Source organism: Platalea leucorodia (assembly GCF_965183815.1).
Source record: "Platalea leucorodia genome assembly, chromosome: 13".
Taxonomy (NCBI): Eukaryota; Metazoa; Chordata; class Aves; order Pelecaniformes; family Threskiornithidae; genus Platalea; species Platalea leucorodia.
The window spans coordinates 17338217-17479889 of NC_138835.1; the positions used below are offsets into that span (position 1 = coordinate 17338217).

General features: G+C 52.6%; 1 protein-coding gene across 1 annotated transcript; it reads right to left on the minus strand.

The window, feature by feature from the left end:
* Window positions 1–18236: 18236 nt before the first annotated feature.
* CDH22 (cadherin 22) lies at window positions 18237–75350 on the minus strand. The gene is made up of 11 exons (XM_082325822.1): window positions 75125–75350; window positions 69756–70050; window positions 59108–59227; window positions 48846–49013; window positions 47589–47776; window positions 46487–46740; window positions 38952–39088; window positions 30723–30844; window positions 30290–30407; window positions 20965–21216; window positions 18237–19517 (listed from the first exon to the last, which is right to left on the minus strand). The coding sequence occupies exons 1-11, from the start codon at window positions 75347–75349 to the stop codon at window positions 18979–18981; spliced, it is 2418 nt and encodes an 805-aa protein (XP_082181948.1). The 5' UTR covers window position 75350; the 3' UTR covers window positions 18237–18978.
* Between the last annotated feature and the right edge of the window lie 66323 nt (window positions 75351–141673).

Consider the following 141673-nt stretch of genomic DNA (forward strand, 5'->3'; position numbering starts at 1 on the left):
GAAGGAGGAAGCCAGCACATTGCTGTGCGTGGCACCACGCACGCACCTGCAGGTGTAGCCTAAAGAGGTGGTAGCAACCAAAATTAATTCCCCATCCCCTCCTTCTGCTGATACTAAATTGCTCTAAGCTCAGGCTAGAGCCAGAGCCAAGTTCAGCTCTTGCAGGAGAGTTTGGCCAGCAAGTTGCCTTCTGCTTGCTGATCAGGGAAACACCTAACGGAGGAAGAAGAGTTTGGCACTAGGCTGAGCTGCAGAGAACTGGCCCTGCTTGGAAGCTGCTGTGATCACACAGACCGTGGAGAAGACAGGTGCAAGCTGTTGACAACAGTAATGAAGAGGAGTCAGCTCCGCAAAGCTATGTGGTGCTGCAGACAGCCAGGCTGCATTTGGGGTGGTCTCTGAGCACGATGGCTCCTGGAGAGTCATTGGTTTAGGCTGCAGCACTGCTGCAGAGCGCTCTCATGGTTGGGGCTGGTGGGAAGGGATGCTACTATTAGCTTTTGCTTTACTTTAGCGTTAATCATTGACTGTCTATCATAGTCCTGGCAGGGAAGGGGCTGCAGTTCTGGTCCTGGGAGCAGAGCCAGGTCCAGCAGGCCTGGCAGCATGCTGCCTGTCCCACCTCCCAACACAAGGTGCTCCCACGGGGCCCGACTCTTCCCAGGCCAGGCTGGGGGAAGGCTGGCTGGGTTGTCAGTGTTGCCTTGCCAGGGCAGGGTACTGCACCATGCACAGGGTGACAGCTCTGCAGGATGCGGCAGTCCCTGCACAGCACAGCACAGCCCTCCCCAGGGGGTCGCATGGGCAGCCCAGCCGGCAGCTGTGGATGGCAAGGGCACTCACTGGCCAGTGCTGGGGAGGAGGCAGGCAGGTTACTGCCCTCCTTCATCAGTCCCCAGCACGGGGGCTGCCTGCTCGGTGAGATCTCCTTGCAGCACGTCACGAGCAGGGGCTGGTGGAGGTCAGCTGCCACAGTTACACAGAGAATGCAGCCAGCCTTGTGGGAAGGCTGCTCAGCACCAAGCAGCAGAAGAAGCTTGAACCCAACCTGCTGAGGATGAGGACAGGCCTGTGTCCTGCCTGGACTGAGCTGGCACACAGGGAAAGGTCTGCTGGGGCTGGCTAGGCTGTGTCACGGCCACCGCTGCCCATGGGGGTGCAGAGTCTCCTGTTCCCTGCACCTGCCCTGCCAGCAAGTGTGGTCCTGCCTGGTTGGGGTCACTCATAGCACCAGACTTCGGCCACCACACTGGCAGTGTCCCCCCAGGGGCTGTACGAGCCCCATGCACCACCGACCTGCCTGCAGCAGAGCAGGGCCAAGGGGAGCGAGCCGTCCGCCCCCGCTCATCTCCCCCAGCCAGGCTGCACCACACAGGCACCTCTGTGCACATGGCAGATGTGAGCACTGGAGGAGGACTCGTACCGTTAGCAAAGTTTGATGAAAATGCACACAGTCGGCAGTGCCCTGCAGTCAGGGCCTCCACCTGATGAGCTGCGGCACGAGGACAGCTGAGCCAATCAAGCTGGCATGAGCAAGAGTTGTCTGCTAGGCAGCAGGCATATGGAATGCAGAGTGAATAATACATCACCTGCCCTCAAAGGCCAGCGTGTTCGTTAGTGCATTGACCTCGCTGCCTCCCTCCCCTGCTGGCATCTACAGCACAGCTGGAGCCATGCATCTCCCTGGGGAGGGGAAGCCCCACATCCCTCGCATCAACCAGGGCTCATGCTCTGTCCTGGCTCTTCTCCTCCTGCAACAGGAGACATTTCCCGTGCTGGCTTGTGTGTCCCTCTGCAGGGCTATGTCCTTCCCCACACCCCACAAGGACCCCAGCTGGGCACAAAGCAGTATTTGCATGACAGTGTGTGCTGCTGGGCTCTCCTAAGCTCGAGGGAGAAGCAGCTAGTGGCTGCTCCTCCATAACCATCAGCTGGATCAGGGATGCTCGCAGCAGCTCTGGAAGGAGAGTCTCTTGACAGCCTGCTTCTCGCTGGCCCCAAGCAGCCCTGCCGACTGTTGCACAGCACCGTGGTAGTGCCGGCTTCTACCTTAATGCTGCTGCCACTGTGAATTTGCAGAGCACCTGCACATGCCCTGACGGGCCGCCAGGTTCCCTGTCCGGAGGCACATCTCTCCAGAGGGCAGCTCTGCAGTCTGTGCTGTGCTGCATCTCCCTTCCCTGCTGACCGGGCTACTCTGCACGCCCAGCCGAGCCTGTGGCTGGCTCTGCCCATGCCTCCAGCACTGCTGGCCTCCCCGGGACCCCCATTCCTCCAAGCCCAGGAGGCTCCGCTCATTGGACTTCTCCTCAGGACGCGGCTGCCACAGCCATCACCAAAGGGCTGGGATGTGCCAACCCCCTGCGCGAAACTGGTGAGAGACCCCAGTGCCCTTGAGAGATGCCCAGGCCTGGCCAGTGCTCACAAAGCGCGGCAGCCACAGGCAGCACAGGATGCTGCACGGATGCTCCGGCCCCCGGGCTCGCAGGAAGCAGCCAGGGGCAGACCAGGCACAGCCACCAGGTCACCAGCAACGGGAAGCACAGAGAGCCCTGGCAAAGTGCAGCGTGGTCCCAGGCTGCACTGTCCCCAGCCACTGCCTCGAGGTGCCAGGGTTTGTCCCGCTGTGCTCCCCCTCCCAGGGGGCCAGGAGGTCTTACCGAGACATACAGAAATTCTGCCTGCTGCCATGAGCTGTCACCTCCAATTCTGCTGAATGTTTAAAAACCACCTGAATCTGAAGTGACAAATCCATCATTGACCATCTGCCACTCTGCACAGTCACCCTGCAGCAGTCCCTGACATTTCCAGCTCTGCCCTGACACAAGCCAGTAACTTGGAGATGAAAGGCATCAGCCCCAGCAGGCTGACAGGCGCTGCCCCACGCCAGCCCCAGGCCCCACCACATCCCATGCAGAAGGGAGAGCTGGGGTACAGGGGCCCCTCCCCGGCACAGACTTAGTGACCGTCTGCTGACTCCTGACAAGCATGTTGCTCCAGGCATGCCAGCCCCCCCACCAGCACAATCTGTGGGACAGAGCCCATGGGACACCCTGCTGAGGGCATGGCCATCCCTAGAGCCAGCTGGGAGTAGCATCCCGGCCACCCCTGAAAGGAGCACCGTCCCTGGGAACGGGGACTGCTGCAAGCCCCACAGGCAGCACCGTGCCCTCCTGCATCTGTGCCACAGGTTTCCCCCAGCACAGATGAGTGTGTGGGGCTCCAGTGCAGGGTCCCCAGAAGCCTGCCCCTCCCCAGGGCTGCACAGGAGCCCTGCCACATCCCCACCATGGGACAGTGCAGGCGGGCTGCCACACGCGCTGCACGAGGACTCAAATGGATGCCTGCTTGTGCATGAAGGACAACCCACCCCGGGGCCCTCTCCCCATCACCTGGTGGTAGCTGTCCTGTTTACTCTAGGCAGATCAGCATCGGCACCCTGCAGACCCACAGCTCCAGGGAACAGGCTGCTTTGAGGCAGGGTCATTCCCAGGAAAGAGCAAGCACTAATTGCCACTCATCCCCTTGGCAGCAAAACACTCATGCACCTCTGCTTGGCTGCGGCAGCTCCTGCAAGGTGAGCCCATGCTCAGCCCAGTCCCTCCCTACCACCACAGGGACCAGGCAGAGGGGGTCCCCTCTCTTGCAAGGTGCTCTCCCCCCAGCTGCTCCCCACACTGGGTGCAGGAGAGTGTTACAACTACCAGCTTCCCAGCAAGGTGGCTGCACACGAGAAACCTTGTTTGGGGCTCTATGACAGAGGTGGTGGCACTGCTCATCCCGGGCCCCAAGCTAGCAGCAGTCCTGGCGCTGGGGGCCAAGCCCCAGAGCCCCGGCAGGGAGCGGGGGCTGCCCAGGAGGTCTGCCCAGGGCCCAGGATGCTCCTGGGCAGGCAGTGTGGCTCCCATCCCCCAGGACCCCAGGGTGGGCCAACAATGCTCACCACGGTAGCTGCGCCGAGTGCCTGTGGAGCCACTCCTGGCAGCCCTGCTGCAGAGGAACCACGTTGCAGCAAGCCCTCGGGGCTCCCCACCACCTCTCCTGTGCCAGGAGACCCCAGGGGGACGCTGGGGGCCGTTGCCCTACACCTCCAGCTTGGCTCAGGCCCCGAGCAGAAACAGCAGGGCTGTGGGAGAGCTCCTGCCTGCCGTTCGCTCCCTACTTGTAGCTGGCACAGGGCTGCAATTTACAATCAACCTGCTGTTTGAGCTAATTGTGCTGTAATTGCTGAGCTGCGCTCCCTCCTGTTTCACCGGAGAGCGGCGGCTCTTACACTCCTCTTGGCAAGCCGGCACATCCCACGGGCGGTCCCATCGCTCAGCCCACTTGCCCCCACCCCAGCCGTGCCCCGGGGCAGAAGCAGTTTTCCTTTCACTCCCTCTGCCAGCAAACAGCGTCTCCCGTCTCTGGAAGCTGCTGGTCACTCTACGAGCCCCCACTGGGAGTGGCTGCCGGAGGACACGGGGTGACCAGGCACTGCCACACCACAGGGTGCACAGATGGGCAGGCACAGGGCACTTCTCCAAGAGACACCTCTGCCTCCTTGGAAGGCATCTTGCCAACGTTTCATTTTGATTAGATAAAATTTGTGCAAAGGAAGGAGCAGAACAGACTGTGCCTGAGTCCAGGGGATCAGCACGACGGGGCCTGGGGTGCCCACTGTCGCACTGCTAAGGGAGGGAGATGCCAGGTTATCAATTGTAATTAAAGGACACTGTCACTGGAGGGGCTGGGCTGGTTCCCAGCAGCTCCGTGTCACTCCCCCGTGCTGATGCTGCAAAACTCGTACATCCTCCGTGCTATTTTAAAATCCCATCTTTAATAACTCCGAGACATCAGGAACCTGCAGGACAGGCACAGGGGGACATCAGGCACGACAGGGACAAGTGCGTGGGGAAGCCGGTCCCTGGCGAGCAGGGAGGGCTGCACGCGGGCGGCCCCCCGGCTCGGTGCCCCCCGGCTCGGTGCCCCCCGCTGCGTCCCGGGTCGCCTCCGGGGCCGGTGCGGGGTCGCGGCGGGGCGGAGCCGGCAGCGCCGCAGGCAGCGCCGGGCCGGCGGGGCGGGGGGGGTGCGCAATCAGCACTAATCAGGCAGCTCACTAATTGCTGGGCCTCCTGCGGGGCGGTGATGGCTGGAGGGCGCCCGGCGGCGCTGCCGCAGCGGGCGGGCGGTGGGGCGGCTCCGGCTGCCCCGCACCAGCAGCCCTGCCCGCACACCCTCGCCGCTTCGCGTCCAGGGCAGGTGTCATCTCTTTTGTCTAAAAGCATTTGTGAAGAATGAGAGTTAAAAACTCACAAGGACGCTGTGATTCTTTCAAGCGAAAATGGTTTTAAACGGCAATTTTTCTGAGAAAACTTCCTCCTCTTCCATGTCCCAAGAGTTTTTCTCCAAGTGCTGCGTTTCCCACAACGTGTCGCTGCGCGGTTCCAGCGCTGAGCGCGCGTGGGGCCCCATCCTGGCTGCCCGGTGTCCCCGCTGGGTGCCTGGCACGGAGGGGCATCGCGCCCCGCGGCGAGGCGTGTGCTGTCCTGGCAGAGGGTCCTGCCCTGCACACACGGCTCAGCAGGACGTCTGCAGCCTGCCCTCAGCGTAGGCTCGTTCCTTCACACAAATCTCCACCTGACAGGCTGGGCCCTACATAATTCCCACCATAATCACACTGAGAGGTATCAAACTATCTAATTTAATTTCTTTGTGAAAATAAATAGCTAAAGTGGCCCTAGGTACATGCATAAATACTTCAGCTTTATGTTGGGTCTGTTATTACTTCTCCCAGCTTGTGCAGTTGTAATGCACCCTTAATAAGTACATATTTATTGCACGTCTCGTCCTGGTGGAATAGTGAGGAGTTTTTGCTGAATAAGCAGGAAAACAGCTTAGTCTGTAATAAAAAAGGGAGGGAGTTAAAAGAAAATATGCTGGGTAATTAATGATTGGGCTTTGAACAGCCATAATTTTTTATTAAGCAAGTATGCAAATACGGTGTAAGTGGCTGTGTTAGTATTCGACAGCTTTTTTTAAACATTGATGGCTGATCTCTGGTAAGACTATCTCTCTCTTTGTGCCTGTGTGTACAGAGACATGATGGTGGGCAAATGTGAGCATTTCCACATGTCCGTGGAGGTATTTGGGAGCGTGTACACAGGGAGCGTGCATTGCTCATGGCAGCCCTGGCCAGCGAGTGCACATGTGGCTTTGTACTGCTCCCCAGGTCTGCACAATACACTGCCTTATCTTCCTCCTTACTTGCTGTCATCCATTGTCTCTCTGTCTTTCTGCTGCTTGCTTTGCCTTGCCTATATATTTGTTGCATGCTTCATTAATCCTGATAAATATATGGATTAGTGCTACACAGGGCTGGGGAGACTGGGCTGGGAGAAGCAGCTCCAGGGATGCTGCCACCACTCAGCTTCCAGTGCCCTGCTCCTGCTGGCCAGCACTGGCACGCATTGGGCTGCCTATCCACCAGCCATGCCCAACGGCGCTGCTGGGTCCCTGCTCCAGCCCCTGGGACGAGGTCTTGCTGCGTATCCGTCACCTGTGGCTGCGGAGAGGGGAAAGCAGGCATCCCTGGAGCACGGGACAGGCAGAGAGGGATGATGGGCCCCTGGGGCTGCTCCCAGAGCTCCATCCTTCCTGTGAAGCCCACAGCAGCCCTGTGAAGCAGAGATTTCCCATGCAGAGTTGCCCCGTCCCCAAGCACTAGCACCACTGCCATGCAAGCCAGGATAGGCACACAGGTGACAAAAAGTTACTGAGCGTGGCCAAACCAGCTGGGGCTATCACTCCTCTGGTTACCAGAGACCACTGCACCCCATGCAGACCCTGAGGCACCGTGGCGCAGTACGAGGGGCTGACAAGGGCTGCCCGAGCATTCAGCTGCCCCTTCTCTGTGAGGAGGGTCCCAAGAGTGCAACTGTCCCAGGGCTCCAGGGGCAGGAGGGGCCATGCCAGCACCGCGGGCATCCCAGCCACAGGGTCTGATCAGGGCTCTTGGGGCTGTTGATGCTGCAATACAAGGGAGCACCAGAAACTGCGGGGGCTGCCCACAAACAGCACAAGGAGGCTTAACTCCCCAAACGAGTCCTGCAGCTCCATGGTCAGAAAAGATGGCACACCAGAGCAGTTTTTGACATGCTGAGCTGGAGCTCGCTCCCTGGGGAGCAGACCCTGAGTCCCCCTCCCCAGTGGAGCAGCAAGGCAGAGAAAGGCACCAGCTAGCAAGGATGGCCAGGTTGCAGGAGTGACAGCGCCACGGCAAAGCACACAGCGACACTGGCAAACAGCAAGCTGATCTCCTCATTAGCCCTCATTAGCACGTGGCTGAAAGACAACACGAGTTTAAATTAAGAAGACATCACAATGGTCCCAACTGTGTTACCGCTGTGCTCAGGAAGAGCCCGACAGCTGCTATTTAATATACCTTCATGATCTGTCAGGGCATATGCACGCTGCACAGCGTAGCGCCTGTGCCTCAGCACACACATGCTTCTGCATGGCTGCACATTTCCACATGCAGACAAGAGCACCTGCTTCTGCACGTGCCCACCTCTGTGCAGGCATGTGTGTGGGGCGGTGGGACAGCCACGCTCAGCACCGCTTCCCGGTGCTGCCAGCCTGGCCCACGACATGGTGGTACAGGTCTGCTGCTGGGGAAGAAGGGTGTTCCTCCATCATCAGAACACCTTGCTATGGCTCCGTTGTGTGCCTTTGGGCTGGGCGATGGGGATGTGCCCGTGCACGCCTCCACATGTGGCTATGCCTGTGGTGACACAGCTCTCTCGCACGTGTGCTCACCTAAATCCCAGAGAGTCGTGAGACAGCTGGAAGAAGCCTGGCTGCAGGCTGGGGGAGCTGAGGGGAGGCAGGGCGCAGGCTGCTGGGGGAGACGGTGTCATGCAGGGATTACTGCTACCAGCAGCGCAAAGTGGTGATATTAGCACTCAGTATTTTTATGTTCCCAATGTGAGGCTTGCTAATGACTCCCACTGACATGGGGGAAGCTGGTGGCTGTCATGAGAAGGGAAAAAAAAAGCAAGTTACTCGTGGGCATGGAGGGATCCAGCACCTGCACGGTGGGAGGAGCGGGGGGGCTGATGCTGAAGGCGTGAGCTTGCCCCTCTCACCAGAGACAGGGCCCTGCATGCAGGGGCTGAGCAGCCTGCTGGTGTCCCACGCTGCTGCCTTGCCTGCAAGCTCATCTGCCAGCCCATGGTCCATGCCTCCTGGTCTGCAGGAGACCAGATCAAGGACGGCACCTGCCCCTTGTGCCAGGACATGCAGAAGGACGGCAGCAGTCTGTCCTGTGAATGGGATGGGTGGCAGGCACTGCACCATCCCACAGTGCCAGCAACCTGGTGGGTCTCATACAGAGATGGGATGCTCCCACCAGCCTTAGCAAGGAAAGCTGCGCTCATGGACTGATTGCTTCATATCAGGCACTGCCAAGGCCACAGCAGCAACAAACGTTCTCAGCCATGGATTTCCCTGCCAGGCTTGTGAATTTTCCACCTATTTAGTGACAGTATTGGAAGTGCATCCGAGTGCATTAAGCTATTTCAGCTGGTATTTACTATGCACCAACACCTGTGCAGGTCATGTGTCGGTGCAGTGAGACTCACGGGCACTGCCCCGGGCAGCTCCGGGCACCTTGTGCAGATGGGGGAGCAGTGGGCATCAGCAGCCGGGAACCGCAGGCTGTGATGGTGCAGGGGCTGGGGCTGCCGACCTCAGGAAGCCTGGCTCGCTGAGAGCACCGGACCCCTCTGCCTGGGTGCCAGGCACTCCCCACCCATCCATGCACAGCAGTGGCTGGGGCAGGACCCAAGCACCACTTACGGCTTTCTGCACCACCCTCCATTTGGCTGCCCTTAAGGGCAAGGTCTGGAGCCTGACCGGTCTGTGCTCACCTCACTGCAGGGAGCACACGAGACCCCCAAGCCCTGTGAGCATCCTGCACGGCCTGGGGGATACACAGAAAAATGAGTGTGGGGATGAAGCACCAGGCACCCCTTCATTTCAGAGATGGTAAATGGGAGAAGGAAAGGTCATCCTCCCGGGCCCCCTCGCTGGAGGAGCAGAAAGCTGCTGCAGCACAGAGCTTAGTGCAGACCTGCTGCCTCAATTATTTATAGGTACCATGGGTAGAACATGTTTTAATGACATTTGTGCTGGAGCTCAGCAGTGCGGATCTGCACTGAGCCAAAAGGAATATGTCAGAGGCTTTACAGATGGTAAAAGCAAGCATGTCAGTCACAGTGGCATTCTCACCTCAGTCCCTATATCGTGCTCCCCCTGCCCTGCAGAGAGCCCGCCCACAGCCCCCGTGATGGATTGATGGGCAAACCCACAGACATGCAATCATAAGTCACCAGGCTTTTTTATGGGCAAATCACAAGCAATAAGCTTTCCCACTAGAATTAGAATGACATCCTGGAAAATTATGCTCTGGTTTTACAGCAGATGACGGAAAAGCAATGGACTCCTTGGAAGGGGGTGCCTGTCCTCCTGTCAGGCAGCCACAGCCCGAGGCTGGGCAGGACCTCAGCACCCCATGTTGGGCAGCCTCGGGGAAGCTCTGCCCTGCTGGGGACATCTGCCCATCCACCCACCCGCCTGTCTGCCCCCCTGTTGACCCCCTGCCCTCCTTAGGGCTCCCTGTTCACCCTGTTCACCCCATGTGTGTGGCCCTCCTTAGGCCTGGGGTGGTGCAGACCAGGAGCCGGTTGTGTGGGCATGTGCTAGCAGGCTGGGCAAGGATGGGGCAAACCTGGCAAATGCAAACCTAAGCAGGAGATGAAGGGGATAGGACAGACCTGGGGATCTGACCTGCGGCTGTGCTACATTGGCTCTGCATGCAGGGACCCATCCCAGACCACAGCGGCCCCAGGGTGATGGGAGAGTGTTCTTGTGCAGAGGCAGCGCTGGGTCTGTGCAGCCCTGGACAAGACAGCCTGGCAGGGGAGCATGGCTGCCTCTGAGTCCCAGGAATGTCTGTCGCTCTGGTGGCAGGAAAGGGATGTGTCTCTGCCTAATCTTGTAATCCTGCAGCCACCCTCTCTCTGCAGCTGGTGGGCTGGGGGTCCACAGGCCAGGGTCCTGGCAGCCAGACCTGGAAGCAGCAGAGGCTCCCAAGCAGGCTGGCTGGACATAATGTGCTCCAGCACCTCCAGCGCCTTCCTGGAGAGGAACCCAGGACACTGAGCTGTGATGCTGCAGCATCTCCAGCTCACCTGTGCGTCCGACAGCATGCCTTGTCCTGGGATTTAAAGCTAATTGGTCCTAGTGTCTCATTGCATTTCTGCTTGCAGAATGTCATTTTCTTCAGAAAATGCTCTTTTGCAATTACTGTGAATTACACATGAAAAGCAAGTCACCACATATTGATTGGAGCCCAGGATAAGCACCAGAGCCATTTAGAGTAGATTAACTTTTTCTGGAAAATGGTTTCACAGTTATTTAAAGAGATTAATCAGTTCATTTCAGGCCGTTTACTGTTGTTTCTAGGGCCTAGCCCCCCTTGTTAGCGCGTGGCCTGGAATATCCCCCTCTCCACTGAGGGAAGAGCTGAGGCCTTCCCGGGAGGAGGTGTGCCAGGAGGAGGTAAGGAGCCCCTGTCCCCGTGGTGTGTGTGTGGGGTGCTGCTCTCCTGGTCCCTGCTGGCAAAGCAGGTGCCGCACCACGGCTGCCCTGGGGCGTGCGCAGGGCACACCGCCTCAGCTAACGAAAGTACAAGTGTGCTTCGTGCCAGCTGCGGCAAAGGAATTGGAGAGCAGCATTTCTGGGAAGCGGCCCCTACCGCAGGCCAGGGCTGGGCTGTGGTTCTGGGAGCTGAACCTTCAAAGCAAGCTGTGCCCGGACAAGCCCTACAGGAGAGCTGCACGGAAGGGCTCCCGAGAAAGCTGCAAGCAGCAGAGCGCAGCCTTCCGCCGCCTGACAGCCGCCTCGGAGCCAGGGCCTGCCCTCTGCGCCGACGGCGTGCACTGGGGTCCCTCTTGCTCACGGTCATTGCACCCGCGCACCCTTGCCCTCCTCCAGCTCATGGTGACGGCAGGGTGGCTTGGCCATCTAGCACCCTGCAGGCAGAGCAGGCTTCCTCCCCGAAATATTTCAAAGCATTTTTTCCTTTAGGAATAAAGTATAGAAGTCAAATGGCTCCTGTGGTGGAATACTTTCCAAATGTCAACACAATCTGTGCTACATTATGGCTAAATGTGATAATCTTAACGCCTGGCTTCTTGATGTCAGTGGCACTGAAGTCTGATGGATTGACAGACAGCCAGAATGACATGCAGTCATAGCTGATAAGGGCTCTCTCCGGGGAAATCACAGCTTTTTAAAGATGTTGGCAGCTACTAGCAAGTACCTTTTTATTTAAAAGGATTACAAGCATTGATTGCACTTCCTGTTTTCTTTTTATCACATTTCTGCACCAAGTGAAGCTTGTGCTGCGAGCTGAGCCTTTCAGACAATTATTCTGGAATAATGAAGGCGTGTCATGTTGGCTGTAATGAGTATTTTCAATGCCTAATTTGCGTGCAATGTGAAGGGATTTCAACAGCTGCCTGGTTCCTGGCTAAAGGTGAGTGACTTCTGACCGCCGAGGAAGCTGCTGTAGGCTGACTCAGCGGGGCTAAGTCGGGGTGGATTGTTTGTTAGCGATGCGTGCTTCCCCCCGCAGAAGAGGGATTAAAACTTCTCCAATTACTGTGGTTAAAACACTAGCTAAGGGGACGCATTCTGCTTAGAAATGGCTGGTGCCTGCTTCCCCCAGCAAACAGCTGGACTAATTCATGCTCACCTGAGCAGCTCCTCACAGCAGCGATGGGGACAGATGAAAAATATACGCCCATAAAACCGCAGTATAGCTGGACAGGGCAGTTAACAATCCCCAAGCCACCAACACTCGCTGTTACTGGCAATAGATGAGGGATGTCTAAGAACAACTGCCTGGCATCTGAACGACAGATGACTGGCAAACACACTAGCAGAAGTGGTGCATGGGCAGCATGCCATGCTGTACAACCCAGGAGAGGCAAATGCTGAGGCACTCAGCTCCCACTCCCATTTTTACCCTTCCTTGCTGCCCAATGTCATGACATTAAATGCCAGATGCTGACCCTCTGCACCTGGGTTCCAGCAACGGTAAGGGCAACAGCGAGGGCAGGCTAGACTGAGGCCCTTTGTAAAGCTGGGGCTGTGCAATTACTGCACAGGGGCCCCCTGGTTTTTCTTTGCTGTGTTGGTACAATGGCTGCATATCCCGATTGCTTCAGACTCTGCCCACCTGTGTTGGATCCAGCTTTGCAAAGCCCAAGGTCTTTCCCTAAGAATTTGAAGAACAGTCATTAAATCCACGCTCATCTGGAAAAGGATTATGAGGCTGGGAAAAAGCCCAGGCTGGGATGTGTGAGTAGTTGATAGCCAGCCTGGCCGCTCCGCATGGCACTGGCGTCCTGAGCGGGAAGCAGTCCTGGCAGGCAGCAGGAACGCCCATTCTTCACCGCACTGCCCTGGCGTGCTCAGCAAGACGAGAGGGAGATTTCAGCCCCACTGACTGACTGCCCAGGAGCAAGATTCCAAGGCCAAGTAAAATTCAACGATTTTGTTTCTCTCTAATGTCTCTGGCTGTGGTAACACATAGCCGTGACAGCTGCCTGGAAACTCAGCTCCTGTCCCTGCCAGTGAGCAGGGAGGAATACCTGCTGCTGCAGACCACAAGCCTAGGTCACCACCAGGATGGTGGAAACACTCCCAGGATGGGCTGGGAGGCAGTGGAGCCACAGCAAGGAGGGAGCAGAAACAGGAGCACCGCGGCACAGCAAGAAACCCCTAACAAGACACAGCTGTTGTCTTTGCACTGAGCACAAAGAGCAGAGATGCAAAATTGAGATTATGCTGAGCAGCAAGAGTCTGACACCAACCCTAAAGGAAGCTCAAGGGCTTAGTAAATGAAAGGATGCAGGGAGCTGTGATACTAGCTTTGGCAGAGGTGGTTAAAGGAGTCAGGTTTCTGGTGACAGAGCAGCTTCCTCAGAGGATATGGAGGGAAAAGTGATCACCTTCTTGAGCAGTGTATTACCAACGTGAGTGGGAGGTGGAGGCTTACACGGCCTTGCCTGCACTCAGTTAGCAGAGATGTATTTTTCTCCTGGGGGTGCAGATATCACTGCCCTTTTTTCATTTACCCTTAACGATCCCAGCGGATCACATCCATCTTTTATAAATAACTCTCCAGAGGAGGCTTGGACACCTTGCCTTCTGGAGCTCACTGTGGCTCAGAGCGAAGGCATTAGCAGTGACCACTGCAGCGTCTCTGTGCTGGGGCCAGGAGCAGAGCTGCCGTATCCAGCTGCCATTGTAGCACAGGGCACCAACCTTGCAGGACTCGTTCAGAATGTGATAGTGGCAATTGCCACCGTCCTCCACCAGCAGACAGCCACAGGGTCGTGCCTCAGCCTCAGAGCGGGGTGGTGAGGGGGTGACTCGCGTGCAGGTGCCAGGAGCCCTGTGGAAGGACGTGGAGCACCGCAGAAGCCAGGGCACCCGGGGAGCAGCCGCCCTTTGGCAAAAACGCCCTACAAAGCAGCACCGCTGGAGCTGCTGTGCTCTGCTCCTGCAAAGCAGCTGGCCATGACAGACTTCCTTCAGGCTAAGAAATATCCAAAGCTGCAGGCGTCAGCATGCAGGGCACAGCATGGCCAAGTTCCAACCGCCACTGTCACCTTCCGAGCACATAGCAGTCGCCTCTGCATGCGTTTGCTTTGCTCCTACAGGAGCCCGCTCTGCCCAGCAACTACCTATTCTGTGCGCCCACTGCCCCACTTCACGTGGACAAATGTGGGCATCGTTAATGAGCTGGGAGCCCTTGGCCCATGGTACTGCGTGCTCCACATCCCCAGGGCTGCCTCTGATGTGAGAAAACTGACCTGGAAGAAGCATCTTCACTCCAGTCACCAGCAGAGCAGCCCCTGGGTTTGCCCAGCTGGCCAGCTCAGCCCCTGGATCTGGGACAGTCCTGTCACTGGACACCAGTCTGCAGAGCAGGACTGGCTTAGAATCATAGAATTGTTTAGGTTGGAAAAGACCTTGAAGATCATCATGTCCAGTCATTAAAGGTTGGAAGCTTCCTCTCCTGCAGAAGCAAGGAGGAGATCAACCTGCCCTTGCCCTGCCCTGCAAGGAGCCAGAGGCTGCTGTGCAACTGCTGAAGACAGAGAAGTAGCTATAGAAAAACTTCCTCAAAAGGGGCTGTGTTGAGGGGGTATGGAGCTCTTAAAACATCTTCACAGATGCTTCTGCAATCAGAGCTCTCAATAACCCTCCTCTTTTGTAGTTAAGGGTCTGGTTCTGGCTGTCAATTTGTTGCTTTGAGCTCTCTCCATTCGTCCACAACATCAAGAAGCAAATCCTTCCGCATGGCCCAGGCTCATCACACTCAATGCTAGGCACTTGTTACCTCCTTTGTTAGGAGCACACTAACTGCAGGTGCTTCCTCTGTCAATGGGGAGTTCCTAGGGCAATCCAGCCCACCTGATCCCCAGAGTCCCAAGGTAGCTAGGCTGCTTGTTTGGGTGCCTGAAGTTGTACAGCAGGATTCAAAGAGAGCACATCTCTGTGCTGGAACATGAGAGCTCTTGTTGCTAAGGTCCTGGGCTGAAAACCCAGGCAGCAAACACAGAGCAACCATCAGTAGCTCCCTGCAAAGAGCAACTGGCCAATGAGTCCAGAACTGGTGGAACATACAGCTGTGAATGCATTGCTGACACACTTGCTGTGTGTGAGCAATTAACGATGACGCTTACAAAAGGGCCTCCTCAAGGCCGGTAGCTATAGAGGCCCTTGCTGCAACTGTGAAAAGAAAAATAGTGCATAGATTGAGGTCTGGCAGTACACCTTGCGTGTCTGAAGAATCCTCAAGGCTCCTCCTCTCTGTTACAGCATCCCACTAACTGCTGTCATCAAGGTCACCAGATGCTTCTTCCATAACATTTAGTGAATGATCAAGGGAGCAGGATGGGAGTGGAGGCACAGGGATGGTGAAGGATACGGAAACGCTTAAAGACCTCAGGGATCAATAAGCCTGTTTCAGAGTGAGGACTGCTAGATGCTATTTAAATGAATGTCACTTTATGAAGAGGTTTAAATTCTACCTGTGCTGACCATTGATGCCACCACAGAGTTTTGCACATCCCCCTCTCTCGGTGCCGGCCAGCTGCTCTGTGCTGCATCCAGCCCTCTGCAGCGGGCCACCAATGGGTGCCAGAGCATTCGCAGCTGCGCACCTTGACGAGGCTTCCTGGGCCCAGGGGCATTCATGCTTGTTTGCCATTAACACATTGTTCGTTCCCCAGTCCCTTGCCATCAAGAAAACCACCAGCAATTGATTTATCTGTGGTCACGCTAGAGTGTCATTTATTTGCATCATTTCATTATTAAAACTGAGTATGAAGGAGATTTTTTTGCTGCAGCCAATAACTGAACACTGCCGTAATACACGGCATTACCAACACGAGAATGAGTCATGGTAACAAAACCCGTTCACAGTGCCCAGCTGTACTGAAGCTGGGAACAAGTATATGAGCAGCATCCGTGCTTTAGTGATCAGCTAGTCAGCTACAAGGCTGTCTGTGACTTCAAGAGAACAACACTGAAGATGCACTTTTTAAAGAACGTTAAGGAACTCTGTTGGCTGAGACAGGAAGATCACGAGGATGCATCATCAGACTTTCCTTTGTCACTTGGTGTGAAGTTTGCCTCTTGTTCTTTCTGCCATTGTTCTGCAGGACCAAGGAATGATGACCCCCTTGCAGGACGAGCTGCTGCCACTCTCCCATGGCGGCAGTGCTTCTGGGGCCGTTACAAGGAGCCTGCGCCCGGCTGTGGTGGCTCACACCCTGGACCCCGGTGCTGGGGTGGCTCCTACTGGGAGCAGACGTGGCAGGCAGGCACCACATCCAGCCTGGAGCACACAACCCAGCACCTCATGCCACTCAAAGCACAACCCGACTTTTTCCACTTGAAGAGATGGAGAAAGCCAAGGGCATTTTTTTTTCATAATTTCCTTCAAATTCAGACAGAAAAACTGACCCTTGTCTTAATGAAGCTCTTTCTGATGAGCATTTCAATGAAAAACGGGAAGAAGCCAGAGAACCAGTGTCCTGCCAGTGGGAACTTGCTGCAGGAGGCAGGCGATTAGGCTGCCGGCTCCTGGCAGGGAACACGCTGTGCCGGGCTGTGCCGCAGCCCATCCTGCCTGCAGGGTAGCCAGCCCAGTCCCTCTGGAGAGGTGCTGATGGGACCACATTGACAGTACAATATGAGGAAACAAAACAAGACAAAATAAGCAAGTAAGACTCATGCTAGATGACAAGGAAATAATTTATTTCCAGGTCCTAGAAAGACCTTGAAAAAATAACAAGGGTGAGGAAATCAACCTCCTAATTTCATTTGGGTAGAGAAAGAAAACCAAAGTGACTCCATCAGACATTGTGGCAGCTGCCAGCTCCTCCTGATGGGTGTGGGTGGCCAGACAGTGCAGGGCAGTGCCGCACAGAGCAGCTGGCTCACTCAGCACCACGCTCCTCCCGTATTTACACGTGAGAGAGAAATTAAAACGCAAGCGTGCGTGCATGCGTGTTGGGGAGGACTGGCTGGTCGGGGATGGGGAATAACCCAGTGGGAGGCTTGCTAAACACATACCCTGTCAGACCCCATCTCCTACGGACAGAGCCCTGCTATTGCACAACACTTTTGCTAGAGGAAGGGCCAGCTCCGGAGGGGCTCGTGCACAGCTCTTCAGCCGGGAGGGAAAACACGAACACATTCCTGAGGAAAGAGAGGGGCATCACCTGCCTGAGGCTGCATGGCCAGAACCAGCACTCAAGGGCCAGTGCGAAGCAGCCTGTTGGCCCCGCTGACTCCTCAGCATCATCACAGTGAATCAGCAGCACGCTGGGGCGCGGGTGCCAGCAGCAGGTGCCTGCCACCTCCTTGGAGGGGGACCAGAGAGACCCTGAGAAGCGAGCAGCTCCCAGTCCCAGCACAAAAGCCAAGCTGTGGCTCCCGCATGGGCGGATGTGGCGGCAGCGGGCAGGAGCAGCCAAGGGCAGGAGCCGTGGCAAAGATGCGTCCTGCCCCTCTCTGCTGTCAGGTCTCTTGCTGCAGCCAAAGGACCAACACCAGCAGCCGGGAAGCAAAATACAGTAAAAAAAATGAACACGTATGTACATTTACATTTAAAACTTCTCCAAGGATAGAAAACACTGTGGCTAAACTAAAAGGACAAACCCAATGACAAGCCCAGGATGTGTCAGGCCTTGAGAGACCTTATCAGTTACCTATCAATGATACAATTGATTTTTTTTTTCCAACATGAACAGATAAGGAGCTGCACTAGCCAGCACGGCCTGAGAAGCTGCCCATGGGAGTTGCTCAATGTGCTGCTCAATTTACCCTGGGGGAAGTCAGCAGGCTGGAAAGGTGCAGGGCACTGAGCACTTTCCTCCAGCATCATCTGCAGCCCGAGGAGCAATGGCACATACCGCCAGCCTCCTCCTGACCTGCCTCTCAAAACCAGAGATTTCATGCAAAGGCGGTCCTGCTGTGGGAACTCGTGCAGGTTTCTTCCCAGGGCACTGTGCTGGGGTGGGGACACCCCGGCTACCCTGAGGTGTCACAGACCCGCTGCCCAGCCTGCAGCAACCAGCTCAGCTGTGCAGCAGCGCCAGCAGGATCTGGCATCATGCATGTGTCCTGGGAATGGCTTTTCTATCGCCAATGGTGATGCTTTGCTGTCACAGCTGGGTGTAAGCAGGAATTATCCCTCCAAACCAGGGGACTGGGGCTCTTTCGCGCCCTACAGCATGGTCCTCTAGCCAGGAAGCAGCTCTCCTCCACCACTGAAGGCCAGGGTGCAGTGATGTCCCGCCTTCTGCCCTGCACAGCCCACGCCATTTGGTAGAAAGCTAGCACTTGGCTGAAGAGCCCTGCAGACCCGGGCCCAGCCTGCCCCAGTCTGCACCCCTCCAATGGTGCTCCCCAGCACCACAGCTGCTCTGTAGCTCAGGCCACAGCACCGTGCCTCGGCAGCGGGTGGGATGTCCCCATCTGTCACGCGGGCTGTGGGGCACATCAGGACCTTGCAGACAACGTCTGCTGTGCAGGGAGGGAGAGCCCCTTCAAATCACAACCATCTTTGATAACCACAAGAAAGGTCTAAAAACTGAGAGGTGAAGTAATTGCAGCTTAGAGGTGAAGTGTATTTTGAAGTGAACTCTAGTGCAGCAGTCGAACTGTGCAGGATGTGACGCTGGAGCCCACGTCCAGCACGCACATCCCCAGCACAGCACGCTCCCTCCGACACGGCACCACCAGCCGGGCACCGCAGAGGAGTGCACGTGCAGAGGGAAGGAGGACTCCAAAAGCAAGAGAACATAAAGGCGGGGGGGGGGGGGGGGGGGGGGGAAGCTGAACATAAGTTAAAAGCTTGTTTCCCTCTGCAAGGAAAGCTCTTAAAGAAATCAAAGCACTTCAAATGCTCTAACTCAAGCGACAAAAACAATTTAGACAACAAAAGACTCCTGTTTGCTCTTCCTCTCCTGAACTGGGCTCACTGAACAGATCTATTTAAATGATAATTTGTCAGGGAGAAACCCCCTCCAAACTCTCTTGAATTAGATTTTCTCTTTCTTAAATTAACGCATAGTACTTTAATGGAGACTGGTATTAAGGAGATGATGACGGCCACAGCAGCTCCTTTGGGCACTCCAGCCTCGCCATGCGGGTGCAGAGGCCGACCGAACAGGAGGCAGCTGCCGAGAAGCACGTCGCCCGGTGCTCCCTGGCCCCATGGCGGAGCCCCTCTCTGGCAGCTATGGAGCCTGGCCGGAGGCGCATGCTGTCCCTGCGCGGCACCTCACAGCATGGAGCCCTGGTCCCAGGAGGTGCTGGGAGCCTCATCAGGGGGTGGCAGGATGGCTAGGACTCCTCGCTGTCCTCCTCGCCCCTGCGCCCAGCGTAGAGCGCTGCCAGCTGCCGGAAACGTGGCCCCCAGCCCCCCAGGTAGGAGAAGTCCTGCTCTGAGCCGCTGGACCAGGTGTTGATGGAGCTCAGGGAGGGCACGGGGGAATCTGAGCCCTCGAAGGCGTAGGTCTGGAACGAATCATAGGGCGGCACGGAGAGGTCCTCGTCCGCCTGCTCCACCTTCTTGCAGATATAGTCTCTGAACACGGAGAAGTCCAGGTCTGGGCTCTGCACCCACTGTGGGAGGGTGTGGAGCTCCGAGGCCGGGTTTCCGCTTGGGCCCCCCTCTCCTGGCCCCCCACCTCCGTCACCGCCTTTGATCTCACTGAAGTCATAGAGGCTGCGCAGGGCTGACATGTCATAGGCCTCTGTGTCCTGCTCGCCACCCCCTTCGTCATTGTATTTGATGACGTTGTCCCTCATGTCCTCGTCATCCTCGGATGTCATGTGGCTTTTGTGGTGTCGCTTCAGTGTGAGGATCAGAAGGACCAGCACTGGGAAAGGAAGAGACAGTCAGACAGGAGCAGGGGCTTGTGCAAGCTGTGCTCCTGCAGGAGTGAGGATGGCCCGTGCTCAGCGGCAGGGTGCAGAGGCATAGCACCCTCTGGCGTGGGGAGCCCCACAGCCGAGACCGCCGGCATGCCAGCCAGTTCCTATCAGGCAGGCTCATCAAGTAGCAGCTGTGCTGTGTCACTGGCTAGGAGAGAGGTTTGACTGGGCTCCAGTGCAGACCAGGAGCTTCCTTTCCCATGCAGCGTGACTGCTGAGACAAGAGGGACAGATGGATGAATGCACGGCTGGACAGACAAATGGATGGATTCTGCAGAAGATGAGTAGGAAAAAGGGGTGCATGAATCACTGCAGCAGCCAAATGCTGGGAGAGTGAATGTGGAGCAGATGGCACAGAGCCTGAGCAACGAGCCGCAGATGTGTCCTGGATCATCATCCATTCATCCCATCACCTTTAAAGCACCAATGTGCACTTTATTCGTTTGGGCAATTAGGCAGAAATTTGTTTGCACTGCGTTGGAAAATGAAACCAGTGTAAAGTGCACCCTGTGGGAAAGGGTTTTCTAAATGGAGACACAGCAGGAGACAGGGAGCAGAGACGTGCCAAGGAGAAGAGACTTCACTGAACAACACAATGGCTTCCGCAGATGTCCAGACAGCCCTCAGGAGCCAGCACCAATGCCGGAGAGCTTTCAGCAGCAGTGTCCATCAACTGCCCTATGCTAAACCTGAGGGCACTGCAACACGCCTCTCCCAGAGCCCCTTCCCACACACACACAAGCCCACGCCTCCCCTGCATCTTCACACTATGCCATGGCAGCCCAGCACAAGCTTGTGCCAGTGTGTCAGTGGCAGCCAGCAGTATTCCCAGGGTGCAGGTCCTAACCTGGGCAATGCTCTGGTTTGCGTGCACCCCAGCTCCACATCCTGCCCACATGCTCACGCACACTCTTATGCTGACCCTCTGAGCACTCCGAGGTAAAGAGCACAACTGCACACCCCACACCTGCTGCCCTTGGCCACTGCACTGGGATGCACACGCGCATGTGAGATGCCTGCTGTAAGCATGGCATGGCAGCCTGCGAGCAGCTCTCGGCTCCTGCCCAGCAAGGTGGGGAGCAAGCCAGCAGCTCTCCAGCCTCTCCCAGGCAGCAGCCTGTGGGCCTGTGCACAGGGAGCCCTGCTCTGGCTGCCCTGCTGAGCCCAGTGTGTGGGAGCTGGGGCAAACATGGGAGCTTCCTCGATGGTCCCCCACTGGCAGGGGGCTGGGCTTCCTGCCCCCCAGGCTGCAGCTACCAGCAAGGAGACAGGTGGCAGAGGAGCCTGCACCGTGCCCACAAGAACCGCCTGCGCTCGTTTGCGTGATGCTGGATAGAGAGAAGACAGGACAGGACAGGACAGGAGGAGGCCGGGGGACAGGCAGACACTCACCGACCAGAATGAGGATGCACACCAGCAGCGCAATGAGGGCACCGGGGCTCAGCGTAGCTGATACGACGTAGGCTGTGCTGTTGCAAGACTGGATGGCCCCGTTGCTGTCACAGCCACAGACGCGGATGGTCAGAGTCCCCGTGCTGCTGAGGGCCGGTGGGCCGCTGTCTACCACCAAAATGGGGAGCAAGTACACATCCTGCTCCTGGCGATTGAAGCCCATTCTTTGCGTGTGCACCGCAGCCGTGTTGTCTGCAGGGAACAAGTAAACCCACAGCAAAGTCACTCCCATAGCACAGCCAGCAGGACCCGCTGTGAGCTCCTCCACACTCGAGATGAACACTCGGGGTGCTACCGGGCTGTTCATGCACCAACTCCAGCAACCACCCAAAGAGGGGATGGGGCCTCCCTCCTCTCCATCACAGGGGAGCAGGGAGCAAGCTTGTGGCTCTCCTGTGCCACAGCCCCTCAGCAGCCCGAGCGCCCGTAGGTGGTGAGCTACGCTCCAGCACACACCCCTTCGCTGGGCACCTCGGGGCCAGCCCGGTGTCTCACTCACCGGCGTACCCAGGGCACGGTGAACCCGATACAGGAGTAACAGCACGCAAGTGTCTGAACCATGCTGACAAACAACGCGGTTGGAGCAGAGAGAGGGGAAAAAAACCCTTCCAGAAGACCCTCTGAGAATGGCACAGAGCAGGAATCAGGATAAAAATCTGTTGCTGACATTGAGACCCCCTCCTGACCTGACCTGGCCTGCTCAGTCCAGAGTGGACAGGGGTCTGCAGATGGCACTAAACCTACAACAGCAGTTACTGCTTCCAAACCCGAGCGCTGCAGGTGAAGGGTTCTGCCTCAGCCAGAGGGCCAAATACCCCTAGGATCCTTTGTAACTTCTGAAGGAGCAGGCAGAGCTCCTTCCAAGCCTCCCAGCCAAGCCAGCCATCCTCCTCTCCGTCTGCTCAAACCCTGCTGTTTCAGGGGCTCAGCCGGCACAGCATAACCCATTATGATCCCATTAACATGGCCACTTCACGGACCCCTCCAGGGCCCTGGCGCCAGAGATGAACCCAAGCAGCAGCTGTGCACAGGCAACCTGGAGCAGGGAGGGTAGGAAGAGGGACTGAAGATTAGCTCTGCTCCCTGCTCATGTGCTGCCAGCCAGCAGCAGAGCGGGCAGGAAGGGATTGAATAGTAGCTGAACAATTGTGGCCAGATGTCAGAAGTCGCTGCTGACTGTCTGCAGTCTTTATCTAATAAAACGTAGATTGGCCCGCTCATAGCAAGGTGCTGCTGTCTACAGACTCTCTCCTTATTGCACCTGATTTATGCTGGACTAGCCCCTTTCTGTATCAATCAGCTCTTCGATCGGAAAAGACATCTATTCTAATTCTGGCTCTTGGGCTGCCTGCCACCACGGAAATTGCTGTATGGATCGCGTGCTGCACGGGAGCACACGGGGCACGGCGGGGACAGGAGGCAAGCCAAGAACAGAGCAGAGGGGCAGGCACACGCCGAGCCACAGGACAGGGAAGATCCACCAGCCAGATGGGAAGCGGAGCAGATCCCAGAGGCACCATGCAGCAGCCAGGGCAGAGCAGAGCACAGAGCCCATCTCCCCCCCGCTGCTCGGGGCTGGGGGCAGAGTCAGTCTGGGCAGAGCCTTCCAGGATCCCAGTGCTGAGCCCTCACCCAGCTCTGTCAGTACCAACGGCAGAGGCACAGGTGACCTGCCCACAGGACTGCTGCAACCAACCCCAGCAAAAGGCCAAGTGAGGGCAAGGCTGGTCTCTGCTTCGTGGCAGCCTGGAAGAGGAGGAGCTGGGGGCGATCCGCACCCCCCATGCTGACACGCAGGTGCAGAGGTGAAGCCCACCCAGCGTGTGCTGGAGCCAAGCGTGGCTATGTGCAGCAAGAGCAAGGAAGATGGGCTGCCTGTGCCCAGAGGGGAGGCAGCAGTGCACGGGCTTGTACCCGGAACAGTGCTCAGCTGTCATGGCGCTAAACACCAGATTGCTGCTTCCTATCATCAGGTTTCTGGACTCAGCCCACCACAGTTTTTTGTGTTGCCAGAATACAGCCGTGTTTCTGGGGAGAACAGAGCTTTCGGCACCCTAGCTGCGGAGAGCTGGGATTCCAGCATAAAGGAGACAGGGAGAAAGTAATCTCTTCCAGTTCACCTGAGAGCACAGGTCTGCCTTGAAGAGTTCAATGCGGAAAAGGCAAGGACACCAGAGAGAAGACCACACCAGCCAACATTTGGAGGCTGCACTGAATACCACAAGGGCGATGTTCAAAATCAGATCTTATTCATGCACACAAAACTGTGCTGCAGGTTACTAGAAAAACTCTTCCTTTGGATGTAGCATCTTTTATCCATTAAGGGAATTTTCCAGGTAACCTCACTCATCCCTGCTCACAGCAGCAGACTTCAGGCAGGCAACATCCGTAAGAGCACAGAGCAGAAGACAGCAATAAGACAAATGCTTGTACGAGTCGATCTGGGGACAGTTTGCCTCAGAATGGAGATACTGCCTGCAATATCAACACTCTGCCTGCAAGGCTGCAGCGCCCAGCACCGACCCATGCTTCCTGAGTCAGACGTGATCTGAGCGCTGCAGCGTCACCAGCCCGCAGAGGGGATTGCCCACAGCAGAGAGCACAATCTTTCTGCACTACATGCGTTGCCTGGCTTCTCTGTATGCGAGGCAGGGACTACTGACCCTCCACCTGGGCAGCCACCTGGTCCTGCAGGACATCTGCCACCGTGGCTGAGACTCCTGGAGCAGTACATGGCCCCAGCACAGAGGCAACTCGGCAGAGCTGTCAGGAGGAGCAGGGGAGCACCAGTCCCACAGGCGGCAGGGAGGCTGAAGCAAGTGTGGCAGCCTGCCGGCACCAGAGTCTGCTGAGAAGCTGCCTATTGCCTACCAAGGATGAGCTAGGAAAAAAAAAAATGTTATGCTAATCATTTGCACAAAGGTAACAAGATCTCATTTGGTGCTGCTCCCTCAGCTTGCTGCAGCATAGCAGGGAGATATAAATAATGTTAATGGCACCATCTCAGCAAGAGGCCAGGACTAACTTGTAGCTAGCCCAGCTAAACATAAGCCTTGGGCATCAGGATCCAGTAGAGATGAAGCCACAGGACAAATGGGACAGACCCACTTGCTGTGAGCGAGCAAGGCTCTGGCCCTCAGCCTAAGAAGGTTGACTTCACTGGCACTGTCACACCAGCCAAGTAACCAGCCTGAGCTCGTGGTGGGATCCTGGCCTGGAGGATCCCCGTGCACACAGCCCTGTACCTCCATGTGCTGCTCAGCCTGTCTATAGCCCAGGTCTGATGAAATGCTCCCCCGGGCGAGCACCCCTTTAGCGCTGCATAAATGCAGGCACCAGATCCTCACCTCTCTGGAAATGCAGCAGAAGGCTGGCGACTCCCCTTCTGTTTACAGCCAGCTCCAGCTCCTGTTAGGGAGGAGGACCTGCCACAAGGCACGCTATTTTTAGAAACAGTCTCTAGAAATCAAGGGGAAATATATGTGCAAGTTGCAGAGAGGCAGCCACTAACCTCAGCTCAGCTGAGACTGCTCAGACAGTGCATTGCACTGCTGAGCCCCCTCACCTCCAAGTACGGGAAGGAGAAATATTTTCACTGCTGAACCCACAAAGTCAAAATAAAGCAGCCAGTACTTAAATTTATCAGCAGCATGACAGACAGCTCTGCTCAGAGAAACCTGAGCTCAGGAAGGGGCTGAGGTCTTGCTCTGTAACCCAGAATTCGGTGCTAGGGAAAAAGACAAAAATCACAACTACAAAACACTATTTCAAACATCATGAAACTACATTTTTCTCTCTTGAACAGGGTGACATGAACACTTCCTACAGGAGGGAGATCTACAGAAATTTCACATCTACACCTGTGACATTGCTCACCAAGGCTGGACAGCCAGACCCCAGCCTGGCAGAGACCAACCCCCTCCAGGCACTGAGATGGCTCCAGCCTCTTCCCTGCTGCCCACCCGCTGTGCCCACTGCTCCCCAGGCACCCTGGACAACTGTTTTCTCTGTCGGGTGTTTACATCCCTGTTACTTGCAAAATTCTTCTGTGTTCCCTTCTTTGATACTCCAGAAAAAGCAGTGCTGCTGCCATGCAATGTAGTCTATTTCACCACAGAAGCAAAGAAAATTTTGCCCCGATCTGGGAAAATGTATCCTGGAAAATGCATCCAAAGCGACTTCCTACAAAACAATGTAATTTCTCTTGGTACAGTTATTTCTTTACATGCAGCTGACCCAAGGCAGTTGCTTCAGGATGCGTGTCTTGGAGTAGATTTGTTTGTATCAGCACAGCCTGAGTTGTGGCAAAGAAAAGCCAGGCAGGCCTGGCCCTGCAGCCTCTCGTGTCTCTTCCTCTGCAGCAGCTTTCTGCTAAGCCCAGTTCTGGCGTCATGAGATTGAGGAGCAGTGTTTCCCAGCAGGCGGTACTGAAATTTGAGCAGACGTTAATCCACAGATTTCCTGCACAGACGAGTTTGGATCTCCACACTTACGTCTTCCTGCCCAGTCCTCGTGAGGTTGCACTTTGTGCTACAGTCACGCCACTCTAAAGGTTGTGCCATGCGTTCTCTGAAGCCTCAAGCCAAACCACTTACTATCATTGCCGTCTTGCTACACAAACTGACATTTCCTCTGCAGGTTTCCTATGCCGCCCTCTCCCTGACCACACAGTGATGTTACCCTGTGTCGCATCATAACACCTTGTGCGACAGACAGGAGACAGCACCTCTGCCTGCTTGAGGAGCAAGTCACCAGACAAGGCCAACCAATGTGGGCTGAGTGTGCAGGGGCCAGTCAATACCGCTGTAAGAGGAAAGTTTAGGAACGCAATATACTCTGGTGGTAGCGTAGCATCACTAGGAACAATAAAATAATTAAGTCTCTCAGAGTCCCTCTTCAAAGAAGCTCTTGGCAGCTTCAAAGACAGAAGTAATAAATCCTTCTCATAACTCAATCTTGAACAGCGCTAGGAGAGCAGAAGGGAGCAAGTGACCTCCAGTTTGGATTTCGACATCCCTGCCCTCTCCCACACTCCTGGGGCCACGTGAGCGTTTGCCCTTCCCTTCTCTGGCAGCTGTTCTGCAGCTCTGGTGCCCAGGCACACCAGCTCCGGAAAGGTGCACGTGGCTCCCAGCTGGGCCCACGGCCACGCTGCCACTGGAGCTGCCCAAAAGGAGCACACCCCTGGCTCCAGCCCCAGGTGGGTGCAGCTGGTAGGAGAAGAATCCGATTTTTTCCTTTTGCCTCTTCCTTCTCCCAAGTTCTCTGGGTGCCAGGCCACGGCCCCAGTGCTGCTCATCTACCTTTCACTCTGCCCCCGTGGAGATTTGATGCTCTTTTTCACCCCCCTGTCAGCATCTGCACTGCTCGTGCTGAGAACAGCATCCCTGCAGGGCTGAAGGAGGCTTCCACTGTCCTGAGGCAGTCCTCGAATCCTAACATTTTGCTTTTGATTGTTACAATTTTCAGATCTTCTATCACCCATTACGTGTTCTTAATGAGACCTGCAGAGATTTCAGACATCTGCTTGCCTAGCCCTTGAGCTCTGGAGTCAGTAGCTCTGTGTGTTGCTCCATATTATCTAGCACCCCTTCCAGGTTGCTGGGCTTGGATATTTTCTACCATCCCTTCCAATACAATTAGAGTTTCTTGGAGAACATGATTTCAGGCTTTAATTGCCTTTGATCCTTCTGTAATAAATTTTCTCAGGCCAGAAATATCCAGCAAAAGGCAAGTTAGGAGGCAGAGGATGGTGAATGCCTTTGGAATGGCACCAATTGGACCTGGGTGAGGTCAGCTTTTCCAATTCTCTCTCTTCCTTTAGGCACTTTATTTCCTGGGCATGTTCCTTCTGGATTGGGGCTGTTGTTACCACACATGACATTTATTCCTTGTCTGATGAATTAGGAAGTGCTTGAGCACTCCAGACAGAGCAAAAGCAAGGAGAGATGCCAGTAGGAAACGACACTATTTCTAAAAGCCCGACTCCTGCAAACCAGCTATAATTCAGCTAACACAAGGTCTCCTGCAAGGTCACCTTTTGCTCTTGTAGCTCCAACCTGGAGCATCAGAGCCAAGGCAGCTCTGCATGCCGCTGGGAGCTGATGAGCAGGGCTACAGGTGTTAACTGCAGGCACTTTGCAAGGGCCATCCCCACTCCATGCAGTTTTGGCTGCAGTGGGGCCTCACCCAGCAGGGTTTGGGCAGTGTTGTGACTGTATCATGGCAGTATCAGGCTGCAGCAGACCCGCCCTGCGACCACTGCCATATGCGCCCTTACCAGCAGGTATTGCACAAGCTCTTCATCTGATGGACGGGCTGCCCCATCGATCACCCTGGGCTTTGCCTAAAACCCTCGCAGGCTTCCTCCATGCTGCCCACGAGGAGCCCTAGAAGAGCCTAGGCAGCGCTCAGCATCCTCTTGTGCCCTTCTGTGCTACTCTACCTGGCTCTGCTTCCACCTGTGCGACATGGCTCTGCACTTTAACATTTAACCGACTCTCACTCCTGCTTCTCCAGCCTCCTGCAGGGTCAGTTTTGCCAGCAAGGTGCCTGCTCCAGCAGCCACCTCCCTCGCTCCCCTTGCCTGCTGGGGCACCCAGCAGCCCCCCGAGGAAGCCCCTCCGCACTGTGGCCAGCTCGGACCCTTGACACCTCTCTGGCAGCTCGCAGCCAACTCGCTGCTGGCCATAGTCACCCAGGCTCCCCTCCTACCAGCCCTGCCACAGCCGGGTGCTCTTACCCTGCCTAATGAACTGTAAACAGGAGCATACCCAAGCGGATGCTGGTCCCTGCCGTGCTGAGGACAAGTCACCCTCCTGAGGTGGCTTTCTGCTGCCTTGCAGGAGCCGAGGGAAGTAGGTGCAAAGCAAAAGAGAGAAGGATTTAAGGAAGAGCTTAGTGAATCCATCTGTGCTGACATTCATCAGTGTCACTCCTTGGCTGCAAAAGCAATATTTATAAATCACGTTTCAAAACTGGCTACAAATTTGTACAAAGAAACAGATGGGCTGGTGGTAGCAGTTTGTCACTACTGATATTTATATGGAGGAGTAGAGACAAGTGCAAGAGGGGTGAACGCACGAGAGGGAGGCAAGGGGGGAGACAAAGGAGGTCACAGCAAGGGAACCCATGAGAGCAGGGGGCGAAGGTGAGTGCACCCAGGGCGCTCAATGGACTGGAGAAAAAGCAGGGGGGAGAAATCAAAGGAAGGGAAATGACACTAAAACGCACACACATTAGAAATGAAGGGTGCCTCCATCTGCACAGGCAGCCGCCTCCTCTTGCTGTGGGAGACAGCATCACTTTGCAATTGGGAGGGTCTCCAAACACCCCGGGAATAACCCTGCAGCAACAGCATTTGTTTTCCCGAGAACAGAAGGCAGGGGGTGATGCCAGCTTTTACTTATTTTATGCAGTGTTGCACCACATGCAAAGTTTGTGGGATCGTTTAGCACGAAGGATTACCCTGTGCAACGAGAGCCTCATCCCACTCAAGAGAGCAGCAGCTCTGGAGGAGATGGCGGTGCACGAGCCTGTGTCCAGCACCCTCCTGCAACGCCAGTTCTTGGGTTGCTGCTGGTGAACCCCGGCTGAACGAACAGGGGGCAAACCCCACACAGCACCGGGCCGCAAAGCAGCCCCCGCTGAGCTCCAGCCACCCCTGGCCTGGTCCCTCCTGCCAGACAGGCGGAGCAGCAGTGATGGCTCTGAGATTGCAACCCAGCCGCGGCTGGCTCAGAGCACGGAGTGCAGCCCCAGGTCCCTCAATGCTTCTGGATAGGTCTGGGTAGGGACAGACACCGGGGTTTAACTCGGCACGCTCAAGCATGTTTTCATAAGGTCCTTCAGAGCAAGTGAAGGAGTTAATCACTGGGCGTGGGGCAAAATCTTGCAGAGGATTAAAGCTTGCTTACATGATAAGAAGCAAAGGTCTTGTGAACAGCTGCCCCATCAGTGCAGGGGGAGGGACTCGGGTCAGGGACAGCTGCACTTTTTAGGACACAAAGCAGTATCAGTCCTTCTACAATTACGTCTGAAGCTTTTTGCTGCAAGTTCCATTTTGACCATCCCCAATAATGCTGAACCAAACTGAGCAAGCAGGATCTTACATCAGCAGAGGGTTCCTCTGATAAGCTCAGAACAAACTAAATCAGACTTTTGACAGGTGAAACTGCAAAAAGAGGGAAAAAATGGTTTAAAAAAAAAAACAAAAACAAAAAAACAAAAACAAACCACCAAGCATTTCAATGTGGTCTGCTGGCTTCCATCTGGGCTGACCCCTTTGATGAGTAACGGCACATCTGGCTCAAGAAGATCCCAGTATCTGCAAGGGTCCCTACTGTACTTACCACTGCAACCAGCACCTAAATTCACCCAAGACACCAGTCAAAAGTAGGAAGCAGCCTGGTAACTACCTTTCTAGATTGCCATCATCCACACAAATGCAGCCTGACCTTGCAGTCTGCAAAACCAGATAGCAGCCAGGGCTCAGCCAGCAAAAACCGTGTCACACCTCGTCGGTTACAGCAGCAGGCGGGGATCGAGTCATCAGGAGCCGCTCAGCCCAGAGGTGCAAAGAACCCCAGAGCTTCCCAGAGGAACCGATGGGCCCTGCCCAGCTGCATTTCCCAAAAGACAGGATGAACCTCAGGAAACGCAGAGGAACCATGCTTCTAAACCACCACTTAACAGGGAATCCGGCTCTGCTGGCCATGTCCCAGGGAACCAGCAACGACAAGGGGCTGGCTGCTGTATGGCCCCGCTGCCTCCCAGGACTCCTGAGCTGCTCCTGTTTGTTGGGGGCACAGTGGCTGCCCACCTACATGGCAGCCCCGGGATGACCTGTGACCTGTGCTCCAGGATTTACCTTGGAGAGGGATAAATCATAATGCTCAAAACAGGAGCATGTTTCTCTGTAAATGCACATCATCTCCTTGCCTGCAGGCAAGTTAGAGATTTTGCATCAAGAAAGGGACTGAGAGCCCTGAAAACATCAAAGGCTAACCAGACAGCACAAGAGGAGCTTTGGACCTGTCTGCAGCAGAGAAGAAAGCTGGCAGAGCATCCTTGAGGAAACCCAAACTGCTAGCTGACCAGTCCCACCGTTTCAGGTTAGCAAGGAGCCTTACAGGGTACCCAAAGCATCCTGAGCTCCACCTGGCACAGATAGATCGTAAGCCCACAGCCCTGTTTCCCTCCCCATGGCCAGCTGTGCCACTCAGCCAGGAGGCTGCAGGACTGGGAAGGGTGCAGCAAGGCTTACCCTTAATATCTAGCAGAGAAAAATGGTGGTCGTTGGTGGCTTCAGATGCCAGCGTGAAGTAGAAACGATGGCCGCTCTGAGGCTCATCACGGTCCACAACGCTTATTGTTTGGATCAGCTGTGGAGAGAAAGCAGAGGTGAGAATCAGTGCTGCCTCTGCAGCTCCTCCCACGGGCCCCACTTGCAGGGTCCGACCCAGCAGAGTGTCACTGGCTTCTGCCACAGCAAGGGATGAGCCTTTGCCCCCATAGACAGGGTTAGCTGTAGGACACCAGCAAAGTGGCTCCCAGTGTGACAGCAGCTGCACAGGAAGACGTTCAGGCAGAAGGGGAAGGACGGGCAGGCTGGCACTGGTCCAGAGTGCTGCTCACAGCACGAGACCCCTGCAGGTACTGATGGAGACCCAGGCGAAGGGCTGTGGGACACCCGCTACCTGGCCTGGCTTGGCATCCTCACACACAGCAGCTTCATAGGGGGTGGCGAGCTCGGGTGGATTGTCATTCACATCCAGGATACGGATACGGAGAGAGGTTCTCGACACCTGTGAGTGATTATCTGAAACAAAAAAAGCAGCAGAGCTTCAGCAGGAAGAGCCATCTGCTACTAGCAGGGAGCAAACCCTCCTTATGTCTGTCCATCCAGAGGCCATCACTGCCGCTCAGCTGCTTCCAGCGCAGAGGGTCACGCAGTGCCGCACCTCTACCTGCCCACAGCACAGACCATCTCTGCGGGCTGGCGGTGCCCACAGAGTATTACTCAGCCTCACCACACCTGTTTTCCAGTAAAGAAACCCAACCACTGGGCTGCATACCAAGGACTCCCAAAATACTGTTGTTGGCCTGTTCTACCCCTAGAAAAGCTGAGCAAGTCCCCACAATAAGGGTCAGTCACCACCGATGAGCATCTGTACTGCAGCCAGAAAGCACCAAGAGGAGACAAATTCAGATGCAAGAACATCACACCCTGACTTGGATCCTGACCCTTACACCTCAGGGGACTAGCAGCAATGGCTGAGAGGCGAGCGAGCAGAGAGCCAGGGTGTGAAACAGCTGGTATCAACTAAGAGCACAGGACAGTGACAAAATCTGCCCCATGCACCTCCACCACACCCAGGTGATTTGGGGTTGAATGCTCCCTGTCAGGGCATGAGACTCCTGCCCTGGGACTTGGGCATTGCACACCGACACCAGTTTTTACATTGCCATCAGCAGCTTGAACTTGAACCAAGCACCATTTGCCAGCTGGCACAGGGGGGTCACACGATAAGATCTAGGGCAGCCCTTTCACCCCCACACGCACCAGCCCATGCCTCACACAGGCAGCAGTGCTGGGGGGCTCGCCGCCCACTCCCCTCCCTCGGGGGCACACGGAGCTGCTGGTGCTGCTCTGCACTCGCTCCGCACACGGGATGGGGATTGCACGTACAGCTCTACTCACTGCAGTGCCACTCTACCCCACGGCATGCACCGCAAAGGTACACTGAGCCCTCACTATAAGATTATAAATCACTCTGGAGGGCCTAATGTTTTCTGAAGCACCTCATATGCTTCCAGAAATGAGAACTCCCGCATACTCCATCTCCTTTGTTTTACCCAGAGGTTGCAACTGTGACAGACCCGATGCCTCTCTCCTCGCTTGGGCAGGAGCTCTGCTGACTGTTTGTCTATAAAATTAATGCTGGCCCCCGCAGATCAGGTGGGGGAGGACCCAGGGGAGAGGGGATTTAGCACTGCTCCATAATTAGCTAGGAACCTAAGCCCCCTCCCCAGAGCTGCCTTCACCCTGTTCTCGCGTTATCACTCCCTCTCACCCAGACCAGCTGCTCTGGTGATTAGATGGTTGTTTTCAGGGGAGGGAGGCAGAAGTCGTGACTAAAAGCCTCGAACGATGTGTTATTTTAAAAGGCATGTTGGTGCAGTGAAATAAACTGCAATTGTTTTCGGGGAGAGAGAAAGGGGGAGGCAGCAGGGTGGGAAGGGAGGGGGAGAGACCGGGGGAGGTGGAGGTGTGCCCCTGATGCCCACTGGGGTCACGAACGAGCAGGAGGAAAAAGGGTTCAATTCCCACAAGAAAAAGGACGACAGCATCTCATCACCCCCTCCTCAGCCCACAGGAAGATGGATAACCATCCCTGCTGCTCAGCTCTGAAGCAAGCTGCCATTGCCCTACAGGCACTACAGAGAGAAAGATGAGGAAAGGCAAAAAGAGAAGGGAGGAAGAAGAGTCCAGGAGGAGGAAGAGCCCAGGGCCCCACCTCTTCCCCTTCCTAACTGTGACCCAGAGGAGCAGTTCCTCCCCTGGTGCCTGATCCAGCTGTGAGCACGAGCCAATGCCAGTGCTGCCGAACTCTCCCCAGGACCCGTCAGCATGGCACGTGCGACAGAGGGTCTGCAGGGCCAGGTCGGGACACCTGGGTGAGCCTGAGCATGGCAGCTTCCCTTTGAGATCACATCTCACAGCCCCATGAGGAGGGATGCGATCAGCCTATTCAGAGCTGGGCATAACCGTAGGTCTGTTGTCTTCCACAGCACCAGCGAGCAGCTGCCAGGAGCGTTTTATGCCATGCACACAAGTGGGGTCATCCATGCGCCACGGCACAGTGCCGAGGACCCGTGTCAACCCCTCTGCCAGAGCCATAAACAACATCCCTCTCCCCTGAGCACAGCTCAAAGCACAGGTGTCCTCTCTAAATGCACCCAGTCATAAAAAAAGCTCTTCTTTTGCCCCCTCCAAAATTTCTGAAGCCCGAGGCTCACACTTACTCCTTGGCTCAGTGACAGCATTAAAATTTGACGTCTCCAGGAACATCAAGGTTAGAAATGCAACCCTTCCGTTGTTGTCTACACTTCCAGTGAGGCACACAGAGTCTTCCTTTTAATTTCGGTTGTACCATGACCTTTTTGAAGGTTCCTCAAGTGCTCTTGAGCAACCTTCCTCTTCCTTTGAGCCAGTACCTGGATTTATGGGTGGAAAATATGAAAAACGATCGGATGTATTTGAAGAAACAAATAATCTCCAAAACATCTCTGAAATATGTTTTCTGTAACTTGTGTGGCATAAACTGAATTTATGATGGTCAGAAGCGAGAATAAGATTGTTGGAGCACATCTGTGATGAAAGGCATGATGCGCCTAACTAATGCAGACTTCACATCTACAAGGCCAAAAGCTCTGTGCTTGCTCTACATACACCGAAATGTACGCACGTACCCCTACACATGCTCGAGCACACAGAAGTAAATGCTCAGCAGGCAGGTACCACTGCCAGGAAGAACAGGGAAGAACAGCAGACTGGGTGGATGACGGCTGCGGGAAGGCACAGAAACATGCCCTTGAAGGCTCCGCCGAGCTGCACCTGGCCAGGGGACAGGGCAGAGGGTTGCGTGTGCCAGGCTGAGTGCGACTGGAGAGGAAAAAAGTCATCTTCCATTGCAGCGTCTCTCCTCGGTATTCCAGCTCAGCTGACTGACATGCAAATTAGTTTAATTATTTCTTCTTCTAAAATAAATTATATTTTGCAGTGGCTGCAATATGTTGTGTCAGGCAAAATTACATTCAATATTTTTAAACTAATTGATGTCAGCCTTGAGAAAACCTGATTGACAGCAGCGAGGAAACTAGGCTGCTACCTAAACGCTTTCCTAAATTAAAATTAAACATGCCGTTTTTCTGCGTTTCCTCCAGGAGTTGGAATGCTATTAATCTGAAAAGACTAAGGAAAGAGACATGGAAAATACACAGAACAAGGGGGAGATGCTGGAAACACAGCAGTGCAGTATGGGAGCTCCAGGCTAATGACTGGTAGCTTCCTTTGCCAACATGGGCTGAATTATTTCGGAGCCGCTGGAGCCTGCTGGGGGTGGGAGGACAGAGTTCTGCCCATCGCTTCCACACTGCAGCATCTGCACTTTCCTCAGTGCTACAAACAGTGCAGCTAAGGACAAGCAGTGAACGTGACCCGGACCCCCCGTGCCGGGGTGCTGCTCGGTGGGCAGTGCAGCGGCTTTGAAGGAGGAGAAAGCCACAGTCCTGCTGCATGATGACGCTGAAACTGAGCCTCAAATGCTCCGGCTGAATCTTCAGCGACACCCCAAACTATTTCTTTCTTAATTTAATTAACCATGAAAGTAATCTGAACAGTAAAACATTAGTCTTAAACATTCAGATGCAAAACACCAACAACATGCCCTCTCCCTGGGTTCTGGACAGCCAGTCGCTTGCTGGACTAACACCGGGCAGCTCTGGGCAACTGCTCTCAAATGCTGGAAGCTTTGCAGCAGAAGCTCACAATAATGGGAAGGCATTGCAGAGATGCTTGACCACCCCTGCCACGGCAGGAAAGGAGGGGATCCCTGGTTACTGCTGCGCTGGGATCCAGTCCTTACCCCTCCAGACCCTCACACAAACTCACAATAAAGCACTTTGCATTTTTACACCCAAACCTCTACTGTGAAGCTCCAAATCCAACCATAGCTGAAGCACACATACTATTTGCACTTTTGCCTGCAGACACGGCCATGTAGTGATACCACACACAGAAGGGCACTCTGCAGCTTTCCTGGGGTCTGAAGCACAGGTTGAGGACCATGGGCTGCTGTTTGTGGCTGCAGCACCCGGGGAAACAGCTCACAGACACTGTTGGGCACAGTGTACAACCCACTCTCTTCTGCCTCAAGACCAATTTGGTACAATACTGGATTCAAAATGTTTATTTTAGTAGGGAAGCCAGAAGAGGCAGGGGTGGAATTTATTCCTCAGTATCTCAGCAAATTGGGAGAACAAAATGCAGATTAGAAGACTGGGATGGGCCACTCTGCTTTCCAGCACTCATGCCATGGCTGTGAAGCACAGAGTGGTTTTGTAGATGTCAGCGCAGCTGCCTGACTGCAAAGTGGAGCACTGACGGCAAGGACAAAACAGGGGCGTGCCAGGGGTATGGCTCGTCGGACACAGGCGGCTACATCAGAGGCTGGAGCTGAAAACGTGGCTCCCAGCTGAGGGGAAGCAAAGCGGAAGCAGCAGTTAAGCCAAGTAACATAAATGGCTCTCACCTCTCCTGAGTCCTGCCTGAACTCAGCAGCATGAGAGTCATTAAATCGCATCCAAACACAATGCTCTGATTAAAGCCAGTCTCCAGCAGGAAGATTTATCATCTCAATTACCAGCAGTGGCCACAGCAGTCAAGGCCTCAGCATTTTACATGAGCAAAGAGGAAAACAGGAAGAGAATCACTAATATTAGCCCAAGGAAGGTAAACAGCTTGTGAGGGAGATGAAGATTTATCTCTGGAAACACTTGGCCTGGTCCCAGGCCAGATTTGCTGAACAGCCCCCATGCTTCCTGCTGGCTGCCACATTGCAAGACCAAATATTCTGCTGGTCACCAGCCGGCAGAGGCAGCTCATGCTGGGGACTGCCTGTTCCGCAGGGGGAGACCTGCCCCTCCTCTCCTCCTGCCAGCAGCACACAGCCCAACCAGCCTCACAGGTGCAGCCAGGCACCTTCTGCGGCTTTTCTTACTGCTCCTCAGATGCAAATACACTCTCTCTGGTTATCTGTAGGTGGGACATGCACCCCTGGAAACGGTCTCCGCTGCAGCAGCACTGGGTCCCAGATGGGGCTCTCAGAGGTGGGGGGGACAGCTCTCGTATCAGAGCTGCTCAAACCTAAGACAGGCTGCCTGCAGGAACAAGTGCTGTCAGTGGGCAAGCTTTCCATCAGCCGCTGTCCATGAAACCCTTCTCAGGACAGTCCTCCCAGCAGGCAGGGAGGGCAGCTCGAGGAGGCCACAGGGAGGCAAGATCTCGGTGCAATGCACTCCAGGCCACGTGCCCATGTACCACAGGAATCGAGCAGGCACAGCTTCCCACCAGCCTCAATGAGCTGGGGTGCCAGGCATAAGCCCAGGCAGTAGGATGCCTGGTGGGCTCGCACCATTCCTTCTGCAAAGTTTACATCTCACTGAGGAGAGAGGAAGAATATTTTACCACTTGCCTCTGCCAGAGTTGATCCTGTCCTGCTGGGCTGTGCAGCAAACCCTGCAGCAGCCAGCTGCAACCCGCATGCCCACAGCAAACACCACAGGGCCCCACCAGCTCCCCCCAGCCCCAGACACCTATGTGCTGGGAACTGCTGCGTGCCGGACACGCCAACACCAGCGCAGAGGCTCCCAGCCACCCCGTGCTCACGCTGCCGTGGCTGATCCCACTGTGCCGGGCACAGCCTGACAGCTGCTGCACAGCCCTGCTCCGAAACCCCTCTATCACTTGGAAGGCTGTACCTTTATAACTGCCCTTTCCGCCAGAGGATTCAGACATAAATTGTACTTTAAATTCAATATCAGTCATTAATATTTCATGGTTACAAAACATGAAGGATAACGTCACTGGGAGGAATGTCTGGGCAGTTAAAACAGATGAGTCAGAGTTCTCCACGGGAGAAGTCAGAGCACTGAAGAGCCTCCCTGGCTTTTGAAGCAATCCAGCCTGACAGGCTTCCCTGCCGGAGGGGAGCCACAGCATTTACTGACTTGTTCTGAAATCCTAGCTGCTGCGTGTAAATATTGTCCTTCTGATTCTTGTCACCTCATGTTTCCTCTGCATGCTGAGTTGTGCTGCAACACCGCAATCCCCTCCTCCCCAACCACTGCTGGCAGAGCCTTCCCACGGAGCCCACCGGACATGCTGTGGCTATGCAGGTGTGGCTGGGCAGCACCAGCATGCCTGCCCGTCGCTGCCTGATGCCAGGCAGGGCTCATGACAGCACTGCAGCCAGATGGTGCAGAGGTCACACTGGCCAGGGGGCACAAAGCATCGGTGCAGAGAGGCGCTTGGGACACACAGCAGAGCCAGAGACGTCCCCCCCGGCGCAGTGTGGGTCTGGCCAGGGCTGCTACTCCCTCCTCTCCTGGGGCAGCCAGGCCTGCACCCTGGCCTGGCTAGAGCGGATAGCTGCTGCTGTGGCAGGGTGGCCCCGCAGCAGGAACTGATCTCTGGGCCTCAAGTCAGGCCCTGACACAGCTCCTCGAATGTGAATGGCATCTTCTTGCTCAAGAACGAGCAAAGAAATGAGATCGAGAACTCCTGAGGGGTCTCTGTGAGTGAAGCCCGGGGAAGACTCCTGCCCACAGACAGACAGGTCTTGGCACATGCCTACAGATGTCAGAAGGTGCTCTGCAGCCAAAGCAGCTCCCTGGTACCAGCTGTCATGGAGTAGCAGAGCACAGCAGGTTCCAGGCTGCCCTGGCAACTTGCGCATCCAAAATGTGGAAAACTTTGAAGAATACGGCAATGCCTTTCTGCTTCCCAGCATTGTGCCTGGGACTGAAGCCCCTTCTCCATCTTCAGGCTCGGAAAAAGGACGAACATAGAGCACGCCCTGGGGCCCATGGGGCCAGATCCACCATTGCGCACAGGACCTGCAGAGCCAATGAGCCAAGGCACTGTGCCAACACAACAGAGGCCAGTAGGATGCCCAGGGCAGCCTCACTGACTTCCTACCCGCAGCAGAATACCTGCAGGGAAGCAAAGCCTGCCCTTTGCTGCTATTATTTTCTTTTCATTCCTCAGGAGTTTATTCAGAGCTCCTTTGAGCAGCAGGACCCAGATTTGTTCTTTTCTTTCTTAACTGGAGAAGAAAAGACAAACAGAACTTCTGCTAGAAGCGTCCACACCATGCTCTGCCATCCCCATCATGCAGAGGGAAGATAAACTAACAAAACCTGCAGAGCCACTAAGCTGTTCCCTCCTGGCTCTCCCAGCTGGGTGTGAGCAGATTCGGCAGTTACTGTAAATACAGGCTAAAGGATAGCACAGCTATAAGGGAAGGAAGAGACCATCACCAGCACTCTCATGGGAAGGTCAGAAAGGAACTAATTTCAGAAGAGGACCAAAAGAGCTTCACCTCAACCTCTGCCTGAGACTTTTCTGCAGGGTGAGGCCAAGTGCTGCAGCCAGAGCTGAAGCAGCCTGGTGGTACCAGCCCTGGCAGCACTGCTGCTCCCCGTCCCCAGCACGGGGGCTCAGTGACACTCTGCCCCCACAGCTCCTTCCCACTGCTGCAGTGCTGGGACCTCCCATCCACTCCTCACTGTACCTTGCCAAGTCTGCAGCCACACCAAGGGCAGGGAGACCAAGGAGAAACGGCATGGGACGCATCCAGAGCCACATACCCAGTGTGCAGGTACAGCCTGCAAATCTCAACCACTGTGAGCCCCCAGCAGAAGTGAGTGCTGGCAGCCATCTGTGCCACAGGGCTCCAGTTGATTGGGCATCCACCCACAGCATATGGCTGAAGCAAGGGGATGTGGGTGATGTGAACACAGACCCCCTGGGAGCCCCCAGAGCTGCTCAGCAGGTGTGAACGCAGGGAGCGAGCTGCACAGGGATGACTGGCAGAGCTGGCGCATAGATAACACAAATTTGATTAGTGTTCATCAAATATACTATTCGACCATGCTCCCTTATTAATGCTCGAGTCAGGAAGAGTATTTTTAGGTTGTCTACGGAGATGTCAGACTCAGCACTGCTGCTTTTTTTTTTACTTCAGTGTTAATTAACACTTGCATCTTGGTCTCCTCTACAGTGAACACACCCATATTTCCCCCTCTTGCCCACGCTGGTCCAGCACAGACTGTCTGCTCCACACAGCACTCCTCCATCTCACCTGCTTCCATCGCCAGGACAGTGATGTTGTGCCACCCTGCTGTCTCCCGGTCCAGGACCTTTCCTGTCACAATGGCACCTGTGTTGGCATCAATGTCAAAGATCCTCTCTGCGTCTGTGCTGCGGTCGATGGCGTACCTGAGACCAGGCAAAAGGGGAAACTGTGAACAGCTGGATGTGCCAGGCCCAGCCTCATCATCAGCCCCATGAGTATAGGGATTTAACACAACAGGCCCTGTATCACCGCTCTCACTTTTCCTCTGCTGCAGCATGGTACACGAAGGCTGTGTTTCTACCAGACTGCAAGCCCAGAGCCCTCAAGTAAAATTGAAGTGTGGCTTTTGGTGCATAAAGTGGAACTAAGCACAGACTGTGGACAAGGGGGAAAACCTGCTCTGATGGGAACCTTATGCTCAGGATAGACAGAATGATAGAGGAATCATGGGCTGTAACTCCACTCATGACTCTGGGAAGCTCCTGAGCTATAGGTTCAGGAAAGACACCAACCCAAACCAAAGGAGGACACCTCTGCTCAAGGAACCCACCTCACCTACCACCCTCTCTCCTGATCCTGCCACAGCACCCACCCAAGTGAGAGACCTGGAGGACAGTACAGCAGCACACAGGCAGGCTGTGAGCTGGACCTGCAGATAACCTGAACTGCAGCTACAGCAGTTACAAATGGCAAGGTCTCCTCTGAATCCAAACGGAACCTGTGCAACTGGAGCAAGAACCCTGGCAGCAGAGAGGTGTGCAACGGCCAGCATCCCAACGACCAACAGAGTACATCATCCCCAGCAGCTCTGAGATTTGCCCTAGTTTGGGCTTCCCAGTTTCACAGGAGCAAGCTGAAGAACTCCTCCAGCTCCAGCTGCTCAGCAGAGACCCTTCACACCCAGCTCTCACTCTTCTCCTTCAGCTGCTCCAGCGCTGGCCCAAACAGCCCCCTCCCTGGGCATCCCATCAACAGCCCACCCACTCCCCATGCCACCTCTGGAGAGCACAACTCCAACCTCTTCCTGAAGGGCAACACCACAGCTCACAAGAAGAGTCAGGCACCTGGGTTTAGCCCTGCACCTTAGCCATGACACCACAAGCCCACGCAATCAGTCCCAGTGGCATGTCCTGCATTTCCAACCGTTACACACAGAATAAAGCAAGCTAACATTAATCAGGGCACAATTAGATGTGTGCTCCTTGGAAGCAGGGACTGGAAGGAAAGCCCGATCCAGCTGAGGCCCTTGAGCACAGCCGTAACACAAATAAACACCACCACTGCAATCAGAATTAGAAATCCAGAAGGCCTAGAAATCACAAACAATAAAGCATAATGTTATTGTGTACAGCATCTTTCATACACACTGCATCCCAGAGTGCTTTACAGAATTAAATAATACGAGACAGCAAAGAGTACAAAGGATAAATTACCAAAAGGAGGGCTATGAATAAATTAAAGCCTTCAGTCACATGTCCAACAACAGAAGGAAGATAAATGTAGGGACAAAGCAAGCTGGAAAGCTGACAAGACAGGACAGTACTGAGAGGCCACATCAGACAAGAGGAGCAGAGCAGGACAGGCTCTAGGCTAGAAGCACATTCTGGATGGTGGAGGCGCTCCACACACTGTGAGGCAGCTTTCCCAAGTGCTTGCACCTCACCTGGCACAGTCCAGCTGTGGTCTGTGAGTCCATCATCCACATGGCTTGCAGCTGAGGAACACCAGCTCACCTTCTGCATGCAAGGATAATCACTCTGCACAGAAGCATCAACAGCCTCCATGCCCTTCTGTCCCATGCCCTAGGGGGGAACCAGCTGCAGATGAGAGTGCCTCCTGAGGGGCACCTATCCACACAGCCGGGCAACTCTGTCTCTGATGGAGGCACATACAATGGCATTTATACGCTGTTTAAAGTGTTATACAGTACCAGGTTACATTCCCTAGCTCTCCCCCTTTCAGGCAGACAGGGGGATGAGAGAGAAAATACAACAGCATTTGCTTGTAGTTAAGGAAAAACATTCAAAAATCACTATCTAAAGTGCATCTGTGCACATTCACAATCTAGCACATTCTGCACCTATGTGGCTGGCTTCCTCCCCCCTCCTCGCATCTAGAGGCGATGGGGATTTGCTACACAAAGCCAGGTACAAGCCTAGGCATCTCTGAACCAACTGCCAGGGACTTCCTAGCCACCCTGCATTTTCTGCCCCAACTCCCAGCTGGAAACAGAGTCTCTACAGGCTTGTAGCCAGCTCCACAAGGGACAGTGACACTGCCTTGGCACATACTGCAGTCTCTCATCCACTCTGTGCTCGCTCACTGCAAAGGGAAAGGAGAGGTTTGGGCACTCTGACTTGTACGCATCAGTCCAATGTACTGCTGGAAGGAGGAATAGAAACCGGGATGTCAGCACCTAATATCTTTCCAATAGCATAATTGATGCATTTGCATAACTGCTTCCATTGTTCTCCCACATCACCTGACCTGGAACACATCCTGTTCTTCCATTCCACTTCTGAATGCTGTTACAGTTCAAGATAGTACTTACTCTTCATGTGCCTTCCCTGCTTCTCAGGTAAGCACACGCCCATTTTGTTCACGCTCACGTCATTGCTGCATAAACAAAGATGTCTGCAAAAAATAGCTATACAGAAAAACCCAGCTAGTGATTGGAGACATCACTGAGCCTGGAAACATCTGACACCGGCTGCTTGCATGGCCAGAGGGCAGGAGGCTGGTAGGGGAGCACTCTACCTCATGCCACTGGTAACCTTTTCTAATTGCTTTGCTGCTAAGGTTGTCTTCTGCCACTTCAGAATTGTCTGCTGAGGACTGACTGCCTGTACTCTATGGCAGGGCACAAACCAAATCAGAAATCTGATCTCTTTGTCACCACCGCTACACAGAGAGCTGCCACCTTCTCAACACTGCACCAGAGGAAGGAGACAGCTCTGAGCCTTACCTGCATTTGCCACAAAAGCAGGGCTGACCCTGCTTCTACACGCTGTGATTTTGGAGGTGGCCAGTCCAGGTGGGTCTGTAGCTCTCCATCTGCGCAAAGTGCTGTGGAGGCTCTGGAGCACTAGGCTGGCTCTGGAGTTGGGGACTGAGGGGGGACAGGGATGTCCATCCACCCCACCAAAGCCACAGCCATAACCCGCTCAGAGCTGCAGATCAACCTGCTCCACGCTGCTCTACGCAACAACAGACCTCCCCTTCCACGAGCTTATGGCTAACCCTGTGCTAGAGTGAGAAGCTATCCGCTGTGCTGTTTATATCATTTTGTGCAATACAATCTTTACCAACCAAAGTCTGTGCTGACCACCACAAGCTTCTCCACCTCTAGTAGTCCAGCTTCATATTCATCTGTCCCACTGAAGTCAAACAGTGCTTCTCACCTGGGAAGGGGCAGCAATTAATCCCTGACTCCTCCAGGTACTCAGAGATAGGGCATATGCTCATTCCTCCTAAAGCTGGCTTGTGCTCCATATCTGGAACTGCAGTCCCCAGCTCTGATTGGGATGCGGACCTTGTAATCCATTTTCCTCTCTTCCTGCTGGCACTGCCTGTTGGTTTGGATGTTACAAGTGACTGTTTAATTTAGACAGCTTTCTTGGTCTCATCTTTCTCGTGAATGCATGTCTCAAGCAGTTTTTTTCACTTCTCCCTCTGAATGCAATGAGAAGCACATTTTATGCCATGTGTTTTGTTAATAGGGAGCTTTTCAAACACTGTGTGAAAAGCTTTTTGTTGTGTTTGTTTTTTCCTCCTCTCTCTTTTGTGTTGAAGCAGGTTGTAGTTCTTGCTGTGCTGTTGGAGTCTATAAAATGCCCATGTCCAACACGTGCCTCTGGATTTGGTGAATGCCAAACAAGAATATCTCCGAGAACCTTAAATCCCAAGCAACATCTTACCACTGCTGATAAAGCCTGGAATGCACACAATCAGAGTACAGGCTCCCACTGCAGAGAGAAAAACAAAAGGCTCCCATACATACAGCCTCACGTACACAGACAGTCTATCACTATTACCTCACAATGGCTCAGCAGAGAAAAAACTGCACTATGCCCAGGAAATGTACAGCTAAAGCCAAAAAGCCAACTGGAAACCAAATCTTTCTGAAAAAGAGTGGTTGCAGCTTTTGTTAGGCAACAAACATGGATAGAATAAAATAAAAAGCACCGGTCCTTTAGAAAGGCATTTCCTTCCTGTACCACGGTGGGTTTTTGTGTTCCTCCTGAGGATGCATGCAGCTCCTCTGCAGTGCTGAACTTCAGCATGACTCCCTACTTCGCAGCATCAGCACCAGAGGGAGGGTGTTCCTCTCAAGCAGCCACAAGCTGGGGCTGCTCACCCAGAGAGGTGGGGTGCTCTTCGGGCAACCTATGCCACAGCTCTCCTCCCCCCCGGGCAAGTGGCTGCTGGGGCTCTACATCCATATGCAGCTGGGAGAGGAGCAGCGAGTAGTGCCTCTGGGATGCCTCCCAAGGACAGGGGAGTCAGAGGCCCTTTCAACTCTCACATCTCTGTAACAAGTCAGTTTGCAGCCCAGCTTGCCTGGAAGGGATTTGTTCTCACACTAAGTGGGCACAGCCTTGTGGGACAAGCAGATCACTAGGAGGGCAGGGGACCACCAAGCTGAAATGTGCCTCCAGCAGCTGCTTCAGGCTGGACAGTGTGGCAGGAGCTGCACAGCCCTGTTTGTGCTGGCCTGGGGAAGAAAACAAAGAGCCAAGGGCACCTCCTTTCCCATTTGGCTAAAAATACTTCCCAAACCTCATTATTGGCAGCCTAGTGTCAGCAGGACCTGGAAATGCTGACAGAGGTGATTTTTACTCTGCTGTCTCTGGCAATCCTTGTTCTTTCCTGCCTCAAGGGGAGAGTGCATCTCGTCATGACAGAAGGTTGTGGCTCTCCCCTATCTACAGGGCAGAGCCAACACACAGACCAGAGTCCAGGAGACAGCAGCCACTGCAGAAACACAGCCGTGTCTTTGCTCCCACCTCTAGCAGATGAGGATCAGGAAGTTAAAAGGGATCCACTGAACTGCAGCAACTTGAAAGGATTCATACCAACTTCAAGGAGCTGAGGATCAAATACTGGTCATGCTGTCAGGACCAGTTGCTCTCTAACATATCAGAGGTGAAGTACAAGTGCTGGCTTCTTGTGACTGTACTTTGGAGTAGCACACTTGAAATGTGAGGTGACTTACTGCCGTCTCCTACTGACGGGTTAGTGTCACATCCTGGCAGGGTGCTGCAGGACGCTTGCGTTAATGTTTGTGCACCACTTTGAAGCTGTGAACAGCTGCCTATGTGACAAAGCATTTTATTAAATCACCTGGCTAGCCAGAGGACAGGAAAGCAGGAGAGATCCAACAGCACCTTCCTCCTGCATTGATGCCACATCAGCATGACCAATATAAACCTGCATTTCCACTTGGTACATGCTAAAATGGCAGGGAAGGCTCACCCACCCACACTCCCCAGGCAAGCACTAAGCGAGCATCAAAAGGGGATGGAGCTGCCACTGCTCATACCTGCAGACACTGCAAGAACAGAGGGGAGTGAAGAGATGGACTGATAGAGACCAAATGCCACAGGGGAGCATGGGGGACACAGGATGAGCTACGTGCCCAAGGATAGCTGGAGGGAGGACACATATTTGAATGCATCAACCCTGACAAGGGAAAACATGTTGCAATTCCCAAGCTGCAGCAGATGTCTGAGTCTTGTTGGCTGGGCCCTTGTGCCCGAGCATGAGGCACTGCCTTGTCTGGCACTAACCTTGCTATAAGAGAGACACTTGCATAGTGAAGTTTGGGCTCTAACCTTCTTGCTCCTGCTCAGCACTTGAATCTGCTTCTCTCTGCTCCAAGTCCCCATCACCTTCTGCACAGTAGCAGAAAGCCTCCCTCCTCTGCTTTCTTTTGTTCTGTCTGCAAACAATGCAACAAGCTCCACAGAGAAGCAGCACAAAGAACAAGAAAAAACAAGAATAAGAATAGTTCTGTCCCCAAGGCCCCTTTCCTACAATTACAGATCAGAAAATAAAATCTATGTTCTGTAGCACCGCTAGAAACAGTCAAGTGAAAAAGCACATGCACACATGTACACACACAGATGTGTAGAAAGACTGCACACATCTGAAAAGTGAAAGCTAACAGCCACATGCTCAGGGTGGGCGACAAAAAGAAATCAGACATGTAGCCTGAATGGAGAGGGTAGCCACATGACAAGGTGAGCAGGAGGTACTTGAGAACATGTCCAACAGACAGCACTGACTAGTGCAAGTGGTGTAACACTCACATATATAGTTCTAGTTCCTGGCATGCCAAGGCTGATTTCATTCATGTTCACCCCAAAGACAACTTTCAGCACCCAGCTCTGTGACACTACTCTCTGCTAGCTGCCAGGCATCTGTAGATAGCAGCTTTCCATGTGTAAATTCTTCTCTGAGCTTTCTAAACATCTCAATCTTCATTTCAATGAAGATCTGGAGATACCCCTCACCCCACCTTGAACCAGTGCGTTCCCCATGGCTGTACAGCGCTGGAGCTCAGCACCCCAAGCAGCCACACGAGGACATCATTGAATAGAATCAGTACTGTAATCGAGCCCTCCCTGGCCACATCCTCATCCATCCCATGTCCCTGTCCCTGCTGTGTCCCAGTTTATTGCTGCCTGGGACGGGCTCCCTACAGAGCTCTCAAATGTAAAGCCATCACTGCTCATTTGAAGTGAGCAGCTGTGCACAAGGCGCCTTCAGCCCTGCCGTCACCTGGCATGAGAACACACATTTCAAGGAAAATTTCCACACATTGAGGATGTTTTCTGAATACCAGCTTTCCACCCCAACTGCTTGTGACTCGGGCCAGTTGGCAGAGCCAGAAAGCTGCTTTGTGCCTTAGGTAATAACAATTTAACAAGGTAACAATCTCTTTAGCCACAAATTACATGGAAATAGGAAATGTCCTGTGCAGATAAGCTTCTGCCTGGATTATGTCCCCTGCCCAAATATAAACTCCTCTGATCTTTGATCCCTGTGCATGCATGCACACACACAGCAAAGCTGTGGCTTCGCACTTCCCAAGCCTCACCTCATTTGCCATCCTTCATCACTGCCCTCCTGTCATTTCTGGTCGCTCGTCTGGCCTGTGTCAGGCACCATTGCAGATGCCTCACTGTCAGCAGCAAGGACAGGCAAGCATCACCCAGCCACCTTCCCCGACACTCCCTTGCCACTCACAAATCCATCACTTGCCCGTGACATATCTGTCACCTGTGAGATGGCTGCTCTTCCTTGTGCACAGGCTGCCACTCACCTGCCAGCTTCCTGTCCCATAGGACACATTCACGTGCTTGGCCACGCATGCAGCACTTGCCACCTTCACCTGCACTGCCCCTCCTCCTCTGCCATCACCTCCCCTCTGCCCCAGCCATGGCCACGAGGCCCCCCAGGCCACGTGTGTCCCTTGCAGGTGGCCCCACGCCCACCATTGAAAGGAAGATGATATGAGGTTTAGGCAGCTGCTTTACCGGACAGGATGGTTCACTGTGTCCGGGTCAAGGGCGGTGACCACCCCCACGACAGAGCCAACGTGTGCGTCCTCCTGGACCTCCATCAGGTTGGAGGGGGGTCGGAACTCAGGGGGCTCATCGACGTCCAGCACCGAAACCCGCACAATGGTCTGGTCCCGGAAGGTACCCAGGTCCACAAACCGTGGGTCCACGAACTTGTTGAGGGCCTCCACCACGACAGTGTGCACTTTTTTTGACTCGTAGTCAAGAGGCTGGGACAACAGGAGAGGGTTAGCCATACCCAGCCTGAGGAGCCCCCCTGCTGCCCTTTCCTTCACCGGAGACATCACAGGCAGCACTAAAGCCACCTGCTCCCCAGGCAGCGCCTCCGTGGGAGGCTGCGAGCTTGTGCTCTGCCCTCCTGTCGGCAGTGCCCACACTGAGGGGGGCAGGAGGAAGAGGAAGCCTCCAGCCCGCTCCCCCCAGGGCCTCCAACAGGGTGTCCAGGCTGCGCAGCGTGCCGGCAGCCAGGATTCATGGGGAAGACAGCACACTGTGTGCTGCACGTGAGCGGGTTTTGATCATTAATCACCCTGCTATTATTTCTACAGGAGAGGCGATCTGAATGCAGTGGCCTTGGTGAACAATCATTCTTTCTTGCCTTCATCAAGTGTTTGCTTGATTGTTTTTCCCACCAAAAGCAGATACAGTCAAAGTGCTGTTGGTCAGGTATAGGAATTAGGTGGGCATAATTCTCCCCTAACAGGTGCTATCAATAAAAGCTGTAAGCACTCGTCTCCATAGCCCTATGCACAGCTTCACCTATGCACGGCTTGCTTCTTCACTGCCACCCAGGGAGCTGCCCTGTGCAGGCTCCAGCAGGCACTGCACTGCTGCTCCTTTTCAGCCTTTCCTCCCAGACACAGGTCTACGTTCTGCCATCCAGGCAGAACAGAGGCAGGTCTCCCCCTGCACCTGCAGGCACAAAAATGCTACTGCTAGAGCAGCGCTCAGAGGAGCATTTATTTCAACTCAAATGCAGCAGCAGGAGTCCCCAAAGGAAAGGGCCCTCTTAGAGATCTGTGCCCTCCCTACCCAGCCAGCTTTCCTCATCTCTCACCTTCTGTACTGTGATGACAGCCTCTTGGGTATTGCTGTCCGTGGTGACTTTGAACATCTCCACCCCTTCCTCATCCTTCACCTGATATGTCATGTCCGTGTTCTCCCCGACGTCGGAGTCCTCTGCCTTCACCCTCCCGATGGCTGTGCCCACAGGGGCAGTTTCAACAATGCTGAACTGATACATCTCTGGAGGAGAAAAAGGTACTAGGGTCACTGCTTCTGCCTTTGAACCCCCTCCAGCCTCATAAGGCCCTTCGCATACCTCCCTGGGGGCACCTCTGGACTAGAGGGCTGCCCAACCTCTACCAGTGTCTGTAGTCCAGAATGCCCTACCAGGAGAAACACATACCCCAGCCCAAAACAAGGGCTGAGGGAAGATAATTGGGGAGCACTAATGTTTCAAGGTGGCGGGTGAAGTAAGGGCTGATTTCTCTGTATGGACACTGCCCTACTGATTCTCTGATTCTTTGCAAACTTTATCATTTCTAATTTCTAGGAGATGCAGCTAAAGAGCTGAGCCTCCTTCAGCTGCAGCACCCGTTCTGGTCTGCCAGCCATGTGCTGCCAGTCTCTGCAGCTGGTGTGCACTGCAGAGATTGCACAGCCCACTCTTCGCAGCAGGATCACCTGCCCTTCTCATTTGGGGAGGGTCCTAGAGAAGACACAAGCATAAGCCACAAGCCACTAGCAGTGACTTGGAAAACAGAGCTGTCCTGTGACAAGGCTGCTGTCTGTGAGCTGGGCAGTGTCACCGTGCCTCATGTTGGGGCAGAGCGTGCCAAACTCTGACACAGTAGCCAGGAGAGGCCGGGCCAGGCCAGCAGCCAACAGCCAAGTCCCTGCCCAAGCTCCCAGGAGTCAGCAGCATGACAGATCAGGCTGCCTTCTTCCCCAGCACTGCTCACTGAGGGGTCAGGAAAGGGCCAGCTCTGCTGTCCCCAACACAGAGCCCTGCTCACTCCCAGGACTAGCACCGGGAGCAGGGGTCTTGTCCAGGGCCCCGAACTTGCTCAGCCAAGGCAGCTGCCCCTCCGTCACACTGCCAGGCAGGGACACATTCAGACCCAGGCAAGGAGCTGTGCATGCTATAGTACCGTGGTGCTGCCACTCTGCAAGAAGCATGAGCAGCTGAGCTGACTCACCCTGCGGATATGTGCCAGGCTGTGCTGGGAGCTGAGCTTCTGTCCCACCACCCACAAAGGGCCAGGACCATGACAAGGGCCAGTGCTCACCCCCCACTGCTGTCAGGACTTACTCTGAGGGAAGCGTGGTGGGTTGTCATTGACATCGGTGACTACGATGGTGACTGTGGTGGATCCAGACAGGCCACCCAGCTGTCCTGCCATGTCCGTTGCGCGGATCACCACCTCATACCGGTCCTGCGTCTCACGGTCCAGGTCAGCCACGGCTGTCCGGATCACACCTGGAAACCAGCAGGACAGCGTGAGCACAGGCAGGTCGCAGTGCACCTGCAGAGTCACAGACAGGGTGAGGCTGGAACAGGCCACTGGACATTACCTTGTTCAAGCCCCTGCTCTTAACAGGATCAGCTAGATATCCCAGCCTCTCTGCACATGGCAGATGCTCCAATACTTCAATCTTCATGGCCCTTCCCTGGACTCACTCCGGCATGCCCATGTCTCTCTCATATTTGGCAGCCCAGAACCAGACACAGCACTCATGTCATCTCACCAGTGCTGAGTAGAAGGGACAGGTCACCTCCCTCAACTGCTAGCAATGCTCTTCCTAATGCAGCCCTAGGTGCTGAGAGCCACCTTTGCCATAGGAGCACATTGCTGGCAACAACAAACAACATCTGCTGGGCCCCAGTGCAAAGGGGAGCAAACCCTTTTGCAGCCTTCACAGAGCTCACATAAGCAAAAGCCGACTGAAGGGAGAAAAGGTCTCTGGAGAGAAGAACAAGCCTGGGGGTTATCAGCCAGGCTGAAACATCCTGAAAATGGCCCCAGAGTCCAGGAATGGCCACAGGCCCAACCTGATCGCAACAAGTCTCTGCAGCTGATTTGCAGGCATGTTGCATGAGAGGTTCCTGACTGCTACTTCTACTGTGGGCTGCCAGTAGCTCTGACAGGGTTAAAGTCTCGCTCAGGGGAGGCTCGTACTTCTCTCCAGGGAGGCCAGGAGCCCAGTGAAGGATTGGTGGGGGCCAGAGACACAGGAGCAAGGCAACTTGCCTGGATGCGGGGGGCTGCACTGGGGTCAGCCTCAAGGTTTGCACAGAAAGGCTGTGTGAAAGCCCAGGCTGAGTCACAAAACCCCTTTGGCACAAATCTGCAACAGCCCACTTATCCTTATCTGCTCAAGCAGGAGCCTGGCTTGCTGCAGCATTCCTAACAGAACATCAGTGCTCTGAGCCCAAGCTCCATTTCCCAGGTGCCTCATGGCCCAAGCATGCTTGGAGAGCCCCCCTATTTGATTTGGAGAATGAGGCGGGGCAGTGTATTTCTAAAAGTCTTTCTGCACAAAACCCCTCATTTTCAAGTGTCCTTCTAAGTTAAGGAGACCGGAGATGATATACATGCTCTGTGTCAGGGGCTGAGAAGCACTAGAGACAATAAAGCTTAACAAAACATATAGTATGTTAGTACTTTTTATGAAATGAAGTCTCTTAAAAGAAGTGTTTATAGGTCTTCAGTAGTCATCTGGGCTTGGGGGAAATGACCAGGACTAAAATATAAAGGAATGTACAACAAGAAACAGAGTAGTAAAATCCAGAAAACACTGTGAAAGACAGAAGTTACAACTTCCTATGTCACCCAGGAGTGTTTCATTTACATGGAAACAAAGCAGAGAAGAAATATTTTAAGAATGAAAAAGAAATTACTCTGCCCTGAGGTGGCACCAGGGGCATACATGAGCATGAGTGCACGCATGAATGCAAGGTCATTGGCGGCACATTCCCACTATACCAGCAACACCCCAGAACAGCCAGGAATCAGCTTAAAATCCCCTCCAGCTCAGTTTCTTAACATTCCCACAGATTTAGACATTGTTTTCTGGTTTTGTAATTGCTCTCTCCAAGATTTTCTGTTTAACTATTAGCTTTACCTCCTCCTACTGTGAACTGCAAAATCCATCTTTGCTTTGTTTCACCAGTAATCCTGCCTGGTGTTAGGGAAGATGCTGGAAGGGGGTTGCCTGGCTGTGCGGTGTGGGTCTCCAGCGAGGAGGTCCGACCTAGAGGGAACAAGGAGTCCCTCCCTTGCCAAGTAAACAGCAGAGAATCATCCAGTTGCTCTCAGCAACTTGCAAGGCATTTGCTGACATGCAACAAAGCGAGCAATAGCAGAGCATCACAGCCATCCAAGCCACCTGGCTCCAGGCATTCTGGGAAGCCTTCAGCACAACTCGAGCACAGAGGAGGGGAGAGCTGGGTGCCAGCAGGCTGCAAGGAGACAAGATGTGGCTTCAGGGACATACCCTGAGGCTTCCAGGCATCAGCCCTCCACAGCCAGCGGGCTGCCACAGTTTCTCCGTTCTTGTCTGGCGTGATATTGTGCACCTCCTGACAAAGGCCATGGGTGAACGGGTCACACCAAGGAGCCACTGGTGCTGGGGCCCAAAGGCAGTTAGAAATGCCACTGAGCTGGGAGGATGAAATCCCGCCTGCCTCCCCTCCTTTGCATGACATTACAGGTGCAGCAGGAGCTAGCAACACTGTTCTGGAGATGTTTCTCTCTCTCCTTGCTTTCTGAAACTAGCAATTATTCCAATGATTATCATTGTTAGGATTTAGTATAAAGACATAACCACCGTTTCAGATCCTTGCAGCTCCCTAGCTCTCACAGATAAGCACAATTTCACTCAGCTTCCCTTGTCCCTCTGTCATTTCAGTTCTGTAATCACCTGGACTCCCACTGCCTTCAGCCCCATGAATCGAGAGGAGGCTCTGCCTCACCCACCATCTCTCGAGCACTTCCAGCATCTGCCTGTTTACACACTTGGGTAACTCTCAGCCCTTCTATCACTCGATCATCAAGGTCCACACTCCTGGCCAGCATGCAGGTCAGAAGCAGCAGAGCGCTGCAGAATTTCTGCTAGGGAGCATCCCAACCCTTCCACGGGAAGACAGTGGGTGTTTACCCTGTGATGGGGCCTAGGGTCTGCACTGGCTCCCTTGTTCATCCTGGGTCTGTTCAGAGGAAGCCATTTGACCAGGAGTCCCACCTCACCTCATCCAAAGGTGCTGAGGGAGCACCGACAAGGATGCGATGAATGCACCTCTAGGCACGTGTCCCATCGAGAACTGCAACCTCCCGTCTGAGAGCAGACAGGAGTGGCCTTGCACAAGCACCATTTCCCCAGGGCTGCAGGGGACTGGCCTCAGCCAGTCATGCTTATAGGCATCTCCTGCCACTCCACTATGAATACAAAACCGTTATTTCTGGGCAAGCACCATCTCATTGAAATTTAAGCAATTCTGTTAATTAACAGGGTCTGAAGCATTTTATAATGAAAATGATTCATGTCAGCACAATAATGATGAATTGGGATGAGAGGGAAAAAGCTCATGCATTCACCAAGGCTGTAATGACTTAACTGAGCTGCTCATAATGATGTAGCTCATAATGCACCATGCAAGATGGGAGGAAAGTGCTCAGGCACTTCCCAGAACATCTCCAAGGTCACCCATCCCAGCGGGGAGCAAGTCTGGGCCATTTGGCACAGGCAGAGAAGGGCAGACAAACAGCCGCAGACAGCTCAGATTCTTCTAGTGGCACAAGACAGACAAAACTCTTGTCTTTGATGGGGGTGCAGACTGTGAGCAGAAACTACCTCCTGCCAAGATGCTGTTTGTCTAGTCCATCCTGGAAAAGTGGGGGTCTGATGCAGATGAACTGCCCCATGCCCCAGGCCTCCAAGAGCCCCAGCAGGATGGTCACTTAGAAAGCTGTTCCTCCTAAAGTTGCATGGGCCACATCAGGCTACTACCGCAACTGTCAGGCTGGTTTTGCCTTTTAGGCTGAGGTACCACTTTGCTAGCGGCCTTGACAGATCAGGGCCTCCAAACATGCTCCGCACCAGTTCCTTGAATATGACACTATGAGTGTTGCCATAAACGCTCACCAGTAGCAAACTTGCATGGTCCCATCTCCTAGAGCCAGAAGAGCCTCTGCTTGCAAAACCTGACTCCCAGGGACTCTGCAAAAGCAGCAGCAAGTGATGGTGGCAGACCTGTTCTCAGGGCACAGTCACAGAAGAGGCAGGGACCTCCACTGCTCTGTGTAGAACATGGAAAGGTCCTCGCTATCATCTCCCAAGATTCACCTTCTTTCCAGCCAGAAAAACTGTCAAACTTTATCCTTCCCAGACACTGCTAACAAAGCAAGAACAACCTCCAGCTCAGACTCATCTCCCTAGTTCTTGTCAGCATCTGTTATAGTTGAATAATACAGACACATGGTGGCATACCCTCTGGTACAAGGCACATGTGACTTTCCAGCATGATCCAGATTAATCAGTATAATTACCAGGCAAGGGGACACTTACAGCATCACATAAATACCGTCAGATCTGCTCAAACAGCAGACTCTCTTTGGGTGATAAAAACAAAGCAGGACAAGGCACTCAGCAGGTAACTGCCTTCCAGGAATCCCATCATTATGGGCTTTGCTCTGCTCTCAGATACTTCTAGCTCAGATGTCCACATCCTCAGAGACCTTCTGGACAAGGCACCTTCCAGCTGAGGGCAGTCAGGAGCACCATGCTCCCTGCCACAAAGTGCAAAGACAAAGTCATGGAGTAATGGATGCGGAAGTATCCTCCGGAGGTCCCTGATCCAACTGCAGCTCAAAGCAGGCAGTCTTCAAAGGCAGATGAGATTACTGAGGGCCATGTACAGTCAGGTTTTGAGTATCTCCAATTATGGAAAAGCCACCTTCACGGTGACAAGTCTTCTCTTCCTGGCATTTGTGTCTTTTTACTGTGCATGCCTGAGAAGAGATAGGCTCTGTCTTCTCTATCCCCTCCTGTTAGGTAGCTGGATAAAATAGATTCACTTCTCCCAGCAGTTTGGTAAGTTAAAGCATACAGATCTCCACCTCAGCCCAGGGGTGGCAAGGCACCTGCCAAATAGACTGCAGATTCCTCACCCATGCCCACACCTGCCTGCAGGGACATAGAAATACCAATTTATCTGCCAAGACACAAGTGCTGCTTGACATCCTGGAGGAGGTCAGCCCACTGCAGATGGGGTCTTAGCCTCAAAAATCAGCTCTTCATCCGCCCTACATGCACAGCCCCCCTTTCTGTCCTTCAGCTCAGGATGATCTGGGAGGCAGAAGCTACAGGCAGCCTGAGCAAGGTACTAGACACAAGGTTCAGGAGGTTCATGGCTCTTCAGCAAATAAGGTACAGAGCTGAGATCTAGAAATGGAAACGTTATGGTTGCATCAGCATAACCAAGCTAAGCAGCAAAGTTAATTAGAAGGGTACAGAGTCACACAACTATTGTGGCTGAGGGATGCTGCAGCCTGCAGTACCTTTCATAGTGGGTGGCCAAGTCCTTTTCAAACCAGTGTGCCCCACAGTTTCTAAGGCAGCACCTGCAGAGACAGAGCTACTGCCACTGCTCAGAAGGAGCACCTAGCAGAGGCTTGTTCCTGGCTGGACTCAGCCTTGCCCATGCCAGCACAGAGGCAGCAGTGCCCTGGAGGGAGGCACCCGCAGCGAGCTCTCACAGATAGGCCAGCACAGTCACCCTTCCTTTGTCTCTTCTTGCAGCAGCTAAATCCCTCATCATTTAATATTTATTCCCACTGCATGTGAGTAGACATACCCTAATTTCCTCAAGACAACCAAATATACAATTTGGTCCCAAACCAACTGAACTTCCTGCACTAGTCTGGAAAGGACTGTTAACATTCAGTCTTGATAATAAGAGCACCTTAAATAAGCATGGCTTCTCTGCAGACTCTCATCACCCATACTGAGAGTCCCTTGTCCCCGTGCACAGCTCTGATGAATAAGCTTCTGGGATGGGACACAGACCTGCATAAACCCATGAGTGCACACAAACACGTACATACCAATATCTGTGTTTCCAGGCACCAAGAAGCATTTTTAACAAACTGGCAAGAGCAGCAGAGAAACACGTTCTGCCTCCCACCACCGCATCACACAAATCCAACAGTTCATCAGCCCAAATCAGCACTCAGCATGTTCCCAGCAACAACTCCTCTCCCGGTCTACCCTTACTACCCTGTCACTAGGGCTGTGGTCAGTCTCCAAACAGGCAAAGCTGACAGGTAAGGATGAAACAACTAATGACTGCACACAAATAACCATAAACTTAATCCCAGCAGGCCAGTATTTCTTGTCCTGCTCTCCCTGGCACAAGTACCTCTAAGCCCTCACCAGCTAAGTCAGGAGACAGGCTCTAGAACTCAGGAGCTGGTTTAAGTAATCATAAATGCCAGACTGCATTTCAATTAGCCTTCTGAGTCCTTCTGCCTTTTCCATGCATACAGCAGAATGACAGATTTTAAGAACAACCTCTTCCTTTCAGTACAAAGCAAGATTCCCATGCACACTCCCAAATTGACAAGCTGGGCTTTTAGGAAAGCACCAAATACCATGAGGCCTACAATGTTCCCTGCTGCGATTGTTCTGTAGCAGTCAATATCCCTGCAAAGAGATGAACTAGGTTGTGTCCCCCTTCTGGGTGTCAAGTATTTTCAGGTTTCCTCCTGAGGCTGTGGGCAGGGATTGCAGGCAGCAGCGAGTCTCCAGCCATGCTGGCCAGAAATGAGAAAGGGCATTGCAAAGAACACCAGAACAGACATCAACAGGCAGGTGCAGCTGTGTGCTGAAGAAAAGCTTTGCCCCTATAAAGGTGAATAATCTGCAGAGGTACAGAATGCAGAGTGATATAAGACAACATGAAAATTCGGCCTGCAAATTTAAATGCATTCTGATTTCTCCTCTCACATAAATGCACTGGAAGTCACATACTCTCTGTGCCCATCTCAGCAGCTGAAAAGCGTAAGTTAGAAGGATCTTGGTAAGGATAGACTTCCTGGAGCTAGAAGAGGAACTAGCACTAAACCTCCAGACCCTTGTCCTGCTGGGCAAAGCTGGGGCTCACAGCCCCCGCAGTCTTGAGCCTGTCCCACAGCCAGTCGGCAGCCTGCTGCAGGGCGAGAGGGGCCCTCTGCAGTCACCCTGAAGCATGCTCAGAGAGCCAACACCCACCACTGACAGCAGAAGTGGCTGTTCCCAACAGAAGCAGCAAAGCACACATATGTGCTTACTACTGTAAAAGCACAGCCTCCTCCAGCAATAACAGGGCAGCCACGAAACAGTGCAATGCAGTTCACCTGTTACAAAGAGCAGACAAAGATCAGCTGCAGCCTATCTGCAAGCTGAGAATGAATGAGGAAGGCAGCACAAAGCCTAAATATGACTAATGCCTGCAGGCTCTTGCAAGGAGCCTAGGGGATATTCTCATAGCTGGCACAGAAAATCATACCTCCAAAGTTTGTGCATACAAAGCTCCCCACTCATACACCAAAAAAGCCAGCCGAGACCTTCAATATGTGCAGGGTACATTCTGGGACCTGATTTGCGGTACACAACACAAACCCACAGACAGTTTCAGTGTCTGAAACTTAGTTCTCAAAGCATGAGAGGTAGTGGCTGGTGTATACGGAAAGAAAGAAAAAGCTCATATGCATTAACTGTGCTTTTTCTTCACCATCATTCAACAGTGTGGAAATTGAAATCATTCTCCACAGCTTTGTGGACACCAGCAAATGCCATGCTGCAGCACCCACTATTCCAGTGGGACCGTTTAGTTGCTCGTCCCCCCCCAAAAAAAAGACGTCTGAGACACTATGGGAATTCAGGGCTTATTGAGTGGTAGGACTTGGCATAGCATGGCATCCAGATGGTTTGGGTCTGCCTTTGAAAGGTCCATCGAATCCAAAATCCCAGCTGCATACCACAGCTAGTAACATCCAAGAAGAGAAGGCAAACTAAGCAACATACACATGGTTCATATCCTGTACTCAAGCGTGCAAATCACACTTGTACATGCAACACCTATGCTATGAAGGACAGCGCGAAAAGAGCTGGTTGGAAAGGCAAGGAAGGAAGTCATGCTGGAAGGAGTCACGGGCTTAGGCAGTGTGCAAGGGAGCATGTGCATGTATGGACCTGCAAGAAAAGGCAGAGAAGGAGGTAAAACCAAAAGGGGAAAACAAATTGTTCTTTGTTACCATATATTATAAGAAATGTAACATGCCAGGTTTTTATGGTTCTTTTTATGGCCATTAATAACAATGGTGGCTCTGAGAGTTATGCTGCTGCTATGGATAATTAAATCTTATGCTCAGGGCAGAAGCCAGGCCAGTCAGGCCAGAATTCCCATGTGGAGCCCTAAAATCCTATTCAAGTGCAGAGTGGGAGCGGGATGGAATTTGCTTGGGTGGATGGGCTGGCTCCTGGCCAGTACCACAGAGACACGATGAAACAACAGCCCCCCTCGGCACTGCCAGTCCTGCGCCTGCTGCCCCCAGCAGCGTGTCCACGCGGGCTAGCACTGACAGCGGGGCACACAGCTCATGCCAGGCACGAGGCCACAGGCAGTGCAGGACAGACTGCAGCTGCATCTTAAGCGGCTGACAGGCAGAGCTACACACCGCATTCCTGGAGCCCAGGCGAGGCAGCTACAAAAGGCTATTTGCAGCTCAGACATCACCAAAGAGTCAGCCGCAGTACCAGCTTTAGCGGTCAGATATTCTGGAAGCAGACATGGCTCAAGAGGGACAGATGACTCCTGCAGATTGTCAGCAGTTTTGCTTTTATGAAACACAAGGAAGTAGAATAGTAAATCAACCCTCCCAGTGTATCAAACAACCAGCTTGAGAATTAAGACACAAAAAGTCAAGGAATCAAGAAGCTTGGATTCCCAGAGTGACATTAATTCTCACCACAGTCCCACAGGGCACATTTTAGTTTATGCCTTAATACAGAGCATTAATGTTGTTGCAGGAAGCTGAGCCTCTGCATGTCCTGGCTCGTGCATTTTGTGCCCAGTGGTCCCTCTCTTCATTCTAGCAGTCAGGCTTCCACTCACACAAAGCTTTCTCAGACTAACAGAATCTCACATACACCTGAATTTTCAGTGTTTAGCCCATTGTTCATTAATCTCCCCCCTTGTCTGCCTGCCCCCCCAGTAAAACAAAGCAAATCTGGGAGAAAAGAAAGCCCAGGTGCAGCAGCTGCTGGGCCAGGAGTGGGTACAGCCCCAAGCTTGTTCTTGTGCACTCTCCCCACCACACCAGCCTCTGTCCAGACAATGGCATTTTCCACCACATACCCCAGCTCTGCTGTCAGGTGTGCTTAGGAGCTACCAAATTTGAGCTTTCCTCCAATGGCAGCCAGGGCTGGTGGCACAGACGGGGCTGTGGCTGGCTTGCCCATGTGCACTGGACTGGTTTTCGGCAGGTGCATGGTTTCACGCAGATGCAGAGGCTCAGGCACACATACCTTCCTTACACTCTCCTTATGCCAGAGCCTCCAAACAAGTTTCACTCTGACTTACATAAAAACAGCCTTAGAAAATATCTATTAGCCCAGACACAGGTCAGCCTGATAGAGAGTTGGCACTTCAGTCCAGGGGTTGATCTCAGCCTGTATCACTGCGGTTCAGCAATAGGGTGGGGGGGGACTTCGCTGTCCAGCTTTCCAACAAGAGCTGTAGCTACCCAGCATACCTGTCCTTTGACAATTTTTCATTAAACTGTGGGTACTTTACTGCATGCTTTGTGCCTTAAATACCTCTTATTAGCATTTGAGTGTCTTCCCTCCTTAGAAAGCTTGCAAGGCTCTCATTAAGGGTAATGAGAGTCACACTCCTGGGAGGCAAGGAGAATATATACCCCAACATCTCCTGGTTACGGTCTACTCTAACCAGTATGTCAGAGCATCATCTGCTAGGAATTTATTACAGAGGCATTTTACAACAGGCTCTATTATAAGTTATTAAGGAATGGAGCAGCTTCTACTGTTCTTTCATTAAATATTAATAGAACATTTATAAACCAATCCTTAATTTAAAGTGTTACCTTTAATCAAAGCCCTGGTGATAACAATGCAGGCTTTGGTAAGGCCCCTCTGGTAGTACTTAAACCTTTCACACTGAGATTTTATGTGCCTGTGGGTGCACTCCTGCTCTGGGCATAGAGCACAGGAGAGCTCTGGCCAGTGCAGGCGTGGGCAGGGCACTCTGGGCTGGCAGCTGCAGGTCTTGCTCCACGGTGCTGCCTGTTGTAGGCACTGCACGGAGCCAGGCAGCAGCCTGCAGGGCTGTTGAACCTCCTCTCCAACACCCAGTAATACCCATGGCATGGGTACCCCAGCACCAACACCCAGCATGGAGGTGCAGGCCTGCTGGCACACAGCCGTGCACCGAACAGATGCAGGACACACGGCCACGGTCTGGTCTCCTGATGCCCCACACAGACTGCCCCAGCCCGGCTGAGCGCTGCTCACCTGTTTTACTGTCCACAGTAAAGTGCTGCTCGCCCTCCAGCACACTGTAGACTACCCGGGCACTGCTCCCATATGTGGGGTCATCAGCATCAGATGCCATCACCTGCATCACAGAGGTGCCTGCAGCAGGGACAAAGAGGAAAACAAAAAATCAGGGATGAGGTGAGAAGAGCCATGCAAACCTCAGGGCCAAGGGCTGGCAGAACGGGAGAGCAGGAGCCAACACTGATCACTCACACATGCTGATGAAAACAAGAACAGTTGGGTGCAAATGCAGCATTGCCTCCCCTCAAAAGCCTGAGAGCCAGGACTCCAGACACTGCTGCAAATGCCCCTTTTGTCCTGCAGAGTGGCAGGAGGGACCAGACCATAGGCCACCTCAGGACCTGCTCTCCAGGAGATCACTGGTCTGAACAGCTGGGAGCTTTTCTCCCAGCAGATTTATGCTGGGAAGGAGCTGGGGACGAGATGTTATCACCACAGCTGCCCCTTTCCTGTCAGCACGGAGCAACATGGTCACTGCCAGCCTGGTAAAGGGACCTCCCAGCCAGGGCCTGATCCACACTGCAGCACCACATCTCTGCAGCAGACAGACCTGCAAAGGGGCGACAGCCATGGGAGAGGAAAGGCTTTCGCTTGCCCAGAGCCAGACACAGCACCATGTCCTCATGCTCTACACGTAGCAGGGCAGGAGGACTATAAATTGGATAAAAGTCCATCAAATGTCTGCAATTAAGTTATTGATTTTCAACGCTGCCTCCTTAAACTGGGTGCTTCACTCCAGCTATCCCTCTGGTGGCTTTAATTTGACATCATGTTCAACTTGACAAAAGCAGAACCCAGGACATGAGAATGGGGCCAGCAGCAAAGGGGCCGAGATCTACAGAAACAGCAGAAGGGAGGAAGGAGGGGAAGCACAATCCTACCTGCAGACACCTCTGAGAAAGGAGATGGTGTGACCGAAGACCTGTGAGGACAGGCTACCCAGTTCCACCTCTAGCACCAGACTCAGAGCATCCCTGCCCCAGAGGTCAAGCACTGGCACCAGTGCTCCTCTCTGGTGAGATGAGGTGTGGAATGAGAAGGCGGCCCTGAGCTGCTCATAGGAAAGATCAAACCAACTGGGAAACTCCCTGCTGCAAGATACTGCCAGAGCCAAGAGCTGACAAGGCTGGCAAAGAAGCTGCTAATTTATAATGGACAAGATCCCCCAAGTATGATTGCAGTTAAAAGGTAGGTTTTGCTTCAGAAATTACTCCAGGGCACAAGACCAGCCCAAACTGAAGGGGCCAGGAGAGAGCATTTCACAGCTCACAATGCTGCATCCAGCACCTCTTAGAGCTGCTGTGCCACCAGCTGAGGACCAGAGGTACCACACTCTGGTCCAGAAACTCTTCTGTTCTACAGTGCATCCATCCATATGCTGCAAAGAATCTCACAGGCTGCTCTTGGCTAGACCCGTGTCATGAATAACCCAGAGCCAGGCTTACTACTAGTTGTCAGCATCTGCATCGAGACCCATTACATGCCCAAACACCAGAGGTACACATGAAGTCAGAAGCAGCCTCTGTTCCCACATCACAGTGGGCAGAAATGGAACCATCCAGATGGAGGATGAGGACCTCCAGTCCCTGGTGCCTTCCTCTTCCCCTGTCAGGAGACCACAAGCCCACAGCTTGCAGGCAAGCCAGACAGACAGGGTGCTTCTGCACCAGCCCAGCCTGGACTCAGGCAGGAGACGAGACAGCAGAGATAGCAATGCTGCTGTGAGCAGCTTGGATGCACATGCTCCCCCCAGTCTAGTTCACTTCTGATCTCCTGGAAAGGGTGTTCACTGAAGGAAATGAGCAGCTACCATGGTTGCTTCTCATTCTCCCTGGCCATATTCTCAGAGCTGCAGCTCTGCTGATAACATGAGAATCCCCCTCATCGGTCTTCAGCAACAAGCTAGTTTGAGTTGACTTATTTATGCTCTGCTGTTTCCAGTAAAGTTATAGTGCATCCCTGCCAGGCACATCCAGGTTACACCACAGCAACACTAGCTCCCTGCTTTGCAAACAACTGTTTAAGAAATACTATTGCTGCATTTCCTTGAAAGGTTCTGTCCTGCCCCCTCCACCCCCTGCCTGCAATCACACAACTCTTTCACCAGGTATGAGCCAGGGCAGATCACCCCCACAGCAGCACCTGCTCTGCACATCCTCAGGCACACTGGCACGTTCCCTTGGGAAGCTTCTGATCAGAAAGCTGAGAAGGAAGGGATCAGAGAAGGGAAAGTACATGGCACCGGGGTCTCCAAGCACCCCTTGCAGCAGAGAAGCCCTGCTAGGGATGCCAGAGGTGCCAAAGTCTGAGAATCAGAAAAAGCAGCACTTGCCCCTGGCAACAGGTAGGGCTCCCTCTGTGCCCAGCCTGGCAGCAACCAGCTGAGAGTCTATGTCCAGTGTCCACAGCAGCACCCACTCGTGCACCTGCACCCTATAGCACCCATCACCACCACAGGGAGAACCTGTTGACCTTGCACAAACATCCTACACTCCAAGAACCACTTGCTCTTGCCTAGGGACCTCAGAGGCAAAGGGGCAGGAGATCCAAAACTCATCCGCACGTACACGAGCCCATCAGAGTTATTTGCCTGCACTTGCCCTGTATACAATATAACTTGCATCAGGACTGCATGCATGCAGACAGAGTAAGTGCCCCAAGGGCTGTGCCACAACCCTCTATCCCAGCCATCCCAGTGCTGTCACCCCACAGGTGCCAGCCCAGTGATCACTGAAGAGGGGGGCTAGCCACTAAAAGTTTGCATCAGGCTCTGCATCTCATGCTCTTTCTCCCCAGATGCATTCACGCAATTGCATAATTCATCTACTAATCCATCCCTAGCAAACGAACAGCTATACTCCTCGTGTTCCAGTGTTATACCTGAACATTGCAAAACTGCATCAGTGCCAGAGGTGGGTTTTGTTTCTCCATTTTAAGCCATGCCCTGGACAAGCCAGGCAGGTTGCTGCTCTCGGTTTTCCAATGCCAGCACAGAAGGCTCCTGGCCCATGGGGCTGCCTCCGGCTGCTGGGTGCTCCCAAGCACTGGAGCAACAGGGCTGCGGGGTGGCAGATCCGGGCTGCTGAGTCCCAGGTGTGAGCCCCATGTTTGGGACCAGCACTTTCCGCTCTAGTTCAAGGGGAAACCAAGCACCATGAGGAGCATTGCAGCAAAGCACCTTCAGCTCAGAGGCAGCAGGATCATGGCATATTGCCCTTAGGCTGAAGCCAGCAACCCTGAAGGTGATGAAGGTTCTGCCCTTCCCCACCTGCTCTCAGAGCATCTCATTAACAGATGAGCAACAACAGGCAGGTAGGGAACATTAACCCCATTTTGTGCCTTGACTTCTAGTCTGTGAAGATGCAACGCAGCCTGCTCAAGGTCATCTATCTGATATCAGGAATCTAGGAGTCCAACTTTCCAGCATCCTCTCTTAAACCCCACTTACCCTCTTCCACCCTTCCATCATCCTCTTTCAATCTGAAGAACAAAGGTCTTGAATTCCAGTTTAACTTAATCCTCTCATTCCTCTTTCCAGGAACACTGGCTCCCACCACTGCTCTGATATTATTCCCTGCTCTCCAAGTATAGCACTGCCCACAGCAAGTACAGCATGTACGACTTTTATTTAGTTTTTTGGCATGTGTCTTAGCCATAAAAGATATGATAAAATCTAAGCATCCATCACATACTGTATAACCCACCTCCCATAACCAGGAAGCCTGAACTCATATCCAGAGAGATAATTAGACACGTAAAACAAGGTAAAGACCTCAGTTCCTCCCCTGGCCAGCTCACCCCACAGAACCAGAGGAAACCAACAATTTTACATAAAGATTAATGAGCCAGAGGAAATGGGGGGTGAAGACCCTCACTCCCAGAGCAATCCTCTCCCACAGCTCGCCTGCGGGGCTGGGTGCAGGAGGGGACACAGACCCTGGCTGCCAGCCATCCTCTGGCTTCATGGGCCCTGCCTGGGCTGTCCCAGTTCTGCAACCTCAGCCATCCTGGAGACCTGCCATGGACATCAGCCAGCCCTTGACTCCGCAGGCTGGGGAGAATAATCCCATCTCTACTGCACCCAGCAGGAAGCTGGGATCAGCAGCGCAGAGAGGGGCTGCCAGCACCGAAAGGTGCCTGGAGATGCCCCTGTGAACCCTTTTGCAAGGCCCTTTCCCGCTGTGGCCGTAAGCGCAGAGATCAGCCCCACTCAGCTGCCCCTGCTGCAGCACGCTGCCATGCAGAGGTGTCCTCAAGGCTGGCCTGGCAAACAGCAGCTCCAAGTGCCTGGGCTTGGATGGACAGGGCTCTGCAGAGCACCTTTGAAATACTAATGCAGACCTGTCCTAGCATCCATCACCCACTTCCCCGCAGGACCTAGAGCTGCTGGGGCCAGTTTCAGCGATCCTGGGAGGTGCCATCTGCCTGCACACAGAAGGCTAATGGCTCCAGACCACTTACTATGCCACTCATTCCAAACATGTTTAGTTAGAAGAAATGTCGACAGGCAAACTCCAAATACATCCAAGAGTAAAGAAGCCCTGCACTGAATGCACAAGCAAGCCGACAGGACCTGTCACTTCCCCAGGGACAGAAGTACAGCCAGGCTCCAGGCTGCAGAGAGGTAAACAGGTAGCAGGAAAAGCCAACGCTTCCTAAATTTGACTGCCCCTCCTCATAGCAGCCTTCACCCCTTCCATGATGCAGGTAGGAGCCTCCAGCTGCTCTCCAGACCAGCTCTGGGGCTGCAGCCTGCACCTCCAACTCAGACTAAGTGCAAAGGACAACTCTCTACCCATGCTTAGAGCACCTTTCTGTGCAGATCCGGCTAGCTCCAGGACAGCACATGGTCATTTCAGCCCTGCAGGATATAAAGGACCCTGAGAGGACTGCTTTCTCATGCAAAGCCACATGCCCTGGACTCATGCCAGAGTGCAGCACTCGCATCTCAGGGACCTGGTTGGTGTGGGGGGCAGCTGAGATTTTTATAAACAATGCAATTTACAGCTTTTGTCTTGCCCAACACATGCAGTGGCTGATGCACCCCAGAACCAAGCAGGCAGGACATCAGGGAAGAAAATAAACCAGAGGAGCTTAAAAATTACTGGAGCAGAATTGAGTTTCTTGCAATCTCAGGAACATTCTGACTTGGTAGAAAGCCAAATCCGACCCAGAGGAGATTCACTGCAGAGCCCTCATGCCCCGCAGGACAAGCCCAAGGGAGCTAATCTGGATGTGGTGGAATCACTCAAACATACAACTGTGGAAACATCCTTTGGGGTGCCTGGCCAGAGAAACCCATTGCACAAGGCACCCCAGCCTGTGGCACCAAGCAGGTAAACATGGTGCCTTGGGGAGTAAACCAAAGCATTAAATTAAGGGGGCACAGGTTCCCTGAGGGGCTTAGCACGTGCAGACTGGATGCAGAGTAGGTGTAGCAGGTGCTCAGATGTGCAGGGCAGAGGGCTCAGAGCTTGCACCATGACCAAGAGCACCATGCTGAAGGGGAAGGGGTGTTCTCACGGAGGACCAACAGGCAGGGCAAGCCCCAGCTCCCAGCTACTTGCTGCCCCAGTAGCTTCCACATGCACACAAGTGTTTTGAGCACTTTCTATCAAGGAAAAAAAAAAAAAAAAAAGATCAGACTGCCTGCAAGCATTCTGGCTGCATGTTAAACAAAGTATTTTTCTCTGCTTCCAGCATGGAGATTAAACAATTTCTCTCACGATAATCACTTCTGCATTGAGCCAGCTTTGTGCTAGAGTCAGGGCTTGACCCCAAGTTTCTGTCTGTACAGCCAAATCGTCTCTAATCTGGACTTGGTGCTACACAGAGAAATAAGGAGAGCAAAATGCACCAAGGGAGGAGTGATGTTCTGATGAAAGGATGCACATTTCCTAGGACATCCCTCACTCCGGGCTCCGCATGCTCCCCAAACAGCCCAGAAGCCAGCTCTGCACTGCAACACCCACTCTGTGCAACGGAGTTGTCTTGCAGGAGGCAGCATGTGCTGGATTTGGGCTCATGCCTGTGTGCGGCAGACAGCTGTTAAGCAGACCCCAGGGAGCTCAGGAAGGGAACCTGAGCTAATTTTAGCATCTCCTGTTACAAGGTGAAGCTCCTGCAGTTCCCAGGCAGTTGGCTGGGTCCCATCCTACCTTCTTCTGCAGCTCCAGGTCTCTTCCTAGTCTCCTTCCTAGTCTCTGCTCAACTCAGGCATTTTGGAGAGATCTGCACTGGGGTACCCACACAGAGGCTGAGCCTCAGGTGCCAGTACAGAGCAGCCTGCAGTTTCTTCTTGAGGTGACAGGACAGCAGTGGGTCTGCAGCTCAGGACCCATCCTGCAGACAGACTGCTCCTTGGCTAGTCCGCATGCATGCGTGGCAGCTGGCTGTCCTAACCTGGCAGCAGGCACAGGGGGAGTTAGCGAAAATGCTCCCAGGCAGCACCACCAGCCCCTGCCTTCCTCTGCCCAGGTGGACCCAGTGCATTGCCTCCAGCAGCTGCTGCCAGCCTGGGGGCAGGACAAGGGCCTGCTCCTTCTGGGGGGCTGAGCAGGGAGAGCCCTCTGCCCTGCTGCAGCTCCAGCTGCCATCCCTGCCAGCCTCACACAGCACCAGGTCAAACCTGCCTCCTCTGCACTCCGACAGTTACATTCAATGACTCTGTGCCCTGCTGTCTGCAAAACGGTCCTCAGCAGCTGCGCTATTTCTCCTGATGCCTCAGCAGCCCCTGACCAGATGAGGTTTCCAGAGATAAGTCATTTGAAGCCTGCTCTTACAGCTGGTCCTGCCATGCCAAGGGAGCCCAGGTTGGGTCAACTTCGATTTTGGATGTGCTTCCTCAAAGTGCAGGAGCTCAGTGCCAGCCTCAGGCCTGTGCTCTCTGTGCAGAAAACACAGACTTCTGCAGGGGCATAGCACATGCTCAACCTGGCTCCATGGGCTGGGGGTTAGCTCCATGCACCACCTCTGCCCCTGTCGTGGCAGACAGACACTGAAGCTGACTAAACCCACAGAAACCACCCACAGCTGAAGAAATCCCCAAGCTGAAATGGATTGCTGGCTGGGAGAGTATTAAGAGGATCATCACACATGCTGTGTGTGCTGTGCCGCCTCCTCCTCCATAAGCATCCACTTTGGCAACTGTCAAGACAAGATCCTGGAACAAAGAGGCCTTTAGTCCACCCTGCCTTAGACTTACAGTCTCAAGCAGCACGTAAGCTGTCACTACCGAAATGTGCTGCCCTGGCCCCAGTACAGAGCAAGGGGCAGGTGTGTTGCAAAGCACTGCCAGCTACTCTGTGAGAGTTTGTGCAGTACTCTCTTGTTATTCCCTCTTAGACACTAGGAAATCAAATTACTTTCCCTCCCAATTAGTACTCCTTCATTATGCAAATAGTGTCCTTTGATCTGCTCCCACTGTCACAAAGCAGATCTGACCATATTTGTTTTATTCCTCTTTATGCCCCAGGAAGGTACCCGCCTCTGGGAGCTGGGATTGTGCTTTTAGCAGGGAATGGGGAGCTGCAGCTGATACCTGCCATGAGTGAGAAGAAAAACCACCCGCTTGGGCATCCCCAGGCACAAACCCCAGCAAGGTCTGGGAAGGCAGGAGCATGAGAGGAGGAAGAAGGGGGTCACCCTTCACTTTTCAGGCTGGGCCACGGAGCAAAGGCTGTCAGAGCAGCAGAAACAGGGAATGAACAGGGACAGGGAATGGAGCTGAGACCAGGCATGTTCACCAGCAGGTCCCCAGGCTTTGACCTGGATCTTGATGTATTAATAGCCAATCCAAGCTCCCCCCAAGCTGCCCAGCCTTCCTACCTCTGCTTGGCCAGTACAGAGGATACCTCCATTCACATTCAGGAAGGCAGCAAGGCATGCTCCCCATTCACTCCTATGAAAATACCCCTCAGGTCTAGGGGAGATTATCTGTCCAGCTCAGGGACAGCAAACATCACTACCAATACCAACCACAAAAAAAGCCATGATCACAGCTGCACCAGGCCTTGATGCCACAAAAGGAGTGCTCCCACACAAACAGGGCCTGGCAGAGTATTTCCCATAAGAAAGTCCTGAACCATACCTCCCTGACCCAGGCAGCATCCCACATCCTGCATCCTCAGCCTTTCCTACAGCAGCTGGAGCTGAACTTCACACACTAGATCCATGACCAGCCCCATCTCCCTCTGTGTCCACACCAGGGCCACAGTGGAGGAGCAGGGCAGCTGCTGAACCCCAGAGGGTTGAGGAGAAAGCTACTTCTCAGGCTTGCTTGTTTATGCTTTCACAGGATGTGTCCATCCTGTCCTTTGTGCTACCTGTTCCTGGGCAAAGCACTGGCAAGGTGAGGGAGGACCAGGAGGGAGCTGGGGACTTGCAGCAGCAGCATGTGGGTACCCTCCAGTTCTGCATTCATGCTGCAGGGGACCATGCAGCAGCGCCACTTGAAGATGCTGTGTGAAGCTCTCCCTGCCCTATTAGCTGGGCCATCTCCAGGGCTAGGCTGCTACAGAAGAACCCTTACATTCCCTGGGATGGCCAGGCTACAGAAAGCTCCAAGGTTGGTGCAGGCAGAGATCAGCCTGCTAAGCAGAACAGGCTCTTGGCTCCAGCTCCCCTCTCTGAGCATGCAGCTTGGAAGCACAGCCCACACCATTCACAGCACTTCTCTTTACTTTTAACTTCTGCGTATTTTAATTTGCAGGAATCGCCTCATTTCATGTTGTGAAACAGTGTTTCTTTCTCCCTCTGATCTCCAATTTCGCATAGAAACTGTCTCCTTTGATACGTCTTGTTCACATCGGTCTGATCAGGCAGCTCCATAATTGTTAGTGATTTTTCAAAGAACTGGGATCCTTGTCTAATACTCAGTCTCAAGAATTCCTTCCTTTTTAAATGTTGTTCAGGCAAAATAGATTAATTTCTTTCTTCCCTTTGGGAACAGGATGCCTCCTGCTTTGCTGCCCACGTGCTGTCTTTAATTTCTCCAGGAGCACATGGCTGTAGTTCAAGGGATCACTCTCTGACTCAGGAAAGTATTTGTGCAGGTAAACGGAAAAGGAAGGAGAGCTTGGGATGCCTCAGGAGAGCTTGTTCTCCACTAGTCAACAGAAATCCAGGCAGCAGCAGCTCCTCTGGTGTGGGCAACTCCTGCACATCTGTACCTGCTGGAGGCCATACACCAGTCTCACAATATGCTGCACATTAACCATGGAGAGCCAGAGCTCTGTCCTGAGGCAGCACAGACCTGAGCACCATCTCCTGCACTCTGCTTCCAGGATGCCTCTTCAGCCAGACCTTCCTGCACAAGCACAGCAGGATCTGGCAGTTTGTCTGACCTGCCGAGCCCCTCCTGCTGCTCAGCCCTGCTCCCCCAGCCCTGCCCCCCCCAGGGGCTCTCCATCCCAGAGTTCTGTCACTGGCACTGCCACTCTCCCCCTTGCTGACTCATCCCTTGCTGACAGCATTGGGGACCTGCCTTATCTTTGATGTCAGTCAGTCTTTTGCAGGCTGTCTTCTACCTTGATGCAGCCTTTGGAGAACAGTGCTTTATAGTTCTCTGCCTGCAGGGCATGCTGGCACGTGCAGTCTGCTACACACTCTGGCTAGTCAATGGGGGATAACAGATAGCCTGATGTGGACGGGGAACAGTGTGATGTTCTGGCCAGTGCAGCAAGCCAGCCACTCTCCCTGGACTTGAGCTGCGCTCAGCAGCATGGGAACCCACCATCAGGCCAGCACAGGGAGCAAGCAGCAATACTGCAGCTCGTGCATCACCTTCCTGTACCCCTCCCGATGCTCAGGTGAGCACAAAGCTCACTGCCCCCCTCCGCCATCCCTGAGGGGATGGACTCATGCAGTCTTGTGGCACACATCCCAGCCTGGCCCACAGCACTTCAGCGAGGCTGATCACCAATGAGCTTCAAAGATGCCTGGTAGCAAGGGGATGGGCAGGCTAACAGTAACACGGGGAAGCCACACTTCTGTCACAGGGGACAGGGATTCCCCAATCTCAGCCAACAATGCCTGGCCCCTTGGAGGAAGGACAGAAGTCAGGTGAGAGGGGCTCGGCAGTGCTGCATGCAGATGCAAAAGGGGCTGGGCTGGGCAGCCGCGGGGCTCTGGAGGGCAGCAAAGCAGCACACAGAGAATGGCCTGAGGAGGGGCTGGGGCACAGGCAGGCGGAGAGGGAGAAACCCCACTCAGGCTAATCTGAGCCACAGGCAGCCGTGAGCCCCTCGGCAGGCAAGGGCTCAGTCCATGCCCCCTGCCCCCCCGCAGCGTTTGGGAGCGAGGGGGCTGTGCAAAACCAGGGTAAATGCACAGCGGGCAGCTGGCACCATCACGACCTGTCTTCAGGGCACAGCTTAGGGCTGAGACTGAGCGCTCAGCTACAGGCTGGCAATCAGCTCAGAGGATTTATTCACTTGTTTTCCTTAAGCCACCTTATTTATTTTTCCCTTTTGGCTCCCTAGCTCTGGTCTCAGCTGGAATCCTTAGGATTTGCAGGTGGTTTTGCAGGGTACAGCAGGCTCAAGGTTTGACAGGAGAGGCATGCAGGTTTCCCAACCCACCTCCTCCCACCCAGGAGACCTACCGACGGGGGACAGCTCAGCCACACTGCCGATGTAGGGCCCCTCCAGGAAGCGTGGCTCGCTGTCGTTGATGTCCTGCACCTTGATGATGAACTCTGACTCAGGCTCCAGCAGCTGGTCCGTCTGCCGGTCTCGGGCCTGAGCCCGCAGTGTGTAGAAGGTTTTCTGCTCCCGGTCCAGGCGCTCGGTGGCATGGATGTCACCTGTGATCTCATCGATGAGGAAGATAGTCCCTGCGCCCTCCCCGGAGATCGTGTACTTGATGGAGCCGTCCCCCTCATCTGAGTCCGAGTGGATCTGCCAGGGAAAGAGGGAGAGGGTGGGAGCAGGCTGGGGCCATGCTTGTGCCCCCACAGCCGAGAGCACATGGGTGTGGAGCCCCAGTGCAAGGTGCCCATGGTCCCTGCATGATGCCCATCTGCTCTCTCTACTACTGCTGGACTGGAGAGCAGCACAGAGGACCACCAAATGATGCCTGTGCATGGAGGAAGGCCCAATAAACCAGAACTTCAGTCCTGCCTATGCCACCATACGCTCGGCAGATCACAAACCCTGCCAGTACCCACCCACACCACAAACCAAGGGACAAAACCCACCACTATGAGGTTAGGAGATGCTGGAAAAGGGAAGGACAATTTAACAGCACTCCAGAAAAAGAGGCTGTAGGCAAGGACCCAGGACCCTGTCAGTGTAGGATCACTTCTCCCAAACTGCACAGCAGACCGGGGTGTAAAGGCAGCTCACCACCAGCATCTGTCCCCATCTACCCAGCCAGCTGCCCAAAGCCCATCCTCATCTGCCAGCTCTGCTCCAGCCACAGCCACCCTCCGTTTTCTGGGCAGTCAGCGCTGACAAGTCTCCTTGCCTGAGAGCTCACACGCTTGCTGCAGATCTGTATTGGGTTTATGTGGCAAGGTAGCAGGGCAGTCAGCCCCTCACAACATCACACCCAGAGCCCCCGACCTGAGCAAAGCCTGCAGGAGAATGTGATAAATTAGGCCTGTGTTCAGAATGAAAAACAGACCCTGGGGAAAATGCTTTTGTAGCCAATCCCCGCTTCATTTTCTAATTAAGACAACATTCGAAATTAGGAAAAGAAAGGGTAAACAGCAGCTCCCCACAGACCAGGAGCTGACTGGAATTCAGGCCAGACGTCCAGAGATAATTTTACTGGTGGCATTAAACTGAGTTATGAGGTTTTTACAATCCAGCCACTTATGAGAAATCTATTAACAGTAACTGGACAGGCAGAATGCGTCTTGACAGAGAGCAGCATGGGCATTAATTGGGACAATCCATAATGGGACAGGCCCCCGGAAAGGTTTCATCAGCTGCTTTCATTTGCTTCCTACAATTTCTGCTTCGTATCAGCAGAGTCTTGTGTCCCCCCCTCCCAAAAAAAGAAAAACGCCGCCCATTAATCGGCTAATGAAATATGAAAATGTTTATGGGCCATTCAATCTTCCAAACTGCAGTTCTATAATCCACCTTTCAGACATACAGCTCTACCAGCGAGAATTTATACCAGAGCTGCCTCTTTTTTTATGATGCCTTCATTATATTTGTCTTGTTAGATACAGTTTATATATTTATTTCATGAGTGAGGGGCCCACGCATTAGACAATTTAATGCATTTTACACAACATTCACATATTACTGCCCATGTTGAAACATTTCCCAAGGCTTGCCTGGGAAGGAGACCTTCACTCAGCTAGCAAATGGGGCTGTGAGCCCAGCAGTGCTCTGGGACCACTGCGGCAGCTTGGCCGCAGACCTCCTGGGGCAGCACCTCTCGGAAAGTGCCTACAGGGATGGTCTGCCCTGGTCTGCAGGAGCATCCTGCCCTGGAGATCCCACCCCAGCCCTCCCTGCTGGCTGCTGGAGAGCTTGCTGCCCGCTCCACTGTACAATCCTCTCCCTAATGTTCACTACTACTCTGCTAGAGATCAGGCTTTTCAGAAAGAAAAAGGTGCACCTGGTCTGTACAGCACAGGTAACAAACCTGCATTTTTCTGCTGAACACCAGGCTCATGATTAATAATTAGGCCAGAGAGAAACCATCCAGCACCTCTTCCCAGAAGCACACTGAGCTCTCAGCACATCCTCTTTACATATTTGCTCATTGCTGACTGCTCAGAGCAGACACCAGCATCCCTGCAAACTGGAATGCTAGGAAGAAAAATGGAGCCTGGGCTCAAGGGGCTGTAGAGATGATTGATTTACAAGGGAAGATTAAAAGAGCTAAATCTGTGCTGCTTGACTAAACAACAACTAATGGGGGAGGGCTGGATAACAGACTACAGATATCTGAGGGGAGATGCCACAGGGCCAGACCACATCCCAGGGATGCTCTCTCCTGCCCAGCCTCCCCATTACAGCGGGCAGGCTCAGGGAGCACCATGCTCCCATGCAGGCTTGGGGACCCCTGCTGCCACCAGGCATGGCAGGTGAGTGAAGTTGGGCAGCCCTGGCATGGTGCAGCCCCATGCCGGCCCTGGGGCCCCACTGCACCTTCCCCCAAGCTCCCTCTGGCCCAGGGGCTGCCCGCAGCACTGTGCCCCAGGAGCACAGGCAATCCCCCGCCTGTGGCTTAGCTCCTCCGGTCAAGGACAAGAATGTCCACAGCAGCCAGGGCTGTCCAGAAGGTGGACAAAAGGCTGACCTGTTCAGTCTGTCAAACAGAAAAAATAGTTTCCTTGTCCTAAAAGGATACAACCAGGAATTTTATGAAGCCATTAATTACTTACAAATAATTAAATCAAAATTAAATGTGAACAGAGGTGCACATTCCTTATTAAAAGCAATTAAACAGAAAGCACAGATACACAAATAAAAAATGACTCTAGGGCTGGAAAAGAAAGAAAATCAAATAAAAACTAGCCCGTAATAAAGGCACACTGTTTGCTCCAACTCATAAAGCCCAAGTTCATCAATTTTCTTTAAATATTAGCAACTTAATTAAATCTGCTTTTTTCCCTTTAATCCTCTCCTCTATCTAAAATAGATCTGTCCACATGCAGAAGTTTGTAACTAGTGCTGACCCCATAATTCTATTTAAAACACCCAAAGAAATCCACATCAAACTGACAGCAGCCTCAGGGGAAATTACAGTTGAGAAGAAGGATTAGCTAGAGAACCCAGATTTTATGGAAATGGTATCGGCCCTTTGAAAAGCACATGCAGGTGTGCAAGAGGCATCCACAGAGGGCAAGCCCCAGCTACACCGCAGGGAGCCACGGGTCCCCCGTGCAGGAAGGCTCCCGGACCCACAGGCTGTGCCAGGAGGGCTGGCACACTGCCCTGGGAAGCCAGGGTCCACCCCAGCCCTGGCTGCCCCAGGTGGGCACCCCAGCTTCCCTCAGCCCCAGGGAAAAGCCCGGCCTTGGGTTGCTTTCAGCCCTCAGGAGCAATGTTCACAGGGAATGGTTTTCAGTGTAGACTGGCTGTTTATTCTGAGCAGGGTGGGTGATGCAGTGAATGATGTGGAAAGGGGCTGTAAAATGGGTTAGTTGTAGGCTCCTGGGTTCGTTTTGGAGATGAGGCGGTTGCTAGGCTACCTCTGGAGTTTGACAGGGCCTGATGCTTCGAGTCACTTCCCAGGGGAGCTGTGAATTAGCTGTAACTGCATTGAGCATCGTGGCAGAGGAGTGTGGCTTTCTAGTGTCTGCTGAAATGGACACAAATCACCACTGAAATCCCAGCTGGCCCCTAGCCAAGAAGCCTGTTTTCAAGCCTCCTCCAGACTCATGACGAGACAGCTGAGGCCAGACAGCCCTGCTGCATAAGCTCTTGGGCATTTTCCTTTGGGGAGAGCTCATGCCCCCACAGGGGCAGCTCTAGCTGGCTTGCAGCATGCTCCTCTAGCCCCAACAGCTAGCACTGCCTTCATCAATATACAAATAACACATCCTCCCAACACATGGGAGACAGGGCAGCTTCTCCATAGCTCCCAGAAATGGACAAAGCCGGGCAACCCCAAGGCAAAATGCTCCTTTAGCCTCAGGACACCAGGAGTGGAGGGAGCAGAGGTCAATATCCAGCCTCCCCACGCCCCAGGAGGTTACACACCAGGGAAGCAGCAAGTTCCTAAGGACAGACTCAGTCCTGCCCAGCAAGGCGCTGTTATCTACCAGCAGCTCCAGGTTTGCTGGCACTCCTCTCCATAGGGCGCGCAAGCAATGGCAAGAGCCAGGACAGCATGAATAGCCACCCCCTCGCAGAGAAGAGAGACTGCCAGAGGGAGATCAGGGCTTTTCCAGCACAGGGAGACCAGCGTGCTCCAGTGACCGCTATCACACCTTCTCACAGCAGAGCACACTGGTTACAACAAGCCCGAAACCTCCTAGTGCCTCTCCCTGGAAGTTCATTGGTGCCACTGCCTGTGCAAAGCCCAGCGAGGGTCTGGCCCTGGGAGCAGCACAGTAACACAGTGCAGCTCCCTGCCGGCACCCAGGAGCGCCCGTGGTACAGGCCTGATGGGCATAGCTCCTGGCAAGCCCCAGGAAAGCTCTATCACCAGTGCTGGCCCTCAGGGTCCCTCCAAGCCCCGCACACCCACACCACGCACCTTCCACACCATGCTGTGCAGGCCAGCCTGAGATAACATAAATCCTGCAACAATCTCACTCTGGCCACAAACAAGAGCAGGATTTCCACACAACTAGAGTGGGACATCTCCTCTGCCAGCCCCAGTCTGCAGAGATAATTAGTTAGGAAACAGCCACTGTAGCCTGCAGGTCCCAACAGAGCACAGTCCTTCCAGGACCAGGAGGGAGCCACAGGGAGGGGCCACAAAACAAAATCCAGCACATTATCCCCATGCTGAAAGGGCTACAGGACCAGGGATGGACCATCTTCAGGAAGTTGGGGCTGCACCAATAGCAGCAACTGCTGGGGCAGGAAGGCCCCTTTTGCTACAGCAGCACTTTGGCTCCCAAGACACGGCAGGGACCAGCATGACCAGATGTCCACCCCGCCGGCCCAGCCCAGCCTGCACATCTGCTACAGCCCAGCAGGTTCTCCCACAGAGATGGGGCTGAGCCTTCCCCACTGTCCCCACAACACCCAGAGCTGCAGCCCCACTGTCCCCACCCCAAACACCACGGGAACCCAGCACACAACTGGAAGAACATAGATGTGAATTTTGGTGTGCTCCTGCCCTAGAGTCTCTGGGACCATATTAACCTCACCACCCCCAGCAGGGACTGACCAGGCTCTTGCCATCCCAGTCCACAGAGTACTTCTCTAACCAGACCCCCATAAGCAACCATCATGCAGGCCCTTTCTCCCCTGCCAGGCTCAGCCGTGCTGCCAGCATGCCTTGCTCTGCCACTAGCTTGGTCAGCCCCATGAAGACAAAGAGTTACCTTACCTTCCCCACATACAGCGGCTCCGTGCCCGTGTACTCCTCCACCACAAAGAATTGATTCCAGACCCAGCCACGCTTCACTCTCCCGCCGGCCAGCAGCGCAGGGTCCCCTGGCTGCCCCAGGCCAGGGCCCTCCACTGCGGTGTGCACGGCCCAGGCCCCCAGCTCCTGGATGGCGCAGAACAGCAGCAGCATGGTCCATGAGAAGTCCTGCAGACCCTTCGCCATTGCACTCTAGGAGGCTGCATGAGCAGTAGCTTTTGGACAGGCAACTAGCATTCTTTAGGGAAGAGGAGGAGGAAAGTCCACACTAGCAATGTGGGGTTCACTGGTCAATGCAGAGCATCCCCATCCCTGCTGCATGCTGTGTCCTGCAGCTGGAGCGCTCCTGTCCAAGCAGGCTGGAGTCACATCTGTAACAACAGGTGTCCCAGACTGCCCACTGCTAGCACGGGAGCAGTCAGTGCTGGTGCCTCGCAGGCTGATCCTGGGTCTCCAGAGAAGAGTCTGGCAGCTGTCATTGGCCCCCAGGAGTGAGCTGCACAGCTCTGTGCTCGGCTGCTGCTAGTCTTGCTCGGAAGTGGGGTCACACACAGCCTACTGCCCACCCCGCCAGCAGGCAGGGAGCTCCGCAGTGGTGTGCGGCACACGGGCACCTGTGACTGTCATCCACAGGAAGCGAAGGGAAGCTTTTCCATGTATGGTTTCACAGAGGAGTTAACAGGACGAGCTGCTGTGGCCAACGTCGGCCTGTCCTGTGGTGGCCCCAGACTACTGTACAAGGGGTCTGGCAGCACAGGTGCCTGTGCTGGACATGCAGTTCACAAGCCCATTTGTAACTCCCATCTTCAGGGGGTTGACATCCCAGCACCTAGCAAAGGGTCCTTTGCCCAGCTGATGCCGGTCACTTCCATCCTCTGCTGGCTCATGCAGGGAGGTGCAGGGCAGCTGGCAGCATCCTCAGGAGCCTGGAAAAGGCCAAGGTGTCAGTGCTGGTGTGAGAGCCAGCCTCCGTGCCCTCCCGTGCTGCCCCTGCAGCCTTGGTCAGTATCTCCCACCCTGCCCTGCCCCAGGTGCCCCACAGCAGAGCCCAGACCCACAGGTACTGCTAGAGCAGGGACCCTGGAAGGGAGGGCAGCAAGCTGCAGAGCTCTCACCACTATGAGCATTTGCTCCAGCAGAGACTTGGAGACCAAGGAGCCCACTGTCGAGGGCACCTCCTCACCATGCTGTCCTGGTCACCGAGGGGACTGAGGTCTGCTGCAGGCAGGGGGTCATCGCTGCCCATGCTGGTGGAAGACACGTAGGTAGCAGCCCTGGCCCTGCACAGCTGCTGCTGCCTCTGCACAGGGCTAGACCACACCAGTCCTGCATGCACAGCCAACGCTCATGCTGGGGGAGGTGCTGGCTGTCCAGCCACTGCTGCTAGTCTTCCTGGCAGAAGTTTTCCTGGCATCTCACTTCTGCAGCCATGAGCTAGGAGAAAAGCATCTGTTCAAGGACTCACCATCTGGCTGACTTTAAAGCTAACAGTTTAAGAAAGGGCTCTACAGTAAGCTTCAAGCCACCCACAAGACACTAAGGATAAAGACATGAGACCTGTGGCCAAGGGTAGATTGCATTCAGTGAGCACCTGGGGAGAAGAGGCCTGATCAGGAGATGGGGATGGGTATGCAGCATCCACCTCTCCCTGCACCAACACCCTGAGCTTCCACCAGGGCTCTGCAACACCAGCCACAGCAAGAACTGCTCATGAAACACGCACATCTTCACCGGTTTGCAGAATTAATCTCCTGTCATCTGTTACTCTAAACTGAAGGGGGAAAGAGGACTGGACCATGGTTCACACAGCCCCCTGCATGATTCTAAACAGCCCTAGCAGTTCAGAGCAGAGGCAGCCGGCAAATATTTCCTTAACTCTTCCTTGCCCTTGCCATTCCCCTAGTGTGACCACGCCAACAGGGCAGTTTCCCAAAGCATCCAGTGAGCTGCACTATCATTTCTGTATTTGCCTGCCTGGACAAACACTTACTGAGATACATGAAGCATTAGTGCCAGGCATCATTCTGCACTGCCTATTCATGGTTCACAAGTAGTGTGTCATGCAATGTGCACAAATCTATTCATACACAAGGGCTCACACTCATGTTCCATCCCATGCACAGCTAAGAGCACTCATACACACTGGCGCTCTCTTTTGTCCATATTTGTGCATCATTTGGGTGTACACATGTGTTTTCCCCTCCATGTACACATGCTATATTCCACACACATACACATGTCACCTGTCACATGTGCAAGCCCTGTGCGCTTCATGCTCCAAGGAGCGCAGGGTCTCCACGCAGAAGCCATTCCTGCCACTGCTCCTGAAGGGCCAGCTACTCTTCCCAATCTGGTGAGAACCCCTATCATCAAACATCAAAATATTTAACATTGGAGACTATACCTAGGGGAGTGAGATGACCTGTAGATGGGTGGCAGAGTTGTTCCTTCCCACTGTGAGAAGTCTCACAGGGTAAAGTAACTGCAGCCTTCATTGATCAAACACAGATATAAAGGTCCCCACTCTAGAGCAATGGAGCTGAGGCTGCCCCACCCACAGCAGACTTCAGAGCAAGACATTCACAATGACAATAACAGGACACTTACAAACCTGTTTTATCACACTTACATGGATATCTAGAAGGTACATATAACAAAATATAGCGCACCACTGCCACAAACAGCATCTCTCCAATTTCTCACATCTGGGAAATTTGTGGCTATTTTGGAGTAAGTTCCCCAGACAACGAGAGATGTCAATAAACTGAATAGCACAAGCTGTGCCAGAGCAAGAGCTCCAGGCCAGCACCCAGAGCAAACAATAAGTGCGGGAAGAACACCCTATCCAGTATCTCTGCCCTTGCCACTCTGCAGCACTTTTGCAGGCAATGCCTCCAGATGTGTCCAAAGTCCAAGTACAAATGGGTTGTACCTGGTAAATGCAACTGTCAGAAAGAGAACTTAACAAATAGTCCATTTGTTAATGGACATTTGCACATATTCTCAAGGACTACTACATGAGCAGTGCCTTGGGGAGAGGCAGTTGCCAGCTGCTGAAGTCTCCCACTCTGCCCACCTTGACACCCTCTCCTTGCCATCCAGGCTACTCCACGCTGGTTTATGAAGCCCTGCTCAAAGCCCAACAAGGGAGCGATGCCACTGCCAGAGAGCAGTTTTGCAACAACTGAAGACCTCCTGAACACATGGGGAGGCTAGAAGAAAGCCAGTCCAATGGTGCAAATCTAGGCACTATGAGTAACATCAGCATCCAAGGGCCCCGAGCTGGCAGGAAGGCAGCACGTTGCCCTGGCTGTCTCCAGCACACAGTGCTCAGGGCACACTGCTGGCAGACAGCATCAACACTGGCTCCATGAGGGCAGTAGGAGCCATCCTCATTCCCCTCATCACACCATTTCACACCTGAGTGGCAGCTGCAAGCTGCCAATTTCCTCCATGACCTGACAACTCAAGCCACATACTGGAGCCAGCCCCATATGAACGCAAGGATGGCACTGATACTCATTCAGAAACAGGCACTGTGCCTTTTCTTTCAGTCTTGTTAGAGTTACAGCATATAAATGGAAGTAGCTAAATGCTAAACAGTATCAATAAACCAGTCAAAGCAACAACTGAAACGCACACACTAAAGCAAGGCAGGGAAGAGGAAGCAAGGGCAAAAGATGCTGCAGTGGGCGAGCACAGCTCCAGCAGAGCTGCTCCCCGGCTGGAGGACAAGCTGGCCCCCAGTTCCCAAGGCAACTTGCTCAGCCCTGTTGCATCTGAGCACTCCACAGAGCAGCTACTGCCACGGAGAGGAGAGTCCCGCTGAGCACACATGGGGTGGGTTACCGTTGCTGTGGGAACCACAACCTTGTGTTTAGAGTCTCAGCCATTATTCTTTTTACATTTAACAGACTTCTCATCTTACTGCTGCATCTGAACTAATGTGGTTTGCTGGTGGCTGTCTCACATGTCCAAAGTTCAGCTACACTCAGCTGAGCTGTTTGCATGCTCTTCCTATGGGTAACAATGGAGGCAGCATAACCAAATTTGCCTCGATGCACCTCTAAGACACTCAGGTCCCAGACTGCAAAGCCCATCTGTACAGCCTGTTGTGAGCTCCAGCCTTTGGTACCCAGAGCCACCTAGAAACACTGATCTGTGGCAAGGCTCATTGCCACAAACTGGATTCTTCTCCACCCATAAATTCTCAGCCTGTTTCTCTGCTGTCACAGCTTCAGGCCACAGCTAGGGTCAGTGTCATATCTCTTCTCAGTGTGCACACCTTTCTTTCTGGCTGTCACATCACAGACCTCTTCCAGAGGCAGCAGACCTGAGAGCCCCAAGTCCTGCTTGTGCCCTTGCAGCAGCCTGCACATGCTGCAGCAGCATTCCAAGTACCCCAGGGCTGCAAAGCACCACAGAAGGTCCTGTGCACAGGAACTAAGACTAGCACAACATTTATTTCCCCATGTTATTGAAGACCTTTCACCAACAGCTGGAAGTGCCACTTCTCTCTGCCACACGTGAGCAGCAGAGCCCATAAATAACAAGTGGCAGCTGCTGCTGTTGCAGCCAGAACCAGCCCACAGCACAACATCCCAAGCAGGCAGCAGCATGCAGCTGCAGGTGCACAGCACACATGCACTCACATGGCAGCGTGCCCAGGCACTTGCTGTGCCAGGCAGGCTTTCATGCATGCAATGAAGCACCAGACTCTTGCACCACCCTGGGCTCAGGGTGATGCGTCTCTCCTGCTGCTCTGTCATCCCCACTTCCCAATTATCAGCACAACTCCCCCCCTCCCCTCCCCACAAGAGCTTGTGCAGTTTGTTGGTGTGTATTTGGCACAGCCATACTGTACATCATGTTGACAGTAGAAATTACATCCTGAGCTTATGTTTTACACCGTGCTCTGTCAGAACTCACCGCAGCCCAGTGATCAGGACAAATTGAATAGCATCCCGTCCGTGTCAATATTTATTTCATTTTACAAATGCAGGCTGATGCAGGGGAAAGCAGGCAGGGGGAGGGGGAAGGCACAGGCAGGCAACAGCACATAAAAATAGCACTGTCCAATACATCACAGCCCTACATCTCCAAACTGTACTACTGCCCAACACGGCTGCAGTCCCAGAGCCAGGGCAGTAGTGCCCCAGAAGCCCAGGGGGGAGTGATACCAACCAGAGGCCAGGTGAGTGTCCTGAGAGTGTCCTGAGAGGTCATGCAGTGCTCCCTGTGCCTGCAGCTCTATTGGAAGGACTGCCACACCAGTACTGTTCCTCTGAGACAAGCCCTTATAATCAGCAGAAAGCGCAGAGCTCCCCATCAGCTACGAAAGATGCAACAGAGCGGAAGCAGAGCCCTCCCTCCTCGACCCCAGCTTGCTGCCTGAGCTAATGCAGGCCTGGATGCACTGCCTTGGCTCCTTAGCACCTCCCAGGAGAGTTGCATGCAGAGTTGCATGAACTGCCTGCAGGAGCATCAGGACCGCTCCATCTGTCCGGAATGGCCACAAAGATGCTACAAAAGCTGCTGGGGAGTAAAGCAAGAGTAAGGCACTCCTTGTGCCACCCTTGGGAAGCCAGAGCCACAGAATGAATACCAAGTACAAGACAGAGCTCCCTAAAGCTTGGGCCTTCTCCTGCTTTTCCATGGCATACCCACACATTAAAGAACACAAGAAAATGGGGGCTGCAGCAGGGAGGTTGCTGGTCACAGACAATAGTTCAGTCCTGACTCCCATGGTCCTGGGCATGGCCCTCATTGCTCAGTTAGCCATCTGCAGAATGATTTCAAACTGGGAATATCAGTTACCCGGCTCCAGCCCCATTACCCAAAGACAAGGAAGAAGCAGACAGCAGCACAGCAGGGATGGTCTCCAGGGAAGGGCTATCAGTTGCTTCCGCACATGTATGTGGAAGCCCAACCTCACAGCTGTAAATTGGCAGCTTGTGGACTCTCACACTGCTGGACAGTTGCTCCTCACACTGCGCTCTCCACTGGCTTCCCAAGGGCAAACCATGCAATGACAAAGGGGGACCAGGGAAGAGCTATGCTGTGCCTGCATCCCAAGGTCTGCCTTGTTGGTCTGGAGCTGCTATCTCTCACCGCAGTCATGAGGAAGCCACGTTGGTCCAGCACTGTTCTGTCAGCTTTGGCACTGAGCATAGCTACTACATAGGGAGGGTGGAGAGAAGAGCACAGGGAGACGCAAGAGGCAGGTTTGAGATGGATGTAGAGCACAGACACAGCCTTGTCAGCAGTTCACAGTGCTGCTTCCAACAGGTAGGACTACAGCATCTTTGGAGACAACCCACAGCAGGAGTTAGATGGACAAAAGCTCCTGCTAGGCTCCCCAGTGGGCAGCCAGCCATGCCTCACTGTTGGAGCAGCAAGAAGAGCACAACTTCACACCAGCATGCGTCCTTTCCCAAACATGCAAGTCTACCCGGAGACCCTCTCCAAATAGTGAGGCAGACCTCCAGCACTGACCAGGCCCCTCCATTCCCTGCCCAGCACCTCATGACTCCAATGTGCCTTTACCTGAGAGCTCAGAGGGTGAGCCCGAAGGGCAGCTCTGTCATCTACTGCATGCAGCAATAACAGCAGAGACCAAGGAGCTCAGCACAGGGTCCAGCACCATCCACATGTGCCAGCTGTGTCAGCTGTAAGGGAACAGCTGAGGTCACATGCAAGCATAACAGCAGCTCTGGGGACCACACTAGTGCCAGCTCAGAGTCTGCATCCACAGGGAGCCCCACCTGCCTCACGCCCGAGAACGTGGGCAGCATGACAGCCCAGCCTCAGACAGACCTTGCTGGGAGACGGGGCAGCAAAAAGCTTGCAATTACTTCAACAGCAATTCTTCTCTAGTACTGCCTACAGTGCAGCACGCAGTGTGTAACCACATCTCCTCCTGTTAAACAGAATTCAAATCCACTTAATGCTCCTCTTTCTGGGAAAAGGAACAGGCTGGCTAGAGCATGCTTCCAGTATCTGTTGCATGGAGGTAATACAAGCATGGCAAGGCTGCTGCAAAGCTTTAAGATGGTTCATAATCTCCAGGCCTAGGGCTAAGACATGAGCTCAGGCTCTCTGGAGCTCACTTTCTCTACTAGATATTGTACGACAAGATGAGGCAAAGACTTTTTTTCTTTTACTAACTTCTTGAAATCTAGAGATGAGAGAGCAGACAATCTTGCCAGATATAAGATACTATCAACTCCAGACTAGGCCACACGGCACACATCACATGCAAGCATCCAACATCCCACACACTGCCTCTGACAGTGCACCTCAGTACCACACCAACCCTGGACCACTGCACCATGACCAAGCACCCACCTATATCCCCATAACTTCCCACAGCTCCTTCCTAGCATCCAAGGCACATTTTACAGTTACCCCTTTGGGATGGACAATGGAATAGTCAGGGCATCCAGCCCTCAGCCCTACAGGGAGTGCTCTGTAGATTTAAAACACTAAGGACCAACACCACAACCTGGCTGCTGCTCCAATTCCCTCTGCACCACTGCAGTACCCACAGCCACCATAAACAAGTGTCTTTGGCTGGAATACATTAACGTGCATTGCTAATTCTGTAAGGAACATCAGCACTGGTGAGAGTAAAGGTGTGGGATGCCCACTCACATCAAGATGGATTATGATCATAGCCACTGCACTGCAAGTTCCCATTCCATAGCAGATCCCATCAGTGATGTGGTGTTTAAGGCCCAATGTTCAGATAAAACAAAGCTGGACAATGTGTCATAATACTGTGGTGCCAGAGAGCCACTGCAAGCTCTGCAACCCCCATAGTATCCCTCTACTGAAATACATTCTGCAGAAGGCATACTCTAATTCAGTGCCCTTTCCAGAATCTCAATGCATTTCACCAATCAAGTGAGAGATGGCTAGAGATATTGATCTGGATGGCACATAGCATCACAGTGTGTACAAATGCTGGAGATAAGTGGCTGAGGGATTCAAAACTGTAGAGGCTTTTGAAAGAGGATATTTAAATTACTTTTATTTTTACTTATTCAGTGAAAGGCTTGTGCAACCACAGTTACTGGATGAACATATCCCAAGTGCAGGTCCAGACTGTGCAAAGCAATGTTTGATAGCAATCTGCCTTTCAGCAAGTCTTCAGCCTTGATACAGAGCACAGAAGACAGGCAGATAATGATAAAAATCAAGTTTTCTCACTAGTGTCACCCTAGCCTCAGCTTTGACAACAGGGCAGAAAGCCCATTATACTTAATAAAAGTTTAGTCATGCTTGTTCTTGAAGTAAATATCTGGGTTTCCTCTTTCTGTTTCCTTGGAATTAATCTCCCAGCAGAGGACTTCTTCCTCTGCTTTTCTTCTCAGATAAACTTGCACACAGTCCAGGTGAAGTTGTTTTTCCAGAAGAATTTCTACCTACACAATGCTCAGGACTGTATGACTAAACATCCATTTTCTCCCTTCTTTTTAAGTTGCTTTAAGTTTAATTATTGTCCCCTTTGATGCTGCCTTGAGAAATTCTGATAGAAGAGTGCAGCAACTGTCAGAGCAGGAGCTATTCACAACCTTTTGACTTCTCATGTTCAGTCACTTTCTGCTATCAGACACACTGGGAGGAACAGTATTTGTTAAAGCTCTCGCACAAGCATTGTTTGGAAAAAAGTATTTTCAAAGTTCAGGGGATTTTTTTCCTCCAAAGCTTCTTTGGTCCAAGTTTCAAAGAAATTTAATTGCAAAGAAAATCTCAAAGTCTGCCTTAGGGAAGAGGGTTTTACAGCCATAACGGTCTCGCTCTGCAGCAATTCTTTTCCAAATATGGAATTTTCATGCCTTGTCTACGTGAATACAGTACTTTTAATTTGCCTTTAAAAACAATCTCAGAGGAGGTGGAAGCAAAGGCATCTTCTTGTGGCCCTGAATACATACATGATTCCCTCTGTCCAGGCCTGGGAGAAACCACCTCCAAGCCAAGAAGGAACAGAAAGCGCAGAGCCGCTCTGCACTTAACACATCTGCAGGCTGGAGCTCAGCTACCCACATCGGGCAGAGCAAGCTGCACCAGCAAGGCCAGCACATCTGCACCCATCCCCAGACAAGGAGCTGGCTGACCACAGCTCTCAGGAGGCTCTGACTAGCCAGGCAGACCAATTGGCCTCCAGGACAAACTGCTGTCCTGGCTGAGAATGCAAAAGCTCTGCCTCTGAGTGCCAAGGAGGCAAGTCGTATAGATGGGAGAAACCACAGTCCCAGAGAGGATCGTTGTCCACGTCCAGAGCCTACGAACTGCTTCACCCCAGAGACAGCAACCACTGCTCTGCTATGCCATTTGTGGCTTCCCCTTTCTGAATTTCACCCTCCGAGCCCTTGAGCACATCGGGTCCCTCTCTGCCATTCAGCACAGGGACTGCAAGTGCTTGTGCTATGCATCCATTAACCCCAGCTCTGCTAGCCCACGCCAGTCCCTCCTGCTCCCTGGACATTCCCATTCCTCCCCTCAGGATCCTGCTTGCTGCAGTTATGCATACAACACTCAGCACAGCTTCAAAGGAGCAGTAGCAGAAAGTGTTTCCCTCGTGCTTCCCAGAGGGGAGGTTTCCCTAGCCCCACAAATCCCCAGTCAGCTCTAGAGGCAGAAGCCTCTGACACCCGAGTGACAACACAGCACTAGCAGGCACTGGCCTCTTCATCCCTCTCTGCTGATTCGATGAAGTGCTAAAGCCTGGGTATCCAGCAGCTCAGGGTATACCCGTCAACACTGGCACAGCTGGACACAGACACTGGCACAGAACAAAACACCTGCAGTGCAAACTTCTGCTGCCACCCCACCGAACCCCATGCATCAGGAGTGCTGGCATCTCTGATGCAATGGGGGAGAGAAGGCTGATTCCAAGGGATGATTCAAGGGATCGCAGGCAAGTCACTTTTTCCTGTGAACCTGGCAAACTGCCTGAAGTGCTAGCAAAAAAGCAAAACAAAGCACTTGAGCACTCAGATCTGACATGGCATGGCAAGTCTTTCCTTTGCATAGCAAAGTTGTATGCTGCTAAGCACTGTGCATGCTAGGACCCACCAATTGCTTCAGCAGAGAAAGGAAACGTGACATATCTGTCCACTTCTCAAAAGCTTGTGAACAGAATCATTAGCAGAGGCAGAAGAATCAGAGTTCTCAACAGCTGAGGGGAGACAAAAAAAACAACTAAACAAAAAAGAGAAGCCCCATTGCCACAAGCCCAAATCTGATATAAAAACTGAAAGGGAAAAAACAAGCAATGAGTTCAGTCATGACCTGGCAGAAAACTACAAGGGACCCCATGTAGGAAGCAAAATCCAGAAATTACAGGAGATTATCTTAGTCAAGGCTATTGCAAGAAACTTCTGAAGAACTGGACTGAGCCAGGGGACTGGCCAAACAGGAATTGAAAGTCAGTGACAAACTGGCATTAACACCCAGGTGAAGCTGAAAGAGAGCGTGTGAAGGAGACCCTATTTCTAGCTGGGCAGAAGGACAATGTGACATTGCTGCTCCTCCAATGCCTGCCTACCCACTGCCTGCAGCAATGGACATTGACCCAGCCACCATGCTTCCTGCACATCCTTGCTCTAGGCTTGGCACCACTGGCAGAGAGAGCATGAGAGATGCTTTGCCCCCACAGGCCAAGGGTGAGTGGTGCTGGTTATGGGGAAGATGCCTGCAGCCATGGCAGCATCTCTACTGGGGTGGAGCTCAGAGGAGGTCTTTAATTTTAGGATCTGGATAGATAGCCGCATCTTTAAGTCATCCCCCTTACAAATGCCCTGTACAGAGTCAGAAGTTGTATTCCCAACAGCCTCGCATCTTTTATGCCCCACCACCTCATGAGGAGCCAGAAATGCTCCCATACAGCAGGGCAGAGAACCCCCACAAGCCTCCACAACCAGACCTGATCGCTGTGGCACAGCCCAAGGACACACAGAAACCACCATCAGTCCCCTCCATGCCCCCTGCTGCCACTTCTTTGGGCCCTGGAGGCCAGCAGAAGTGACAAGAAAGGAAAGGCACGAGCACCTGACTACCCAAAACAGGGAGAGTGGAATCAAGGCTGATAGCCCAGGCAAGTGGGCATCTGGATAGGAGTTAAAGGCCAGATTAAAATTAAAAAAAAAAATATTCACAAAATGGAATTCTTACACTTTGACAAATGTGGAGGGAATTGGGTTCTTTTAAGCAAATCTTTGGCAGATGCATGAATTATTTATCATTCAATATTGTCTGATTAAATGGAAAATTGAAGATGTTCACAGCTTTCTTGTCTGCAACTTTCCACCTCTACTGAAAGTCTCCCCAAATTTCTACAGAGAATAACAAGTAGGTATGACACTGAGCCAGAAGGGTTCAAAGAAACTTCCTTCAATTTGCCGCTCAGGGTTCAAGGTCAGGCTCAGACTCAATCCTCTGGTTAAACAAATACTATGGCAGGCACATGTCGCTTTCAGGAAGGTCTCACTGCTGCTCACTCTCCTTCACTATACATTTTAATCCTCTTGGCAATTTTGTCCCCGGAAATCTCTCGGTCCTCATGACAGGAGACATGTGACCCCTCTTTACAGAACGCATGAGACCAAGGAAGTCTTTTCCTGTGGCAGCACACTGCCATTTTGAGACTAAGACCAAGCCAGCACAGGAGCACCCACACTGAAGTGGGGAGGTCACGAGGGAGGACAAGAGAGCAGTGAAAAGCAGGACAAGACCTGGGAGAGTTGTACCACAGGTCTCACACCTGCAGCTTTAGCAGTACTTTTTTCCAGTGTAACAGGACGATCAAGTTGCACACAGACAGATTAGAAGGCGGCACCAACTTTCTCTTGCAGATACCTTAGGCTGAAAGCAGTCTGAAGAGTCAAGTGGCTTTCTCAGCACCTCAGGACAAGGTCTGCAAAATAAACAGCTGTCAGAAAGGTGGAAGAATGAGAGTAGTCTCCTTAATGCCAATTTCAGCCTGATCTTTCACACTTAAGAAAACTGCTACAATGATTTCCTTATTTTCAGAGGAGCTCATTAAATAAGCATTAGAAACAAGATAGTATAACAGATAAGAAAACTATTTCTGCAACAATATCCTGCCAAAATCCACTGCTTTGCATCTGCACTCCTCAGCCACCCAGGCTACCAGACTTGCCCCTGTAGCACCTGTGCGGCAGCCAGAGCACCATGCCAGCACACATCACTCCCAAATGCAGTCATCACCATCAACCACCACCACCTGAGCAACACTGTCCTGCCTAAACACAGGCTTTTCTGGCACATGGAAGAAGAGGCTCCAGCTCCAAACCCTCCCACTCTCCAGCAATTCCTGAGCAAACACACTGGGGAGAAAGGAAGGAATCTTGGTACCACAGAAATTCAGGAACCTGAAGCTGAATGTTGCACAGCCTCCTCCCCCAAACAGGAAGCAAATATGCCTTGCTAAGATGCAGCCTTGCTCAGAAAAATCCACCACAGTTGGCAGAAATCCCTGGTAGCCGAGTCTCCTACACAGGTAGCACATTTTGGCCAAGTCTATTTTAAACTCTGTCTCTCCAAGAGGAGCACAGCAAGAACTGAGCCACCACACACCCCTCGGGGCTGCCCCAGGTGATCAGTGCCGTGCTAGGTCCCTCAGGCTGCACTTTGAGCAGAAACAGGCCAGTAACAAGCAGGTGTTCTTGAGAAACGGCACCAGAGCTTCACAGACCCAAAAGGGCCTCTGGAAGGTCACCCAGGTAGAGACTCTTTCAAAGCAAAGCCCACCTTCCCCTCACAAAGCACAACCAGGAGGAATTTGACCCTCTTGCTGCACCAGGGACCTACACACTGGAAGAGATGGGCCATGTCTCTAATCCTCACAGCACACCGTTCACCAATGAGCTGTAGATAAAGGCTTTCTCCAGCCTATAACAGACAAAAAGATTGCAACCTTCTTGTAGGCAACTTGCAGAAAACAGCAATAGGCTAAATTTTGCATTTGATCATTAATGATGGATGCATTATTTATTTGGAATCATTTGCTTCATTCTACTAATTATATCACCACTACTGGCTTCTGATGATGCACAGCACTTGGAGTCGTGTCCCAGGAGTCAGACCCTGTCCAGAGCAACACAAACCACAACTGCCAGCACCACAGCTCGGCAGTATAAGTGCTATTTTACTTCCCCGGGGAAAAACAGGCAGGTTTTGCCAAAAGCTGCTCTCTGCCTTGCAGATACCACAAAGTCACGTATACTCTGGATGGCCAACATTTGCCACTCCTCCTGCACACTGTCAGATGTCCAGAGGGAGCTGTTGAAACCAACTATTGTCCCCGAAGGGCTTGCTTGGCAGATTCAGAAGAGGCTGGCACAGCTCTCTTGCATTCCTCCCACCCCAAGCCCTTCTTGCACCCACAACCCAACCTCCCTGCTGCAGGAAGAGGCAAACATCACGAGTTTGTGCCAAATCTGACAGCCAGGTCAGTGCTGGCCCCAGCACTCATGGCCCCACCAAGCAGTCTTCACTGATGCTGCCAGGGCGAACAGCACAGTGAAGAGAACACACATGGAAACTGGCCTCCCCCCAAAGCAGAGTGGCCCCTTCTCCCCCTCCTTGCCACAGCCCTAAACAGTTCATCTCCACCCCTCCAGGCACACAGCCGAGGGCAGAGGTGCCCCAATACCACAGCTACGCAAGCAAAAATCAAGCAATGGACAGAATAAGGCAGAAACCCCTTTCCCCAGAGGGCCCAGTCCCTCAGGAATGGAGCTGAGTCAGGATGGGAACCCTTGGAGACAAGGACAGGGAGACTGTCTCCCTCAGGGCTCTGTGTGGCAGAACAGCTACACAGGGCCACACTACAGACAAAACTTCACTTGAATGCAAAACCAGAAGCTTTTAGCATCCTGTCTGGTAGAATCAAATTTTTGTATCCTTCCATGCCCAGTAAATTCTGTTCACAAAGAACAAGAAAAAAGGAAGTAAAACCCTTAATAAATGCTGGAAGAGCAGGGAGCTCACACAAACTCCCAGCCCAACATAGCTCCTGGATAATCTAGGCAATAGTTTATTTTTCTCTCCAGTATCATTTTCCCAGCTTGATCTCTACTGTCGCAGTATGATGGTTTCACCCCATTAGCCTTGCTTAAAAAAGTGATCCCAGGACTGTGAGTGTTATTGCCCACATAAATCAGGAGGCTTTGAATACGGAGCACCTTTAAATAAACAGCTGATGGAAGTGAAGTTCCGGGATCATTATTAATAGCTTTTCATTTCTGTGTCCGCTGTGCTGTGACATTCTTTCCCAGCAGAAAGCCTCCGCTTCCTATCCCCAGTACATCTGATCCCATGAGTCCTCCAGTCAGAATGAATGACTGTACCTTTGTGTTAATTGCATAGCCCATTCCACAAACTGAATACTAATATTAACTAGCAAGAGGAGGAGAGTTTGCAGACCAGAAGCGATGGGACAGTTTGAAGAGAGGCATGCCACCCCCACTGCCTTCCCCTGTGCAGAGGTGAGGAGTGCTGGTCCTCTCGCCTCCCCTTAAGGAAGGGCAGATCCTGGCTCTTCCAACACACACCAGTAAATGCTAGAACACGTGACAAGGCCCTGCTCCATTTCTGTCCTGTCTGCCCAGGGAGTGTGCCCTGTACTGGCCAGACCCAGGCTTTCCCTACTCTGCCAGCTCCATCACACTTGTCACGTATCCCCTGCAAGCAGAATGATGCCTGCCACTCTCCACACTGCAAATGACTCCTGGCTGAGTCCAAAGGGACACAGACCCTCGGAGAGGCAGCCACCACAGAGCAGCCTCATCAGTACTTATAGGTGCTGTTCAAAGACTTTATCTGGCCAGATCCAGTTTATTTTTCACTAGCATGCCTTGTCAAGGGAGGAATCACTCTCCTCCTTCACCTTCAGCTATTAGGGGCTCTCCTGAGCACTGCAGGCAGGTGCACACTAGCCCAGAGCAGGTGAGAGCTCTAAATGCCATGGGCAGATCTAAGGGCAGCAACAGCTAACACTGGAGAAAGGCACATCACCCATTCCCCTCCCCAAGGGTGATGAGCCTGGGATGGAACTAGATATCTCATCAAGAGGGACCTTGGCCACCTGCTCTGGGAGCCCCCTGTATTGCTGTCTGCTGCCAGCACTGACATACAGGTGCTCCCAGTCTGGATTCCCAAAATGTTCATGCCTAGGACCCAGGCAGAGTTGCCAATGCTGCTGCTGTGTCAGCAAATTACATCATTCCCCAGGCTGGTGTCTCTTCTGAGCCACAAAGTTTCTCCTTTGTGCAGATACATCAGGAAAGGCCCTGCAAAGCCCAGAAGAGGAGGAGATTGTCCTGCTGGCAGCCAGTCCCGATACAGCCACCAACGTAAGTGCAAGCAAAAAGGCTCCACAGTGGCCAACAGTGCCCAAGGAGAGGCTGGCATGGACTTTACAGCCCCCCTGCTCTTTCTGCTCTTTACTGCAGAGGGACAAGAACTGAGGGTCCTCCTGCTACACCCCATCCCCAGTTTCATTTTACTGTTCTTGACTAATGACACCACATACAGGTTGTGCTGCTCAAAAGAGAATACACAGGGTAAGCAAATATGCCAAAATGGCCTGTTGCTTCAGTGACCTTTGTTGTGTATAAATCAAAAGGGCTGCAGACAGCAGCAAACTCCAGGAACAGGTGACAGCTTTTGGTTTTACTGCCTGCTGCTTGCTGTTTCCCAATTCCAGTTCTCAGCAAGGAGATTCAGGACACAAGCACTGACACAGGCATAACAACAGGTTCACCTATGAGAGCGCCAAAGCGGAAGCAAGCATCAGAAAACTGTGGAGTGTGGCTGAACAAAGCTGAAAGAGACCACTGCAGACAGGATGCACATTTCTTGGAGGACTTTAAGAGGAAAAAAATTAAAGTGTTAAATCTGTCTCCTGATTTCAGGGTCCTTCCCTAGCTAGAGTTTGAATCATTGATATCGTGATGCTAGCACAGCAGAGCCATGTCGTTTTGACAAATCAACAAGAACACCCTAGGTTTCTGGATATGATTCTGCAAGCCAGATACAGTACTAGCCTTCCCTCTGCAAGAAACTCTGACCACTTTGTCAGGTGGAAAAAAAAAAAATTTGATTCCTCCCCCACCCCCTCCAGCATTGTATTTGCAGACTGTGGACCAGCATCCAGCAGTCATGTAGGACTTTCAAGCAAAGGAAATGTAGTGGGCACCACATATACAAAACAAGACAGCCTCAGTGTGTCACTAGAAATGTTGCTTTCCAGCCACCAGACTTCAAGATCCCATTGAAGCATCAGCTCTCAGCAGAGGCCAAATGTGCAAATTGCAGTTGAAAAGGAGAACATTTCTGAAAGCTCAAAGCACGTGAACACAGCAGACTAGAACAGAATCGGCAAGTAGCTTCACTTTAATGTCACGACCAAACCAATGGCACAATGAGGAAGGACAAACTGGGAGCTCTGGGAACAACCCCTCTGCTCAGCACAAGTGATAAAGGGAGATTAATTGGCCAATTCCTCAATCAGGCATAAGGGTTCAGGGCTTTCGTGTAAAACTCTATCAAACAAGACTGGCATCTTCACATCTGACATTCCAGGATGGACACAGGACACAGTGTGGGGTTTTGTACAGGTCATATTTCACAGTCAGGCCCTTTGCCTCTGCCACTCCTGGCAATAGTGAGACTATGAGAATCTTCTCTCTCCAGCACACAGGCTTTGAAGGGTCTTTCCTGATGTATCTGCACAAAGCAGGGACCTTGGGGTCTTGTATGTAGGTGCTGATGTTATTATTATCAAAAGGAATAAAGAGGGACATGGTGAAGTAAGAGGCAGCAAAGCAGCCCAGGGAACAAAGGGAGAAAGAGCGAGAGAGATATTACAGTAGCAACAGGGAAGACAGAAAAGCAAATGGACACAGTGCATGTGAAAGAATAGAGCCAAGAAGAGATATGCATACACGTGAGCAAGTAGGATCATGCTAGAACACGTGAGTATGCGTGCACGCAGGAGGGGTCACAAAAACCCACGTGGCCAGGTGCAGTCATTTGCAGCTCTGAGTCCTTCAGACCCACTGCACATTTGCAGCCTTGCACTGCTTCAGCAAGGGGCCTCCCCTAGAATGCCCCAGTGCACATGCAGGACTCCTGTGACCTAATTCACTCCATCCAGCACACAGCCCAACAGCCACTCGCTACTGGTGATAAGGAAAGATCTTCACAGCCAAAAAAATGGAAAGAAGCTGGCTCCGAGTACCCTCACCGGGAGTGTCCACCCTTTCCCCAAAGCAGTTCCATGCTTGAGAGGGGGAGAACTGACAGCATACACGTACACAGACACAATCCCACTTTCCCACATGCAAATATGGCTTTCTGTGGCTTTGTCATCCTCACATGCTTTGTCTATTTGCATCCTGCTCTCTCTATCACTACATTTCAGATCCTTGCTGTCTCTCCCCTTATTCCCCGGGCTGTTTCACTTCCTCCTCCCTCTCCACACTCCTCTTTAGCTTGTTCGATGACAGTCACGTTAGAACTCAGGCACGTAGCCCCAAAATCCCTAGTGTGTGCTGAAGCAGAGCCCACCATCCCCAACCCAAGCAGCCAGATGCAAAAGTGCTGAAGTCCTGAATTGCACAGGCACCCTTACTCCAGCCATGCTGTGCTATTCCCCTGCACGCTGCCACACCAGTCTCCAGGCCCTCATCACTCCTAACACCATGGGAGGTAAACATTGGACTGGCTGAAGCCAACTAGGCTGCAGTCAACTGGGAGCACTGCAATGCAGACAAACGTGCTCCTTCGTGTCCTCCCCTCCAAATAACCACCCTTCTCAGGCTGCTGGGCTGGCAGAAGCCTCAGGCAGAGTTTGGGCACCCAAAGCCAAGTGGCATCCAGCCAAAAAGCCATTCTCTCCCATGTTGGAGTTGGAGCTGTACACATCTCTTGCCACCCACCTCTCCCATGAGACCTCACAGTGAATTGACACCAAAACTCACACCTGAACATGCAGTCACTGTGATTCAAAAACAGAATAACAAGACACAGCTGCCCTGAGCAGAGCTGATGATACCAAACTTTTGAGAGGTTCAGGACTGAGCCAGACACAAGCACTGTGTCTGTTCAGTCCTCAGCCCCCCATGGCGGGGTGCACGAAAAGTATTAGCTCATGAGACAGCTTTCCTCATCTTGGTGCACAGAGACACAGATAGACCTCACACACAAAAACAAGTAAACCAAACTTATCAAACACTTCAAGCACCAGCTAGAAAAGGAGAAAGAAAAACTGTCATTGTTATTTCTAAATATACTTGGGAGGCACCAGATAGCACAGTGATGGACTAGATATAAAAAAAGATAGAGATGAGTGTCAGTACCAGCCTTTGATCGCTCACAAGGGAAATGCACGTGCCGCCTTGTGGAAGCCAGGACCAGACACTGTGTCCTACCTCTGCCTAAGCCCAGATCAGCTGTGGTTTAAAGAAAAGGCCTTCCAGCCTGGTGCTTTACAGTCCCTCCCTCTCATTTCTGTTTCACAGCAGACAGCTTTTCACAGCCAGGACAGTGCTTGGTATAAGCAACAGACTCAGCTGCAGGATTTTCTGGTTCTGGGACAGTCTAAGGTTTGAAAAAGGCCTCCCTAGAAGCACCAAACCTGACTGGAGCCTCTGCCCAGGAAGTGAAGGGAGATACTCAGCAGCAGCCACAGCCCCCTGAGAGTGGTCACAGTCAGGTCCTGTCCTGCCAGCTCCACCGCTGTGATGGACTGAGGCTCATTTACACCAGCTGAGCTAGCAGCTCACTGCACACGTGCAGCCCTGCTCCGTGAGGCTTGCTTTCCAGCACTCAGTTGTCTCTCCAGCTTCTCACAACAGAAAGTATGCCTGGCAGCATTGCAGGCACTGGCATGCCTCTGCCCAGGACAGTTTGAGAGTGCCTTTGCCATCAGATCCCCAGGGCAGAGGCCATATATCCCACTGCGCTCCCCAGGTCTAACAAGCGCTCTTTTGCAAAGGGCACCAGGCACTTTCCTACAGTGCAGGCACTCCAAAGGGGCATGCAATAAAAGGTGTTTAACAGTCCCTGTACTGGGTCTGGCTGGGATGGAGTTCATTTGCTTCATAGCAGCTCATATGGTGTTGTGTTTTGCTTTGTGACCAAACCAACGCTGATAACATATTAATGTTTTAGCTATTGCTGAACAGTGATTGCAGAACATCAAGGCCTTCTCTGTTTCTCACTCTGCCTGCCTGCCCAACCCGCCCCACCCCCCCAGTAAATAGACTGGGAGTGCACAAGAGGTTGGGGGGACACAACCAGGAGGTTAACCCAACCTAACCAAAGAGATGTCCCATGCCATCTAATGTCATGCTCAGGAATAAAAAGAGAGCAGGGAGCTCAGGGAGTTAGCCACCCTTTGCTCAGGAACTGGCTGGGCATCAATCTACCCATGGAAGGTGGTGAGTGTTTGCCTTTGCATACCTTGTTTTCTTTCTCTCTTCTTCCACTTCTTCACTTATTAAACCATTTTCATCTCAACCCACAAAGTTTTCTTGTTTTTACTCTTCCTTTCCTTTTCCCTTGTACCACTTGGAAGTGGGGGAGGGAGCGAGCAAGCAGCTGTGTGGTGCTTAACTGCTTATAGGGGTTAACCCACAATAGTCCCAAAACACTCGGCAGCACCACTGCTGGCCATGTTCACTGCCAGAACAGAGCAAGTCAGACTGACCCTGTTCCAAATGCATTAACCAGAAAGCAGCAGCCACGGCACGGTGAGAAGCTGCCACTCTCCTTGCACAATGCTTTGAGCCTCTCAGTCCTGTGATGTGAGCTCACATTTCCTCTCCTGGAGCAGCCCAGCACCACCAGCTCATCCGGCTGCCATCACCTCCCAGTGAAGCACCCCCCCCCCCCACCTCTAATTCACCAAAGCATGTCAGCACTCTAGATGCCAAACCAATTCAATCCTGAACTGATGGTTCAAGCATCCTTCCCATCCAGACATGAGTCTCCCATTGCATGAAAACGTAAACAGCTTTTTCAGACAAAGTCCATAAATGCTCACCTGTGATTGCTACTCCAGCTAGGGAAGGTTCAGTGCTTGCATTTCACTTCATGCCTCCATCGCCTTGTGGTACCAAGGAAGGGAGCAGCATCATCTGTCAAGACAACAGTCAGTCCTCTAGGCAGGACTAATGATGTCACACTCCACAACCCTAGCTCCAGCTCACAAGCTCTTGCCTGCCTTAGCTAATCCATTGCCAAGTCCTCGGCAAGGCAAAGCAAGGCCATGTCTGCATCTGCAGGGCCAGCCACAGTCCCTGGTCACTCATCCCACAGTCTGTGGAGGCTCACAGTCGCAGCCCTGGTCCATTGCATGCCTGTGGCTCGCCCGCTGCCCACACAGCCAACTGACCAAGGTGCTGGCATCTAGCGCCGCCATACCTGCCATGGAGGCTGTTCATGTCTCGCACAGCCACCAGAAGCTGGACCAGATCAAACCCACCCAAGGGTGCACCTGAGAGATGAACTTGGGTGGCAACACAGAGAGGAGGGATTTGGGAAGGACATGGTCACTTCTCAGCCTCAGTGAGGCTAGCTGAGCCATTGCCCAGTGGAGCATCCTGCTTCTAATCTCGTCGCTTACAGCACCTTTCAAATTAATTCGTTAATTGTCATCTCAGGCTGTGCATATGAAACGAGGATGCATGGCTCCCTCTGCCGGCACATGGCCCGAGGAGGAGCCCCACACCCTCTCCTCCAAAAGTCAGGGAAAAGCCAGACCACTGCCTGCTCGCTGCTAGCCTGCAGCTGCTTCAGGCGCCGAGGGCTCGGGGCCAGGCCCTGGGAGCCAGCCGAGCCACGCACCAGCCGGTGGGCACAGCTGACCTCGCACCTCAGCGGCGGGCACCGCCACAGCAAGTCCAAGATCTGGCATGGGAAGATTCCCTATCTATCTCCTGCGTTGCGGTGCAGGTCAGGATGCCCGGCAAACGTGCACCCTACCTTTGGACGGTATTACTGGAGCAGAAGTTTTATTGCAAAAAATATCAAGCCATTGGGGAACAGCTCAGGAGGGCTGTAGCAAATGAGTGTTCAGCTGACTTTTAAAAGTTTAAGCAGGGATGTAATTTCTTAAGGACTCTGCTGATGCTCAGCTATTCCTACCTGCCTGCTATCAAAAGGTTCAGCTGTATTTCATAAGTGGGAAGGAGCCAAGCTCAGAAAGCTGGTGAAGCCCAGCTCCTGAAGGAACCCCTCACCTTTACAACCTCAGCCTTCTAGACTCCGGTGACAAGGGAAACAATTCCCTCTCCCACACATGCACAACACTGTCACCAACAGCCACGTGCCTTGTCAGGGCCGTAAAAACAGGTGAAAAAAACATGTTTTCACACTGTTAAAAAAATGGAATACTGAAAATCCTGAAGGATGCAAGGCCAAGGGTAACTCTGGAATTTGGTACCAGGTGGGGGGGACGACGACAACACAGTGTCCTGTCCCAGGTTAACAAGCTCATTTGCTCACTTTTAGTATGTGTCCATCTCAAACTGCTACTGTCTAGAGAGGGTGACTGGGTGCTGGTAGTGGAGAGGAGGAGGTGCTCTGAGCTTAGGAGCCACTTTTAATGACAGGGATTACTGGAGAAACAGCATTTTGGGGATTTGGGATTCTGGGAAGCAGCTGCAGTAGGAGCAGAGGAAGATAATCCCAGTGTGACAGACAGAGATGCAAGGAAGCAGGACTGAAGAAGAGAGTGCAGCATCCCCAGGCACACACAGAAGCTACTGTCTTGCACAGGGCATCCCGCACAGGGGGAAACAGCCATCCCACAGCAGAAAGAGGCTGCCAGAACAAGGGCCTGGCCCAGGGCTCCCAACACCCTTCTGTCCTGGGATAGCCAGACCATAAGGGTTTCTAAGCCTCTGGAGCAGTCAAACCTTTATCTGTCCTTCCTGACTCTGGCCCATGTGGGGATTCAGACCCAGAGGAGCAATCTGCCCCACAGCCTGCAGTCAGGAAGCCCAGGCTCCCTGGCCAGCTTGCAGCCTCAAAGCAACCTGCAAGTGAACAGCCAGCAAGGGGAATTCAGGCTCTGCCAGGGAAGGCAGCAGGGGGGCGCTGAGACAAGCAGACCCAGGACAGGGCCTGGGGGTAGAGGATGCATGCCCCAGGGGACCCAACTCCAGTGCCTCTCAGGTGGGCATGGGGCCTCAGACCCCCCCATAAGCTGGGGTCTGCCTGCACACAGCTCCTGAGTGCCAAACCATGAGGAAGGGCAGCAGTGGTCAAGAAAGAGGATCAAAGACAGATGGGTGTCACCTGCAGAGGCTGTGCTGAGTTCCCAGGTGCTGCTGTGCACAGCACTGGGGGACAAGGCTTCCCTGGCTGCCCCCACAAGCTTGTAGCTACAGCACATAGGAAGGGCTGCATGCTGTAAGGCATTGGATACAGCTCATCTGCAAGACTGAGCTCTCTCCTGCCAGACCAGTATCAGGACCGTATCACACACTCCTGCTCTGACTCTGTTTTGCAATCAAAACCTCAGGGAAACGCTAGCTTACCAGAGCGGTGTTTAAGTCCTGTGCTTGCTCCCACAGCTGCCGTTTCCAAGTGTCTCACATCCTTCCTCTGCTGAGTGTACATACCTTTCCCCATCCACATGCATACCACTACCTGCCTGTGGCCACATTCACACATAAGCTTCTGCTGAAAGGAGTTCAAAGCTTTTGAGGCTCTATTTATTGCCCAAGATGTTTCTATGGCGACTCCCTTCACATCCCATCATTGGCTGCAGAAAGCTTCTGACCATCAACAGCTTCAGGTGAGTTGAGGACCTCAAGCTTCAAGCCACCTGCAGTTGTTAATGCCACCAGCTACAGTTAATTAGGAAGAGATTAACAAAAACCCACCTGCAGTGGCAATGGTGAGTGAGGCAATGTCAGCAAGTAAAAAGGAGTGATCCCATATCTCCTTTCCCTTGGTGTTCTCTGGAGAAGCAACAAAGAGGGGTAGGGAGTATCTGCAAAAGGTTGCTGGGCAAACAGTTCTGCTTTCATGATTCCCTGGAAGGACTTCCCAATCAGCAAGGTTCACACAGCTGCTGTAGCCAGAGCACAGGACCACTTCACCCTATGCAGTGGCTGGCCCTGACACACCGCTTCCCAAACGAGGGGCAGGATGCTCTCAGCTCTGCTTGGTAAGCATCTGGCTAAATGATTCTACAGGGCAGATGCAGATTTGTGGCTGTTGCCGACAAGCATGAGGCCCAGCATCACCTCCATTGCACCCACAGCTTCCATCATCAGCCAGTCACGGCCAAATTCAGCACAGGCAACAGCAGTGATAGAGCATGTGAAACAGGCAAGGTTGCTCTCCATTTGTGGAGAAGACCCTGCACGCAACAGTTTGATAGCTGTGTTTATAGGCACTTTGCCCGGAGTCTCAGTCCTGCAGTGTGTGAGCTAAGGCATAGCTCTCACAAGAGAACTGAAATTAGGAAGTGTAGCACTGAGTGGACTCAAAACTGAATGAGCTCTGTTGGGCTTATTTTTCCAGGCTCATTGATGGCACTGCCAGAGCCAGAGTGAGGGGCAAGGAACTGAGTAAAAGCAGAGCAGCAGAATGGGGCACAGCACACAGAGAGAAGGCGAGTGCAGATTTCTCACAGACAAGAGGAGCAGGGTAGGACTGGGAATCCAGAGAAGTGCTGCCATTTGCTGAAAAAATGGCATTAGGTTGCAATAAGTATTATAACCTTCACTTGTGTTTAGTGAGCTATCCTGAAATGGGGCACCCAGCAGAAAGGAGACACTTTCTGCAAAGCACCTTGATTTTCAGCACTGCTTGTAGGTTTAGCAGCAGTGAACAATCCAGTCCAAACACAACCCTTGGGCTGGCTGCCTTTCCTATGCCCAAGGGCACAACTACCCCCACTCTCAAGAAGAACAATGTGGGGGCCTCAGCTTAGCAGGGTCTGTCCTCCACCTTTTGTTCAAAGAGGCATTACAGGACCTCTGGGGAGAACTGCCTGACAGCACCAGGACTGCCTCTATCTCCAGCTGGTACCAGTGCGCACACTCACCACCACTGTGCACCAGCACCGGGGCTGCCTCTATCTCCAGCTGGTACCAGTGCGCACACTCACCACCACTGCGCACCAGTGCGTGCACTCACTCACCACCACACTGCCTCCCCATGCTGGAGCGGGGGCAGCAGGGCACCAGCAGAGAGGCTGGGTCAGCTCAGCGAGGAGGAGGCAGAGCAGGCACTCTGAAACCCAAAGTTTGAAGATAAAAGCCGTGCCCAGCCCACTGAGGCACAGGCAGCCCCAGATCAACCCTGTGAACAATCTCTCCTCATGCTTCCACTTCCTACTAGTGTTGTGTATCCCCATTTGCCTTATGTGCACCAGGTAACATTAACAGCAAAGGGAGCTCTGCAGCTGCAGCAGTCTCCACACCTGGCTGCCACCTACCACATGCCAATGTCCCACAGGCTCTCACAGGAACAAAGAGAAGGTGCCATAATGCCGTCAAAGAGCCGGAGACATCCATTTGCAGGGAGAACTGTAACCACACTGCAAGAGGATCTGAGGAACAGCATCACCAAGAAGAAAGTGCACAGCTTCCATAGGAAAAGAAAGAACCTACACCCTCTGCAAGCATCCCGGCCAGCCTTGTGGAATTAGGGAAGGCACATATTGCTGAAAAAGACATCCACTTTTGCTACCGAGACATTGCAGTGCAGAATCAGCACTAAAGTGCCATCCAACAACCCTTCCCCAACAGGATAAAACAGAACTACCTCATCTCAGCACAAAAGACAACAAAAAGAAAGAAAAATGAAGGAAACAGAGACAGACTAAAATAAAGTCTGGACTAGTCTCTGTAAACAGGGTTGTTGCAAAGGATAAGACTGATAATTATTGTAATGTGCTGTGTTCCTTTTATGAACTTTGCAAATAATAAAAAGTGATGATTAAATGAAATAGAAATTGTGAACTGGGAGGATGGGTTTCTGTAGTGGCTACCGGCAGGAACAGAGCGCCCCTCCACAGCTCTCTGAAGCAGAAACCAAGCCACAAACTGGATGCAACTGCAGATACAGATGCTCCACAGGGCTGAGCAGGTAATGGGCACCCAACCCATGCTAGGTGAATGGGTGAGTCCCAGTCCAAACCCCTGAAATGACCTCCCTATATACCAGGTCTGCATGGGAGCAGGGAAGGCTGATAGGCAGCAATTTGCTGCCCAAATCCAGCCACAAAGCCCCAGCTTTTCTGCTGGGCTGGAGCAGGGACTGTGCTTCACAAGCAACACAGCTCACAGGGACATGTAGGTGTGAGCCCTGCAAATGCTAGAGTAACCAAATCCAAGGTGCAGAACTCTGCACCCTCACCTGCAGCCCGGGGCACAGCCACACACAGACATCACCCAAGGACAAGGTAAAATGGGGGGAGCCCTGCTAGCTGGAGAGCAAACAGCTGGCAAGTGTCGATGGTGCAGGGCAGGACGCTCTCAGGGCTACAAACAGGGTCCGAGGCAAAGCTGGTTACATCGTCCCCATCAGCCACCCTTCTGTGCAATGAAATGCCATGGAATAGACTGGTGGTAGAGACAAAAGAGACCCAGCGAACGCAAGGCACTGTACAGCATGTCCACCTACCACCTCAGGCAAGGAATCTTGTTGGGGCTCACACCCACCTTATCTTTACATGTAATTTTTCAAAAAAGCATATCACTCCAAACAGCCCATGCCTCGGTATATGGATGGACTTATCTGCAGAGAAGTGTCATTGCTTGTAAACCCAAACACAGTTGCATAACCACATGGTTAAAAGATAACGACACAAATTCATACATGGTTGTATTCTTGTGTACAAATACTGTTTAGCGACCTGATGTCAAAAGAACACAAGTATCACCACACTATTTCTTCTTCAATCCATTTTTCTTTACTTTTCAAATATGGGCTTTCAAAATATAAAAATAATTATTTGAAAAAAATGTAATTGTACTTTAAAGGAATGACATCAGATCAAATCCCACCTAAAGTCCAGTTTTGTTTCAAAGCTTCTATGAACAATCTAATCCTTCTAATGAAATAAAGTCCATGGCTAGCAAAAGGAGCCAAGCATTCCCTCACAATATTTGCAACCAAATTTTACTACTATGGGCTAGTGATTAGGAGCACAAAAGTAAAATTTGCTAGGAAAAAAGCCTGCTAGCTTTATATCATTTTCAAGGTGCAAAAACCCAAAAAGCTGATCAGACAATACACACAACAAACAGTAAATTATGACCCTATTCTGAGAATCCTTACACACAAGCAAGGAACTATGGATTTTTCAAATATAATATTGCATTTTAAATCATGAAAATATCATATTATTTGATACAGAGCTAGGAAAAATAGGATTTTAACTGTTATTTTTAACCCACCGACAGCCTTTTCATTTTTTTTTCTGGAGACCTGCTAGCTTCTTTTGAAAAAGAGTTTTAAAATTGACCTTGTTTCAGTAGCCACTTCTCTGTCCTAGGTATGAAATCACCATATCATATTATAAAGTGTCAATGCACCAAAAAGCAAAGGGCATTTTTTTTTTTTTTTTAGGCAGGAACAAAGCTGGCTCTTTTTACCTATGAAACAGCACATACTTTTTCTTTCACAAGCCCACCAATTTCAACACTGTACTATTCAGCAACGAGCATTTCGTACAGACACCAAGCCTCGCTTGCTCCGACCCCCACCTCACTGGAGCAAAGAACTGTACGCCATACAAAAGTCAGTACAGAATCTGGTCCAGCTTATTCAGATTTTAGTGGGCTCTACCCTGTGCTGCACTCAGGGTACGATCAACATTTTCAGGGATTTCATCAATGAGCAGCAGAACCGCCCTTTGGCCTTGAAAACAAACACAGTATCAGTACAGGAAAACCATTTCAGGCTCTTGTTTCCATTTCCCCCTGCTATGTGATACCCAAGGCCAGAGAAGCAATTTATTTTCAGCATTTGAAAACTGATGTATCAGGATCACAATCTCCAACCCTGATAATTGTTTGCTGCAAATACTCCTTACCCAGTGTTCATGAAAGAGGTGGAGAGCATCCACCAGTCTCATACGGGAAAACCTGGCAAAGCCCAGACTCTGTCTGAGCTGGGCACAAGATCTGCAAGTACAGAGACTGCAGGGTTCAGCCATTCTCTGAACATTAGGTACTCTGAAGAGATAGAAACAGGTCCCAAAGAAACAGTCATCATCTGATATTTCCTTGGTGGTGTGCAAGACTATGGTATTGGCTGTGGTTGCAACGCATGGTATTTTAACAGCATAGTACCATCCTAGTAGCAGGGACAGAGAGGCACATCTCCCCATTTATTTCCTCAGGCCATGCAAGCAAGCTCTGGAGAACCAGAGTTCTGGTGGAGCCACCCTTCTTAGCCCTCTCAGGTCCAAAGGCTTCCCTGAGATGCACTGCACTGTCTGATGAAGTTATGTCTGAACTCTGAGCCTGCCTCTCCTTGCTACTATCTACACCATCATCCCTGTAACTGGTCTTGTTCATGCATAAAATGAGGTTAGAAGAAAAGACAACACAGATCTCCCCAGGTTGTAAGGGATGTAACAACTGTGAGAAATCAAACAAAAAAAAGAACAGAGGCACCTACTGCATCCCCCCTTCCCCTGCCAGCACCATGAGCGACCACAGGAGCCTGGCTGCCACAGGATGTGCTCCCAGGACGCTTAGCAAGACGCACTCGGCGCTGGCAGCCCTGGGCCTGGACGAGTTGCTGTAGCTGGACATGCAGGAGGAGCAGACGTGGCTGCAGCACTTGCTCCCAGGCGGCCTGTGCACAGCCATTTGGGAACCACATTTTAAATGAGGAAAGTGCTAGTTTTAGCACAGTTATTTTTAGTTTGTTGTTAGACAAATGTGGCTCTGTAAGGAGAGATGTTACCCTGCCTGCTAAAAGGACTCCAGCAGGACTCCTGAGGCCTCTCAGCTGCACACATCCCTGAGCAAAGCCCCTGTGGTAATGAGCATGAAGGGCTCTGGTCTCAGTAAGAAAAATGGGGAGATAGCTCTTGGGTAGGAAGGAGCCCAAATAGGATGTTTTAAGATAACACCGGTTTAAAAAAGAGCTGCAGTTCTTTTAGCACCCGAGCGCTTTAATTAAAGGGTACGCTGAGACCCTGGTGCTGACAGAGCCGGTGCTGGAGCCCTGGGTACCACACGCTGAGCACCCTGGCACCTATACCAAAAGCAGCATATGATCTCCGGCTTCACCTGCCCTCCAACCCTGAAGCGACCCAGCGGTCGCAGCCCGCGGTCCCGGGGCGGCCGGGGGCAGGGCCGAGCCCGCACTCACCGGCGGGGAGCGCCAGCCGCAGCCCCGCCGAGCGGCAGCAAAGTTTGCGGCGCGGCGAGGGACGGAGAAGTTGGGCTCCCCCGCGGTGCCCGCCCCGTCGCGCCCCGCCGCCCGCCGAGCCCGCCGCCCGCACCCGCTCTTACCTGGGGCGGCGGCCGCGGCGGCCCCCCCGCGCGGGGCGCTCGGCCTCCCGCGGCATCCTGCGCGGCACCCGGGCGGCGCGGCGCACCGGCACCGAACGGAGCGCCCCGGCAGCCGGGCACGGAGCGGATAGCAGCCTCGGCGCCCCGGCACGCAGCGGATGGCAGCCCCGGCAGCCGGGCACGGAGCGGATGGCAGCCTCGGAGCCCCGGCACGGAGCGGATGGCAGCCTCGGCTCCCCGGCAGCCGGGCACGGAGCGGATGGCAGCCTCGGCGCGGCGGGCAGTGCGGCGCCTCGACCGGCGGCGGCGGCGAGCGGAGCCGGCTGCTGGCACCGGGCGGGCACGGCGCTAGGCGGGGCGCGGGCGGTGGGGTGTGTGGCTGGGGATGCATGTGCGGCGAGAGCCGCCTTCCTCCCCCTCGCTTCCTTCGCTCTCTTCCTTCCCTCCTTCCCCGCCAGCCCTGCCCAGCCCAGCCCAGCCCAGCCTCTGCTGGAGACTGTGAGAATGCAGCGCCGGGTCCCCGCCCGGGACCGGCCCCGGGCAGCCGGCCCTGGGGACCGCCCCTAGAGACCGGCCGCGGGGACCGGCCCTGGGGACCCCGCCGCGGAGACGGGCCCGCTCCGTTCCTCGGGACCCGGCTCCGGGGCCTGCCCCAGCCCTGCCCCCGGGACCCGCCCGGCCCCAGCCCCGGGGACAGCTGCCCGCCGCGGGGTGCCGCGGCCCCCCAGGAGGGCGGGGAGGCGCTGCCCGCAACGCGGACCCTCTCCCCCGCCCTGCGGTGCCAGCAGCCCTGCCGTGCCCCCGCCCCGGGCACCCGCGTCACCTCTGCTGACCGCAGTACCGCGCCTCCTCGGGGACCGTCGGGAGCGGCCAGGGCCACCCCGGAGGCAGGGAGTGAGCCACCTTGCTGGGGGCAGACCTTGCCTCCCCCGGCTCAGGCCTGGCCCCTCCAAGCACTAACGCCAGGCGGTGCCCGGGGCTGAGAACGCACAAACTCTCTGCATGGGAGCGCAGCACTGGGCCAGGGTGCTGGGGCATCCAGTAGGTTAGGGAGACCCTGGTTCACCCTTCCCCAGCCCTTGAATAGGGCCAGATCCAGATGGCCCAGTGGCAGCTTGGCAGGGGCTGCGGTAGGGGCTCTGGGCATGACGGGTAGGCTCTGGGCACTGCAGGGGCTGGGGCTGGGGCTGGCAGACCCCCTCCTGATGGTGGCCATAGCAGCTGGCATCCTCAGCACCCACCTCAGGTCTCAGGTGCCTCCTCCAGAGCCCTGCCTGAACCATAGCGGGCACCATCCAGGCTCAGCAGCACTCTGGGGTCGCAGTGGCAGGAATGGCTGCACAGCTTGCTGCCTGCAGTAGAGGGTCACATACCAGCAGGATCCAGAGCAGAGTGCAATGTTTACAGACCACTCTGGGCATGATCAGGATGGGTGGAAGGTGGAGGCAGGGAAGAAGTTCAAGGCTGGTGAGGCTGCAATATAATTTTGGGACAGATAAATCTGATCATGCAAGTCAGGGTTTAGCCACAACTCAGGCAAACAGCCCCCAGTGGGACATTTTCCAGTCTCCACTATCCAGTCTCACATCTTACCTGGAGGAAATGCTCTCCTACTTCCACAGCAATCTCTGGTATTGGGCCTTGGAGTCTGGCCCTGGAAGGAACATGAGGCAACACCAGAGAAGGGAATGCCCTGTTGTTCCATGTGTGCAGCTCCTTGCACAAGGCAGGCAAATCCTCTGCTTGGCCAATATGGGCCAAGAAACACTGGTAACCCAGCAGCAGGTTATCCACAAATCACCTGGGTATGGTGCTTCCTGCACAGGCAGGTGGCCTGCAGGTCAGGGAGAGATGGATGGAAAGCAAAAGAGAGTGGACTCATCCACAGCATGAATCCAGGAGGAGTGACTCTTCCTTTCCAGAACCAAGAGACAAGTGGCACACAGATCCAGCAGCAGGTTCAGGCAGCTGTCCTCCCCACCTTTGCACTGGCTAGCACAAGGCTTCCCATCCTCATACTGCTGCATGACTCCCACCCTCAAAGGCCAATGGAGCCCTGAAGAAGACCTAGGAAATGTTCCATACCAGCCCCGTCAGACATGGAAGCATCTAGAAATGTCCTCAATCCCAGCGTGAGAGCGAGAAACCTCCCAGCTGCAAGCACTGCTGCCAAAGTAGATCCCACTTGTGCCTGATGCTCTTGTAGGGAAAGGAGCAAAGTCTGGAGCACAGCTGCTCCACTGCTAACACTGTCTGCAAACAGAGACCTTGCTCAGTGCCAATCTAGCCCTAGGACAGCTGCTAGGCTCCTGTGCCAACATTGACACAGGCACTGGGAACACCCAGATCCTTTCCCTGGGACAGCCAAGAGGCTGCCTCTCACAGTGCAGTGGCAGTACAGGTGGAGCTGAGCCCACCTGGCAGAAAGCATCCAATAAGCTGGTGTGATACTGGGTGGAGATGGTTCCAGCACATGTCTGCAGTTGTGGTACCCTTTTCCAATCTGTTTTTGCTAAGACTCCCTTACTCTGGAGCCAGGAAAGGTTTGTCTGTCCTGCCATCACCCCCTCCCCTGTGTCACAGCTGCTCTATGCCTGATCTAGTTGAAGATGTCCCTGCCCATTGCAGGGGGGGTTGGACTAGATGACTTTTAAAGGTCCCTTCCAACCCAAACTATTGTACAGTTCTATGATTCTATGCCCTTTTGCTGCTGCCCTGCAGGGTGCTGATAAGGCCAGCCAGGCCTGCCCCAGCCCAGCTCCCAAATGAGCCCCAGAGAGCACTGTAACAAGGCACGTTATGACAGTCCTTCCATGAGACCTGAAATCAGCAATGCTTCAGAGTATGCCCAGATCACACAGTAGCACAGGCCAGGAGCCGCCCCATGCACCATGGGGAAGGGATGACGGAGGATGCAAAGCAGGAGAATAAGGACCACCCATGACACGATCACTCCATTTGGGAGTGTGGCTCCCCACACACACGTGAACACTGAACACAGCCTCCACAGCTCCATCCCGCAGCCTCTCTTGAAAGTCGACATCTCTTTCATGTCATGTCTTGTATTCTCAGTGACAGAAGGATGGATGGGTTATCCTTTGACTTCGCTGCCATCCCCTTTATCTCCATGGGAATTTAGTCCTCATCGGGCTTCTCCTTTCCTCTTATTCCCATCATTGCTTTATCCCAGCATTTAAATAGCTCTTTTGTATTTCTTAGCTCTCCTCTACCTGCAGCACTCTTCCCTTATTCTGATATACTCTCCCCATCTCATTGAACTCCAGGCCCCTTTGCTTTGTTCTCTCCCTATCTCTCCCTTTCTTTCTGCTAGTGACTTGTTCCTTTTCTTGTTGTGATTTGTCTTCTCTGCTCTGTCCCTTTCACTCATCTATTCTCCTTATCTCTTTTTGCTCCTTCCTCTTCCTTTTCCCAGTCTTTGCATCCCCCCCTTCCTCTGTGTGCCTTTGTCTGTAAGGAGTTGAAAGTTAAAAGCTTTTCCAACTTGATCCTGAGCAGCTTTCCCTGGTGCTTTCATCTCCACAACACATTTGTAAAACTGCTCAGACTGAAGAGCCATGACATGAACTAAAGAAGTATCAGAAAGAAACGGGACTCCCAACATGGGACAGAAATTTACCTTCTCCAAGAAAATCTCCCTGGTTCACTAGCACTGAGGTTCTCTCTCCACAGTTCCTGTAAACACAACATTAAAACTGTTTACCAAGATTTCCTCTTCCTGGCCTCATCCTCCTCCCTGGTGAGTTTGGGCGCTAGGAGGGGCAGACACAGGGGTGCCCGAGAGCTCCCTGTAACTTCCTGCCAAAAAGTAGCCATGGCTGACCTGCTGTCCCTCCCCTCTCACTAGAGGCTCCTGCCAGGTTTGTCATTCCTGTTGTATCACAAACTCCTAGCCAGAGGTAAGAGCTGATGACACCAGGAAAGATGCTCTGGCTCTTGTCCAGTCCTGCTCCCTGCTCCTCCTTCATGCAAAGATGGCAGAGACCTGGCAAGCTCTCCCAGGTGATGTGTCACCAACCCCTCTTAGCTGCCAAAAGGAGTTATTTCTTACCACTTTCTCATGTGCTCTGTGCAGGGTCCAGCATTGTTTGGGGCAGAGCTGCTGCAGACAATGACTTCAGGAAAATTCAGGGAAGAAGTGCTTTTGAGCCACTGCTTTCTTGGTGCTTCTGTGCAGCCTGTGCTTTGCAGGGTTCATGTGTAAGCACGGAAGTATGGTTGCTCTTACCTGTGACCAGTGGCAGGGAATTTCAGAGTTACCAGTACAGATTTGTGCTGTGTCACATGGAGCAAGTCAAAGTGCTGTCTGCTTACTTGGAAATTTGTTGCTGAGAAGCCCATGAATCCTGGCTATTCTCACAACTCTACAAGAGATTAATCTCATTAAATCCTCCTACTTCTTCCCTATTGGAGAAACAGCTTCAGCACAGGACAAGCTCTGTGACTCACCTCCCTGCTGGCAGAGCCAGCTCCCATTAATCTAGCTCCCTGTCTCATGTCCACATTTGGCTGGCAGGCAATCCATCTCCAGTCCAGCTCTCTGTCCACGATCCAGCTCCCCTGTCAGTCAGGGCCTGCCTAATGCTGGGTGCCCTGCAGGGCTTCTCCCTGGCGGGACAGGGGCAGTCTGCAGCCCACTGCCCAGGATGACAGCAGGGGACAGAATATGGGATGGATGGGTGTTTGCTAGGTAAAGCAGTATCTGGCTGCAGTGGCAGCTGGGCTTAGCCTCTGCCCAGCAGCCCTGTTTTCATTGTCTGACCTCACCCAGCCTCATGTCAGCAGAACAAACAGAGATTCATAGAATAATCATAGAATTGTTTAGGTTGGAGAAGACCTTTAAGATCATCAAGTCCAACCATTAACCTAGCACTGCCAAGTCCACCACTAAACCATGTCCCTAAGCACCACGTCTACATGTCTTTTAAATACCTCCAGGGATGGGGACTCAGCCACTTCCCTGGGCAGCCTGTTCCAGTGCCTGACTACCCTTTCAGTGAACAAATTTTATCTAATGTCTAACCTAAACTTCCCCTGGCGCAACTTGAGGCCATTTCCTCTTGTCCTATTGCTTGTTACGTGGGAGAAGAGACCGACCCCCACCTCGCTGCAGCCTCCTTTCAGGTAGTTGTAGAGAGCGATAAGGTCTCCCCTGAGCCTCCTTTCCTCCAGGCTTCACATAGCTCAGTCCCACCAGTCTCACTCTTCATGAGGTGTGGGATTCAGTCTGCTGCCCTCCAAGTTCACCCTGAAAGGAGCTGAACACTGGGTTTTAGGACTGGCAGAGAGGGCTTTGCTCCCAGCGCTGCAGCTCAGGATGCCATGAAGGCTGCACAGAAGCAAGTCCCCCTGCCACTCTCCCTGCAGAGAGTCCCTGGGTGGTCACATTTGCTCCTGCTGTGCTCAGCAGCCACCTCCTGCAGGCAGCATGTCCTTGCCTCACACTGCCTGTCTCCTGGGGGCTGCAATGTGGGATGCCACATTACATGCCCAGATTTCCTCCTGCCTTTTCCTGGATGCTGCTCTGGCACAGGTCTAGAAAGATGGACCCCACAGGCTGGCTGCACCCCGTGACTTTCTTCATACCTCATGGCTAGGGGAGAGGCCTCTGCACCCCCAAGAAGGCCCAGCACTCTGATTCCTGCTGGAGACAGAGGCAAGAGCTGAAGGCAGCAATTCTGTGCTCACACAGGTCCTGCAGGGTTGGGGCCACGCCTTGACACACCACAGAGTGTGCCCACATGAAGCTGGAGCTGATATAACATGGTTGGAAGGGGCACAGCCCAGCGCTGCGCTGTTTGCTGGACACACATGGGCCAAAACCCCCAATCTATTGCCCAGAGCTGTTTCTCACATGCCACCCCACTTACTCCTGCCAGTCAAATGGCCCTGCCTTGCTGAGGCTCTTTGGTACTGCTTTGAGTCTTTTCCTGGGAGCATTCCCACTGTCCCACACATTTAGGCACTGCCTGTCACCAGAGCCTGGCAGCTCCCCCCCATCTTTATTCTCCCCAAGTACTGTGTCATTTGCAGACTCCATGGTGTCAGCCTTGTGATTAGATTCCAATGCCTTTATGAATAATTTGTTGCGCAATTATAAAGCAAATATTTAATTGAACTTTATGTAAAATTGCTTCTGCTTCTGAGCACTGAACCGCTGGATTGGGATAGGGCATTGTGTGACCACATCAGGCCCGAGGAGCCCCGTGAAGAGGCTAGCAGCAAACTGTCAGACCCCTTCCCCAGCAGCTTGTGGCCGGCATGCAGACAGCTGGCCCTGGCTGCTCCCTGCTGAGCCTATGGAGAGGAGTGCTAGATGATGGCTCTGCACTGGCCCCAGACACTGCTGCAGATGGACCAGCTGCAAGATTGCAGCGCAGCTCCCTTCCCTTGGGAGCGTGTTCTGGGGCACTAGCAGGAGAACATGTCTTCCTCAGCTGAGCAGCAGAACGAACCAGCTGGAGCACTCCCACAGTGTGACCAGTGCTACATTGGAAGAGCCCAGCATGAAGTATGTCACTGTAGAAAGCATCTTTGTGACAAGTTGTTGGCAGTCAGGTTTCAGCAGAAGGATAAGGACAGATGCAAAGACACTGGCTTTCCTTCTTTCCAGTCCTTTTCCTTCCAGGACAAGGCTGGAGTATGCAGATGGGAAACTTGCACTGCAGTTCTCTCTTTAAGGGAGGGAATGCCTTTGCTCACTGTCCATGTCTAAACAACATGGGGCACCAGTCTGAACTGATAACAAGAGCTTTGGCACCAGGGTGCCCATCCTGGGAGAGGCTCCTCAGTACACACTAGGGCCAGCAGTCTGTGCAGAAATACTCTGTGTACCATGACATCACCTGCAGGCTCAGCTGGAAGCGTTTGAATGGAGGGGGTCTGGACAGACCTCAGATTGGCTATGGCATTGCCTCTGTAGGGAAAAACATCTATATCAGCAAAACCAACAGAACTGGACGAAATCCTAATTTACCATGGTCTGTAAAAGAGGCTGAAGTGCCTATTTCCAGTGAGGCGAATTTGAAATTGAAAGAGGAAAACGAGTGCATTGAAGAGATCAGAAGCTCCTTTCCAAGCACGTATCTGGTGCGGGTAATTGCTAACTGACCTGGAGGGGCTCTTGAAATCGACCTAATGCAGCAGATTCTGCTGCTCAGAGTGACTCTGGGGCTGGGGATAGGCATGCGCATGCAGTACCCACAGCCGAGAGGCTGGCATGACAGGATAGGCTGCTGTGCACTCAGGGGGCTAGCAAGGGAGAAGGCAAAGCCTGAGGCCAGGGAGGTGTTGCGGAAGAAGGTAACAGTGGCCTGTGTGGTGCTCGCCCCCATAAGTATTCTAAGTCTAGCTAGAGTATGCACAGCTGGAAGAAAGGGACTGGTTAGTTTTTGGGAGCTGGAAACTTGCTCTTGCATGGGGCAGGCCTATTTGCAGTGATGGGGGAAGGAGGGCTTGGAACCTAGCCTGGAGTGGCTGTGCTGACACACTGGGAAGGGATGGATGGGGAGTCTGCTCAGATGAGCTCAGCAGCTGAGGCACTGGATCTGGACCGTGAGGTGGGAGCTGGAGTCCCTGGTCCAGTGCTGAAGGGTACAGAAATGCAATGTACCCTCCTGACAGAAGTGCATAGTTATTAGTTTCTCCGCACAGACCACAGTAAAGAACAGCAGTTCCCCATGGGAACCTAGGGATATCCCCTTCCCCAGCACCACTTTCTTGCCTCGCAGCTCAGCTTGGGCAGCGCCTTCACTCAACTCTACTTTTATGGCTACAGATGAAGCAGCACAACTTACCCTTTGCCTCCCAGCCACATGCTTCCTGCTGCCAGCTCAACCCAGGACCAGGTCCATTAGCTTTTGCCTCTGGCAGCTCCCCTTGCTTCCCAGCCCTTGTTGCTTTTCACTCACAGGCATTAAAGGTTCCTTTCAAGATGCACCTTTCTGCTCCCTCTGCAATCCAGGCATTTCTTTAATAAATAGCATTTGTACTGTCTCTGCAATGTCTATTTGGCTTTGAGGTTTCATCTCCACTGCTGGTTGTGCCCAGAGTGAAATGCTGCCACTCAGCCTATAAAAATTAATGGTTGGGGCAGTTATTTGTAGCAGTCATTCACCATTTGCCTTGCTGGTCCAGTCTCAGACTATAGCCTGAAGAAAGACCAATGGCAAATGTTGGGCTCTCCTAGTGGGCCGGCAGACAGTGTGACTGAGAGGTGAGCCGGGGAGAATGACCCCCTGCTGTGGGATGTGTTCGCACAATGCCCTTCCATCGGTGGCACGGGCACTCATTCCAAGTTGTTTGCTCCCAAGACCTACAGCTAGATGCACAACTCACCACCTAGGTATTGCAAGGAAGTGGATAACTGAAGCTATGCCCTGCATATGCAATATAACAAACCAGAGCAAAGAAAATGGAGGAAAGGCAGAGGTTCGGGCTATCAGGTCTAGGCTGCATCCAATGGTCCCAGCTATATGGAAAGCTTAGGACAGGGCTAACTGGCAGGAGGAGCATGATACAGCCTCCTTTTGTCCTTCTCTCCCTAGTAAACACATATGCACGCACACTCACCCCACCCCCCACCCCCCACCCGCCCCTTACACACACTCTTCTGTGGCCCTGACACCAGCCAAGAGCACAGAGAAACAGGGCTCAAAGCTATCATAATTTTCCCATAACAATGGTAGGAGAACTGTGGTGCAGTGAAAGCCACAATCTGGCTGCCAAAAGCTGTGGAGAGGATGTAAGCTGGAAAATAGTTGTTTATTTCTGGTACTAAGATGGTCTTTGGACTCACATCCCAGAAAGGCAGAGTGATCTAACCACTTCTGGAGTACACTAGTGCTGAGTCCAGCACTCTGAAGGATATGCGCTCTGGATTGGGAAGACCACCATAATGTGGTTGGGAGGGACCAGCAAAGCCCTCCGACACCGAAGGGAAAGGAAGCCCTACCCAGTGCCTACATCTGGAAGGTGCAGCATCAGACCCAGCTCTGCTTATCTTTCATCATGCCCAGTCCCCTCTGACGCAAATCCTGCTCAGCCACCACCACTATTTGATCCACTGCTTTTATCAGACAATATATGTGCATATCCAGTCAATCCCCCAGCTTCCTTCATCCCCCAGGCAGCCCCTGTTGTACTGAGGTCTCTTTAAAGTTATGCTTTCCTTGTGCCATTTATTGTTCTGCTGTTGCCGGTAGCAGGCTTTTCTGCATATATGATAAGCTTCTACAGCTCTTCCAAAGTGCAACTGCAGGAATCTGAACCTCCCAAAAGACATGTTCTAAGTGCATCATGTTGAGCTCCTCTGCTCACTCAATTACCAGGATCCAGAGAATGATCCTAACTTTTAAAAAATGTTAGTGTTTCCAAACTGTGCAATTGTGTCTTCCCTACTACTTTTCAAATGGCTCAGTATAGGTATTTTTAGAATAGATTCATAGTCCATCACACCCTTTGTGCACATGACTAAGTATTCACCTGTTTAGCTGTTGTACGCTTCCCTTTCCTTTTTCCATGGATACCATCCTACTAACCTACCTTGAAATTGTCTTTGTCTTGAAGTTAGCTGTGGCATAGAATCATAGAATGGCATCTGTTGACTGGGTACTTTGGGGTACCACCTCACAGGGTAAAGTCTATGAGATGCTATTACTAGCTGAAAGTCCTCCAGAGCCTGGCTGCAGCTTTTATGAACACACACTCTGAATCACATTTTGCAGGCTTTTACAAGGATATGATTCAGGGCCACATTTGTTGTAACTTGGAGTTTTCTGGGAAATACTCCTACTTTCTGTAGGTGCTCCATATCTGTTGCCAGTGATGGTTTCTCCTCTCCAATGGGTGCTCTTCTGGGTGGGCAGAGGAGTCCTCTTGCCCAGCAGACTTCTGCTGTTGCAGCTTCTGGCTCTTGTACATACACTTGCCTTTCCTTTTATGCTGTATGCAGAATTCCGCAGATTAGTCTGTGTTCACAGTTCTCACAGATCCTCAGCTCCAAGGTTTTACTGCAGGTCTTTAATTCTGTCACATATTGAGCGACTGTTTCTGCTTGCATGAAAAGGATTGGAAATGTTAAAATGGTTCATTGTTTTGTGGGATACACAGCCACATTTTGTCATGTTTACATTTTCTCTTACGCATTCCTTTCCTCCTCCCACCTGAGGCACAGAGACTGGGGCTTTTGCGTTAGTGCTTCTTTCATCTGCACTAATTGCTGTTAAGTGGATCTCAAACTGCCTGACAGTTTCCGTTCTCTACTGCATCCCAGCAGGGAAGGATTTAATGCTGGACCCTGTGATATGCTTGTTAGTTCTTCCAAGAGCTCCTGGAAACCACTAAGGCTCGTTCTTAAACTATGTCAGAGGAGACACCTTGCAAAGAGAAGTATATGTATGAGGAAAAGATTGCCTCCATTGGGGCTGCTACTGAACCAGCCCTGACAAAAGTGACTTAGCTTCCTGAACAGTGAATCGCAGGGGGTTAAAAATAATTTCCCAGAGTATCTTTCTGTGCCCCCTGTCCTGAGAACTAGCAAGACTTGATATTGTGCAAGCACAGACCAGAGAGACCACTGATGGCAGCACACACGCCCTGGGACATGGGGAGGAAAGTCTCATCTGCTTCCAGACTCTGTGGAGTTCAGTGCACCCTGGCAGTGTCAAGCAGTGGTGTGCTCTGTGCTCAGCAAAGATGAGCAAGCCAGCCCAAAGCTCTGCATTGCCATTGCTCAACACACTGCAAGTCCTTCCTTCCTCCACCAGTATCTGGAGAAAACAGGCTGGTGACCCTAGAGGTACCTCCTTTCACCTGGCAGCAGCTAGCCCATAAGTCAGCTCTCCAGCAGGTCATGTTTGACCACTGCCTTCTTCACTACGCTTCAGAGCTGCCAAGACACACACACACTGGTTTGGCATTTAACCCCTCCTGGCCCTGGGCTGGCAAGCAAGGCCCCGAGTCCCTCACACAGGCACTGTGCTGTGGTTCAGTTCATGGCGCACACAGCACTTGTCCAGTGCTGGTGCTGGGGAGCTGCCTCCTTGCAGAGCAGCAGCCTGTAAGGGCAGCTGGGCAAAAATGAGCCCATTGTCCCGTGGTGACCTGGGAGCCTTGGCCTCCAGGCTGCCAGGATCTGGAAGGCCATGCCCGAGTAGGGCCATGCAATGGTCAGAGCGTGGCTCCTTAGGGAATCCTTGAAATTGCCTTTGGATAAACAGCAGCAGCTTGCACCATGGCCCTGGGGCAGGGATGAGGAATAGGCTACACATGCCACTTCCTTCTCTTAAACTTCAAATGCACCATCAGACCTAAATTATTCACTTGTAATCCCTGGAGCTGGCAGCAGCTCAGAGAGGATCCAGCTCAGGTGATAAGGAGGAAGAAAGAAAAAAAAAGAACCCATTAAATTTAAAAACCTCTGAGAGTCATAAAATGTAAAAATATATTTGGGACAGGAGCCAGGCCAGGATGGAAAAGCTGGGTGCAAGTAGGGTCTGACACCGGCAGCTCTCTGAGCATGAGGTGGGTACCATGAAAGATGAGGGAACCTGAGGCTGAGAAGGCTGGTGGGGCTTGGTAGTTCTGGATGCTCAGTTCTGTTACCTCTTCTAATGCCTCACGGTCCTTTGTCCTCTCTCTCTGGTGTAGACGGAGTGACAAAAGAGCAGGAAATGCATGCAGAGGGAGTAGAGCTGTGCTAAGAGTGTCCAACCCGGGATGAGAGCAGAGTCCTGCTCTCCAAGGCGGCAGTCAGGGGACTGCCCTCTCCCTCTCTGCAGCCAGACCCCTGGCTCACTCTCCCCAGAGAAGGTGTTGGGGATCCCCAAAGCCAAAGTGTGGAGCAGCTGTGCCACAGTTCCAGCAGTACCCAGCAGCCCTATCCCCAGGGACATGAGCAAGATGCCCAGAGCTGCCTTGGCTCCTGCAACATACTTGGAAAGCTCTTGTTTACTGGGATCTAATGCAGTTACAAAGCTAACTAAAAACAGAGTGCAGCTCCTGGCAAAGCATGGGCTGCAGAGAGCTGGAATGAAAAGCATTTAAAATGTCTTGCTTCATCAGCCTGGCTGCCGCTGTGCCCACCAGCTTTGGTCTGCTCCTGCAATGAGTGCTCCATCACCTCTGAAACAAACTGCATCGATCAGTGAGACACACTCCCACCTCAGGCCTGGAAACATGTCCTGGCACAGCTCCCCAGGATCCAGCACCCCTCCCCATCTGCCAGGGACAGAGCAAGCAGCAGGCACCTGAGGGTACCGCTGCTTTGCCCTGTGCCATGCAGAAGCATCTGCAGCCAGTGGCACAGCTGCAGCCCAGCTCGATCTCCACAGCACAGCGAGCCCAAGCCCCACACCTCTGCCTCAGGCCAGACTACACAAAAGCCAGAGGGTCTGACAACAGGGTGGTGGGCCCTTCCCAGAAGCTCTGAGGATAGCTTCAGGAGACACAGGAGAGATGGCAATATGTCCTGCCTCAGTCTCAGTGGCTCTGCAGTCACAGAGCTTGACAACACCACAGGGAAGGTATTCAGTCTGAGCTCCGTCCAGGCAGGTGGGCAGCTCTCCCTTCACCTTCACCTGCTGCCAGTGGCACATTGCAAACGGCTGTGCGGAGGACAGACGGAGAGCAGCAATGCAGACACTGACTGTGTGTGCCAGCAGATCCCTGATCCCAGGTGTTCAGTGCCCTAGCAGACCTCCGCAGGACAGAGGGGAGAGCTCAGAGAGGACTGCGCCTCACAGCAGCTGGGAGAAGCGGTGGCTTTAGTGTCTCAAGGGCCTTGTGCATCTTCTTGTTGCAGCCCACTGGCTCTCCATCCCCAATGCTCTGGACTCAGACCCAGGCTGAGCTTTGTGTTTCCAGCCTCTTGCAACATAGCTCAAGCTGCCTGAGTCAACTCAAATCCTGGGGCTCCATGTCAGCTCCCATATGCATATCTGAGATGAGAAAAGGGGCTGTAGGCACTGCCAGGGTTGCACCAGCCTGGCTTGGAGGGGGCAGGCTGAGACTGTTACTCACCAAGACTCTGCAGACAGAGCAGCTGCACTTCTCACCTTGGCTGCACCTCCCAGTGAAGGCTGCCCGGCACCTGCAGGGAGCACGGATCACTCCTCAGAAGAGCAGCCAAATGGGAAGGTCTGTGTGAGCCCGATAACAGCTGCTGCTTGGCTCCTCTCCCTGGCAGGCCTGCATGGGGCACACAAGTGCGAGTGTCTGGGGCTCCAGGAAAAGGGGGGGGGCACATGCCCCGAGGCCAGGCCAGTATGTCTGTCCTTGAGAGACCCCAACACAGCTCCTCCTGATAGAACCTCCCCAGGGAGTGCAGAGTGAATGCTCACCCCCATGGCATAAGGGTAGGTGGGAAGTGTGTACCCTCAGTGAGGTCAGACACTTTGCAGATGCTGAACCAGGCTCCTCATGTCTATGGTAAGCACAGAACTGGGTGCTGTGGCGCAGAGCGAAAAGCCACCACCTCTTCCCTACCAGGGCTCAAGGAATTTGTCCCTGCCCTAAGGCAGACTGAAGGACATGGAGCGGCTGGCTCTGGACCACCAGCAAGTGTGGCTGGCTCTGGACCACCCAGGGCAGGATGGGAGCCCATGGCCAGGCAAGTACTTCGCTAGCACTGAGATGCCAGCAGAGAAGCTGTGAATGCAAGGGGTAAAGCCAGGTGAGAGAGAAGAGCAAGGCCTGGCCGTTAGTGGCAGGAGTGCTGAAATTCACTATTAAACTACACTCTAAACTGATTTTTAAAGTTCTCTTTTCTCTGGATATGGTGAAAACACAGTGCGAAGTAAGCTGCCCCCACTTTTCTGCACAGCAATCAATAACCCATCATTGCATGAAACCAGATGGAAGTGGGCACCTTCACCCAGCACACACCGATTCCAATTCATTCACCCTCCACCAAAGGCATCTCGACAAGCAAAGCAGCTCTACACTTCTTCATCTGCTGAACCAACACAGCACCAGAGCAAGGCCAGGGTGCTGAGCAGGCTGGGGCAAGTAAGCAAGGATGGAGGATGTTTCCTGGGTGTGGAAAGGAGAGGAAGGCCTGGGAAAGGTCTCCTGATGCCCCGGGGACCATGGAAGCCACAGGCAACAGGACAAACAGGAGGGTCACTAGTTCAGCAAAAGTTTATGCATGCTTCTGCATCAGAACATGCTGCCTCAGTTCTGGCAGTCTTGTGATTTAGATGGAGGATAGATGTGATGGCAAAGACAAAACCTGGGCTTTTCAACCCATTTTCACACTCAGCACCTGTGAGATGGGCTTGACTTGTTAGGTGGGTGAAGAGACCACAATGATTGTACTGGGAAGGAGGTAGAAAACAAGGCAGGGAGAGTGAAGATTGCGATCAATCACAAAACAATCAAAACAAAAACTAAAGCCCAAGGTCCAGAACTTGACTTTTTCTCATGCAAACCTCTCTGCACCCTTGTTATCAGCAAATCTGGAATCAACCTCCATCCCCTGCAGGTAAGGAAGGAGGTGAGAGGGATCGCAAGGCATTGCAAAATTGTTTCTACTTTTACATGCATAGGAGGCCTTTGAAGGAACAAGGGACTGCCCATCACCTCTATTTCCACCTGACAAAGGTACTAGCACTTCCTGGGCCAGCAGTGCCCAAACTCTTGGGAGGTACTGTCCTTGGCTGTAGAGGCTGTACAGGCCTTTCTTTGGGCATCTTGACACTTCAGGGCCATAAATGTCCCAGGCAGGTTCCCCCCTACCTGCTGGGGCCCTCCCCACCTCTTCCTGGCTTTTCCAAGAGATCTGGGCAACAGGGCTGCAGCTCATGGCCTGGCTCCATGGCAGAGGCTGTGCTCAACTCCTGCCCAGCAGCACCAGGGAAGGGCAGGAGCAGCAGCAAGGAGTGCACGATGCTGAGGCAGGCAGCACCCTTACCATGAAGATGGCTGCAGGTGCCACTTCTGCACCAGTCGGAGACTTTTCTTCCTGCACAAGGCCAGTGACTTAGTTCTGCAGCAGCCCTATGCTGACATCGAGATCCCAGCATAGCTGCAAAGAACAGCCTCTCCACTGGTGTTACACCCCACTGACCCCACCCTTTGCCAGTTCTTTGTGGCCTGAGGGTTCGCAGATGCCAGCACCCCATCCCACCCCAGCTGCTCACTGCGGCAGAGCAGAGCAAGGCAAACAGCTCCTCAGAAACAAAGCCCTTTCCCGAGTGGGCTGGGCTGCCTTGCCTGCAACTAAATATTCAGAGGCACTCCGCACTAGCCCTTTGATCAGCAATTTATCTCTCCATGCCACAAGTTTCCTGGAGCCTGGTGTTTCCGCCCCATGCTCAGCCTAGGTCCCAGGAGCCTGGGAGACAGGTGTGAGGAATTAGCTATAGGGACTAATGCTCTGACAGGAACCAGCACCAAAAGCAGAGGACAGAGTGTAATGTTTATTACATTTGAAGCAAAGCAAACATGTGGCCTACTTAGGTATCTAGAGAGAATTAATTGGGGAGCTCCACAAAGCAGCAGATTATAAATTAGAATAATTTTCACCAACTTCAGCCCATTCATCTTATTTCACACCAGGCGCGTCAGCTCAGCCTGATGTGGCTGTGCGCAGCCCCAGACCCACAGGCTGCTGTCTGGTGGCACAGGGAGACTGTCAGCAGCCAGCCCCACGGGCACTGCATGCCTAAACCCATGAGCAGCATGTGGGGTTGAGCCAAGGCACACACCTTGAATGGAAAGCAAACTCAGAGCCTTGAGGATGGCTCCAGAGGTGCTGAGTGCCACCAGCTGTCATCTGCAGGGGTATCCAGAGTGCTCTGCTCCAGGGACTGGCCCCAGAGACAGCAGAGATGCCGGGTGCCTGCCCTGTGCTCCTCCATCCTCCTTCACTCACTGGCAGCCAGCAGTGGTGGGGGGCCAGCAGGGCTGTGCATGCACCTCCTTACCCTCCCCACCCTGGTTAGGATCCCATGTTAGGGACCAGGCTTTGCTGATGTGACCTAACAGGCAACCTCAGGCCAAGGTCAGGTGGAGACTCCCTTTGCACAGCATACAGGTCATTCCTGGGGTCACCACCCATGATGTGCAGGTGCCTACCCGGAGCTGCTGGGAGTGTAATGGTCTGCATGCCCAAGGCACTGGGGGCCTTGGACTCACACCTCAAGGAGGGGCAACCCATTCGCAGACAGATTCCTGTGCAAGGAGCAGCAGTGGTCAGAAACTGGCAAAGCAGCTTGTGCCTGAGGCACTCTGGCCCTCAACAGCCCAGGGCCCAGCAGGTGCCCCTGAGGGGCACTTCAAGAAATGCTCCTGAGGCATTTCAGGAATTCTGGCCTGGAGCCAAAACACCCAGAGCAGCCACTGCCTCCCAGATCGTGGCATCTTGACAGAACCTCTCAAAGCAGAGGTTTAGAATAACTCTGATTTGGCCTATACTTATTGATCCCAAGGGGACAGCATACAAAATACCATATTGATGCTGGGATCATTTCTCTCCAAAAGGTCACCTGCTGCCTTGCTGGAAGGAGTGTTAAAAGAGCCAGTGGAGATGGCTGGGCAACACCTGAAAAGGAGGATCGATTCCTGAAGATGTAGTTAGGGTCAGACCACAGCCACCATGGTCTCAACTCTCCTGCCCTTCACAGTGATCAAAGGTGGACAGAACCAGAGGTGGGATCAGAGCCTCACAGCACCCACCTGTGCAAATGAGAGCACTCCCAGGAATGTGTCTTCAGGGCTCCAGACACAGTTAAAATGGTTTCCACAGGGAGCAGCAGAAGTCTGGCCCAAGAGTCCTTCTAGCCCATGCTGTGTCTCCAGAGTGGCCAGGAGTAGAACACGGACAGGGCAAGCAGGTGTGATGTTCTTCCTGACAATCTCCCAGACTCCAACAATTTTCAGCTCAAAGAGACACATGACAATTTGTACTCGGTCTTTTCCACAAAACTATCCAGAAGCAGGATGCCCCAGGAGCTAGCATGCTGCCAGGGGCTTCAGAGATGCATGTAACAGCCTTGCCTCAGCTGACAGGGCCAGACAAGTTTCATCCCATGGCAGGGACTCCTGTCAACCTGTTTTTAGCAGCTGTAGCAACCTGCATTGACACACGAGCTGTGTGATTCAGCAAGCCCACCAGAGTCCTCACTGCTAAATGTGTGTGATCAGGGCAGGGCCCACCAGACATCCTAGCCTAGAGGCGGCATGGCCCACATACCAGGTCCCATCCAGCTGCTGCCTTGTCCCTCCTGGCTCTGACTGCACAGGGAAGCCCAGGGCTTCCGGATGGGCGCCAGGTGAGGAGTGCCTGCCACAGCCTGGTCCCATGCCAGAGTAGCTTTCTACCCCTTCATTGCCGCTCTCTGTGTGTCAGCTGCAGCCCCCACTCTGCACCTGGCTGGCTGATAACTTGTGTCATAAAGAGAAAGTTTGTTCGAATGGCATTACTAACTAGTATAGAAATACTATTAGCATTGTTAATGCATTCCAAACAGTTCTGCATTTTGGCACCATGTGAAAGCAGCACTGGAGCAGAGACCAAGGTGGAAAAGCCAGGCCAGGGCCTGGACTGAGCCCAGCTCAGGTCTGCTGATGCTGAGCAGTGAAACAGCATCGTCTCTGCCCCAGCACAGCTCTCCCGAGTATGGCAATCAGTACAAGTTGGACCGGGACAGATTTGTGTCTCTGTGTGTGTATAAGCACACACATGTGTGTGGTAGGGAATCATGATGACAGAAACTACCCAGCACAAGAATTTCAAGACAAGAGAGGGAAACTGGTAGAAAGGAACTGAGGCAGGGGCATGGGGGTAGCAATAAAACCAAATGTAAAGTGGATGACTTATTTACTGCAAGAAACAATTGTGAAGTCACTTATTCTGGCTCTGTGCATCCTAAATGGGGTCTGCAGTGCTTCTCACATCTCCCTAGTGTGCTGAGTGATTTTTTTAAAATTGGATGCATGAGGCTGGGGTAATCTTATAAGAGACTCCAGAAGATCAGTTTAGTATTGATCATGTGCTGAATTTAAAGGCTTCCCACATCCATCTGCTGCTGCTACTCAGGTGACAGCTCAGCCGGGACCTGGGTGCTCACTGGGTGCCTGCACCCCAGAGCCACCTCATTCGGCTGCACCCTGTGGCTGGGCTGATGCACAGCAGCATGGGGGGCCAAGGCATCACACTGGAGCTCAGTTTATGAGCCAGCAGAGTCGTATGGCTGCTCCTCACTGAGCCTTTTGATGAAGTCCCCCCAATGGATCAGTCTGCTGTGCTTCTCTCGTCACTGGGGCCAGCTGGTTGTGGATTGTAGTGGATCATACGCTCATCTAACAGGGGCAGCAACTGCCAGAGACCAACAGAAAAGGGTGACAGGGTATAGAGAGCAGTTTTTACAGACCAGCACCTAATGCCAACACACTGCACCAGAGTGACAGCACCTGGCACTGTCCCCAAGAAGGTGCCAGCTGCCACTGTAGGGCAGCCATAGCATGTATACCTGTTCAGCAAAGCCCCTCACCAGCACTCACACAAGTGCTGCCAGGAGCCACTGCCTCCTGCATGGAGCAAAGAGTTGGCCTTGGGCATGGAGGAGGGGGCTCTGAGCACCTGGTGCTTCTCTGGATGCTGCAGACAAGACTATAAACTGAACAACCCTTCCTGAGCAGGCAAAGGCCCCTGCAGCCCCCTCACCTGGCAGGATGCGACTGGAGCACAGCTGAAGCACAAAGGGCCCTATCATAGGCAGACAATGCTAGCATGAATCTGGAAGAGGTCCAACCCTGGGGAGACAGGATGACAACAAAAGGCACACAGAGACAGGGTGCAGGGAGGAATACACATGGAGCAGGACCTCTGCCCATGTCTTGAAATAAGTGTCTCCTGGTGTTTGCCTTGGACTCCGCAGGTCTTCTAGGCACAGGACTGCAAAGGGTGAGCCTGGACTCCAGAGACAATGGCCTGGCAGCAGGATAGTTGCTGTGACATGCCCACAAATGTGACAGGAAGAGGGAATTCAGGCATTATGGAACTGTGAAACATATTGCATCATGATGAGATTTTAGTTTTTTCTTTTAACAATCTGCATATTGTGAGTTGTTATGAAGTCATGAAAGCTGTGAGCCATGCTGTCCAAAAGACAACCTGCTTTATGATGCTAAAATATAAAGCGTTTTTTGCAAAACAATGCAAGTTAAATGTATGAGAAATCTACTGATTTACTGAAACAGGAGATGTGCAGTGTAGAAAAAAAATTACTCTTCCAGGTCCATATTTACTCAACAAAAGACCTATATTCAAATAACACTTAGAGTAGGTCACTCGCATTCTCACAGAGGTTGAGTGGCTGAAAGAAAGGCTACAACATAAAGAGGCCCTCTTAATCAGCAGAGAGAGCAGAAATTGTATGGACATGCTTTAAAACATCAGCCGCTTCTTCAAAATCCCCAGGCAAAAATTTGAGTCCAAAAATCCATTTTGCAAAGCTGTCAACTGGAGTGAAGTGGGGCTGAGCTGTTGCATAGCTGCCCACGGGTGAAAAAGTGCTGAGAGGCAGCGCTCTCAACACAGGGCACTGCCCAGTGAAGACCTCAGTGCACTATACCTTGTAGATGCTTAGATGCAGATCTTGAATCCAGACATTGATAAGGCATCCAATTCTTTTGCTGTTGTTGCTGCTGCTGCTGTTGCTTTGTTTTCAATAGCTGCAGCTGAACATTTAACCTTTACATTGATGGAATGACCTAAACATGTTCTTCCAGGCTCATCGGCAGCAAGGCTGTCTCACAGTGAGCAGAAAAATGCCTTTCCTTTCAGCCTGGCAAATCAATATGCTGTGTGGCTGGCAGACTTGGAGGTGCCCCCTGCTCAGAACACATGGAAGGGTCTCAAGAGGTGGGATACAAGCATTTCTCTAGATTGCCAGGTCTAACAGAGAGGTGGGCACGAACCTCCATCTTCTTGGCAAGCAGGAGAAGAGCAGCTCACAATTTGGAAACCATGTAGTTGTTCCAGCTGGGAGGCTGGCTCTGGCTGCTGCTATCCCAAGCCTGTGGCCCTGCCAGCAGCTGAGGCACTTATTCAGCATCCAAGGATTTCAGATGGCACAGAAAGAGTTACAGCAAGGAGCAGCAGATTAATCACGAGTTAATATGATTCCATGTTTTTTATTACTCTCAGAGTATTAAATTGATAGCCTGGTACCAAAGGCCAGAAGTGTCACCTCTCAACAAGATGAAACGTATGTAGCCCAGGACAGAGGAAAGCTGCAAGATTCACAAAGGCGTCCATAAAATTAACATTTGGATGAGCACGTGGGAGAACAGAGACCATGAACTGCAGCAACAGATTGGCAAGTACCTGCCACCCTGCATTTAGAGCCCAGTAGACACCATTGACTGGGTGCATCCTCCTGCACTGATGCCTGGCTGAGCAGGGCCCCAGACCATGGGAGATGGTGGCATTTTGGTAGTGCTGTGGGGAGTAAGTGACAAAGGCAGGAACAGGCCACATCCCAGATCTCCTCAGGGGATCGCTCCCTGGCCCTAGTGGTGGAAGCATCTCCCCTCGGTTTGGCTTAGACTAGACAGGTAGGCTCAGACCCTCTCTCCACCGTCAGCTTTCTGCATAGCTCAGTCTGTGCTGTCTGAGCAAACACCAAATCTGGCAAGGCAATGGGACCTGGGGAACATGCTTTTCCACAGATCACAGATCAGGGAGCCCAAGATACGTACAGTCATGCCAGGAGCCATGAAACAGTGACCCCAGGCACACCCCATTGCCCCAGAGAGGTCAAGAGGCTCTGAGAAGACCTTGCCTCTCTCTTGCTGCCCCAGGACTCCATCCCACCATCCAGGTGCCTGAGGGCTGTCCCTCAGCACAGCAGAGACACTGGACACCCAGCACCTTGGCAGCTTTCAGGGTGCACAGCAAGGTGATTATGTCTGTGTGCACATCACAGTGTGGACACAGGGCAGAGACTGCTGACACATCGGCCTGTTCAATGTTCTGTTACCACTGCTTGTAGAGTCACGGTCTTGGCACCTCTGGGCCTCTGCCCTTCCTCTGCACAGTGAGGGCAATACTCTGGCCCTACCACAGAACTAGGGACACCACAGACCCACTGGGATAGCATGGTGCTCAGGGCTACACACTTATGCATACTGGCTGGTCCTGCATTGCACAGCACACACTTCCACATGTGTAGGCACGATGACATGTCATAACTGTGTGTGCACTTAGCTGCCTGCCATGCATACTATGCTGCAGGCTCACACACCTGGTGCACTGTCTGAACACCCAGTGCAAATGGAGCCATTACCACTGCTGCCTGCAGTATGACTGCTTTGCAATTAAAGGAATGAAATGTTTATACAGGAATAAATCTGTGTTAATGAGGTGAATCCTGCTCCCGCCCTGACAGGCTCTAAAACAAGGCTAGGAACTTGGAGGAAGAGAGAAGTTTCAAATATGTGCCACTCCCAGCCAGCGGCTAGGCCTGGGAAGGGAAGTGGGGAGGGAAAGGGGAGCAAACTCAGGCAGCTGGCTGGTTGTGCACAGGAGCCACCAGTTCTTTGATTTCCCTGTCTGGTTTCCCCCACATGGAGTTAGCAGAAGAGACCAGACCATTGTCAGACTTGCTGAGGCTCAGGAGGTGTTTGAGATGTTTCCTTCCCTGGGAAGGGGACTGCACCTGGCTCAAAGATTTAGGAAGAGCACAAGCAATTTGGACAGTGATGCTGCCACAGAGTGGGGACACAATGCTTTGGGCCCTTCCACCTCAACAGCCTGTCCAAAAAAGTCCATAGCAGGGGCTATGCAGGAGGAAATCCCTATGCAGGTCATCCTTGCTCTCCTCTATTCCTCAGAAACACCGCACTAATGCCTGTCGCCTGCCTACACAGGAAACCACGGAGACACAGAATCCAATTAGCTTGAAATCCTGCTCTGGCTCCCGCACAGCATCTCCCTCTGATAGAGCTGTGGAGCTGCAGAGATAAATGGTGCATTAGGATTCCAGTTGAGTCTGGCAGGCAAGGATGGTTTTGGAATTGCAGCACCAGCCCAGGGAACAAGTGAGGCACCAGCGTGCCTTTCCCAAGCCTCTCTCTCCACCTCTACCTCATACCAACTCTTCCTCCCTGCTTGTCCTGCAGCACCATTGCTTCAGCTGAGCCTGCCTGTGCAAGGTGAAAGCCGAGGACTGGGGCTAGAGCCAGCAGGTCTCCAGTCTGGCTCACCTACCACAGGGCCTTCACTCTTCGCAGGGGGAGGAAAACCTCTTAGGAGTTGAATGGCATCAAAGTCTTTTGGCTGCTGGGGGTGGCCAAGGTGGCGTGAAGCGCAGTGCCAGGGCCCATCTCCTCACCACTGCAATGCCCCAGGGCATCTCTGTGTCTGGAGGTCCCTTCAGCACCGGCATGATGCATGTCACTCTCAGCTCCCTTGTCCCTCCTCCAGCAGGGACTGGCCCTGCACGGCTAGCTCTCTGGAATGATCTGGGGGACAAAGCAGGTCCCATCCCCACCTAATCCACCCTGGACAAGCTCAGCACAGCCTCTAGCCAAGTAGAGTACAAGGGGTAACTGTTGCTGACTCTGTGCTACACCCTGGCTGCGCCCATGGCAGCAAGTCTCCTGTGCCTGATGCTACCACAGCCATGCCTGCTGTACTCACGCTCTTCCTTGCACCCACAGTAAATTACCTGCTTTGCATTTTGCAGCAGCAACTTAACAGTATTAATTCACTGTGTTCTGTCTTTAACAAACACCATTATCATATCACCAGCCGGGATTATGCAAATCCTGAGAAAGGAATTATTTCTCTCCCCAAAGTCACCTTGATTTATCAGTTTCAGCCCAAAATGAAATAGAAGTTGCTTCGGATAAACTGTTAAATTCACGACCACACCCAGGGGGCTGTGATGGCCCACAGGACAAAATACACATCCAGGCCAGGCACAGCTGTGCCCAGCTGGGTGACCCTTCATATCCACAGGTGACACAGGGGCAGCTGGCCCCCACCAAGACCGCTCCTGTGCCAGAGTGCAGGTGGACCTGGACACTAAGGAACTGGGCCCTGGACCAACAGCTGGGGAAACAACCCCCTTGCAAAATACCCCTGGGATAACTCCATGGATCCATTCCCCAGGCACAGGGCTATGGGGCAGGTCTGAGGCTGTGCAGAAGCATGTGGGGCTGGAAACAAGGAAACTTTCCAAAATTGCATTAAGGATTGCTCTGTGGCTGCCACTGGTCTGTCCCCATCCCTGTCCCTGCTTTCTGGGTCACCAGGACTTCAAGCTGAACCTGCGTCATGTGTAACAAGCGTGTCCTGCCATGCAAGTGTGGATGCTGCTAGAGATCAATGAGCAAATCTGCATCCCACTCCAGGAATTAGCTCCTTAACAGGGTCCTCAAATAACATAATGCCTTTGTCCACAATTTCCTTTGCTGCAGAGATAAAGGCTCCCCACCCTTCTGATGCGGCTAGACCACGCTATAGTTGACCAGGCTATAGTTGCCCCTCACCTTGTAAGGAAGTACTTGTATGATTAAAGGTAACCTTTTTCCCATTATTTGTCAGCAATTTGAGTCAGTCCTTCAACAGAGGGCAAGAACAGCACCCTAGTAAGAAAGAAGGACTTCTACTCTTTCGTGGGGCAGAGAGAAAGCTTCTGCAACCTGAGCACAGCCTGCTCTTGCAAGAGGAACCAGGCCCTTGGCTAGGGCTTTGCCTTGATGGCCAGCAATTACTTTATGTGTTCTGACTCAGTGCAGAGGGGCTATTCTGAAAGAGAGTTCTGCTTCAGATTCCATTAGCCATGGACGGTAGCTCTGTAAGAGCAGCAAAAAAATTCCCCAATTAGCCCTGAATATTTTTTATTTTCAAACTCAATGTGTTCTGGCAGATGAAGAATCAAGGGCAGCAACCATGCGTTGGAGCAGCACCGTGACTGCAGGTTGGTGCATTGAAAAGCCATTGACAGGTGTACACTCAGCACCTCTTGTGCTTATGGCTCACACATAACTCTAACAGAGATGGGAAATTTCTCCAAAAAACCATACTGTGGCAGAGACAAGGATGAAATCAGGCACTGGCAACCTATGGTAAAATACAGCTCAGTAAAACAGAATTATCCCCAAACCAAAACCTGGAAACAAAAACCTCAAAAGAAATCCCTCACACTATGCCTGGACACCCACAGCCAGCACATCCACACCCCTGGCTATGGTCTGCAGTCCACACACTGAGAAAGTGTACAATCTGCATTCAGCCTAACCTGCTCTGGGCCTGGGGAGCGGTGAACTGCCCAGGCTCTGTGGGGACACCTGGGGCAAACGCAGAGCTGGGTACAGGCTAGCTGGTGCTTGTGGTGTGGGATGTTTCAAACCACAAACAGAGACTGTGAGGAACAACTGCAAGAGCCACCTTGGCCATCCCAGGACAAAGCCTGAGCACCAATGGGAGAGAGATGCCTCCACCTGGCACAGCAAAGACCCAGGGTTCAGGCTGCTCCTTGTCTCAGAGAGTCATTCTCATCCCTGCTCTGATGTGTTCAACCTGGTCTTCCTTGACCTGTTCCAGCTACTCTCATCTTCCCCTCTGTCTCCCCCCTGCCCCGCCCCCAGCTCTCATTTCCAGTTGTGCCTGATGTCTTCTGATCATTTCACACCTTTACTCATGCTGCCCTAAACTGGGCTCTGCCAGGGCACCACTGTCCTCGCAAGGTCAGAGGGAAGCTTGGAAAGAGTGACTACATCCTCCCTGCCTGAAGGATGCAAAGGATGAATCTTCCCAGATGTAGCCAGTCCTGCCCACCTTCCAGCTGGGACAGTCCCTCTTCACAGACATGCACCCTCTCGGAGGCAGGCCCTGCTCTGCTGAGGATGGGGACAAGGGAGTCCAGAGGCTGGGAAAGCACCTGCAAAGCTAGAGCACAGGAGGAATGCAATGGCAGAGACAGAAACAGGGAAGGCAATTCAATTTTCAGAGGCTGTCCCACCAATTCAGCTCAGAGAGACGATAAGAAGCCCATTTCCAGCGATAGGCACCCTAATCCCCAGCTATCCTGCATTTCCATTTCCGAGAGGTGCTATTTCCAACAGGGAGGCATTTTCCCATCTAGGTTTGCTAGAAGGGACAGCAATGGATTAAATAGCAATTTTTCCAGCACTGTTTAACTCCTTCTGTGCCTGCTCCTGCCACTTACGCAAGCACTGGACGTACAGGGCAGCAGAATGGCTGCTGCACTGTGCCCTGGAGCAGAACAGAGCTGGGGGCCTCTCACAGGCTTTTCCCAGTCGTCTGCAGCCTGAAGAGACAAGGAAGAGGGGAAAAACTAAAATGCATCGGCAGTGCAGGCAGAGCAGCTTAGATCAGGAATTTATTATTGCTCAAGGCAGGACTCAGACTCAACCATGGGATAAAAGCCATGCAGCGAAGCTTACATCCAGTGTTAAAACCATTAGACAGGTGCCAAGTGCTGCAAGACTGACTTAAAACTACATTTGCAAGAACACAGGCACATAGAGAAAGAAGGAAGCAAACCATGCAGTGATGGCCATGCCCCCCACATGCCCACCATGTACCCCACATCTCCACAGTTTAAGCATTGTGGTGCCGGTGCAGCCTTTGCCTCCAGGTTACTGGGGAGAAGAAAGGCAAAAGCAGCACATGCAGCAAAGAGTGCATTGGCTGAAGAGGGACTGACTGGCACAAAAACACATACAGATCAGTGGGAAATAACCTCACTGTCTTCAGGAGGGCCATTCTCAGCACTGGGTAAGAGTGGCCATCTCGAACATGTTGTGTCTTCCCCCATCGCTGTATGCTGGGGTTGCTCAGGGCCACCCTCCCCAAGCATGGCTGGTGTCCGTTACCAGCAGTCCTAGACCTCACTATTAGCAATGGCTACCTTACGAGAGCCACATAACTTCCAGCATCAAGCAGGACTTCTCCCGCCACTGCGAAGCCACTAAGCTACAGTATTCCTTGGATGCCAGCACAGTCTTTCCCCAGACGCCCGTAGCCAGCCCTCTGCACTTCCGCCACCCACCCCAGCCCTCTTCCTCGTTCCACTGCCCTCACTCTGTGCTGAGGATCTCCATTTATCCCAATTTCCTGATGTCAGGGCTCGTACCCACTATCCGAATCAGTCCTTCAGGCAGCTGAAGTGCCTGAGACTCCCAGCCCTGCTTCTGTAGCACAACCGATTGCCCTGGCCCTGGCAGCCCGCACAGCAGCTCCCTCCCCTCTCCCAGACATCAAACTCTCCCCACAGCGCAGGAATAAAGCCCGAACATTCTGACTTAGCCCCTCCAGACCCCTCCCTTGACCCCTGTTATGAACTGAACCAGGGAGTTTTGTTGGAAAGGGGAGCCCCAGACAGCTGTTGGCTCACAAACTGATAAGGCTCCTGGTGCAAAGCTTGCAGGAGGGAGCACTAGTTGCTCTGTAGTCAGAGCTTTCCCACCCCTTCACACGACTCCAGCACCAACCACAACCGTCCATTTATCACCCACTAAACAAATGGAAATTTAAGGGCTCATAGCTCTAAAACACAGAAAACAATTCCCTGTGCATTTTAACGGTACTGTAATTTATTGGATCTGAAGTGATGAATGGCAGCACAAGGGGGCTGGGCCCAGTGCACAGGGGAGTGCTGAGGCAGTGGAAGCCAAAGAGAGATGTATAGCTGAGGAAAGCTCCCAGAATTGTTATTGCATGGGGCTGGGGGAACACCACCATCTACAAAGACCAATTTCCTCTCACACCTTGCTACCCTACCGTTCAGTGTAGGATTTGTAGTAGAGGCTTCTGTAAGAAACATCCACGTGAAGAAGAACGCAGTTGAGCACAGTGCCAGCAATGCTGTTCTCTGCTCCTGAGAGGCACATTGTTATGCTTCCCATGCAGCCCTTGCTGGTGGTTTTGCAGATTCAAGGCACAAGCAAGAAATGCAAAAAATGCTTCATCCCTGGGGGAAGAGGAACACCTGGTGGAAAGACAGAGTAAACATGAGCATTACTGCTCCTCCCCCATGTAATCTCCCAGCTCTGGAGTTTGAGCTGCATTCAGCAGGAAGTGAAACCTGGCTCTTTAACACAGGGGCCAATTACTGCCTGTTAATGCAAGGAGCTCTGATAGATAAAGCAATTACCCAGCTCTGCTAGGCTGGAAAGCACCAGATGAGATGCCAAGGCTACTTATGCTAGCATGGGTCTTGCAGGACAGCTGTGTGCCCCGGCAAACCTTCTTGCAGTGATAGACAGGGCAAGTTCTTGCCTTATGCTCTCTAGCTGCATACCCCCTGCATCTTCACATGAGCCAGCAACGTGTCCCTGCTGCAAAGAAAGGTAATGATATCCTGGGGTGCATTAGGTAAAGTATTGCCAGCAGGTTGAGGGAGGTGATCTTTCCCCTTTACTCAGCACTGGTGAGGCCACACCTGGAGTACAGTGTCCAGTGCTGGGCTCTTCAGTACAAGAGACATGGACATACTGGAGACAGTCCCGCAAAGGGCCACAATGATTATAAAGGGACTGGAGCACCTCTCGTATGAGGAAAGGCTGACAGAGCTGGGACTGTTCAGCCTGGAGAAGAGAAGGCTCGGGCGGGGAACTTGTCAATGTATATAAATACCTGAAGGGAGGATGCAAAGAGGACGAAGCCAGGCTCTTTTCAGTGGTGCCCAGTGACGGGACCAGAGGCAATGGGCACAACCTGAAACACAGGAGGATCCCTCTGAACACCAGGAAACACTTTTTCACTGTGAGGGTGACTGAGCACTGGCACAGGTTGCCCAGAGAGGCTGCGGAGTCTCCATCCTTGGAGATACTCAAAAGCCATCTGGATGTGCTCCTGGACAACAACCTCTAGGTGGCCCTGCTTGAGCAGGGGGTTGGACAAGACGACCTCCAGAGGTCCCTTCCAGCCTCAACCATTCTGTGATTGTGATCTCTAACCATCCACATTCCTTATTTTCTGTGCCCAGTTTCTCCACCCATCTCGGCCAGCTGCCTTTTCCCCCCCTCTCCTCTGCTCAAAGCCCCCCTTTGTTTGCCTTTCTGGGGGTGATGCAGCAGTGAGGAAGGTGGCTGATCCAGAGGTAGTGTCATGATGATGGGGAGAGGACAATGGTGGGTGCAATTCCCAGCAAAAAACCATGGCTCCTTGGTCTTTTATTCACCAGTAACTGCTGACCTGGAGGGACAGTGCCTTGGGAGAACCTCAGTGGGCGATGACAAGAGGGTTGACCTACCCGAGCCACCATCAAGTAGAGGGGAAATCAGTCTTTCATGGGACCACATCAGAGTCCTTTTTGCTCTATGCAGAGCACCCTTTGCCTCCTGTACAGCCTCAGTAGGGGATATGCTGGTTGCAAGCTCAGAGACATGGATGGAGAGCAATGAGTGGGAGCAGGCTGGCAGGGTTCCTCCCTGCATGGCGCTGCGAGTCAGATATGGTGCCCACATCTCTAAAAGGATTTTGAAAAAATGGAGGATGCGCAGAATAATTACAAATGTGATTTGGAGGCTGGAGAAAACACTTCCCAGGGACAGAATGAAAGAGTTCAGTCTGTTATCTCACCAAAAAGGGAGCCTGAGAGGTGATTTGATTGTAAGCACTTCACAGAGAAAAAAATACTTGGTGTGAAAGAGCTCTTTAACTTTGTTAATAAAGGAGGCTGGAGCCTGTAGTCAAGCAAAGTGTAAATAGGAAACACGGCACTGGGCCATGCTACCTGAGAAGTGCCATCTGCTCTGCCTCCTTGCATCCTCCACCCTGTCATGGAAGATACATCAGCTGAGAGACACTGGGTTCATTACAGGCAAAACAGAATAATGGTATTTCTTGGAGTTACACAGGGGCCCTAGATAATGAACGGTCACTTCAGGCCTTAAAAATCTATGAAACTGCAGGCACAAGCTACAGACAGTACTGCATAAAGAGGCATCCTTGACAACTGCAAGAAACAGGGAGCTTCTCTGTATGTCCCCATGTGACTGGACTGCAGCAGGAACAACCCCAGGCATCCCAGGTCTATAAGCAGACACTGGTCTCACCTGGCACCTGGGAACAGACCCAGGAACAGCAGTGCTTCCCATCTGAGCCTGCCTCTGCCCAAACCCACAACAGGCAGCACTACTACATGGGATGGCTGCTGGCTTGGCCAGGGTCACCCCTGGCTGTAGCAATGCCTCCCTTCCCTGCGAGGCTGGTGCAAGGAGAGAGATCAAGAATATTCCCCCAAGCCCTCTCCCCACATGTGCTCTTTTCTCATTACACTGTCCCTACTGCCCACACCAAAGTCCATTGGACTGCCAGTGCATAATTGCCTCCCCTGGCTGCACTGCGGGCTGGGGAGTGCAACTGCAGTCTCTGATCCAAGTATGACTGGAAGAGTGAGGCTGCTGAATGAATCAAAGAGAACAGACATACAGGAATATCAGAGCTACAAGGGGAATCCAACCCCACCCTGCAGATGTGGAGTCAGATGCTGTGACTGCTGAGGGAGGCACTGGCAGGTTGAGGACAAGTGCCCGGGGAGAGACAGGGCATGTGGGGATAACTTTAGCAGCGTCAGAAGGAAGTCAAAGACCTGTGTCCCAGGGCAGAAGCTATGTTGGGTTTGCAGGATTCATTCTCCCACAGGAAATTACTCTGGCAGAGAAAGTGCTGGGCAGGAGCAGTATCTATCTCCACAGGATACGCAGAGGCCAAGAAGAGGTTCAGGACCTGCTCTACATAACCCAAAACTTGGGAGTAGTCCCTGCCTGCAGAGCTTACTAGCAAGACCAGCCTGCACCTGTCTCACAGTCTGGACAACCAACCATGAGCCCTGCTAGCACAGTGACAGAGCAGTGCACTCTATGGTCTTGCAGCCAAGCCCTCCTGTTTCAGTCCTGGCTCCAATGTCGCCAGCCCTAACTTACCAAAAATTGCAAGTCAAATGCTCCAAAACCACATGAAGTTTCTAAAACCATACCCGTTTTCTTTCCTCCCTAGGGGGCTTAGAGTCTTCACAATCACTGGGATTTCCAGTCCCTGTTTTTCCCCATGACCTGGTTTCTAGAGCCGAGGATCTTCATTCCTGACCTACCTCAAAGCTGAGACTCTCTGTGGATGCCAAACTCCAACAGCTGGGGCTTGGATGGCATCACTGATGATTCACAAGCAGGCTGCAGTTCCTCCCTCTGGGGGAAACACCCCTGCAGTGTCTGTGCCAAGGCAGTAGACTGAAACATGTATTGGGGCACCCTAGGGCTCTGCCCAAGTGCATCCAGGATCACCCTTGGCTCTCCCACTCTTCATCTGAAAAGAACCTGGGCATCTGGGTAAACAGCACATTGAACATTGTGTGCACTAGCAGTAAAGGCAGCTAGCAGCATCCTACACTGTATTAGAGGAACACAGTCAGTAGATCAAGGGAAGTGACTATCCCTTTATACCAGTACTCGTTAGTCCCCATGAAGTAATACTGCATGCAGCTTCCACCCCCAATACAGGAAAGTAATGGACAAATTAGTGGGAGTTCAGTAAAGGACCACCAAGGTACTCAGGGCTTGAAGCACTTGTCCTGTAAGTAAAGGCAGAATGAGGGAGGCTTGTTCAGCTTGGAGAAGAGATGGTTTCAGGGGGACCTCATAGCAATCTGTCAGTACCTACAAGGAAGTTATCTGAGAAGACAGAACCAGGCTCTTATCAGTGGTGCTCAGTGGGAGGATGAAAGACAATGGGCATAACTAAAAGACATGTTCAGACTAGATAAGGAAAAACCTCTTCCTCATGAGGACAGTCAAGCATTGAAAGCTGGGGTCCAGAGAGGCTACGCAGTCTCCCACCTTGGAGGTTTTCAAGACCTGCCTGGATGAAGCCCTGAGCAACCTGATCTGATCTCATAGTTGACCCTGCCTGCATAGAGAACTGCTGAAGGTCCCTTCCCACCTGAATTATCCTGTGATCTCTAACTCAACATAGCAGGAGAAGAGTCTCTTAGCTCCAAACTCAGAGAGCAGGATGAGGCAAAATGTCAGCTGCCTGCATCAGCTACATGGTCCCCTCCGAACACACACTTTGCTGCCCCCCCAGACCCTGCCATTCAGGACAGCTGAACACTTGCTTCTCCACTCCCATACTTGCAGAGTCCAGGAGGCTCCTGCTTGGCCAAGACTGATCCATCTTGTCTTCTGACACAGAGGGAGAATTCAAGGCTGCAAGCAAAGTGCTGTCCAGCACAGTCTCCAACACCTGGCACCAGCTCCACCTCATTCTCCCAAGGTAGTTCCACTGACGACCTTCAACATCTAGAAACAAAGCAGCAGCTCCACAGGACAAGGGACATAACACCTTCCAGCTCCCTTTACACAGTGAATTATGTCATAGCAGGTGGGTCTGCCTTGTGCAGGGTGGTGGAGGAGGTGCTGAAACATGAAGTTAGAAGAATTACTAGGCTGAGATGAGGAGAGTGGCTCTTAGCACGCTCATGACGATGGCTCCAATTAGTGCAATTACAGGGCTTGGCTGCATCTTCCTGCTTGTGATTTTCATTAACAATCGCATGGTCAATTCTGCTACTTTTCACTAGGCAAGCAGCCAGAAGCTGGCAGCAGCCTCTGCTCCTGGCAAGGTCCAGAGGAAGGGCAGGTACAGACTGCTCCCCTGGGAGGCTAGGCTAGCAACAAAGACCCAGCCAGGCATTCAGACGTTCTGGCTCCTGGCAACAAGAAGACAGTTTGGGAGAAGGGAGGTGAGTGGCACAGCTACCTGTCCTGCTGGAAGAGCACACTCCTCACAGGCGGCTTAACTGCACTCAGCAGGAAATACCATCATAAACACCACCGCTCTCCTAAGTCCCAGACACAGCTCAGTTTTGGCTGCATCACCTTTCCTAATGCAATGCAAGACAACCAGTTCACCCCCCAAAATATGACTCTCCAAGCAACAGCAGGGCACAGAACCTCTCAGGTTAGCATGACTCCAGAAAAGTGAGCCATTTCCAAGTACAGGGTGCAGACTAGGAGTAAAGGTTCTTTCAATCTCCTTGGACTGCAGAGACCCAATGCTGTAAACATCAAAACCTGCATACCCCAATGATGAAGAGCCTCAGTGCAGAAGCAGGGGTATAGAGTTAGGGGCAATTATTTGCCACTGCAAAGATCGCAGATAAATGTGAACACTTTACAGCCCCAGGATGGGTGGTAACCAGCCTTCCAGCCATCTGCACCCCGAGCTCCCCTTTCCCCACCACACTGGGCATCAACCACAAACCACATAATAAAAACTACAGAGATATTCAGCTGAAACAAGAAATGAAGCACAGCTTGAGGGAGCCCTATTGCTGGGCACCAGGTCCCGTGTTGCCACTCTGCCTGGCTTCTCCTGTGTGTTTTGGAGCCAGGCTGACTTTCCTACAGTAAGCTTGCTGATGATACCTTGTTTGCTGGGCAGAAGACCAGAGGAGTGCAGAGGAGTTTGCAGGGACACTTTCTCCCTGCCCTCAGGATGTTTACTATATTAAAATTTCAGCAGGAAGCCAAGCATCCGTTCTTCAAATAAAGAGGTCTCCCAGGGAAATAGGTAGGGGGGCAAAATCAGCACACTGTGAACACCTGGTCTCACAGGCAAGAACAGAGTTTGCGGAAGGAGTGCAGCACCTCTGAGATTCATTCAGCTTTGCTTCCGCTGGTTAATTAGTTCAAACACCATCAATATTCAATCACAGCCCTCTATTTCCTGTGTATGGCTGTGTGTCAGTGTGTGTGCGTGGGCCTGCACAAACAGGGGAAGGCCTGCACAGTACGAACCTAAGTGTGTGTGCTCTCCCCAGCAAAGGGGCTCACGTGTCTGTGCTGCTGCATGCACATGCAGGTCTCCTCAACAATGCAGTGCTGAAGAGTGGTTCCAGCATGTTCACACTCTTCCTTTGAGGAAGGGGGATAGAACCAAACTGTGCCACACAATGATTGACTGTACAAAAAACTACTTCTCCCATCCCCTAAAGTGGCCCCTGACTCGGAGCTCATCGGAAAACAGTCTGCATGACCAATGAGCTTCATCACTCCTCTCAGAAGACCGCAGAGACCACACAGTGGCACAGACAAAGAGATCTCTTTAAAGGCAGGAAACCTCACAGCCCTGTGCCTGCACACAGGGCTAGGTTCACCCAGTGTTTCCAATCCCAATCCTACTGCATCAGTCCAAGTCTGAAACAGCTTCAGCAATGACAAGAGGCCTTGACTACCTCTGTACAAGGCCAAATTGCCGCACAGCCACCCAGGGTTATTTCCAGAGGCAAACAGGATCCTACTGGTACTCCCAGCCCCCATTCCCCACTACCATCCCCTCCATACTTCCATCCTGTCTCCTCAGTAGACTCCAACCCTGCCTCTTCATGCCTGGAGTCTGCACTTCACTGCTATCGCTACAAGATTGTGCCTTCTCATTTTCTTTGTGCCATTGCTGCAGCACTCCTGCCTCCTCCTTTAAGTCCTTCATCCTTGCCTCTTTTTCTGTTTCTGGCATTTTCAGTGCACAGTAGGGTTTTTTCCTTGTATGAAAGAGGGTGGTCAGGTGTTCCTTCTTCCTTTCATTAAATGTTAGTGCCCATTCAAGTGAGATGGACAGCATTCAACAGATAAGCTGTGCTGCTGCTTTAACACTCTGCTGCCCTACCCTGCACCAGCATACAGTCCCACCCCACCCCTCCTGAGCTTGCCTGCAACTCTGACACGTTCCCTAGAAGCCACCCAGCACCCCAGTCCTGCTCCCGAGCAAGACCACATCCAGGTGCAGGGTGACTCAGCTTGAAGGCAGGACTACAATTTCAGCAAAAGCGAGGATGAGGCCGACCAGCTTCCTTTATAGACCTATTCCAGGAATTGACCCTAGGAGGTAGGTAGTGACCTCTCACCTAGGACCCATCCCCTCAACCCCTGAGGCTTCTGGGGAGGGGAGCCAGGGAATATGTAGACAGAAAGAAGCCCCACGCCATGCCCCAGTGGAGTTGCCTAGAGAGGAATGCTGTCATTTTCCCAAAGAATCACAAAGCTTTTACCCCTTCCTTCTTGCCAGTTCCCGCATGGACCCATGCCAAAGCCTTTTTACTTTGTTCACTGATCTCCTACACTAAACTCGCTGCTTGCACTAGCTGAGCCTGCAAAATTAGGTACACCTAACTGTGAGCAATCAAGATTTGCTCTGAGAGCTTCAGGGCAGAGCTGGAGTACCAAGACTCCTCAGGCTCTCAGGGAATCAGAGTCCCAGGAAGGGGGGGGCACTCAGGAGAGCATCAGGCCCTTCAAATGGAAGAGCATCCCTATCAGCTTCATGGTGGATTCAAACGGGCTCTCCTGCAGCTCTTCATATAGCCAGTGCTTCCACTTTGTTTCTAAAACATTTCTTGCTGAGAGTGAGTACTAAAGCAGCCAAGAACAGAGTGCTCTGCCCTGCACCATATGACACTCTCCACTACAAGTCCTCACCAGGGGAGCCTCAGAGCCAACATAGCTCACCAGAGGCCTGGTGAAGCTCTGGAGTACAGGGGAGCCTTACAGACACAGCAGTTAGTGAAAGTAAAAGCAGAGTGGAACAAGCAGCAGGGAAGGTCAAAAAGCGATAGGAAAGCATTCATCACAGATACTCTATCCCTAACTTATTGCTTTTCCAAATGTAGGGAACAGAAGGGCTTCTGCAAGGCTCAGGTGCAATGGATAGGGGAAGAGAGCTGATGATAAAGACAGCTCTGGCCAACGGGACAGCGGCGCCTCGCTGCTTTGAAGTCAATCTTTGTCCATTTTCCCAAAATATCAACACTGCTTCCCCATTTTGTCGTCTCTATGCCTCATCTCTGCATCTCCTTTAATCAGAGCCTTGAAATTTGTGATGGAGAACTGGTCTCAGGTCACTGAGAGTGGCGAGTTCCACTCACCACAAATGGCAGGATTTGCCCATCCTCCATCACGGTGCTCCTGCCAGTGCTAAAGAAGTGACGCAGAGCAGACAGACACAGTGGATGTGGGTGAACAAAAGTGGAACAAGCAGATCTTGGACCAAGAACAGGAGCGCTAGCACAGAGGGTGTGGGGAGTGGGGAACATATACACTGTGCTCCCTCCCTTGGGAAGTTTAGGCTCTCACCAGAAGCTGTTACAAAAGCAAGATAAACCCACAAACAATAGGATCCTTTCATTTTCCTTCTAGGTTTCCCAGGCAACATCCAGCACTCAACAACAGTTTAGAGTGCAAAAGCACCCTCTATTTGGTCAGTTAATGGCAGGAAGATGAAGAGACTTAAGCAGAGCAGCTCACTGCTTATTGTTTGGTAACCTCAGTCAGGCACCTGCAGCAATGATATTTATACCCAACACTACACTGTTTTTAAATGCAAACTTCTATGCTGGAGCTCTGAAACTCCAGTGAAGGAGGTGCATTTCCATTCTTAAGTTACTGATCTATAGCTACCCCTGCACACATGGCTGGGAGTACATGACAGCACCATGAAGGTAGGTGCACATAGATCTCAGTAGGAATGCTCCAGGCTAGACAAAGCAATTTAGATCCAGGACTGTTGCGCAGACAAACACGCTGATGCACAGATGCTACAAGAACCCCCAGCTGCGGGAGAGAGGCCTCAGTAGACCCTCAAAATTGGTCAAGCTGCATCGTTCCCAATAGGACTCCAAGAAGATCCTTTCTTCAACCAAAGGGCAGGACCATGTCTTTAATGCATAGCTGGGCACATACGTTTAGCATTGCTGCTGGGCACATGGTTTTGTTAGCATTCCTGCTTTGGTCACTTGTGGAATGGGGTGCTGAAGGGTGAACAGTGTCTATTCTCACCTCTTTGTAGCATGCTGGGGCCAGCCCATGAGCCTTCATCTCACAGGGACCTGACTCAAGGCTAGTACACAGATGGACCTCCGCTTGTCATACCATTCTTGATCTAGCTGTTCAAGTAGAAGCTAAAGGAACAGAGATTCAGTAGCTAAATCATATGCAAGGTGACTTGAAGACTCCTAGCACTAGAAGACTCCCAAAGCTATCAGGACTCAAGAAGAAATTGCATTTTCCAATTATGCCCACTCACGGACTTGTGCCTTCCCTCTCTGATGAGTTATCATGCAAATTTTTGCCATGCCTCAAATGAGTCCTGAAGATGCTGTGAAACAGCTGCCCCTTTCCACCTTATTCTAACAAGCCTGACTGAATCTAGACCTTGTGATTCTAACATTCTGGAGCTTTGCCCAGCAGGGAACATGCTATCCCAAATGATGTTATTAAATCAATGTGCCATTTCATCTGAATGGTAGGAGTAGTTCTAGCATAAAACAGATAAAAATTGACTTTCAAAGCAGTAGAAAAGCCATCTACACATTAAGTTAATCTCCCACAGGTATGCAGAAAAGTGTAACTTCTTCACGTTCCCCATCAGGATATCAGTCCCCAGATTTTCCAAACAGAACAGTTATTTAGTGCCTAAACATCCTTTGGATATGCTGATTCCGAGTTTTATATCTCGGCCAATTTTGCAGACACAGCTCTTCACTGCTAGTTCCTCACGTGCTATCCCTTACAGCCCTAGAAGCTTATCATGAAATGTTTGATGCAGACTACTATCCATCCTTTCTACATTCTTCTTCCTGAACATCTGCTATTGAACTCATCACCTACATCTAGCAATTAACCTGGTACTCAACACCATTAATGTATAAATATATCCCACAAAAGCTAAAACATCCATAAATACAGAGATCTGGTTGCAATTTTTTTTCCTTAAATCTTCTAGAATAAGGAGATCAGATTGTCAGTGTATGTTCTCTCTCCTTTCTTTTTATGAAAAGAATGCAGAAACCAATCCTCGGGAATAAAAAAAGCCCAAACAAAATGTTTTTACATTGTAATTATTTTAAAGCACATCATAATTTAAAACCCCAACTCTAAGTGCAAAGGCAATGACCCAAAGTCCCTTGCCCCTGCAAGCTCTTAAGCTCCACCCACAGAGTAGAAAGAAAAGAAGTAGTAAAAGGTGGAACTGAGACAGCAGGAAGCATCACTGCAGTCTTCAGAAACCCTTAGAGCATTCTCTCTCCTGGTATTCCCAAGTCCTGTCACCTTGGCTCCATAAGCCTGTGCAGAAGCATCTACCATGCTGAGCAGAAGTATTAAACATGACTATCAGTATCTGCTGGGGTGGTGTAGCACCTTCATTTTACACATATTGCAGCAGGAGTAAGAGGGGTACTGGGGACACAGCTAGCTGTTCAGCCATGTCATTTCTTGGGTCCAGCACACAGTAGGTGCTTGGTCAGAAAGAACCACATTTACACACAGTCTAATTAACATTTGATTTGTTTGACACTGGATCTGCTCTAGTCCTGACCTTCTCATCGAATTTTGGGGATAAGGGCAGAGTATCAGGTAAAGCCTTCAGATTGGTGACAGCACTGCTGCTGCCAGCAGTCCTGCCAGACAAGACCTTTTAAAGAAGAGGTCCCCACAGGAGCTACTGTGTGCTTACCAGGAGCTAAGAAGCAGCTTCATTCCTGCACTTCTCCTAAAAGAAGCCGGGACATAGAAGTCAAGTGTTGGAGGGATGAAGGGAGAGAGGAGTGGCAAAAATACAGATCCTGCCTGTTCTGCACACAAGTACTCATAGCATCATCAACTCTACCCCAGTGAGGTTCCTGCAGAGAGAACTGCATGGAGAAAAGTCATATAAAGACTGCAAAACAGCAATCCTTTCCCAGAAGCAGAGGACCTTGTGTCTTAGACTCCCAGGCAGAAATCCTTGCAGGACCACCTTCAGCAAGTCCCAACCTGCCACTGAGTGAAAAACCTTTCCATCCTAGCACTGCAGACCCAGAAAAGCAGCAGAAGTACTTCAGCATGAGATGGATTAGGGCCTTCTTGCTGTGTGCTCGTCACAAAAGCACCTGCAGAATATGCCCTACCATGAACCTCCTTGCACCACAAGATGCCCACCTGG

Excerpts from the sequence above, each read along its gene's own strand:
- CDH22 (XM_082325822.1), bottom strand. The coding sequence starts at position 75,349 with ATGGCGAAGGGTCTGCAGGACTTCTCATGGACCATGCTGCTGCTGTTC. Across the intron at positions 21,217-30,289 it reads TTCTCTGCTAGATATTAAGG|ACAACACGGCTGCGGTGCAC; the intron begins GTAAGCCTTGCT and ends TGTTCCCTGCAG. Across the intron at positions 19,518-20,964 it reads GTGCATCCTCATTCTGGTCG|TGCTGGTCCTTCTGATCCTC; the intron begins GTGAGTGTCTGC and ends TTCCTTTCCCAG.